The 113,695-nt window shown below is 39.1% G+C and overlaps 2 protein-coding genes across 3 annotated transcripts; both read right to left on the bottom strand.

The window, feature by feature from the left end:
* Window positions 1-11,406: 11,406 nt before the first annotated feature.
* Window positions 11,407-55,869, bottom strand: LOC134625863 (leucine-rich repeat-containing protein 4C-like). Of its 2 annotated transcripts, XM_063471190.1 has the most exons (3): window positions 55,437-55,869; window positions 54,810-55,239; window positions 11,407-16,296 (listed from the first exon to the last, which is right to left on the bottom strand). In XM_063471190.1, the coding sequence occupies exon 3, from the start codon at window positions 16,267-16,269 to the stop codon at window positions 14,383-14,385; it is 1,887 nt and encodes a 628-aa protein (XP_063327260.1). In that variant the 5' UTR covers window positions 16,270-16,296; window positions 54,810-55,239; window positions 55,437-55,869; the 3' UTR covers window positions 11,407-14,382. The 2 variants fall into 2 exon arrangements, with proteins under 2 accessions (XP_063327260.1, XP_063327250.1); XM_063471180.1 differs by having other exon boundaries at window positions 54,810-55,869.
* A 38,163-nt stretch (window positions 55,870-94,032) lies between these two features.
* Window positions 94,033-105,206, bottom strand: apip (APAF1 interacting protein). Its single transcript, XM_063481678.1, has 8 exons — window positions 105,117-105,206; window positions 102,597-102,665; window positions 101,271-101,371; window positions 98,856-98,904; window positions 98,643-98,760; window positions 97,704-97,839; window positions 96,532-96,699; window positions 94,033-94,665 (listed from the first exon to the last, which is right to left on the bottom strand). The coding sequence occupies exons 2-8, from the start codon at window positions 102,660-102,662 to the stop codon at window positions 94,566-94,568; spliced, it is 738 nt and encodes a 245-aa protein (XP_063337748.1). The 5' UTR covers window positions 102,663-102,665; window positions 105,117-105,206; the 3' UTR covers window positions 94,033-94,565.
* Window positions 105,207-113,695: the final 8,489 nt, after the last annotated feature.

Below are 113,695 nucleotides of genomic sequence, written 5' to 3'. Positions count from 1 at the left end.
GCAAAGAATTGTTAATATCATCTGAGAGTGTTGGTACATTTCTATCACAAGATTCAGATTCTGAATATTCTGAATATTGTGAATATTCTGAATATTGTGTAATTTTTGCTGGCATACAGCAACATCAGGAAGAAGGAACACGAGAAGCTTGAGAAGTACTAAGGGCTCAGAGAAGAGCTGGAGAAGATGTGGAGGGTGAAGGTAACAGTGGTCCCAGTTGTAATCGGAGCACTAGTTGCAGTGACTCCCAAGCTAGGCGAGTGGCTCCAGCAGATCCCAGGAACAACATCAGTGATCTCTGTCCAGAAGAGCGCAGTCCTAGGAACAGCTAAGATACTGCGCAGAACCCTAAAGATCCCAGGTCTCTGGTAGAGGACCCGAAGGATAGACCGCCCGCAGAGGCGAGAGGGGAATTATTTATTTTTATCTAGTATTATTACTTACCACTTTAGTTTCCCATGGCGGCATATGGTGCTGTTTAGTCAAAACTGCTTCTGCCTGTCAAAAGTAGTGTCTGGGAGATACACAGCTTTTAGTTTAGCAAATATCCCTGCAATGGGAGCATGACCTCACTCACGCAACTCATACAGTGAATTAAACAGCACACAAACTGCCATATCGCAGGTCCAGAGTCTTATGAATTGTAACTTGTGAAGTGTTCTTTTAAGAAAATCATTCGTCATGCATTACATATTACATAAAATTTTTCAAATAACCATCCAGACAATGTTCATATTATTTTAGAGACCAACAATTAGCCCTTATTATTGTGTGTATGTGTTTTCTGTACCTTTGAGGTTTTCATTCATAGTGGGTCCTCTTCACAAAACTTCCCTAATGAAACTACATTTTATCGGATATTCTATGGATTCCTGCATAGCCTTTTAAAAATTCTGTCCACCGTCTGTCCTCCCACCACTCATCTGTCTTCTTCCACTTACAGCAGCTGTTGCTAGGCAACAACTCATGGCTGCATTAGAAAATTAATATTTACATAAAAACAGTATTCAGCAGTGAGTGAATAGGCTATTAGATGTTGCATCATGGAGTAATTTAGGTGAATTTCAATGTGTGGTGCAAAAACATTTTTCAGTGTAAGTGCAATTTGATTACCCCAAACCTAAATGGTAATCTATGGCAAGTGGAAGTTACTGGGGCATATGGTGCGACTGTAGTCACATGTTAAGGAACAATGTGTGCTTCTCTGGAAGCTAAAACTGAAAGATTAAAGCATAAAGTTTTCATAATTCAAGTCATGTTTTTTTTATTTCCCTACAGATAATGAGGTATTATAATAATAATAATAATAACAATAATAGTAATAATAAAAATAATAATACGAATTTAAATGGTGAAAGCAGAGGTCACATATTTTCAAACAAATACTGTTTGTACTGGTGGTCAAATAATAAAAATAATCGCCAGATCTTGATTAGAGATTGAACTGCAAAAAACAGCTGATTCAGCCAGTCTGGTCCTTTTACAGCCTAAGACGAAGGGCAACACAATTTTCATCTTGCTAATATTTGAGATCCGGTGTGAGGTTTTATCACCTTCTTCGTCTTTTCTTCTCTAATCTTTTGTTCTTTAGCCCACCTGCTATGGTGTGGCCGTACATCCCAATATTACCGCTGTCTTATCCCTGAACACTAGCTGCCTGCCAGGTTTTGAATAGATTTTTGAGATTCTGCAGATTTCTTTTAAATCTCGAGAAGGCAGCCATTTCTCAAATGTTTTCATTCATCTAACAGAAGGTGTTCGAGGATTCCCAGGCAGGGCCTGCCTGACTATTTCACATTTCTAGCGTAAGTCATTAAAAAGTATAGGCAGCTTTGCTTTTGTCATCAAGGGCAAATGATAAAATCATCCTTGGCATCTAAAGTTGACCTGTTATGCTTATTTTGATCCATATTTTAATTCCGCAACTCTAGATAGTTTCTTTGTGTAATTCAGTTTTACACTATTCTAATGTGTAAGCTCTTCTCCTTTAAAGCAGTCCTTCCTCTGAGTGAACATACTTCTGATTGGTTGCCTGTGGCAAACAGAAGGTTTGAAAGCAGCTGTACTCATAGCCAGAGCTGGGAGCATGAGATCACCATATTAAGGATATCCAGTTTCCCTGGCATCAGTGATAGCCAGCTATAGACAACAAAAAACTCTATCTTTAAATATGGAAGGTTGAAGAATACAGTAATGCAAGTATTAAAAAAACAGCAAAAGGACTTGTGTCTTACACACTGCAGCTTCTGCAATTCAGCAGAATACAACTGTGCACAGTTTTTCATTCTGCTGTTAACCTTGCATACGGTGCACAGGTACACCGTTTACTGAACCAATAGTCTGGCATTTATCAAGTACATGTAAGAGCGGGGGTGCTAATCGATAATTCATTTTGGCTTTGCCTTCATAGCATTATAAACAACTGGGACAATCTGGTGGTTGGCACCGCTAGATTAACACTCTTACATTAGAAGTGCTGGAGTGAAGCAGCAGCTTGTCATTTGAACGGCTGAACAGTCAGGTGGTCTGCTGCCAGCTCATCAAAGCACGGAAAAGGGCAGAGGATATCGCTGCCTCTGCCAGCCGCCTCTGCCAAAGCAGGTAACCACCTGTTTAGCATAAGTCACTTCTGGTGCATCTGAGCTCACAGCAGCCACCAGTGAGGCAGCAGTCATACTCCTCCACCAACTGTGTAAGGCTCTTAAAACCACAAACATACAGCCCTGAGTATTTGCCAAAACACACGCCTAACCCTGTGAGTAACAACTGTTAATTAATCAGCTAATTGTTCTACTCAGTGAAATGTCAGACATGGTCATAAATTCCTGTGAAAATGCACCAGGGCCCAAAGCAATCAGATCGCCTATTTTAACCAATCAACACAAAATCTCCAAAATACTAAGTTGACACTGATATAAAAAGAAAAGAGAGAAGCTGTAAAATCACATTTGAAGGCTTCAGCCAGAGGAAGTATTTCTTTTTTTCCTGACAGATAAAGGTAACCCTTATTCAGCACTACAGCACTCTGCTCTCAGCTTTCATAGAGCTCTCTGTAGCTTTTCCTATATGATAACCTAGATACACACTGCACTAGTACAGATGTGCCTGTGCTGCTTGAAACCATGCCAAAGCTGCAACACCAGCAAAATGATACACACACACATACTTCAGTCTTAAATGTACATCTACTCGATGTGTTTATATATAATTGGGTACATGGCTCTCTGATTTGTCAGCACAACATGTGAGGTCTTACTGCAGTGTGTCCTCCACCGAATGTGTCAATCTCGTCATGTGTGACTCGCTTCCAATTTGTCATCACCAATTAGCGAGGCCAAGTTCCTTCTGCTCCCTCACAGAAGGAATGAAATGAAGTATCCAAGATACTGCAGCACACGATCTTCAACGTGATATGCTGCAATTCTTTTGGTGCTTTACAGTTGAAAAGTCATATATAAAGACATTTATTATGATTATTATTTAATCAGATAATAAGTGACCTTGTTCGATTTTCATCAGGCTTTTTTGTTTGTTTGTTTGTTGTTCTTTTTTTTTTGCAGTAGCAACCACACAGACCACTAAAGATTAAGGAAAACAGATGTCTTCTTCCAACCCAAAGGGCAATAATGGCTGACATCAGCATGCTGCTTTTAAGCTCTCCCTTGCTCCGTTTCTGGAACCGCAACACATATTTTAGGTTTTCTGCCCACGTGAGTCGAACAGGCTTTGGAGAGTGTAACACTTTCAGGTGGAAACCACATGCCCCTGCTGCATGAGCAAGTTTCCTGAAATCAACATTAGGATTCTTTGATTCATCGCTGGTTGTCTTGAGGAAGGCACTCCAGGACTGTGCTGTCAACACGCAACAGTTTCTTTTACCTTTAAATTTCACGCGAGGACTTTTCATCCCTATACGCCTGGCGTAATAGAACAGATATGTTACCATAATGAGGTCTCTAACTTGTTTTTCTTCCATGTCTCTGCGGTATCTGTGATGACAGCAAACACATTCAGCAGTAACTGAACAGCTGAATATCACAACAGCAGAAAAACGGTGTCTCTGCTGTAACATAAGCCTTTAAAGATGAAACGCTGTTACCTTTTAATGTGTTTTTTTTCTCCCTCTTGCTCAAGTATTTCTTCAGCAGTTTGCTTCTGTCAAACCTGGTAATAAATTATCCATTAACTAGCATATTAATCAAACCCAATAAAAAAGCATCTGGTACCTTAGGCATACACAATGCACAAGGCACACATACACTTTGAGGCCACATGACTATTTTCCTCTTTTCTCCCTCATAAAACCAGAAGATACTTGGCTCGCTCTGTTAGCCAGTCTGTGCAAACAAATGTCTGCAGCAACTTTGAGCACAAAAGCTGCCAAAACCATGTGAGACGCCAAGGAATTGCAAGGAATGACCATCAGTTCCTCAACATGCAATTCTAGCCCTTAGCATACATCTGCTTTCCATGGACTGTTAGTGGTGTCATAGCAAACCCTTAAAGCCATAGTTTTTCTCTCAAGTAGTACTCATTGAACATTTCCTGTTTAGTGGATAATTTATTGCGAAATAACAAAGGGGGTTGAGCTCCCAAGCTGATAGCCGATAATACAATAACACATGGTTTGTGGTTCAGCCACATTTTTTTTTTGTCGTATTTCTCAAAAGCATGTCTGATGGAACACATACGCACCAGTTTTAAACAATCCAGCCGTCAACACAAGCTGTGCATGGATCAAGTTTTGCTTGTCCTGCAGTATATACCTATAAAGCACATCCAAGGCCCATCTTCACACTTAGACTTAGTTTTGCTGCAGTGATTCTCTTTCAGGCTCTGGGCACTCCTAAAACATGGGTGACCTACACAACAATACTCTGCCTGCTTCCTGTTTAGACACACACAGAGCACCATGCTGCTGCTGCTGCTGCTCTGCTAACACGTCGCTCACACTTATCCTACTGTGTAGACGCGCTTTAGGCATCTGAGACTCCAGCGCAGTGCAGAAGTTACCCTATAAGAGGATTTTTGTCCGAGCCACACCTTTCAGGCTGTGCATTCAACCTTTCCTCTTGTCTCTCCAACTGCCTTTCATAAGTGTAACAGGTGTTATTAGATGCTTGATTATGGACAACAGCAGTCAAGTGGGAAACCATCTGTTTCACAGCTTGCTGGTGGTCTGTTTAACCTGGCTCTCTTGTCTCTTAGAGCTAGACTCCCTCAACACCTCAGCAGAGCTTTTCTTAAAGGAAACGCTTCCACCTTTAAGCAAACAGCCCAAAGAATCCGAGTCCGGGAGTCATGTGTGTTTTAAGCAAAATCATTTACATTTTAAATGAAAAAAGAGAGAAAAAGAAACTAATATGGTGCACATTTTGGCTGCTGTTAAGTACTGTTGACTTCAGATCAATGTCCAAGTAACTGTGGTTGCTTTTTTTAAGGTCATGGCATGGTTGCTGTGTATGTTAGGGTCAATGCCATGAAAATTTCAGAATTTTCTATTGGTGAGAGTAAATACAGATTTAGGGCAAGCACCAAAATCGATGCTCATCCTAAGCACAGTTAAGATGTTGAGATAAATGTGCTTTCTTCCACATTCTCCTTCCTAGTCTTGTTAACCAGGTTTTACGTCTTTTCAAAATGATTAGACGTTTTGTCCATGACATACCTTACATTTAACTCTTCATTATTGCCTTATTTAATGTTCACACATCTATGGATATGCAAATCCATAACTTCACCCTTCTTTCCTTCCACCTGCCCAGACTCTACCTCTGCATCTGCAAACAAGCCTACGCTGTGTGGAAAAGGCAACTACATTTTTGTCATCACAAACAACTAACATTACAGCAACTAACACATTTTCTTGTGTAATGTTATTTACGCATGTCCCACCTGCAGCACTCAAACACGGATGCTGTGCACACACAGAAACAACACAGTGAGCACAGGAGGTCAACAAAAAATCAGCAAAAGACAAAAGGGACCCTCACACTGTGCTGAAAGAAAACGAGTGCGCATGAGATAACACGAGCCTTCAGCCTGACTACTTTATCAAAGACATAACAATATGCTGCTAATGTTAGATAAACCTTGTTCCCAAACACCAGCTCTGACAAGTTATTCTCACTCTGAATTTTAATGGAAGTGATTTGTTTGTTATGTACAGTGCATCTACAAAGTATTCACGGTGCTTCACTTGTTCCACCTTTTTTCATGTTGCGGCCTTATTCCAAAATATATAAATTTCATTTTCACCTTGAATTTCTACACATAATATCCCATAATGACCAAGGGAAAAACGATTTCTTGAGATTCTTACAAATTTATTAAAAATAATATGCATAAGTATTCACAGCTTTTGCCATTACGCTCAAAATTGAGCTTAGGTCCATCCTGTTTCCGCTGATCGTCTTCATCATCAGATGTTTCTGCAACTTGATTGGAACCCACCTATGGTAAATTCATTGACTGACCAAGAATTGGAAAAGCACACACCTGTCTGTATAAGGTCCTATAACTGACAGTATCAGAGCACAAAGCAAGCCATGAAATCCAAGGAATTGTCTGTAGACCACTGAGATAGGATTGTATCAAGGCACAGATATGGGGAAGGGTGCAGAAACGTTGTGCAGCATTGAAAGACCCAATGAACTCAGTGGTCTCATCATCTGTGAATGACTCAGGACCAGGACTCTTCCTAGAGCTGGCTGCCTGGACAATCTGAGCAGTCAGAGTAGAAGGGTTTTAATCAGGGAAGCGCCATGGTCCCTCTCACAGAGCTCCAGCATTTCTGGTTGGAGAGAGGAGAACCTTCCAGAAGGACAACTTTTCTGTTTAAACAGGCCTTCTGTTGATAATTTATTTAAAATTGATCAATTGTTTTATCTTAAATTACCTGTTAATCTTACTGTATTACATTTAACCTTTTGTATTGTCTATACTGTCTATTTTGGTACCTAACTTTCTGTTTATTTTAGCCTTTTGTGTACAGCGCTTTGTGACTGCCTGTCTATGTAAAGCACTTAATAAATAAACTTACTTCCTTACTGCATTAATTTCTGTTGAACTCCACAAATCAGGTCTGTATGGTGGAGTGATCAGACAGAAGCCAATCCTCAATAAAAGGCAATGAAAGCCCATCTGGAGTTTGCCAAAAGGCACCTGAAGAACTTTTAGAACCATGAGAAGTAAATTTCTCTGGTCTGATGAAGAATATACCATAAAGAATACCAGGCACCCCCCCCCCCCATCAACTGGCCAATACCATCACTACAGTGAAGCATGGTGGTGGCAACATCATGCTGTGGAGATGTTTTTCAGAAGCAGGAACTGCGAGAGACAGGGTGGAGGTAAAATCCACGAACGCATGCACAGACATCCTTGATGATAACCTGCTCCAGAGCACTGTTGACACTGTCATAACAGAGGAGTGGCTTCGGCAACTGAATGCCTTTGAGATGCCCATCCAGATCCCAAACTTGAACCTGATTAAACATCTCTGGAGAGATCTGAAAATGTCTGTTCACCTACCCTCCCCATCCAAGGTGATGGAGCTTGAGGAGTTCTACGAAAGAGAGTGGGAGAAACTGCCCAAAAAATAGGTGCACCAGGTTTGTACCACTCAAAAAGACTTCAGGCTGTAACTGCTGACAAAGGTGCTTTAACAACATATTGAGCAAAGGCCGTGGATACTTTAAAAGTAAACCTTTTTTCCTTTGTCATTATGATGTATTGAGTTTGGAATTTTGAGGTGAAAAATGAATTTGGTCCTTTGTGGAATGAGGCTGTAACATGCTAAAATGTAGAACGTGAAGAGAAACACTTTCCAGATGCACTGTATTCTTTCTGTGAACTGAATTTAAATAGACAAAAACAGTGTTTCTTCATTACCACAAAATCTGTTTTTGCACAACCTCACAAAAATGAAACACTTATGCAGCATGCTCTAGAAGAATGCAGTGAGCCCACTTCACAAAACTGGCTGTTTATCATAAAAAATATCTCCTGAGAAATAATAATAATTTCATTTGTGGAGCTAAAGCAGTTACAAATGTCAGACATACCAGTTTTGCCCTTCTTCCTCTCCCCCTCTATGTAATCTTATGGTAACTGGTCTCAGTTTGTTACGGGCCAATGTGCACATGACGTGAGACAGCTTTCACACAAACTCTGCAGCAGAAAATGTGTGAACACTTCCCCTCAGGCAATAAAAAATAAATGATCACTTGTTTAAAGATGTGCGGTCCTGGCTCAGAGGAGAATGGAAAGCCAAAGTGAAACTGGAACTTGGGTTCATAATCAAAAGGAAAAGAAAAATGCCATTACAATCAAAACTCTAATAGTGCAATGATACTTGCTTATCTCTCCCTATTCAACAGTGTAAAAGTTATGTTTACGCCATTTGTCAAACCGTTATGTTTTTCCATAACTAAATAGTACTATTAATCATTTATTTTAAAAAGAAATGTCAGTGTTTAAAAGAACCATGACCTAGATACCCATAACCTTTATACCATCAACATAACAAGCTGGAAAGAAAGGAGTAGTTAAGTCATCTTCTATTATAATTGAGAGATTAGGATGAAGGTGAAGATGTTTTTAGGAAAGCACTTATTATAACTGTTGAGCTCTCTTTACATTCTTTTTTACATTCTGTAAAAAGGGATAAAAAAAAAATTCAAGGGAAAACGAAGATAGCATCGGACCATTATGATCCACTAGAACAACTCTAATATTTCTTGGAATTAGAGCTGGCAGATTGAACGCATTTTTCTAAAACAACAACAACTACAACAACAACAAAAAATACTCTCTAATTAGGTGTGTTGATGTTGTCAGTAATAGTGGTGATGAATGCTGCCTCAAATGTCAGTCTAATATCCAAAATCCAGAAGTATTTAACTGTGCTAAACACTGGTGAGTGCAAAAGCTTCAGTGCGACTCACATCTATTTCACACTCATTGAACCGTTTAGTGACCCCGATGGTCTATGGATGGGGACATTGTCATATTTGAAGAGAACATTCCATCTGAAAGATTTAATCATAAGCATCAGGTAATCACCCAGAACAACTCTGCATTGATTTGCAGTTAACATTTCCCCTAAGGCCCCAGCTACACAGGACTAAAGACTGGTTGGCGACTGCCTGGTAACCACTGGTTGCAAGGGAAAAATTTGCATTCCTTGACCAGCAAGTAGTTGCTTGAGGTTGTTTCCTGTTGCTTGGTGAAATCAGCTGCCTTTGCACCTAAAATCTCCTCGGAATTATTTTGGTTGCTAACAGATTCCTGCGGTCAGCCATACTTTTACTTGGCCAGGCAACGATTGGCTTCTTCTGGTTGGCACGGCACTTTTTCAAGTTTCACTACTGCTAAGTGGTTAGTCAGCAAGTGTTTGCAGACCAGCTGGTATCGTCCATGCAGGCTATGAGTGAACATGGCAATCTGTTAGCAATCAAAGCAACTGCAAAGAGAATTTTGGTGCAGTACCTTATTTGCAACCAATTTCCCATTGCAAAGGTGGAAAAACTACTCACCAACCCAACAGGGAGTACACATACACAAGTCACTAAATGGTTTCTAGGTCTCTATGAAGCCTAAGGTGGACAAGTTGTCTCAGTAACCAAATCAAAATGCGTCCTTGCAGGATAACAAAGCCACTGGATCCTCTGACAGCAGGTGTCAAAGATGTGGGATTTTTATAATTGGCTATCCTAATATGTCAATATCACCTTGAAGAAGAAAAACATTTCTTATGATATTTATCAAGCACTGAAAGAAAGATTAAAGTGACCATTAAGGATCGATTATAATGTGGCTCCTCAAGACATGTCTGGATGAATTAACCACCAAGGAGCATGTTGGTGCTTAATGAACCTAGAGGGGCCTTGGTGTCTCATATTTAATTAACTTATTTACCTGTGTCCCATGGCATAGCATGGTCACACTGAGGCAACCTTGGGTATGTGTATGTGTGTGTGTGTTTGATGTGTAATATTCTCACTTCTAAAAGCCCATTTTTCCTTTTATCTGCAAGCTGTTCTGTGCATTACGCACACTAGTTGTGTGGCTGTGCATTTACTTTTTCTGTATTTACCACAGCTATCTTCAACATCTAAGGCTTGACTATTGACTACAAAACAGAAGGCTCTTAAAAAAACCAAAACAAAAAAAACCAAAGGCTATCCTTGAAAGCATAGTGAGGTTTTCCAGGATTTTCTTTCACTCAAAGTGTTTTTGTAAATGCTCTTCTCCAACAGATTGTCAATTTTAGAAGACCGTGAATGCACCACACACACATCACCAGCAAGAGGGGAGCAGTCCTCCTCGTTAAGCTCAATGTACTGAATCTCCCCTATTTTTGGACAAAGAGCTCAGCCAAGTGTGGTGAAAAATAAAACCCTGTTTTCACAGCATGTGTATTCTGTTTTTTAAACCACACTTCAATAAATGATCATGTTTCACTGTTTTTGAAAATAATGGCCTTCATACAGTATACATAACCTGGAAATTAATGGGGTCACTTTTCAGTTTCAGAACTGGATTTGAAATCATTTCACTGTATCTGAGTGTTTCACCTCAATAAATTAATCATTAGGTGAATGAATCAATTATAATCTCAGAAAAGACATTCTAGCGTTCGAGATGAATCGTATAAGCCTGTCTGAATGACTCCTGCACCACAACGTGAGCAGCCATCTCAGAAGCACTTTGTGAATGAAATGGAGCAATCCCAAAGGCAGTTGTGACTGTAAGCCATTTTGTGCTATTTGTGGGTGTCATAATGACAAGCGGTCTCTTCACTGAATTGTTGTAATTTTTCACACCAACCACGATTGTTTCTGGTGGAGATTTGGTTTAACGGATTCGACATTAAATACATTTTAAAATGCCAGTGAGAGTAGCGTAGGCTATTGTTAGCGTATTCTTCTGAGTCTCTAAGGTTCTGTGAGATCCTTTATTCACCATATTGAGTCAGCAGAGAGAGCAGGAATAGCCTATTGCGCTATTGGTTAAGGAATTCTCAGATTTGACAGCGTGAATCAAATGATTCTGTCAGACAGATGGGATGATTCATATTAGATAAAAGAATCCAAAAGGCTATGTATAATGCAGAAAAAGCACTTCCTTTTAAACTAGATCCCCTTCCATCCTCTGACCTCATAAAATAAGCTACAGTACTTTTTAGTTTTTGGGTTTTTTTTTTTCTCCAGCGCATTCTTGTCAGTTCAGACTTCTTTGAGCTGCTTAGCAATCGCTTTTGTTCGAGTCTTTCTTTACATGTGTTCATGTGCAAATGGGACAAAGACAGCAAAAATGGTGACAAGATGTCTGGTAATAATACATCCATGGAATCTATTGGAAAAAAAAAAGAATTGCAATTTTTATTTGTATTCATGTACAGTATGAACTACAATCTCATGTATCAATAATTGAACATCATCCTCAGGGAAATTAGTTGGACTCCTTACAAGCACAGTCTCTTGTTATTTTTTTCTTTTTTGTTTTTGCTTTTTTGTCATTTTTTTTAAACAATCGAAGCACATGTAAAATTATGATCTGAATTTTTTTTTCTTTTTTGCAATGTGTTTTTGAAAATATTTTTTTTTCCTTTTATAGAAATTTAACCGTGTGATGAATACTCTCTCTGAAAATGAGAGAGAATGTCCCCAACATATAAGTATCCCTCCCCATACATGGACAGTTGGCAGAATAACACACAAGAATTGGAATCACCTTGGCTAAGGATTTTGCACAAAAATCAAACTCACTCTGCTGGTATTTCAAGTCCAACATTCTGCATTCAGTCCTAAATTCATTCTGGCTTTCAAGGATCTTCAATCTTACACTGTCCAACTAAAGTAAATACCAATACAGAGACATTCCATTCATTCTGAATAACTCACAACCCTCATCCCCAAGTATATATATAAAAAAAAAATCTGAACCTTGTTTTTTTCACTGTAGCCAGCGTCAACATTGAATCATTAAGCCACCAAAAGCGTTGAAAAGGAATTGAGCATTGAAAAAAATGAAACAGTGGAAAGGGAAAGAATGGTTCACTCATTGGCATTACCAATCAATAAATTCCAACCCTGACGGGGAACAAGTTACTGTTTCTCTCTCATAACCAAGTCTTTAAATGCATATTTTCCGTCATGTTTGTTATTCGCCATCTAATTGCTATTGTAGAAAACAAAAGAATTCATTTAGAGAGAGCGAGAGCGGGAGAGGTTTCTGAATATTCAGCACTCTGTTCCCCTCATACTTCTAGCAGACCTCACAGAGATGAAAGCTAAAAAGGCAAGTGGAACTGCCTGGACAGCTATATTGTCAACTGTATTTTTTATTTTTTTTTGGTTACATCATGTGACGATTTACACTAAATAACTCAAACGCAGAGACATCATGTGTGGGTCATATCCCGTCCAGAGCCATCTGTAAATATAAGACTACATTTCATTTTGCCAGTTCTGTCGATGATTAGATGTATTTGTGAAGTGGCCAGTGGGACACATTAAAATATGCTTGTTGCACAGACACCAAAGTGAAAGGCATATCTACCTCCTCTTACTTTCTGTACAAGGTCACTGTTTCCATGGCGACAGGCTGATGGCTAGTTTTTCCTCCTTATTTCTTATCTATTTTTTCACTCCTCTCTCTTCATATCTGCAATATCTCTGTTTGAAGACCCCTCGTGACCATTATAGGTCTGACTCCCTCTACCCAACTGCTGTTCTTCACTTTTCAATTCTACCTTCCCCTTTCCTTAAGCCTTCTCCTTTGAAAGACTAAATGAAAAAGCGGAGCGTAAACAGACTACAGGAGAGACAATGTTTTGATGGTCTATAAATGATGCATCATCAAAGAGAGCGTGTGTGTTTGTTTTCCTCGAAGAAAAAAAGAAACGAAAAAATGAGACCGAGTGGGGGTCGCTTCAATATCAAAGGCCTCTACCCCCTGTTAGATGTTGGGTAAAGGGAAAGTGAAAAAGTCTCGTGCTGTTTCCTTATCAGCTTTCCTCTGTTAGCCTGCAAATGAACTGCTGATACAGATTAATGAGCTATAACCCATCTTCCCTTATTTTGTTGCAGGTTCCTAGCTGCTTCACTGACTATGTTAGCTCCGTCTGCTTTAGTCTGACAGGGTCACACTACATTACAAAGCAGCCTCATTTGCCTCTTTATCTGTTCTAACAGATGGACTATCAGCGCCTGAGCTTGTGTGACCCTGGGGTGATGGCAAGGTAATGCGACACTGAGTGGACGTAGATCATTACTGGGTTAACAGGGAGGCTACAGACCACAGCCTTATGCTTCCCGTCATTTTCCTAAGCAATATTCTGCCATCGTGCGGCACATGCCGGCAGATAAAGCGAGACAAATGAGACATGGCGAGGGGTGAGGAACGTGCCCGAGCTACGTGACAGCAAGACAAAGAAGCAAGAGGACATGGAGGAGAAGAAAGTGAGGAGAAAGCAGACAGAGGATAAAACGGCAACATGGAGAATTCATGGAGGTATGAAGAGGGAGGGGGAGGTGAAGGCGGAAAAAAAAGACAGTCAAGGTAAAGTGTCAAGAGTGTAAAGAAAAAGTAGGAGGAGGAGTGGGAGCAAGACCTTAATCTTAATTAAAGTGAAGGATATATGGCTGTTGTTTAGAAGCCACAGGGGAAATGCACATTTACTCATTTGGCAGCTTTGCTCCTCAGGCACGCTGGCTTCGCTGTGATATCATCCAGAGCCGTGCCATTAAAAGATCTAATTTTGTGTTGAGTGACAGCTAGAATAGCATGGCGAGGAAAAGAAAAAGTCATTTTATGTTTTCACGTTTCATAAACTTCCTTCAAATTGGAACTGGTGTGCTGCACTACTAAATAAATGCTTGTAAATACTTGGGCATTGTCCTTCAATAAACCGTGTTATCAGATAAAATGTAAGTAGTGAATGAAGAGCATTGCATTCATTAGAGTTTAAGGCCAATGGAAATAGTGAATGCTGCATTTGACACCTTTCAGTTTCCGTTTTAGCAAACCATTCTTTCCCTTGTGTGGTATTACACAGAGAGATAGATAGAGAGAGAGAGAGAGAGAGAGAGAGAGAGAGAGAGAGAGAGAGAGAAATAAAGTGAGCTAAAAAGCTATCACAAATTGTTTTTCTTCATTTAGCCACTAGACATATTTTTAATAAATAATCTTTGTTTTTGTAAAGACACTTTTTAAAGTTTCATATGTCGTCCCTTTGCCAAATGCTGACTAATTGCCATAATTGACATCAACTCTGTGAAGTCAATGGCATTCAATTTCTTTTATCTTTGCGTTTTGGTCCATTGTACTCCAAGTGTGTAACGGCTGATGCTGGACATTTAGTCAAATTTAAAATCAGATTTGGGTCTCTTGTACATTGTCTTTTGAGCAAGCTTGAATCAGTAAAGGTTCCTGTGTGGCTGAGCTGTGTATGGTACTGAGCATAGGAGGATGGTGATAAGAGCTCTTGTAGGTGTTGTAGTGGTTGTAGTGCTCCAGAGGGGGCAGCGATAGGTGTCTCTCCATGGCAGCAACACCTGCCAGCTCTTCTTCAACGGTAATGACCTCCATGGAGGAGGCAGGGCCATCGGGATCCTGCTGGTTGTGTTGCTTCCTCATCTTGTAGAAAATAACCAGCAGAACAGCAGCCATGAGTGTGATGGCCACGAAGCAGCCAATGATAATCTTAGTGGTTTTCATCACCTCATCCAGGGATCCCTCTCCCTCCGGATCAAGAACTGGAATGGTGTAAGTCCGCTCTGTGGTCCTTGTGGAAACAGGAGTACCTTTTGTTGTTGAGGAAGACACCCAGCCAAATGGGGGAAGTGGTGTTTGGCTATCCTCCCCCATCATGTCAGTGGTCTCAACTGTGACTGTGGTAAAATAGGTCACCCCACTGCTGTCCAAAGAAGTGACATTAAGCACAGCGGAGGCAGAAATGTTGCCTGCTGTGTTGCTAACCATACAGGTGTAAGTCCCAGTGTCCTGCATTGTGACGCTAGTAAAGTTCAGCGTCCCATCATTGAGGACAGACAAACGCACTTTGTAGGCCCCGTGAGTCACCAGTGAGCCGTTTGGTGTAAGCCAGCTGATGGAGGTCACCGAGCTTGTACGACATTTAAGCTCTGCACCCATGCCTTCGGTCACATTCAAGTCACTGGGTGGCTCCACAATAACAGGGACATCACACTGAAAGTAGCTGTGGTCCAGTTCTCCAATGTAGCGACCTTTCAACGTTGAAGGAGTATGGCAACGTGCACAGCAGCTGGTATTGGCTGGTACAGTTTCCTTCAGCCACCAGCTGAGCCACAGGATATCACAGTTGCAATTCCAAGGATTGTGATGGAGGTGGACCCGCTCTAAGCGATGTAACGGTGTGAAGAGGTCATGGGGTAGAAATGTAAGATTGTTATGAGCCAGGTTGAGCTCTACCAGTGACTGAAGGTCGTCAAAGGAATTCCTCTCAATAGTTTGAATCTGGGCATGCATCATCCACAGCTTCTGGAGGTTCACTAACCCTGTAAATGAACTGGGCTTTATAACAGAGAGCTGGTTACCTGACATTTCTAGCTCTTCAAGCCTTACCAAAGGTAAGATATTGGGGATCTCTTTGAGATTGCACATTCCCAGGTTCAGGTAGCGGAGATTGCTCAGGTCCTTGAAAGCCCCGTCAGAAATATAGGAGAGACGTTTGAGCTCACCTAGATCCAGCCTTCGAAGCGAGGGGACCCGGTTGAAGGCATAAGATGGTATACTTTCGATGGGGTTGTTTCTTAGCCACAATTCTTTCAGCTTGGACAAGTACTCGAATGCTCCATTGGGGATTGTCGTGAGCCGATTATCAAAGAGCTCCAAGGTGTTGAGACTGGCCAGCCCATTGAAGGCGCCAATTTCAATGCTGCGGATGTGATTCTTGCTCAGTTGCAGGATCTCCAGATGGCGCAGATGTTTAAAACTGTCCACCTTGATTACCTGAATGAGGTTATCCTGGAGGTTCAGGTAGCGAGTGTTGGTAGAAATGCCATCTGGAACATCCCTTAGACTGCGGCGCGTGCATATGACTTTGCTGAACTGGTTACTGCATGAGCAGACGGAAGGACAGGTCTGAGCACGAACCAGCCCAGCCACCACCAGGATCTGAAGGGCCAAAAGCAGCACAAAGAGGGGGTTGGATAGTGCCCCCTTCAGCCTACGACCTCTCATTGTCTGGCGCTGGAGGGAAGAGATCATTGTGTTCAGCATTCATAGTTCATCCGCTGTTTGTGTTCTCTGTAACGAGAAGAAGCAAAAAAGAATAACATTAAGTACCAGAAAAAGTAGCCGGCAATACATTGCACATGTTGTTATCATGACTTATTTTCATCAGCGATCTAGAACATAGTCTATTTTTTTACTGCATTTATCACTTTGTCAGCTGAAATTTAACTGGCCAACACATTTGCTTGTTACAGTGTCTCAAAAATGAACATTTGCTTTTTTGTATGTATGAAGGCAAACTGAATATCTTTGTATATTTAGACTGTTTGGTCACATGAAACAAATGGCAAAAAGGTGGAACTTCAAGCTCTGAGAAATTGTAATAGGCATTTGTTTTTCATTCTTTTTTGGCATTTGGACTGAATTGTTGAATAAATTTATATAGTACATAGTGCAAAGAATAATGAAACAACAAGATCAAGAATTCAAAGCCTAAATTAATTGTCAGTATTACTCATTTGTGTATTGAAACACAAGTATTTTTTTTAGCTCCTTAACTCTGGACTGTCCCAGATATTCAGACTTCACAGAAGCCGACACATCTACACAGGAGACTGAAAATGGAAAATGAGAACTTAGTATCTGCATCCCACCAGAGCCCGACCTGCAAATTTCTTGTAAGCCCCCTTCTCATTGGCATCATAAGACAGAAATTATTTAATAGAATAAAAAGCCTTAGTCATAAAAATTTCAAAAGAAGTGCAATTCACTGGAGTCATTTTATTTTCAGTGGAAGACAAGTCAGTAACACCGAGGCATTATGCTCAGTGAATATGGCACGGCACTGTCAAAAACACTACATGAACGACAGTTAAAATTACTTTCTGTCCAAAACACTACTAAAAAAAAGTATGTAAAAAAAATCAATTTCTTCTTGGTTAAAACTGTGCTATAGGTTATATGATACGCAGCAGGTTTAATTTAATTAAATTTTGTTTTTACTCCAAAGCTTGAAAATGATCTTTAAGTAAGGCTTTAAAAAAGTGTTACACAATTACTATTTTTTCCTTATTTAAAGCAGCGTTCCAGCCCTGTTTACATTTTATTACGACCCAATTTATGGCTCAAGAGTGTGAAGAGGTCTTATATTGTCATTAAATAACTATAGCAAAATTTCTTATATCCAAAATCAAGTGACTAACAAGAAACGCGTTACTCTGTTATCTTTGATTAGATTAAATTGGATTATATTAATCCATTCACTCAACAGATCTACTTTAAGAATATGCCTGAGCATGCTGAAGATAAAAATAGACCACAAGATTCATACACATACAGTACAGCACAGCCTGTACCTCCCACTTTTACACTGCAGTGTGGATGTGATGTTATTGCCACTCATCTTTTCTGCCCCCCAAAGATGGTACCCTACAATAAAGTCATACATGCAGTATAACAAACCTACCCGACATGTGGTGAAAGTATAGGTTTGGCAACATTGTGTCAACCTCTGCTGTTAAGTGATACACACGTCATCCTTCACTGCACTTAATGGCTTCACCAACAGCAAAGCACTCTTGACTTTTGCAAAAAACATTAACCTTGCCTACTGGTTCCTTAGATTTAAGTATTCTCCTTGTCTCTTCCTGGCTCTTCCAAGTGAAGTTATCTGTTAATCATCTCTTTCCATCAACCCACGAGCAAGGAGAAACAAGTATATTATGACAGGTGTTTTCTAAACTGTAAAAAATTGTTAACTGAGGCGGAAATGTTCTCCGGTGAGGATGAGTGGCTGACTTAATCAGTAGCAATGAGTCTACATGTGGCTTGGTTTTGCACCAGCCAGTCTGTCATGATAGCTGTGATGTAGTGAGGCTGTGGAGAGACGTGCCTCTGCTGGGGAATCAGATCGAATAAGGCCTCCCACTGGCAGGAGCTCATTTTGTTCGGCTGGAATTACAACAACCCTGCACTGCCACCTAAGAGAAGAAAATGTCAGACATGGCAAACACACTAATACTGATTATTTGCTGTCAATAAAACATCACAGTTTGCACTTCCACTTGAATGCTTAAAGAAAAGAGCATGTCATTGCCACTCCTGGAGCGATTGTACCTTTCGGTCACATGCCTTATTCATAAAGCACTTGATCTAAAACCAGTTTTATCAGCACAGGATGTCTCATTCCATAAAGAGATGGAACATATATTGCATAAGGAAAGGAAAACGCTACCAACATCCTTCCTGCCTTTGTTGCTGCAACACTGCATGGATTAATTTCATCTAGGCTCGCTCAACATGTATTCAGACTCACTGAAAGCAGTGGCTGCTTACATCTAAAATCCTGCCAGCAACATAAAAACACACCCACCCTTACTTTACTGCACCAGCCGCCACTGGCATTGTGTGTGACACCACAGTGATTTGCCAAATGCATTTGTTATAATGAGTTTGTTGGAAAAGTGCTAGGGTAACATATGTCTCAATCAAGGTGTACACAGCAAGGAGAGCATTTAAATTACAATGTCAGATGATTAGAGTCTGTCAGTGTTGGACACTTGAAACAACAACATTTTACTCTGACTAGGAAAATGTGTTATCGCGGACATTTCCACACGCTGGGGAAGCAAGCTTGGCACAGATGTCTAGACACTGAATGCTTTCCAGTCAAGAAATTTAGTACTACTTGGAAAAAATAATCTCTTTTGTAGTCTAAATGAGTGAATATGAGAAGAAATATGTTGAAAGTTCTCAGCACAAATCAAACTGACGGGAATCTTTGAGGATGAAATGCAACAAGAAACGTTTCATTATGGAATCATTTGCATTTGTTGGCAGCTGTTCCCCTCAGAGTTGTAAGGGGGGAAGTTTGAATTGTGTTGTGCACATTTGCATTTCCACTTTTCCACAAAAAAAATTAAAAAATAAAAGCTCACATTCATTAAGTGCTGTGTCGATCTCATGTTTGTCTTAAGATCATCACACTGATTTCCCACAGCTGATTTCATTCTGTGTGTTATTTACACTTTCAGTCTTTCTTTATTAAATGTAATGGTACAATAACTAAAGCCAGCTGAAAGAACAATTAAAAAAAACCTGTCTTCTATATTATTGCATTATTAACTTACTGCATTAGGGAAGAGTGAGTCAAACCAAAAATGAAGTCACATTGTTCATTAGACAATTACTAATCAGCCATTTGCAGTTGATCTGGTCTATATGAAATTGATAGAGTGGATAAAATATGGAGTGATATGAAATGTGGCAAGTCTCTCATCGTGCTGGATAAAAGAGGCCTGTGGCCACGGACAGGGCTGTCTGATGAACTGAATATCATCTTCCTAATTCATTCAACACATTAGTGATTCATTGCATTTGCATACATTTGTTGCATCTCTTGCTTTTAACATCGTTTGTGCTGCTGTGTAACCTCACAGGCCATCTGGGTCTTAGAAGACCTGAGCATAGACAATGTGCCTTGAAGTTAGACATGGACAAAACAAACAGTGTTTGAAAGTCTCAAACAGTTTGAAAGTGCCATATTATTAAAGTGTTATATTAGCATATGCTCTGTATACAACAACCTGCACCCCATAAGCAACATAACACACATCAGTATGTTAAACAAGGATGATATGGATTTAGAAATTTACATTTTCAAAAATATTTTCCACACATTCCAAGGAAGAGTAATCATATATCTGTAAAGTTTTACTGTTTAAAGTTAATGGTGCAAATTTTCAAGATTTGCACATACAGAAATATTTCTTTGATTTGCAAACCTTACTCAAACAGTGATCAAGAGTGGACTGTTAAAACTACAATGACAATACCTACTGTTACTGTTTTCTCTTCATGTATATTAATTATTTGCAGAATTGTAATCTGTTATGATTTATTTTGCTTTCTGCAAATTATCTAATAAATTAAACATGTCAAATTTTCTTCAGTAGTCATCCAAAATATTTTGAATGACTACTGATTAATGAATACTTGATAATTTAAAACAATACTAACATCTAAAACAAGCTGACCACAGCACATTTGGGTCTGGACAATGTTCTGTACTTTCTAACATGTCATAATTAAAACTGTGAACTGAAAAAAGTGATATTTAGCTTAAATAATAATTAAAACAATAACCCATTTGATAAATGACTGGAATACAGTGTGAAATGTGTGCTAATATCCAGTGAGGCATACAGTGTTGTGCCTGAAGTGTTCTTATGCTGATCAGACATAAACATTAGTAGCCTATACGTATATGTAAACATCCCGAAAATAATTACTTGTTATGTTGAGTTAGTAATTAGATTTTTGCAAGCGTGACTGTGTTTGTGCCACTACATGTTGTCAGTAGGAAGACTACTAGACTTTTAAATCCAACATAATAAAACATTTCTCTCTTTGCTGCAGTGCGTGTGCACGCTGGCATGCATTTTTTGTCCCAGAGGGTATAAGGAGGGGAGGAGGGGGGCAGCTTTAAAATCTGGCACTGAAGGCCATCATAACCAGCGGCCATCACTGACATGCAGACTGGAAGTGCTTCGCTCTCCAGTTTTCGCTTAACCTGAAAGAAAGGCAATTCGCCTTCCTCCATTTTGGCCTCGGTGCTCTCAGTGCTGGTGTTAGGGAAATAAATCTACACATGCTGCCGGGTGCTGCTGACTTATCAGTCATATGCTGCTCTTATAAGAGGAACGGAAATGACGGCTGGTTGTGTCTCAGCACTGAAAGAGAAATGTTTTCTTGAACATTTTTCACTCTATTGGTTTGATCCAATATGTTTTTTGGTATAATTTCTAGCTTGCTTGATGTAGCGATTTTTAAACCTTGGATCTAGGATATGGCCTCGCTGAAGATGTTGCATGTATTGCTTAGCACCACATCTGTCATTTACTCCACTTGTTTTTAATTGCCTGTATTTGCCTGGCTGGGTCAGTTGTTGACCAAGCGGCTCTTTGCTCTGACTTCCAATCCACTCCTCCCAATACAGTGAAGTCAGAGTCATGAAAACAGAAAGACCACATTTTGATGTTGATTATTTCTTTACACTCTTTATTCTGGATTACCTTCAAGCTCATGAGTAAAATGGCCAGAACAGAACAGGGCAGACACACATCTGAGTTAAGCAAAATGTAAATATATTTGGTGGAACGGGCACGTGATGGAAGAAACATCCCAGAAAAAAAAACTGCACTCCACGACGATATGAAGCCACAAAATAACATTTTAAAGTAGGTTTGAGGTAATGTGTTTCTGATTGCATGGGAGATGTAATTCACATCATTCACATCGTGTTAGAAGCACATTTAGTTGCAGATTTGGCTTTAGACATGAAAAAAAAAAGCAGTAGTAGAAGGTTAAGCTTTGATTTTCTTCCTAGTCTTATGTGGAGATACGAGCACACTGCTTCATGAATGAATGGCTGCCAGGGCGTTAGATGGAATGGCTCTATATAGCCATAGGGTAAAGGATGTTATGACGACTGCAGGAGCACTCTAGACTTATTAAAGTTAAATGTGTTCACACTGACCCCTTTTTCATCCTAAAGCAGCATTGATTGATTGATTTTGGCCTCTATGGAGAAGAAAAATCAAAACAACCTTGCAAACACATTGACTTAACACACAAAACCCGAGGAATCTATTAACCTATCCATCTACTTACGTTCAAGGTCACGAGGGCACTACAAATATAATAATTCATTAACGCAGATACAAAGTTGTAGTACGACTGCATTTTATCATTAGTTTTATTTCTCTTTGGTTTTTTTTTCATTGGTTCATTATCTGAAAGTGTTAAGATTTAGTTTAAGTCTTCATTTGTGTTAATTTTTATACTTTTTTATACATATTTTTCACAACCTGTTTTAGTCAACAATAATAACCACAATTATAATAATCCACAATTTCGTTGTACATGTACAGTAACAATAAAGGGCTTTTTTTATTCTATTCTATTCTATTCTATTCCACCCTCGCATAAATGTCACCACTGTTTTGGTGAATGTAGGTAAAATCTAATCTATAACCATCTAAGCAAGCTTTGATTGCTCCGTGCACAAAATGGAAACTGACAATAATCTCAGTCTCACGAGAGCAAAGGTGGTACAGCTGACCCTCTGACCCAAAGCTTAACCTCTGCCATCCCTTCAGGGGGAGCAGTACTCCCAGATGGCATCATATTATTGAAAATCATCACGTATTTTGATGACCAGGCTCATTTTCTCCAGTCTGTGATAGAAGAGATTAAATTAAAAGAAAGGCAGAATTGAAACCAATCAAACTGCCATCTGGAATTATAGTTAGACAGACAATCACTGTGGGGACAGAAACATATAGGGACGCTTTCCTTTGCCATCAGGCAATGTGTGGTGATATTATTTCTGAAAACAGAACAAAAGAAAATTTTAATTAATCTGTTGTTTCTTGTGAGGAATGTGATAACAGTTATCAGGAAACCAGCCCTTTTTTTCTGGTCTGACCACCATTTGTTTGCATTAGCATAATTCACTTTGCAACTGCAGTTCTGAAAGTGCCGTAAAATAACTGATATGATGAGATTTGGTATTGCGTATCAAATGTACCTGTTATAAAAAGAAGAAAACATAAACATTTTAAAAATCTGTCAAAAATGGTTTTAAAATTAAAAATGACTAAACTCCCCAAACTCAGTTCACAGTTTTATACTCAATTTTGAGCTGGCACACCTGGCTCCTCTGAGTACTCAGAAATTAATCAAGTATAACATGCAACCATTAAAACGAAATTTTTTGTTCAGGAATGCAAGTAAATAACTGTAATTATGCATCTTAATTATATATATATATATATATATATATATATATATATATATATATATATATGTATATATATATATATATATATATATATATATATATATATATATATATATATATATATATATATATATATACTTTACTATTTTTTATGCTTTTTTTGTAAAACAGTAAATTTGAAACTTCATGAATAACAACTGTAAATACGTTTTAGCATTAAACATATTATTTTCAGTTGGGTATATGGGTGGATTCATCATTACAGAATCATAAAAAAGGATTTTAATAATAACCAATATTGTTAATTTAGGATGCTGCGGTATAAACTTAAAACTGGGTGGTGGTCTAATAAATTTGTTACGTGTTGTATAAGAGGAGTTTTGAAATGTAAAACCTCTGTGTATCAAAGTTACACAAAGATTTAAGATAAAAAATTAAAAGTCTTGCAACTCATTAGCTCATTCACAGCAACAATGATAAACATTATTCTAAGCATATGTTATCAATACATGTTTCTAAACAAGAAACAGAAGAAATAGAAATTCTGCATTCATCCAGTTCTCAAAAGCAGCAGGGAGAATTTCACAGTCTGATCCAGGATCACAGACGCACATATTTCAGGATGTCAGTGGGGCAGTTTGAACTTGATGGCAGAGTTGGGACCGCATCTAAAGAGGCAGAGAAATTATTTCAGAGACCCAAATGACCCGGAGCAATATCTAGCTGCGTGTCTGAGGTATTTGTGTCTTCAGTAATGGTGCGTGTTTTGAGCTAAGCGCGCACTTGTTGCCAAATGCAGTGGTATGATTGGTTATATGAGTTTATTTGGAACTGACAAATCTAGCTTGGGCCGAAAAACATAAATGGCGCAAATTGGTCCAGTGAAATCAGTCAGAGCGAATGACTGCATTAAGAACAGTCCGCGTCCAGTGTGTAAAGGCCTTAAGAAAGATTGCTTCTGTGACTGTTGTTAACTGCAGCAGTTATTCATGTAACCATACTGCCTGTTGTGGGTGTTAAACAGTGTCCTGTTATATAGAGTTTTGTATGTGCCTTAGGATACTTTACTTCTGACTCTGTTGACTTTAGTGCTTTTCAGTTTTTTCTGAACCAAAATTACAGGCACAAAATTTTCTAAGTACTGTGGTCAGAACCAAATGGGAAACATTGTGCTGACTAAAGGAAGCAATCTTGGTGCAGGTCAAAAAGAACAATGGTTTGATTCAGTTCTATTATGAAAACATTTTCGTTTGTATCTTTCAGACTTTCACATCGACTACAGGAGGTATGACAGGGTTTTAGAACTCAAAGTATAAATAAGCCACAGTGGTATTTTTAATTGACATGTGGTCCATATGATGATGATAGGACTCCATTATGTCAATAAATGTTATTCAGTGGGCTCACATAACTAACTATACTAACTCAACTAACAAAATGTATACAAAGTAACAAAATGGTAAATGGCCTGTGTTTGTATAGCGCTTTACTTAGTCCCTAAGGACCCCAAAGCGCTTTATACTACATTCAGTCATTCACCCATTCACACACTGGTGATGGCAAGCTACATTGTAGCCACAGCTGCCCTAGGGCACACTGACAGAGGCGAGGCTGCCGGACACTGGCGCCACCGGGCCCCTCTGACCACCACCAGTAGGCAACGGGTGAAGTGTCTTGCCCAAGGACACAACTACCAAGACTGTCTGAGCCGGGGCTCGAACCGGTAACCTTCCGATTACAAGACGAACTGCCAACTCTTGAGCCACAATCGGTTCGAAAACATGAACCTTGGTTGGGTCATGGCTCTGTCCCTATCCCTTCTGCAGAAAGGGACAGTTTCACGTAAGTAGAGGAAGATTGCAAACATGTGCCAAGCAAGAGGGTAAAGAAACACCTTTCAAGTGATAATTCAATTCCTATTCACGTATTACCTTATGCTGCCTCCATTATAATAATTACATGAGCTAAATAATCTGCAGGGACCTCCATGTTCAAATGCACTCTGCCAAGGCTCTGTCTGGTCTCTGCAAAGGGATTAAGACAGGATGCCCTAGGTGGCAGACTGACTGAATACGAGGGCGCTCTTAGTATTCGTGTCACTTGTCTAACCCACCAATCTGCTCCCATGACTGCGCTTCTAAAGAGAGATCTGCAGGACTGGCCAACTGTAGGTGGAAGGGCATCGGGGCAGAGTCGGGGATGATTAAACTAAATGAAAACATGGCACAGTGCAGTATGTTAGTATGACTCAAGCAGTGGTGTCAGTCTTGATACTTGGTTGCACACATATGGATTAACAGTCTCACTGGAAAAAAATAGATTTGGTAACCAGAAAACTGTGAAGAAGCAGATTCTCTCCACATGCTGTGCATAAAGGAAGGTAGCAGTCTGTGCTACGTAGGCTGACTACACACAGCCAGCAGCGGTGACTGAATAAGGATCTGCACAAACCTCATATATTCCTTTATTAGTACAGTATGACATAAGATTTCTTTGTGTGAGCAGTGATGTAGTAAGGAGAGAAGTTGTGCTACCAGCAAAAGAATACAGAATGATTTTGTTTCTTCGTTTAAAAGATGAACCATTAAAAAGGTTTCACATTACAGTGATGCTCTTGTTACACTGTATGCATTTCCAAATGTTTTAAGTGAACGCAATTTCTTTTAGGTTTGTAGGCTCAAGGCAGAGGGCCAGGAAACTGTGTTTTAATTATGTAACGCTGTAAATTGCGAATATTCACAGACATGGATAAAGTTTGCAATTTACCAGAATCCTTGAGATTTCTACCTCACAGTGGGAAATCACTAATATAGTGGTATTCTAATGCCTCTAAAATGCTGCCATTCATTGTTAGTATTGAGAAAGACAACAGTGTTGCATTAAAAATGACACAATAGCAATGTAGCTTCATTGGCCACTCTTGGCAGGTTGCCACTCCCTCCAAAATGCAGAGTGCTTGAAGGGATTAGTTCACTGAAGTGTCTTGTGTTCAGTCACAGCTTTTTGCCAATGAATTCCGGCCATTCTAGTTTGCAAATTGACTGAATAGCAGAAGTTGCAGGCAGTTCTCTCGGGAGCTTTTGTGTTCACGCTGGGGCAAAAGGATAGTGACAACAGATGACACTATACGTGGGCCAGTCTTTTGTTCTTTTGTTTAAGATTGCTGCCCATCAGTGTGCTACTGTCTTTCATTCGAAATCCCTTCCATGGATTCTGGCCTTTGTCTGTGGGTATGTGAGGAGTCATTCACACATCTCTAATAAGCGAAAAGCCGAGACCATTATGTGGTCACAGGTCCCTATCCTGAGGCACAGTTGGTATTGAGATTGGTCTTATTACAGTCTCACGCTTTTTTGTTCTTTTTTTTTTTAGCAGAAAATGCTAGTTAGAATATATGTGGGCACACAATTACTATTTAGTTTACTTTAATAATGTATAAATGTAGAATAGTCTATTAAAATCTATGGCTTTGTGTAGAATCACAGCTATTCTGTTAGATTTAAAGATATTTTTATAGAAACACCACTCTTAAAAAAGATGCCCAGATTTGATATAGTTATTTTTGTTTTAATCGATGAAATAAAACATCAATATTACAAGAACGTAACTGCTCACAGACCCACAAACGCCTAAAACCACTATGTCGAAACAGCAATAGCAGGACTGAAAAGATGCCACTGAATATATGCCTCTTTTTTTACTCCCTACTAGAGATTATTATCCAAGCCATTCTGTAAGCAAGTCTTGCCATCGATCTTGGCATCCATCTTGGGAATGCCTCTGGGCAGTTATTCTGAGCCGACAAAACCAACCTTCTTTTGAAATGAATGGGTCAAAAGCCACAAATGGAGCAAAGCATGCCTAGCACACACACCTAACACGTCTCACTCGCCATGTGTTATATACCAAATATACCCTTCCAAAACAGCGGTGTATAGATAATGAATATTTCCTGTCTGTCCCTTTGACACATCAGTGACACTCAAATGGGGTGACTGCCTTGGATTTCAATCCCTCCGCCACCCCAGCATCCACCACCAGCTCTGGATGTGGATAATTACTCACTACTCTCCAAACTTTAATTATATTCCTTGTCTGCAATTTATAAGTTTCAAATCTTAGTTGTCCAGCCAAACTGAACTGAATGTATCAAATCATAAGATCTGTTTAAAAATGCTTAAAACATTTACTGATTCTCCCTCAAAATATAACCCCGCAGGTTAGATTTTAGATTTTTAACTATGTACAGCTTCATGAAATTATGGCCTCATTTAGGTTTAGGAATAATCCCATGATTCGACACCCCCAAAATAACAGACATATCTCGGAAAACTATTCAGTATTTCAGTATTAAAAAATGCTTTATTCACAATACAACTTATTTTATAAAATATTTTAGCTCATTTTGAATTTGATGACAGTGCAACATCTCAAAAAAGTTCATACGGGGCAAGAAAAGGCTGGACATGTAAGGACATGTAAGGTACTAGAAAGACAGCTGGAGGAATTTTACATTTTGCAGCTAATCAGGTTAGTTGGCAACAGGTCAGTAACATGACTGGGTATAAAAAGAGCATCTTTGATAGGTAATTTCTCAGAAGTAAAGGTGGACAGAAAACTGCATCTACAAATTGTGAACACATTCTTAATAATATTCCATAAAGTTGTGAAGAATTAGCTACAGTACATAATATCAAAATATTCAGAGAATCTGAACAAATCTTTGTGTGTAAGAGACAAGGCTGAAAATCGATATTGGATGTCCGTGATCTTTGAGCCCTCAGGCAGAACTACATTAAAAACAGTCATGATTCTGTCATGAAAATCACTACATGGGCTCAGGAACACTTACAGAAATCAATGTCTGTGAACAAAACGTGGACACTGCTTTCTGAGCTCAAGAGGAGAGGGACCATCCGGCTTGTTATCAGTGCTCAGTTCAAAAGCCCACATCTCTGATGGTATATGGGTGCATTTGTCTCTATTAGCTTGGCACCTGGCACATTTGGAAAGGCACCATCAATGCTGAAAGGTATTCACAGATTTCACATAAACATATTTTTCAGGAAATGGAATTGCACATTAAATACTGCAGCTATTACAACAACAGGGCTTCAAAACTGAAGAGCCTGGGTGTTGAACGGTCCTTCTTGCAGTGCCTACCTTTTACCCACTGAAAACATTTGGCTCATCATAAAACAAAAAATGTAACAAAGAAGACCCAGGACTGCTGAGGAGTCAGAATATCAAACAAGAAAGGGACAATGTTCCTCTCCCCAGTCCAGAAACTGGTCTTGTATTTTTGCCATCAAAATCAAAATGAGCTAACATTTCTCTGAAAATGGTGAATTTTCTCAGTTTAAATTTGATACATTTTCTGTATTCTATTGCAAATAAAATATGGGTTTGCATACAGTATGGGAGATTATATGAAAGATTTTCAAATGTCAACCTCTTTTGGAATTTTGACACATGTTCACTACAATAGCGATATGCCTGCTAAACTTTGTGCCTGAACAGTGCAAAAGCAGAACTGGATGAGGTTTAATGTTTTGGTGGTTTTAAAAAGAAAGCACTCTGATTTTTGAAGAAGTTCTCTAATAGTGGTTCTCTGTCTCTCTCTAGTTTTTAATGTCTGTTATTATACCTACATAGCATTTAAATACAATAACATGCATCAGCTATGGATCAAATTTTAAACTACATTTGCATCTTTATGGCTGCAGTGTTTTAATTTTCACTCAACAAACCGTCACACAGTAAGCTTTCATTCAGAGAGAAGAATAAAGAAATCATAGAAACAAACAGAAATAAATTGCTCCTCTTGACGTGCCTTAGCTGACACACAACTCCTGACTAGCATTAATATATAATTTTGAACAGAACTTTGTTAAAAAATTTAAAGAGGATTTAACGGCTCTGATTCAAGAGTGGTGAATTGCTTCCGTGTTGAGACTTTGGTTGGGCTCAGATCTGCATGCACTCTGGGGGCAGACTCGGGCACTCATTATCATGTTTGGACTCTTAGAAAATGTCCAAGATGAAAGCTACAAGGAAACATATGTACTGTATATTTAATGGGCTTCATCATCTGAATTGGCCTCAATATTCTAAAGTGGACACGCATCCAATTATCTACATGCTTCCATGAAGATGCATGCAATGTGCACCTGTGAGACTGTAAGTCGGCTGTTTATACAACATTACACAATTAAATATTTCAGCAAGGAGAAGAATGCACGCATGAAACAAAATACCACAACTTTGTGAGAAGAGAACATGGCAAATGTAAATCACACGTTTACTGTTTTCGCACTAAATCCCGTACTAGTTACAGATAAAAACATGTGTGCATATCTTGGTCAAGGATTAAGCGCAAGCTAAGCCCTTCTTTCCCAAATTGCTTAACTGACTTGAATAAAGTGACAACAGCGTGATACTTCTATTGATCCCTGCAGTGAAGCTCTCTTTTCACTTTGCTCCCCCCAGGGAGGTCGGAGTGTAGGGTCATCTTCACAGAAAGCGCCCCTGGAGCTGGCAGCAAGTCTGTGGGGAATCACTGACTTGCTCAAGGGCAGGACAAGTACATGTGCAATACAAGCACTTCCCTGCGTGGTTACAGTGGAAGGGCCATCTCAAATCTCTTCTACTTGGAATATCTTCAAAGAAATTCTCAACATGAGAGAAGCTTAGTGGAGGTTTGATTTTCCTTTAAAGTGAATATTAGGAGAGCGCTATGCGGTTGTCTTAGTTTAAAGGCAATCTAGTCCTCTATACAGAACAGAAAGAACAATGGGTAATTTTCAGTGATTTCTCTCAAAGTGTATACCTGCCATGTGCCTTGTGGTCACATATGGGTACCTGCCACCATTAGTGCTAATTAATATATCATAATCGCAAAAATAGACCCTGAACAATGCTCCGTTTTGCATATGTGTAGCTGTTGATATTATAGAACACTAAATTCCTTTCATAAAGCAGCTAGTCCATCCCACTGCAACGATCTTCAGCTTGGAAATTAAATTCCCTTCGACCAGATTACTATAATTATCTACCTCACAGTGAAGGGTGAGCAGAGGATTAAGGTCTGTTTAAAAATAACCGCCATCCAATATATTTGGACTCAATAAATGAAAGCTGAAGAGCAGACATTTTCTCAGTGGAATGATTTAGATTTTTTTTCCTCCCCTCTTCTGCCTTCTCTTTTCTTCCCTCAATGTTAATCTGCTTTGATAATTCAGCAGTGAATGCATTGCGCTTGGTGGGAGACCGTCTTACAGTCAGGCAGAAATCAAAGCGGGGAAAATGCTGTTATTCAAGTGGCAGTCAACTATTCTGTAAAAAGTGGATCTACACTGTGCACAAAGTGTTGCATAAAGGCCCAGATGTACCAATAGGATGACAAATACTCATGAGCCATATATTATATGGTCACTTGGGATTTACCATGTTGGATTAGGATTGCTGGATTCTAAAGATTGCTGCCTCCTTTTTTAAGGTGGTTGAGGACATGTTAACTTATTTCATATACCCAGCCTTTTGCTGAACAGACTAGTTGTGGTTGTGTTAGGTAAAGGACTGTGTTAGCACTTTCTGATGGCTGATTGATTGCGTGTAGCCGGTGTTGACAGGATGCAGATGGCAGTCCATCATGTTTTTCTTTCATTATTTGTTCGTGGTGAGAAGTTTCAGCTGGCATGCTAATAAGCTGTTACAAATTGGTGCTGTGTCAGAAATTAGTATCTCCTCAAAAACATGTTTCCGAATTAGTTTGCCCTTGTTTGTCCTCGCTATCTGTTTCCTCTTTTGTATCTTCGGTGCCGACACAACGCCACAATCACAAACAAGTGTGATATCTGCTCATTTGAAATTCTATTCAGTTTTATTCCAATCTTATCTTTAAAGAAAAAAAATGTATCTACAGATGAAAAAGCTATGAATGTAATACACAAACTGACACAGGAGACATTTCATGGGGAGACAAAACTTTTACGACTGATTGTCTTGCTTTCTTTTTAATGGCTTTTGTGATATAACATATTTAATATACCTAATGCTTGGCCTTATGTCACTATAGTGATGACAATAACATTTACATTTACATTAAGTTAAGAAGCATATGAAATTATGGCACTCTATCTTGGACATTAAGTTAACCTGAAAAGTGCAACAGTTGTTAACCGACACGCATTAACCGGTCCATTGTCACAACAGTGATGGGCCATGCGCATTTTCAAACTTACCCTGAGTTGAAATGGCCTTGGGTTATCTTTACGTGTTTGATATTATTTATATTAAATCCTGGTTACCCTGAGGCAAAGCTGTCCAGCCACCGTGATGCTGTTTATTGCTCATCTGAGTAGCTTGTTATTCAACCCTTTCATGTGAGATTGTTTGAATCAGCCATGTAGCCACTTGACACACTATTTGTCTTTGCATTTGTTAACAAATGTGTACTTTGTCCTCTTAATTATTCATGATGCTAGAAAAATATATGGATGAATTTTATGACTGCAGTTTATGTCAGTCAGCTGTAGGCTTACAGTTGCCCTATACAGGAGACATAGCAAATTCCCCACTGACTTTAGAAATGCATTTGATGCTAGCTGACAAGAACATGACAGCTACAGGTTGACCACCTTAATCTCTAAAGCTCTAAAATGATTTGTCACTGGATTGGCATAATTACAAAACTAAATAATTGAATCCTAATTATCACCAGATTTCCTGAGAACAAGTAATACGTTGGTCTTTGAGGAATCAGTACATCTCCGAATGCTTGAACATGCATTGTGTTTAGATGGTGCCACTTTTATGATAGACCGATACAGGAGATCAATAATGATCTAACGATAAACTCCCACTCTTTTTTGATAAATGGTAATGATAAATTTGCTTGAAAACCGACATTAGCTTATTTATTTAGCAGATTTGGAGCAACTTAAGCATTCTGTGTTGTTGTGTTTCTGGTTATCTGCTGTTGCTTTTGGTTTCCTGCATATAATGTTTTTCCTTTTAGCTCTTATGTCCACATAGCTGCTAAAATTCATTACTTGTTTTTGTTCTACTTGGTAGGTCAGTGTTATTGTTTGATTTTTTTGTTGTGTCTAAAACAGATGCCAGCTGTGATTCAAAACTATCTTTGAGATGGAAAATCAAAACTCAGAGAATTAATTCTGATATCAATCAGCAACACCGTAACCTATTACAACAACAGGCACTAGATGAAGCTGTAAGGACAAAACGTTACCATGTGTTACTAAAACTATTGACTCTTTTTTCCCTTTTTGCGTGTTTCCATTGTGCCCAGTCTTTTGAAACAGATTCAGAAACTTTTTATAACTAAAAGTACTTGGGAATATTTTGTTATGCAGGGGGAAAAAAAGGACAAAACCATGAAACAGATGACGCCATTTTCTGTACACTTGTTGCATTAAGTGCCTAAGGGAGTTGAAGTGTGTCCCATCATGCATGGGTGAGAACCATGATGGACAGGCTGCCAGTCTATCACAGTGCTAACACATATAGACAGAGAAACACATTCGCACCTACAGGCACTTTAGAGTCTCTAGGTCACCTAACATGACCTAACGCCTTTGGACTGCATGCGGAAACTGAAGCACATGGAAGAAGCTCATGCAGACATGTGGAAAACACACAAAAATGCAGTTTATGTATTATCACCATCAGTGTAAAAATAGCACACAGTAATCCTCTGCTTGTATGACTCAGTATTACATCCATTTTCCTACTATTTAAGACACATATTTGTGTTTTTTTCTTCTTACCGTAAGAGCACATGGAGGACATTGTCTTTCTTGGTCTCTGTCTGCATATCTGCAGCTCCAGTACACCTTAATCCTAGTGCTTTTTCACTCTCTTTCCTCGAAGCACCTTTCTCCTTCTCCCACACTCCCCTGAGAACCACTATCTGCCTCCCTCTATCCTGAAGCATTTCTCTGTCTCCTTCTCATTCTCTACTCTCATCACTAAATAATTCCTTACAGAAGGAAATCTAATCAAATCTCAGTGAGAGTGAGAAAAGCAGAGATGGGAAGAAATTGTGTGTGTGTGAATCAGACTTGGGAGAAGGGGGTAAAAAAAAAGGAAAGAAAAAAGACAGAAACAGAATCAGAAAGCAACATTGGCAGTGTGTGAGGGGGTTGTAGAGTGAGCGAACCGCAAGTGCATTAGCAGTCAGAGCACTTAGTGTGAGGAATCCATTCATTATTCATTAGCTAATTCACCATGTATAGTAATTAAAATCAGAGCCCGCTCCAAAATGGAAAGAACTATGATAGACTGGTTTTCTATGTACAATATTTAAAAGCGCTGTTTTTTAGTACTGGTGGCTTCAGGCTTTTATAAATCATGCTTAGGTGCAGGCTGCGACTAGGTGTCAGGACTCTCTTGGTGCATTTAAGGACACAGGGTGACATCTGTCTGAGGTGAGAATGCATCCAAAATAGAAATATGTAAATGTGTTGCATAAGATACCCAGAAAAAAAATGTTTATATATGAACAGACGATTATTTACTGCGTTTGAGTTATAAATTCAACATTTCTCAAGACTCGATAGAAAACACATTAAAAACTCCATTAAAAAAAGAAACTTTTCTTTTTTCTTTTTTTGTGTTTTTTTGGATGTTGAAAGCGCTACAAGATCAAAATAATGTCATGTCAATTAATAGCAGACTGAAATAGGGCATGCTGATCATTCCCCAGCTCAGTCTGCGTGGGAGTGGAAAAAGAAAAAAAAAAGAAGTTTGAGCTATATTTGAACAACAAAGTTGCTTGTTTTGGCCTCGTTCTGACAGCAGTGGTAAAGGTTGAAGTCAAAATAATTCTACAGTACGTGTGGGTCTGTGAAGTGCCTGTTTATTCCAAGCTTAAGACTAATTGTCTCTCTGGCAGGTGTTTAAGATCAGCGGGCATGACCTCGAGCTTCTTTTTTCTTATTATTAGCTGTTGACTACATTTAAAAACCTTGCTGTGGGTAGCTCGTGCAAGTGTATGCGTGTGCATTCCTCAAACTCCTCAATTATGAGACCAGACTGATCGAGTGTGACAATCGATGCAGAGTCTTATCAGAATATTAATGCGCAAGCCCCATACCATTGCTAAAGTCTGTGTATCTATATCCATGCATACTGTGTGTTTGTAAATCAGTAATAATGACAGAAATTGATAATAACTTACCACAAATCCATTCTAAATGAAAGTGATCAACAATCTCTGACTGCTCAGCAACTTTGCGTGTATTACATTCCAACGTGACGCATTTCTGTAATCACGTTACATTTGTTGGAAATGCAGTCATTTAATGCTCCAACCACAAATATGTTGCTACTTGAACTAGATAAGTTCTTCAATCATCTCTATGATGCGGGATCGAAACAAATGATCTCACATGCCCGTTTATGCCCACTTGCAGATCATTTGCTTGACCGAGCGATCTACAACTGCGGAGGAGTGACAGCGTTACGGCGTTAATTCTAATTCATTGCATGAAGGGACAAGATTCTGTCGGTGAAGACCAAACTGTGAGGCTCAGTCCAGAGACAATCCACAATTATGTGCTATGAAAATATGGTCTGTAAAAAGCAACATTGTAATTTCTTTTATACACTCTGTTGCAAAGCTAGCAGTGAGACACCATTGCACCATGACAGTAATGCTCAAGCTGGGCCCAACCAACAGCATTACTGTGCCCCCTCAGCGGACATCTAACTGATATAGTGTAACTGTAAGTTACACTAATTGATACAATTTGCTATTAAAAAACTTGAACATCCATATCACCTGTAAGTTACTGTAGTACATGCTCAATTTAATTAATCAGCACACAGTAGTTTAGCGCTTCTGCAGCCATTGTGGTAACCAGCATAACTGATGAGGACACTTAGCAGATGGGCCTGTGCAGGTCAGACTTTGGGAAGTACCCCTCATGTCTCTCTGAAACTAAAAGGAGGTCATTCATCAGCTTGTGCAGCTAGTTTTAAAACATGACCCTGCTGGAACACTGAAAAACAAATGAAAATGTATTGAGGATATCATGCACTCACAGTCAACTGCAGTAGTGTGTGGTTATTCCACTTCTGCACTTAGAGAAAATCTCTCTTTTGTTTGCTTCCTGCTTTGCCTCTGTAATCTAAGGAAGATATTTATGCACTTTTATAACTCTGCCTAGATTTATCGGGGAGTGCACTATGAGTGCATGGTTGTAATTTCGCATAGCGTGTACAAGTGTAAGTGTTTTATTTATTTTATTTTTTGGGAATAGCAAAGTAACTTGAGCCGAATGCCCTGTTTGGTTATCTGTTTAGTTCATATGGTCTGCTGCCCAACCTGCCAACAAAGCAAGCAGATTAGTCCTGATGTGCAACAGGTCACTACTGCAGAGAAGACAGCCCATACTCACCCTCGCTGCAGAACCACTTTTTTCCTGTGAGGTGCCCTACTGGCTGTTTACCACTGTCTTTGCTGTCAGCTTTATGTTAGTACTTGAACAGGCTACTAAAAGAACCATCTTTTGAATGTTTTCCTTATGAGGAGAGGGATTTATGCAGATGTGTGGGCATATGAAAAGCGCAGTGTTAGACTGTTAACTGGCAATCACACAAATGAAGATGCTAAGTAATGCAAAAGTAATATAACTAGTGTAATAAATTACTTTTGTTAGTAAAAAAAGTAAAAAAGGTAATGTGTGTAATGCAATATTTCTTTGAACCCCTGCACTTGTTAAAAGATAACAGAATTTAAAGTAATTTCAGTGTGTGCTGTTTTCTACTGACACCTTATGCATACATTAGTGATTCACTATATATCCGGGTCATGAAAACATTAACATTTGGTGTTAAAAGCACTTAGTAGTGATTCACTATAGGTCCTAATAATTTGTTTCTAATCACGTTAAAAGCCCAAACACAATAAAAGTGCCCCAAAAGAAAAACCTCAGTCAGAATAGGGACAGTTTAGGCTCAAATGTACATCCTTGCTGCCTTGTTGTACATGCTACAGGGATGCATGCTTCTGCCCTTTACTCAAAAGTAGTAGCTTCTTATCTAAACTGCTCCTCTGTTGAGTTTTAAATACAAACTCTCATCAAATTAAAAGTGACACAAGAGCGACAATGACTGCACTCAAGGGGCGATAGATATCTTTAGGGAGTTGACCAGACAGCGATAAGAAGATGAAAATGAATCAGAACATATTCATCACTTTTCCGCACATCGCACCTTTCCGCTGTATGTAAACACCAGACAACAGTTAATCATATCCCAGGTAAACCGGTCACCTGAAATAATAAATCAGATTGGAGGAAGAAAAAGTGTCTATTGAGCCATAGTTCATGTAAAAAAAACAAAAAAACAAAACACAAATTATAAAAATTACAAGCTTATGCTTCCCTCAGACCAGAAGCAGCAGCTAGTTTGGAACAGGCAGAAAGACCAAGCACCTGCGGCAACATTACAAAGGATAATGATGGGGATACATGAATTGCTAAACATGGAAATGACTATGTGGAATCCAAAAGTGGAGGACTCGCATTGAGTTTCGTAGATGAAAAGCACTTGAGGATGAGACAGGACATTGAGGAACAAACAAGGCTAGTCCCTTTTGTTTTTTTTGGACAAAGCCATGATCATTTATCACCGCCAAAGCTGCTGCCAAAATAAAATGGAAGGAAAAACAAAAACCAAAAAAAAGTCATCACATTTAGACACATAAAGTGTTTCAGAAACAATTTTGCATCAACAACAGCAGTTTGTGCATGGAGGCATCATAGATCTGTATCATGGACCGTACTACTTTATTATTACAGTGATGACAGGTGTCACATCTTAAATCCTGAGCAGCCTCCAACCTTCACCGCTGTCATTAGTGTCATCACCACCACCACTCGACCTGACAGGCAGCAGAGACACAGCAGACCTTTGTTTGTTTGTGCTGTGCATGTGTGTGTGTGTGTGTGTTTGTGAATGCACTTTTACAAACTGCTCAATTCTGCTCTTTACAAATTGTTCTGGAGTGAGGATATGACTGCCACACGGAATGTCTTCGTCGTGTATCTGATGACATGATAATAGAGAAGGTCAAGATGAAATCACAAAAAAGTCAGAATCTGTACAAATCTAATGGTCAGAGCCTTTTAGCGATGTGATACAGCATTTCCAGTATGCTGTCGATAGAACAAACAATACAATTGCTCTTGTTTAGCTGTAAATGTTTTTTTAAGACTGGCTAAATGGGAAAAAAGCCTAATATGGAGCTTGATGGCAATCCCAAGTTCTACTAACAAAAAGTGGCTGTGGCTAACAAAAAGATGCTAATATGAGCACAGAGAAACTGCTTTGACTGCTCAAAGCAGAAAATTACTTATTACACTGTGCAAAATTTGCAAACCTGTTTTTTTTTTTTTTCTTTTATGAACCTTTCGTGGGATTTTAAAAGGCTGGCTGGTTTCTATTTGTATATTTTTGGAAACAGGTTTGTGCTGGTTGCTGTGAACCCTACTGAATACAGAAACTGTTACCACAGTTGTTTAAATTGATGCATATCTAAGGGCAAGGGACCAGTAGGAAGACCTGTGTATGAAAGATGTTTTGCTGGAGGTTGCAGGCTGTGGCAAAGTGCAACTAGTCTCAAAGAAAGTGGGGCACCAAACACCTCCGTATGATTGCTTTGGTCACTACCAGGTTGCTGCAGTTGCCCGTAGTTTGTGTGGAAGACAACTACTTGCCTGAAAATACTTGCTAACTCCTTTCAGCTTTTGGTTTGTGTCAGACTTTTCGCAGTTTCACTACTGCTGGGAGAATAGTTGGCATCTTCCATGAAAACTACAGGAGACTGTGGCAATTTGCTAGTGACTAAAGCAACTGCAAGGAGGATTTAGTGTTGCACGATATACGTCTTTGCAATTAATTTCACCTATTACAATCAAGTAATCCCCAATAACCATTCGCCAGTCAGTCAAAGAATATACAATTTTTTCTTGTGATAGTGACTGGTAGATGGTTGCCAACCAGTCAGTCTCTGGGTCTGTGTGTCTGAAGTCTAAGAAAAAAAAACCATACTAGATTAAGAAAATGTTTCAGGAAAAAAATTCACCTTTTTGTATTCCAGTTCAGCAGCTCTTGGGCTATACTGCTAAAGCTCTGTACTGGACTGGACTGCTGCCCATCGTTTTGACTGCATGCACAGACAATAGAAGGTAGCATCAAAACTCCAGCAGGAAGAAAATGCAAAATGGAGCAAAAATATTTAAAAAAAAAAGATAATTTCATCTGTCGCAAGTTACTGTAATAAACAAAATAAGCCTGAATTTCTATCAAGACTTCAGAAGGAAAAACCTTTCTTGGAAATAGGTTTCCATCCAAGTAGACACTTCAGGTGTTTTGCCACTCGTATCACTTGCTGAAAGCAGACCGTTTGTATAAATGCAGCTTAGATTTGTTATGTATTCTTTACAGTACCTTCCTCTATATTAAAGCTCTGAAAGTACTGAGGGAAAGAGGCACAAAAAGCAGAATGACAGCCCACTGAAAGTTTTGCAAACGCTGCTTATTTTGCACGGTTCTGATTGCCTTCCTCACTGAACCAAGCAAAAGCAGAGCAATGCATGCCATGTGAAAGCAGCTTTAGAGTTATGTAATAATTAAAGTACTGTTTCTGCCTGACACATTGCATTGACGCATTTTGGATTTATTTTTATTTGTCTTCTTTTTTCTTTAATTGTACACCTCAGTCCATAACTGAGAAAAAACAAAGTGTTTGCGGCCTGCTATTGTCTGCTTTATAGCAGTTCACATTCTGCGTTCACAAATGCTTAATGTTGTTATACTGTATGTCCGCTGTGTTTCTACAATGAATGTACCCAGACTTCAGTCATAATTTGAACTAACTAGCGGGTGAGTGAATGTAAGATAAAGGGAAAGCAAAGGATGTTGGCTGAAGTCGATATTGCTCCTCTTCCCGTCGTGGTGTAAAAGTGGATGTTCATCCCCAGAATACAGATGGCATTACACAAGCAATCCTCTAAATGACTGAGACAAGCTAACATGCTGGTGTCTGAAATGGCCTTTATCTATCTACAGTGCCTTTGCAATGCCAAACACCTTTGTTAATCTCACAGCCAAAAGCCTAAGCTGAGGTTCAGAAGACATTTCATATAACCTTTTACTAACGCTTAGTTCTTCAGTAAATGTGTCACATTGGTTTTCCTATTAGCTGTGATGTCAGCGAGATGAGGGAACAAGCAGTAACTTATGTAGAAAATTGGAGAAACTCTTTGAAGCTGCCTAGAGGTAGTCTGCACTGAACAATCAATGCCTAATGGAAAATATTGCTTGAATGCGCAATCGTCCTAATAAAATTGAATTTTGGTCTACTGTCTTTCCTCTGGTCCCCTCCCTCGTGCTTTGGTGGAAGACCGGCCTGAACTTATGACAATTAACCTTGAACACCGTGGGGAAAAGCAGAGGGAAGAGCCCACAAGATTTTCAATAATTGAATTATCCCTCCTGTTGCACATCTTTTAGTCCACTGCCACATCCTCTGCCTATGATAGATTAGGTCTTTGTTGTGTAAAATCCAATTCGCTGTATCTTACAACATCTCTATCTTGCAATTCAGAGACTGTGTCCGTTCAAAGATGCATATGAAAATGCCGCTACTCTATAATTTAATAAATTGGATGCATTAAGTGAGTTGTTTTCCATTGTGAAATTGGTTCCAAACCTTATTTCATGTAACGCACCCAAACTATCTTTCATGTTCCCGCTATCTTTCGTGTTCACGTGTTTCAACCGAATACATTTTCATCCTGGATCTGCACTAATTTCAGGTTACTCATTCTACAGCTGTAGTGTTTTTACAAGGCTCTTAACAGCTTCTTATTTCAAGACACTTAGACTGGTGAACCCATTTAACATTTAGCTAACAATTTGCATTGTTAGCTAACAATTCAGCTGTTGGTCATATTTTTGACAAAACCCCAGCAAAAAATAAACCCCAGCAAAGTAGCAAATTCAGAATTTTAGCTAGATACTGCATTTCAGCAATTAAATATTATGCTTATTCAACAAATTATGTATTCTCTATCCTATGATCTGACAATAACAACCATTATTAGGAGCTAATAATGCCATTTCTTTCCTTTTGGTTCTCTGTTAATTGTTAACTTTTCCACTCAAACTTGTTCAGATCATTAATTATCTTTCCACGTATTCCCCAGCTACTGAAGCAGTAGCTCTTGGGATCCTTGTACCCCTTGTTGGGAATCACTGAATTATTCCACTATCTGATGCAGCAAAGGCAACCGCATAGGCAGCATATGCTTGTTTGATTAAAGTCTGTAGCTTGAGACTTAAGGATAAAGACGGGTGCAAATTGGTTTGAGACTTATTACATGTCATTGCAAAAAGAAAACGGCAAAAGAGGCATGAAAGAATATCATTTCAAATAGAGCTGCATTTGCATCATATACTGTATTTGGAATGACAAAAAACACCTTTGTTACTGAGAGCACCCGAGCTAGTATTTGATCTAGCTCCACAAAGCCAGATTCTATCTTGCAGTCCTAGTTTTTGCTAAAAGATTTAAGACTGAAAAACACCTAACTCAGCCCAACCAAGATAAGGCAGGCAGGTGAGAAGAGAGAAAAGACTGGAGCACACAGACTATAATGGAGCAATGGTAATGGATTTCTATAAAACACGTCAAAAATGATGAATGCAATGAGCAGATTAACGTGTCAAACATCAGATATGCTACAAAATTCTGTTTACATAATGGTGTGAGTCAAGGCATGTCAAAACTGGGCTGGGTTAGAACCACAGATTGTTTGTGGTAACTGATTGTTGATATAACTGTGCTGTTAGCTTAGGATTTCATATTAAAAGTAGCTCTTTTTCTCTGCTCTTTTTATTAGCAAAAATATACCTTCTTTCAGGTTAATACAGTACAATTACAGCGTACTGTTTCTTTGTTGCCTGGTATAGTTTCTTTTATGAATGTCACACTGACAGGTTGAGCTAATAAACTCACATTTATGAATCAGACCATGATGTGTCTGTAAAGATAAAGCAGCTCCAGAAAAATAGGGTGCAAAAACGTAGGCTATCAAATATATGTTGCTGGTATGGATTGGATAAAATTGATCACAGCCTTATCCTACTCTGGAAAATTCCAAACTTTGTGAGCTGCTGCAGTACCACATTACAGAAACTTTATCTCTGGAGGGCTTGAGTCTACCTTTGATTAATCTCTGCTATTTAGGAGTACTGGTCCCAGGACTTTGTGCCTGCGAGGTAACAGTGGGGCTTTTTAGTCCACCTCAGACCGATCCAGAAGCAGACCTTGATGGATAATTTTCAAGCTCCGGAACAGCTGCAATGATTTTTGAGTCTAAACTCCAGAAGCAAAGTGCACTGACAGCTCGGTGAGTGTTACGCTCATTCATTCAGGTTGAGAAGTGTGTTTGCTCAGTCAGATGTAGAAGGGTTCATGATGATGTGTAGGTAAAGGAGCAGAGACATGCCAATCACTCAGTGAACAACCTGCTTGAGAAAACACTTGTCTCAAGCTAATGCCTATTGATCACCATGAGCAAGATAAAATTGTGGGGCACGTTGGCATGAATCCACCCTAAGGAAAACAAACTATTACAGTACAACAACACACACACAAAAAACACTTTAGGTCATCCTGTGGAAAATTTGTGCTATTTTGGCAGCCGCATTTCTTGTATCGTGTTTAAAAAGGAGAATCTTGAGGAATGATGATGTGAAGCAGAAGAATTTCTCAAGTAAAATTTAGAACTTTAAGGACACTAAGTGCTCTTCAGGTATTATTTCTGGTCTCAGTTAGTATGGTTAAGTCTATAATCACTACTGACCTAATCTATTTACAGACAGGTCAGTGAAAATAGATTTCAGGCACACAAAGCAACTGAGTTGTGATCTTGACCTTCAGTTTAGGGATCTGCCCTAAATTAGATGAGACCCACCATGGTGTGAAACGCTCTGATCACCTAATGGGCAAAATCTGCTATAAATCCGCACCATTACAGTAATAGACTAACTGGACTGTAATCACAAAATGACTGTAGGTTCCCATTTAGCTGATGCAAATGAGTGGCTTTTTAATTTGATTGTCAAGTCAAATGCAATTTCTATCAACAGTGAGCAGACTGTATTTATTAGGGAATGGCAATAGTGTTTTTTTTTCCTGTCACTTTGGATGTGCACTTTTTTCCTTTCTCTTGACCTTGTAAACTAGCTCTTGGTAAAAAATGAACCATGGTACTATTTGCACTCTTCACCCGCTTTTATCATTAGACTTTAGCGATGTGATTGCTATCGTTATAAGGTTTGAGACTGAGATTCGTTATCCACACACACACACACACACACATAGCCACAGCCAGTTACACATGTACAGGTGTCTCATGAGGCCTCCTTGCAGTGCTGCACTTTCCTCTGGATATTCTCAAACAATATACACGAGCTCGAGAGGCTTGGAAGAGGGCCAGGCTCGTCTCCTCGATTTTGGGTCATAAATGCGGCCTCTGCTGAAGGACTGCAGGGCCTTTTAAAACAGGGCTCAGCTTGATTGGACACACTTCTGTTGCTCTCTCCCAACTGCTAGCAAGCCAGCTGATCAGGGAGGCAGAACAAAGCTGGTCTCTTACAAGCCAGTCCGCTCTCAACCTATCGTACAGTAAACAGGATATATTATTCCTTAAAAGAAAAAGAGTGGTTTTGCTTCGCCAGTGCTAGTAGACAATGGAAACTTATCTCTGTGAAGACAACGGCCTGGAATTTTGTACTACAATAAAAATAATCTATGGAATATGTTCAGCACGTTCCTGAGAGGAACCCAGCACCCAGCACCAGGATCGGTGATGGAAAGGAGCGAAATGGAAATCGATGGGTCAGGATAAGGTGGAAGAAGTTCAAGTGAGAGCATTCTGCATACGGCCTCGCTCACACTGGTGTTTTGAACGTCTAATTTGTCCATGAATATTACAACGCGCACCATTTGGCTCATGAATATGAAATAGATGGAACCACAGACTCTCCCCATAATCAACAGTCGACACACACATAGACCGTCGTCAGCTCTCGAGCTCTGCGGAAGCATTTTCTCCACCGCATTTAGCCAATCGTGGCCGATCACAGCTTCAGCAGAATGTTAGTGCTGGTACAAACTGTCCACGAATAACGTGTGAACACAGCATCCGTTGTCGACCAGGGATATTTTAGTGAAACGCAAGCGCTCTCCCCACTCCATTTGTCTCTCCTTTCTGTCTGTCTCTTCTGCAGTCACAGACAAGTGGCATTTGCAGTGTGTGACAGTCCCAATTCCTTACCACCAACTTTGACGATCACAGAGCAAAAATATGATTGTAATGTTTTATTTACTGCTGTTGGATAAACAGCGAGCTCACTGGAGAAACAACACTAAAACAAGATGCAGAGCTGAAATGCTAATGCACCAGCAATCCCTGCCCATCCGTTTACCCCGCCTTAAGCCGGATGGCTGTGCTCCAACATGGCCATATGCCCCTTAGCCTAGCTGCTCTACGCTATATTAAATGACTCATGATACATAGTCTACATATCATCACTACTCAAGAATGAGAAACAGGAATGGGGGGATACTGGTAGAGTTTGCCTGGCTCATAGCAACAGTTACCGTGAAGTAAATCGCATCCTAGTTTTGGTCTTGGTGCATTTCTGTCATTATGTGTCATTATACGAGTTGTCTGTGTGATAAACGTATAGCAATATGGGATTGTGGAAATTACCAAACGCAAATTTAAGAGACTAGAGGTTTGTTTTTTTCTTTGCCCGTTTGCTTATTTTATCTGACAAACATTCAATTTACTACCATATGTTCCCAAAGAAACGCATGAAAATTGAAACTGAAATTCAGTCTCCTTTGGCATTTATCACAGAAACTGCTCGCTCAGTTAATGGCGTGAACCAACCTACACAATCTTCACATTCCTTTTGATTGTGATTTACAACTTATTTGACGGGTTCGGGTTTTAGCTTTAGAAATTTTTTTTTAAAACAAGTTCATGGTTGACAAGTAATCTATGCAGCCTTAAGAAAACATGATCAGATATTTTCAGACCTGACTTGATGATCTAGTTGTTTACTCTGCTTACTTTTCATGTCAGAACAGACATTTGGGAGATGCAATATTTTTACCACTACGCATCATCTTGTTGTATTCTTAATAGAAAGTTAGGTCTTTGTGCCTGACATGCCCGGCCCTCTTTGTTTGCTGTCACTGAGGATAGAGAAATAAATAAGATACTAATTCTGAAGCCTGATGAGAAACACAAACCGTGTGTGTATCTGGGTATCTTGGCACAAAGAAGCATTTTTACCCAATCAGATTAGAGGACTTCCATCCTTCCACCAATTTTCTTAACCGCTTATCCAGCTCAGGGTCATGAGGAGGGGGACTTGGAGCCGATCCCAGTCTTTATATCACAGGGGCTAAGAGGACTTGTTAAGTAAAATAACTGCAAAACATGTGGTAGGTACTGTAGTCAAGCAGTGCCTTCTTCCTTTACAAAATTAATTGGCTTGCGTTGTTGATCATATTCGTAACCGAGGTGTGAAAACGATAAAGACTTGGGTCTCCACCTCAGCTCGTGTCACTATTTTTCCAGCACGGATAATTAAAGTCCGTACAGCAGGAGCTGGTTGGGCGAGCTTGCAGTGTTTTTACTTCAACTGTGTAACACACATTTGCAGCGACAGAAGCACAGCTGAGAAGCACTTAGAAGTAGATTCTTGGCAATGTATCCAAAAAGTTCACATGAAGAATACTGTTTTTGCTTAACCCAAGTATTAATAACCCGTGCACATCGTTTTGTATATTGCCTAAATGCTGACAAGATGCCAGTGTTTGAGATCTCTGTGATCGCTCTGAAAAATAGAGAGTGGATAGTTTTAATTTTATCTGTCATGCATTTGGTTTTGTTCTTTTACATCCACACACAGGCAGAAAATTAAGGTAGACTCTCATGTAGGAGCACACACGTAGTGTTGCTGTCAAAATGTCCTTCACTAATCTCAGTATTTTCAGAGCGGTCAGCAATGATTATATTTCGGAGATTTTTTTAATGACTCAACACACGTCCTCTTTTATTGGAGGAATACAGTGAGGTCCTAATTTATTTTGGTGTCCTGGTAACTCCAAATTAAAGCCATAATGTTAAAATAAAATACAAATTTTAAACATTCACTGACAAGACCAAGGAGTCCTGCAACAGATGGCACTACCCCCACAGAGCCCCGCTCTCAACATGGAGTCAGTTTGAGATTACATGAAGAGGCAAACACAACTGACATGCCCAACACTACACAGGAACCGTGGAAAGTTGCTCGTAACAACCTGCCTGACAACCACCTTCTGAAGCAGCTCACACAAAATACTCATTTGGATTAAGGGAGTAACCGAAGCTGCCGGTGACATTATTTCTGAGAGCATCTGTGCTATGGTTTTGGCGCATACATTTACTGCTCAGTGCTATATTTCACCGTGATTTATAGGTGGTCACCAAGAGCGGTGCTACTTGCTGCTGGTGCTGAGAAAATTTTAATCAAACCGGAGCTAAGGAGGGGCTTAATTCTAAACCACGTCAAGGTCAGACTGCCAGTTCTCTTTCCACTGAAAGTGATACAAAACATTTGTAGAATCCTTTTTTTTTTGTTGAAAATGAAAGGTATTTACTAATTGCATAGTTACAATGAGCAGATTTACTACATTTAATGACAAATTTGACCAATTGTGCAGCGATATGAGCTGATATGAGCTATGCATGCACTTGTACTGAATGTCAAAGGAACACTGGAAACACTCTATTGGAATAAAAACTGCAAGAAAAATGACTGGGATGCCCCCATCTGTACTGATGTAAAAAGATTACAGGACACATGGAACGAGGAAAAGATCAAATTGTTTTACAACTATCCTTTATCCTAAGTATCCTTTGGATACTTAGCCAAGTCTTAATACATTTCATGACAAATGAAAGAGACTTTGTGTTATAATTGAGGATACAAGACACAAAGAAAAGCAACATGAGAGGCTTTTCTCTTTCCTTTCCTTTGAATGTGAAGGACAAAATGCTCTTGTCGCAAACAATGAGGTTCACCAATAATGCATTAGTGCGAGGCAACAAGGGAACATGATGTTCTCCTAGCTTTGTTCAACCCTGGAAAACCGTGTTGGTGAAAAGAAGTGTTGTCGTAAAAAAAAAAAAGTGGTGGGAGGGGTGGGGAGGGGTTGGAGAGGCAACTCCAAGCGACACACTAAACAGGCAATCTTGTCATCCCTACAAGATTCCCTTCTCAGTTTAGTAGTGTTTGACTTGGCGCCAGTTACTGGGGTTTCATCTTTGCCAATTAAGCCAATCTAGTGTATTCCAGCAACTACAATCTGCGCCTTTTGCCAAAGCATTAATGAACTAGATATTGATTTAATTCTTACACCCCCTTATTGTATCATGAATCACTGTCTGCTCCTTGTGAGTTGTAACATGAAAACCCAGGCACGCATGAACTAAGTAACGCTCAGCTATTTTCATCAAGTACATCTGAGCCAAAAGAACTGGCAGGAGATAAAATGTATATTAATATGTGGGGAATTAGATAAATAAGGGAAAGTTTGAAAGACGGAGCCGGAAAGACGAGGGGGTATTAGACATGAGAGAGATAGAGACTCATCATGACAGTCATCACTTCAGCTATTATCCCTAATTCTCCAAGGCAATATCTCAGTAAGGCGGAGTAAATTTGAGGCTGATAAGCAGACAATGAGATTTGCCCGCACTTTGAGGCAAAGCCCTTCCAAGGGCTTGCTTTCACCTCCACTAGGTCTAAACTTGATACATCAAATGGCAGAATACTCCAAAGGCTCGCTTTGGTCTACTTTGGCTTCTGCTGTCTAGCTGTGTTTTGAAGCATGGATCCAGGTACAAACTTGTGCGTGGGACTTGAGTCTGTCTTCGCTGACCTCTGTGATTTTCAGTCTAATTAGCACTATTAGCCAAACCACAAATTTCTTATGATATAAAACTATGGGCTCTGACTAAATACCTTTGCTTAACACAGAAGATTTTTTTGGGCTGCATCACTTTGGCCTGAGACTGAAATATCCTGGCAACTATCAGGATGAATAGCCATTAATAATCTCCAGTGGTTCAATCATAATAAACTCAGACTTTTCTTTTAGGACCAACATATGTGATTGTTTGGCTTTTTGTACAATATGTTGACATACAGATTGCAGTGTGATGAAAAATCCTAACACTGGGGAGAAAAATGACTGATAGTGAGGCAAAGGTCTTCACTGGTGCAATACTTCATGTAGTCATACTTCATGTATTCATAGATACCATGTAGTAATAGAAAAAGCTTCTGCTTCACTTCAGGCCAGAAATAGGAATGCACCAGTGTTATATCAACCTCTGCCAGATTTCTTCAGCTACACTACTATGCCTTACTCCTTTTCAGAAACAACAGCTTTGCATGCACTTCATATTCTCACTATGTTCCAGACTTTTCTTAGCATCATTTACTGCCAAAAATATGGCCAAAATTTACAAGATTCTAAATATTTCCACACTTTTCCCCCCTCCCATGACTCTAGTTTTTCAAATTACAGCTGCTGTCTTCCACTAAGCCTTACCTTCAAACACATCCTAGAATAGTGTTTAATATTCAGAACATAGGTTTTAGGTTGACCTAACAGTTAACTCCTTAGGGCACATGTCAAATAAGCAAAAACATAGAGTCCCTGATTTAATTTTCAGCTGGTGTCCTGATGTGTTTCTCCTTATTTATTTATTTTTATTGCTCAACCGTTTCTAATAAAGCTTCAAAAGACAAAGGAGTGATCTTAAAAAGATATAATTTAATGAATTCTTTATAGATTAGCACTAGGAATTTAAACAGATTACAACACTACATCACCTCAATCACATTAACAAATGAGTTGTTCTCTTTCTGAATACTGTATTATATTTTATTATGTGATGATTTTCCATCTGGCTGCAAGATTATTTGCAAACTACTCGGCTGAAATGAATGAAACTTGGTGGAGGAGACAGCAGTGGGGTGGCCAGGTTTCCCGAGTTATGTTGGGTTGCACATCATATTTAAGCCCTAAAAAAGGCTTTTATTTTAATTTTGATGAGTGTGTCTCATAGCGCAAGAAAATCAAAAATTCCCTCTCTGAAAATATTTGTCTACTTCAATACATGCAACCGCACTCATGCGGGAGTTGTCCTGATCGCCAACACCCTCCACAAGGAGGTTAAGTCACAGAAGGTCATGGCTGAAAAGGTTGACTGTTCAGCGAGCGCTGTATCAAAGCATAGTAATGGAAAGTTGAATGTGGTGGGAAAACGTGCACAAACAAGAGGTGTGACCGCAGTCACAAAAGTCAATTCAAGAACCTGGGAGAGAGTCACGACGAGTGGACTGACGGTGGTTCAGTTCATTGAAAGTCACCACGCACTGGTATCTTCAAGAGACAAAAGTCTGATTGCTGTACCACTCCTGAACAAGAGACAACTTCAGAAGTGCCTTACGTGGGTTAAATAGTTACAGAAAGGAAGTCCTCTTGTCAGATGAAAAGTAAATTTTGTGTCTCATTTGGAAATGAAGGGCCTGGGATTCTGTAGGAAGAGTGGAGAGCAACCGAATCCAAGGCATCTCAAGTCCAGTGGGAGGTTTCCGCAGTCTGTGATGAGTTGGGGCGCGATGTCATCTGCTGGTGTTGGTGGTGGTTGTTCACTGTGTTTTCTCAAGTCCAAAGTCAACGCAGCACTTCATGCTTCCATCTGCTGATAAACTTTATGGAGATGCCTGATTCCCTTTTCCTGCAGGACTCTGCTGCTGCCCACGGGGCCGAAAATGTTTTGCTGACCATGTTATTATTGCGCTTGATTTGCCAGCCTAGTGGGCTTCAGTAGAGCCACAGCCGTGCCACAAGCTGATTGCCTCAATGCTGCATCGCACTGATGCAGTAACTCATGGTAAAGGAACCCCAACCAAGTATAAATGAGCATACTTTCTACAAGGTGGACATTTCTGTTTTGTAAGTCCTTCTGTGGTTGATTTTAGGAAATATTCTAATAATTTCAGATATAGGATTTTTTATTTTTAGTAGCCCTTATCATCAAAAGTAAAACTGAAATGAGAATGAAATATTTTAGTCCATTTGGAATGAGTATAGACTATTAGAAGGTTTACATTTTTTAATTTAATTTTTAAAAAAGATCGACACTGAATATTGCATCAGCATCATAGAAACAGACTCCAGCACATCTTTTTACTTTACAAACAAGCTGGGAACATTAACGTGTATGCGCTCTGGATTGGATTTAATTTGGTCATCCTTAATAGCACCCATTAGAATTTGCTGCTAAATCCAATCACTTTCCTTAAAATTGCCAAAAACGTTGTAAGTTTTAGAAGAGGGTGTGTCCTCTGAATACTCTTGTAGTTCATTACTATTTTAAATCTATTATCACATCTAATAACTGGTTTCAATTTCAGCAATAAAAAGGTAAAATAATGTTACCTTTACTATGAGGCATAAACACACACATAAAATCACACTCCAACAGTCTCAAGGTTTTCCAGACAAATAACATGAAGTATTCATTCAGCAGTTTTCAAGTCTGTAGAGGCCCAGATATCTTGAACAAAACTGGCCCAAATGTAGCTGGATTTTCTTAGATGTATGGTTCTCTTTCAAATTTTAATGACTACGGTTGGTCTTAAAGTTACCTGCTGTGTGCTGAGAGACAGCTGGTTGAACAATAAAACGTTTTACGCTATGCTAACTGGTAGTGTAATAAAATACAGGGTATTAAAAAAAACTGAATTTGACTAACTGGTTAATTTCATCATCTTGGGATTAGATGTGAAATAAACACACTAATGAGAACATCACTGCAAATTCCCATAAACATCTCCAATGACTTCCAGAGTTCTGTGCTTTCTTGTAGGCTGCTGTGATATGCCTTTACTTGATTTGTACAGTATTACATATACTTATGAAACATTTTTTAAAAATTAATAAATAAATAAAGCAGTAAAGTAGCTGAATAAAAGCCATAATTGCCTTTAGGGCATTGTTTACGGTGATTATGTATTCTTCAGGGGCAGGGGGTGGAATTCAGCTGCGTCTCATATCACAGAAAACAATGTTGACTTAAGCTTTACCTGTATATATGTAGATCGTTAGAAATCTGTAGCAGAATCTGTAAAGGTCATTATGTCATTTCGAGAAAGCGGCTGGTTGCTGCTAGCAGGCAGAAACATGGTACCCGTAGCCCGAACATACTCTTTCTATCAGAGGCTCTCAATGGAGTTGATGGCTGGCTCCTGCTGCAGGCCACTGCAGACACATGGCACACAACACAGATGGTGAAATAAGGCACCGACAGCCACAGTCAAAACAATTACAACATTTGTGCCATAAGTTATGATTTTTTTTTTTTTTTTGCAGGCCTCAGCACCGTTGTTCTACATAAGCCACAAGCAGCCGTAATGAGCAGGCAGTTAGTTCTACAGGCACACACGCAGATGCAGCGTCTTCATACATCACCACACTAATATTTGTTGATTTAGAAATGCAGACTCGTGAATGACACAGAGCAGGATTCGCTGAATAATCCCCTTTCTGGTGCACAAAGGCATAACTTAAGCTGCTACAGTGAATACTAAGTCTCTCTCCAGCCTGGCATGCGTTGGACTCTTTCACACCCGAGCAGTCCAACTCGCTCAGATCAGCCTTGTCTCTTGACTCGACACAAACACATGTTTTGTGGAGGTACTACTGGAAAGATACAGAGTGCAATCTATCAAAATGGAGCCGGCTGGAAGTCATTCTAATCTCCAGCCGCGACCCACTTACATATTTACGTCACACGGATACGTGCTTTAAATATACATATAGAAACGCAAACAATCCTTCTGTATTATTTAAGATATAACACAAAGCCCTGGGGCGGACTGTGCTGTGTGTGTGTTTTTTTCACTTTACCCAGACAGGAGCTCAGCCATAAATGATCCCCATATCAAGCAGAGATATATGCAGACGGGCAAGGCGACGATATAAATTGATGAAACAACAAAACGTATTCCTCAAAAACACTGACTGACTCCATCAATTGCCAGAAGCTTAAGTGTAATGGAGAAGATAGTCATTTGAAAATGAATCAGCAATTTTTTATTTTTATTTTCTTGCCGTTGTCAGGTTGAAAGCAAAAGGCTTTAAAAACAGGCATTAATCTACCGCAGTAGCTTCAGCTTCAGAGTCTTGAAAATGTCTTGAAAATGTCATGCTGAAATCAGATTGAACTTTGTGGGGTTGACCCATAACCTGAGGATTTGGGGGAATTAATTAGGAATCCTAGTTTGGATGACTGGACATTTAACATCTAAAAGACTGGAGAAAAAAAAAAGAAGACATTTATTCCACACGTGTTTGTGTGTGTTTGCGTGTGTGCGACTGGTCCTTCAAATTACTCTGTGATTAACATCCCACCATGCTTAGTGTTGCGTGTAGCAACCATGGGTAGACCCAGTTGCTCATTATTTTGGTTCCTGTGGCTTAAAGAAAAAAAAAGTTTAATCAGAGGATAGATTGTGGAGTTTCTGTAATGTACATTAGTTGACTTAATGAAGTTTGAAAATTGGAAAATGCAAAGAGAAAACTGTGAAACAACACAAGCACCTGAGCAAAACGGAGACACGCGTGCCTCCGCTGTGTCCACCGTTTCCAAAAGCAAGGAGAGAAAAAAAAAACACACAGGCGAGGCAACATGATTCAACCTGCTGCAAATATTTGTTGGGGGAGTAAGGAGGCAGCTTAGCAAAGCGATATTTAAGGAGGGAAGTGACGGTGAATCTGAATCACGTAAACTCCTTATTACAAACGAGCTCTTTTACGCAGCAGGTTGGACGAGAACAAATGCATCGCTTTAACGAGGAGAGAAAAAAAAAGATCTGAGGTGGTTAGATGAGTCACCGTTCACCCTGTTTTGAACCAGTGGTTGACTACATGCGTGGCATGCATGAAAAGAAATTTATTCACCCAAGTGCTTATTTCCTACAGTGAAGGCTTCTGTCAGGGCTGCTCTGGTGACTGGTCTTGGCATGCTTTACATCCATTTGGTCCCTTAGTAGGCAGGTAAATGCCAGAACTGACAATGCTTGTTGGGGTGATCACATTTCTCGTGCTTTGGGTGTTTCTGGCCTCATAACCGAGGAATACACAAGGTGATAAACCCAAATCTGCAGGACAACCTAAAGCCCCCCCACCATTCATTGTTTTCGAGCACTGATACCAAACACAGCACTACAGCTTTTCCAATAAAAATGATGCTGACCATCTTTAAGGTTCATATGAACTTCTGGTGGGAAATACTCACAGCTCTCCAGCTGAGCTTCAGGTTTCCTTTTTTTTCAGAAACTAAGAGCTCACTGTTACTCCTCAGGTGGCCCAATGCCCTATTGAGACACTTACTCGTGTGTGGCCTTAATTTTAGCACTTACAGCACACTCCAATAACAAGGTATCTCCAGATTTCACAAACAGAACTACACATGGAGGCACTTGAATTTTAAAACTGTAAAACAACTGTTGCGAATCACTTAGAAAGGAGTATATATATATTTAATGGACAGAGGGCAAACTATATACTCTACAATAACCCAGATTTCAAAATAGTTGGGAACGCTGTCTGAAGAGCAGATGGGAAGAGAAAGTAGGGATTTGGAAATCATTTGAACCCCATTTGACTGACAATAGTAAAACATGACATGTGAAATACTGAAACTGAGAAATATTAAAAATCGCAGGAGAGATTTCAAATTTCAGATTTCAAAAAAATGCTGGCGATGAATGTGGTGTTGCTTCATCTACAACGCCAAGTTAAAACTGCAATTTACAAAGAAAAAAAAACTTGTACTGTATGAACAAATACCATCACAATCAAGTTGCGATGGCATGGTTAATGTGCACATCTGGGAATGCATTTTAGCGGTGAATGATACATACAGGTGTTAGAGCAACATATGCCTTCTAGGACAGTTCTTGCTTAATTCAGCAATACAATGTCAAACCCCATTCTTCAAATGTAATAGTTGCACAGCTCTGTAGTAGCTCTGTATTCCAGGTGCTAAACAGGGCTAAATGCATTCCTGTGGCTCACTGAAAACAACTGACAAATTATGAAATGGAAAAATACAACAAAGAAAGAAACACTTTGCTTTCAAAACTATAGTAAGTGTTAGAAGAGGGGTGACAGAAAAAAATAATTAACATTCACCTGACCCACGTTTCTTGCAACGAGGTAGTTGCATTGTAATGATTTCAAGACATGACATGTTGTCTTTATGCTAAGTATAGGTGTTCCTTTTTGCTTATACTTCAACACTGAGTCAACTTTCTGGTAAGCAGGTTTGTATAAACTACACGCTGGGAAGTACACTTGCAACAACCTGACTCTTTAGCAACCTACTGATCATAAAGAACAACTGCACCAGTGCTTACCAGAAAAGCCTATTTAAGTGTCTACTCATGAAAAATGTTACATCAAACAACAGCACATATGAGATATCGTATGGGAAGGCTCTGCCTATATGCGCATGCGAATTTGTGTTAACCAACCCTGAATCACAGACTCATTCACACTCAGCCCGTGTCCTTCATTTTACAGGCATGCTGTAAAATCGCCAGAAGTGAATGTGGATGAGTGTAGTTGAGAGGGAACCGGTTCAGGTTTAAGTGGACTGCTTTTAGCTGATGCCTGCACCAACAATGCCAGCTCCATGTGCCTATTTCAACCAACACACATGTATTTTCAGCATCAGGGCATTTTCAGCACCTCCCACTGATGGACAGCTCCTATTCAATTTGCTTTCTCTTTGAAGACTGCATTACTAAAGCTACTTAAACCCAACAAGTCCTTCAAGATTTGACAGCTTAGATTTTAAAATGCTGCCCTATACTTTCTCTGACCTGCTCAGGCTGTGTTAGGGGGAGAATCAAAACCTCATTTCTGCTCGAGCTGTATCACTCACGAGTTGCTTGGTTTGAGATACACTGGGTCACCAGTATAAGCATAGGGAAAAGAACAAAAAACATACACGAGCATATTCTATACAATAAAGCATGACTCAAACCTCCAACTCAAAGCGCCCTTCCACTGGACCAGCCAGCCCACCTGGCCAATCCGGCGCCCTTTTTGCTGCAAACGTGTATGCTGAGAATACCTGAACTGAATTTGAATTACCATATGACGTCGGCCTTTTTCTAGCTTTAATGTCCTATTGGCAACAGAGACTACACAGACTCACGGTGTCTACCGAGCGCTCAAACACACGATTTGGTGCATCAGTTACCCCCACATCTCCTCAACCCCCTTTCCTATCTATCTTTATCCCTCTCTCTATATAGCCCATATATCTCACACACAGAGACACACACACAAATCCAGAAGGCACACAATCGCTCACACCCGAAAGAGAATGCGACAGCTACCGTAACCCATAGAGAAAGAAAGAAAAGAAGGACATATGAAAGAATATTTAAAAAGTAGCTTTCCTTACATTGAAGTCTGCCACCAAACCAAATTGCGGGTTAAATGGCGATGGGAGATTAGTCTACATGGGGATGCACAGCACCACATCACACCAAACGGGCTGTATTGGAGTGAATTCAGTGAAATACTTACGCATTTTCTCGAATAAAAGAAATCGAGGTTGATCGAATGAAAAAGCAGCAGGGCCCTGGTCCCCGTTTTCAAGATTTGCAGTACGACCGAGGCACAAATCTCCATGTGAAAGGGATTAGAGGCTGCTGCAGTCCGCGTCTTTTCTCGATCACAAGTCAAAATGTTCGCCAGCGAAAAATGCCAAACATTCAGAAAGAGTTGCGTGGATCTGCGGTGCGGCCACCATTCCCTCGGATGCAACGAGCGCCAATGAGAGAGCGGGGGAAAAACGCTCAAGAGGACCAGCAGTAGCCCCCCTGGACTTGAAGGTATTCCTCTGGACTTGAGAGGAGGAAATCCTGCAGAGTTTTAGATGGTCAAGTCCGAATAGGCCCCCTCTTCCTCTCCAGACGAGTCACAGTCCAAAACTGACTCCCACCGGTGGTTTCCTCTTTGAAAATCGCCAAACCAAATTCGACCAAAAAAGAGAGGGGGGGGGGGGGGAGAAAGGGGGAAAAAAGCACAAAAAAGAGAGAGAGAAAAAAAAGAGAAAAAAGTGGACTGATTCTTACAGATATGCCTGTTTGGCTGTGAATTTTTAATAAAGATGAACAAAACCAGTGGAAACACCTGACAGTTAACAATTACCCATTTAAAGCGTTGCTGATAAGGTCAGCGCAGAACGAACGGGGTGCAGAACCGTCCTACAAAAAAAAAGAAAAAAGAAAAAAGAAAACCTGAGGACGCCTATTGGATAAAATTAAGGATATCCGTCCCACTGCAACCATCACACGCGTCGCATCAGGACAAATGGGTTGTCATAGGCTCCTCTAAGAGCATATGGCATACAGTATTCTCTATTAAGTCAAATGGGAAGATTCTACAGGGTGCTATTTCCCCCTCCCCACACACACACACACACAGCAACCCGGCGCATTGATTACATAAGCGCAGCTATTAGTAATAATTCCGCTTGTCAGGGAGCATGTGTCCGATCCGGGTGGTGAGACAGCACCAGCATCCTCCGTGTGTTGCAAATAAAGCGCCTTTTTTTTTCTTGCCCACCGTCTCCTAATGGTCCCCCCGCTCGCTGCAGTCCATGACTGGAATAGCGAGCACGTTGAGATCACGGTCTCCAGGCACAGATCTGGCTCGCGCGCGTGCGTGTGAGCGAATCACGTGTGTGCGCGTGTAGCTAGGCTACTAAGTGTATGCAGGTGCGGGCACGTGTGGGCGAGAGCGTGTTCCCGAAAATTGCCTAGGGACCACTTTAACTTTGACCACTTTGCCTGCGCGTCCATCTGCCCATTTAAATCACACAGCGGTCGTTAATTATCAGGGATCAATAGCATTAACGCAAGCCCAGGTCTAATGTCTCCGTGTACGTGTGTGTGTGTTTATGTGTCTCTGCGTGCGTGTGTGTGTGTGTGTGTGTGTGTGTGTGTGTGTGTGTGTGTGTGTGTGTGTGTGTGTGTGCGTGGGTACGCGCGCACGTGTGATTCAGTTGTTGATGAGGTAGCCTATGGTTGCCACCTACAGGCGTTATGCTCTATTCAGTCATCCAAAACGGTCTGCATCCACAAATAAACCCACATTCAACCGTTCAACATGTGTACATCCTACCAGCTTTCTTCCACATAAAAAGTGCAGAAAGAATCTGAATTGACCACCATGTTAAAGTCAGTACACACACACACACACATATATATATATTTATATATATATATATATATATATATATATATGTATATCTTTTCATCATTCCCATCAATGTCATCTTCTTACTGATTTACTGAGTCCTAACTGCCAATAGTCATAAGATGAAATATAGGCTGGGATAGTAGGCGAGGAGCTTTAGTGACTTGCAGACCTGCAGATAGACAGAAGTGAGTGTGGTTTCATTTGATCTGAGATGAACCGCCTGTCTCATTAGATGACATAATGAACCACAAGTCAGCTACGTGACAGAGCGGCTCCTGGTCACTGAAGCCAGGCTGTTTTATGAGATTGAGAAAGACAGGGAGAGAGAGAGAGAGAGAGAGGGAGAAAGAACAAAGATGAATATAAATTAGTCATAATGGTATTGTATTACATGTTGTTTTGATCACACAACAAATCGAATGAGAGCTGTGGGAGAATCTATGTTTAAAGTAAATAGTGACAGCTTATCTACAGAGAGGTGGTGGTGGTGGTTGCGGGGGAAAAACATGGATGCATTTTTAAAGAAACACAAAACAGTGACACTTTCATAAAGCATAACTGAACGGCTTGATGGGCATGAAAATGAGGTGAATTGTGTGCTACGGTCTTCACTGTCAACACATCAAAAGAGTAACTAAAAGGGATTTTGGACTGGTATTTTAGGCATTGCTCTCAACTGCTATTATACAAGTCACAAGTTGCACTCTATGAGTTCAGCTTCCTTATTGATAAATACTCAGTTCTTTATTGATTAATCAAACCACTTGTCCAGTTCAAACCTGAACATAATGATTTAGATTCTTGAAAATATTTTTAAAAAATCCAGTCAGAGCAGGTGAACTGCTTGCATTTCTGCAATATCGTCATTAAGGTTCAGTGATGGTGTGTTAGCGCTTGTGAAGAAAAATAAACTGTTAGATGAACCAAGAAATTAGACACATTAAAAGTTGGAGCTGATAATGGCGCTACAATCAGATTGGGGTATTGGACATTTCTGCACCAGAGTATATGGCGATCCATCCAACAACTGCTGATGCAGTCCATCCTGCACTGTAACACTGCGTGCTGCTAAAGGAAAAGACAGTGAATCACCAAAGTCAGATCAATCTATCATCTTTGGAACCTCAATATCTGTAAAATATTCATGACAGTCCATTAAATGTTAAGATGTTTCAGTCTAAATGTTGGACTAACCAGCATAACAAGCAATAGCCATTCTTTGAGCTTCACCAGTAAGACTTATGTTTGGCTATCCCCTTGATCTCAAGGTGATAGCACATAGCACCACATATTTGATTTGGCAAATTTTCAACTACATGCCCTTCCTGAAGGAACCCTAAAGGGATTTGTGTTTTCTCCTAGGATTGAACCAGGGAACCTGCACTTTTTAGCCAAATTTGTAAACCACTACACTATGAAATATTACACTAGTAGGATATTAATCTATTAATCCAGTAAATATTTAACCAGTTCTGCCCAAGGGAATATTTCTTTTGTACAAATGTTGTTCTCTCTGGTTTTTTTTTACTTCTACAGTCTATGCCAGTGATAACCGAGTCATTTCATAACACTGGATCATAGTACCCAGCACCTTATTCAGACATCTTGTTGGATCCATGAATTTTTAACCTTTGGAATCTTGTAATTTAGCTAACTTGTCATGTACTAGTTGTGTTAGCTAAATCATACTACATCTTTTATTTTTTATGTAACTGAAAAGGGCTGGAAACAATTATCTAGCAGCCATCAGTATACACGGTAACCATGAATGAATGTGTCAGACATAATTAGCCACAGTAAGTCTTAATTTAGAAAACAATATAAAATTACTGGTTCCATATGTGCTATTTTTGAATCTGTTAACATCTATCTGACTTTAGTCGGTGAACTAGAAACATTTTCAGCACTCTCATAAAACATTTTAGTTTCCACATCTGTGAAAGTCAGAACTTGCCTCTTCATGCATAACTAAAACGGTAGCTTGTTAGAACACATGCCAATTTCACTTTGATTAAATGTAATCCTGTTCTGAGGAGCTAAATTAGTGGGACTCTTATCTTAGTTCATTTTCATAGCCTCATGTAAAGTCAGATCCAGGTGCACAAAACTGGACCTTTTAGTTTCCCATTACATATACTGAGCCATAATTGCGACTTACTTTAGTATAATTCTCCTACACTGCACTGCAGTAATACCAAACTGGCAACAATCATAAAACTCAGAGACTTTTCAGTCTTCTAACTAAAGATGCATTCAGAAATATTTTCTGTTATCAGCATTTTGTTCACGCTTTGATGAAATATGAATTTTAATTCCTCGAGCTCTCTTGAGCAGAAAAAATTAAAAATAAAGGTGGAGGGAACTGGGGTGGGGAGGTGGGGTGCACAACCTTTGTTGCTAAAAAGAAAACCTCAGCAGATCTGTACAATCAAATCAATGTCAACCACATGCTGCCTTAACTATGTACTCCCTCATTAGAATGTTTTTCATACAAGGACAATATAAATATACTGTATGTCTTATTTAAATCTGAACAACAGCAATACTTAGTGTCAGTGCCAAAGACTTTCAGCCCACAAATGGCTTCTGGGTGGTAAATCAACATACTGAGTTAGAAGCTTATTTGACAGTTTGACAGCTTCTCTTACTTCTATTTTCCATGCAAAAGGCATGGTTGGAGATTTCTGAGACCAGGTGTATATGCCTTTATATTTTTCTGAAGGATTTCAAGAAATGTGAATCTGTCATCCTTCTTTTAGCCTTTTTTCAGACAAACTAATCAGCCTAAAGCTGCTAGGATACTATATGTCAGTACATGTAATTTGAGCGTTCTATAATCTGTAGCTTTCAAAATGTAACATATTCATTCCAAAAGGGCTCTTACTTACACAATATCACAATAGGTATCATTTTTCTGGCATTTGAAAAAGTACAACCCTGTCTCTCATATAAATATAACTTCTTTGCAGCTAATTATCTAATTATTTCTATGCAAATAATTATCAAACCTTCCATAATTATGTATTGGACAGTTTGATAATTGCAGCCATATGAAAAACAAAATCTTTATGCAACTCTCTGCAGTTCTGTGAAAAACTAAGCACACCATAGCTGCTGCCATAAGAGTTCAGAGGGTAAGTACAACCGAGTGCTGCTAATCAAATGCTCTTGATTAAGTGATCATCAGCTAGTGTGATCGCCACTAAAAAAGCAGAAGTTTTGGCAGTTTGCTGGTCTGGAGCATTTGGATATATGTTAATACAGTGCCATAATCTTTCCAGGCAGGAATTAACGATCCAGCAAATTCAAACCAAGGTCGGACCGTCAGTGCTTGGAGAAACTGCAAAAAAACCCAAAAGCTACAAGTCACACTTTATAAGCCTCAGTTAGCATGTTAAATGTCATGACAGTCCAATTAGAAAAAAAAAGCTGAACTCTCATCTGCCTCTCACCTTATGGCAGCTAACAACCCTGATTTCAGAAAGAAGAAAATAGATGAATTGAAGTATGATTTGTTTCTCTCTGAAGAGAAAATGGCAGCACAGTGTAGGATTGCAACGTTGCATCAGAATAAACCACAAGACTTCTGGAGCAATGTCATTTAGACCAATAAGATCAAAGTGGAGATGTTTGGTCATAATGCATAGGGTCACGTCTGACGAAAATCAAAGTTTATCAGCAAAAATAGCAACTGTCAAGCATGGTGGTGGAGGGGTAATGCTTTGGGATGGTTTTCAGTCTTCCATGAATCCCTCTGTATTCCAAAGTATTCTAATGTGAAGCCACGGATCTGACAGCTGAAGCTTGGTCAAAAATGTGCCATGTAGCAGGACAATAATCAAGCACAGCAGCAAATCAGTACTGAAAAATAAAAGAATATAGTTGTTGCAATAGCACCAGTCAAAGTCCAATCCTCAACCCAGTTGACAGGCTGTGTCAGAACCTTAAGAGAGCTGTGTATGAATGAATGCATAGAAATCTAAATGGACTGAATCAAAATTGTAAAGAAGATGACTCCAAAATTCCTCCACACTGATGTGAGAGACTAATAAATCATACAGAAAATGATTGCTTAAAATGATTGGTGCTAAAGGTGGTTCTAAAAGCTTTTGAATCAATAGGCATTGCACAGAGTCCCATTAAATAGTTACATTCAGGTATTTGACAAGTTATAATGTGCAGTTTCTTTCAACTAAAATATCTGATTATACAGTATATCTTCCTTCGGTGCCTTTTTATGGACCTTTTTAGTCAGTCACAGCACTTGGTTAAAGTCATGGAAAGCTCTTGTCTAACACAGAAAAAGATGTGTGACATATTTTAAATGTGGAGCTTCATCCAGTAATAAATAAATAAATATTGCTTCTGAAGGTAATCCTGACAGCCCTTTTGCTACAAACACATAATTGAGAGAACAATTTAGTTGAACGAAATTTCCGAGTTTCTGCTTAAGATATGATGAAACGATAAAGGACAGTAAGAATCTAAATGTGCTTCGTAGAGCTTCACAGAGACTTTTTCTTTCTTTCTTTTTTGGGGGAAGAGAAAGAGGATACTGCTCACTGGCTTATTTAGAGATACTGGCTTTAAAGTCTGTCAGACAAATTGAAGGACACAGATGGGAAAAGCTATGTGAAAGTGTTTAACAAATTATGGGCAGAGATGGCTTTAGTTGATTCTTTTTATCCCTCATTTTGGTCCATAGCCACTTATCTGTCAAAACAAGTTTGGCCTCTATATTTCTTTCTCTCTGTGAGACATCTCTTTTTTTTCCTCATCTTCCTTCCTTTCTATCTTTTCCCATCAGTCTGTTGGGATTGTTGGCTCGGCTGCTGTGGTAGCACAAGTCCCAGACTGCTTTCTGGGACAAACTTCAAGAAGCTGGGCTGGAAGAAAAAAAACACGGAAGGGGAAATATGGTGAGCGAAAGAGAAAGAAAGAGAGAGAGGATCCTCTAGCTCTACGGAGCCTCTTCAATTATTCAAATGGCCGCTGTCCCTCTGCACTTGTTCTCTCTGCTTGGTTTGAATATTAAAATGGCCGCCCCCAAAGAGACAGATATCCACAAGATGAAGCCCACGCAGAGAGCAAAGGCTGAGTGTGCTTGACTTTTTTGCATCTCTGCCATAGCAGTTGATGAACAGGAGACTATCTATGCAACTACATGCATGACTTTGAAGAGTGACGAATTCTTGTCACGTATGGCCTAAATTCTATTAAAGACAGGCTCAGGGACTGCCTTATTAGCATCAAGTAGAGCATGCTACCTGTATCCCAACAGACAGGAAAAGCCCTCTCTGCTCATTCGTGCAAACTGAAGTGATAACAGTGTCCCTGGTATTTTCTTTGAGGGGTTGACCTGGTCAGAATAGTCTGGTGGGACTTTGTGACATGAACAGGAAAGTCTAGGATTATGAAAGATTAAGATTCTCCTCACACTCAGTGTTGACAGCACAATAACTTTATTTCACTTTAATTTTAGCCAAGGTTGCTAACAAATATAAGATCAAGTTATGTCAGATAAAAAGCCCCAAACTGAAAAAGACAGCTTGCTGCTGTCCATAAATGCCAGGTCTGGTGCCCAACAACTACAGGTTCACATTAAAGGATCTCAAGGCTGTTTTGACACAATGGAGGTGGTGCTGTGCACGCTTGCAAATGATCTGAACAGGGAGTAGTAAGAACCTTTGTAGTGGTCCCGAGGTGCACAAGGAGACTGACACAAAGAATCAGCCATGTTTCAGTGAGGTATCTGCCTTTTGGGGTGTCATAGAGCTTTCTGATTACACCACACATCTGAATATATTGTGAAAAACACCATCACATGAGAAAGAATGAAGTAACCATCTGACCATCCATCCATCCATCCATCCATCCAGGGTTATATTGTGGTGTCCAAATCTCTGGTTGTGATCTATAGGCAACCATTCACATTCACATCTACACCTGGGGGCAAGTTAGAATCGCTACTTCAACTAACAGATCTTTAGACTGTGGGAGGAAACAGGAGCAGCTGGTGAAAACCCACGCACCTACTGTGGCACTCAGTTAATAGCCAATCACCTTAGGAATGGCAGCGATGCAAGCTCATATCTTTTAAAAAGAAAAGAAAGTCAGTGACTCAAGTCTTGCATACTAATTCTTAAGGAAATTACAACAAAATGTATTATTTAAAAAAAATGCACAAGTATTCATTATACTAATATTATGGCCCTTATCGATGTGATGAGCATTTTCTCAGTGTGGTGAGCAATTATTGTTTTTTTCTGTCAAAAAGTCAAGAAGAGTAATTTCCTGTAGGACAATCTGGGGATACATGTTACTAGGCTAGTCTGTAATTTTAGTGTTTACCAAGAACAAATGTCAGGTATTTTATTTAAAAGCAAATAATGTAAGGATGGTATTACGATAAGCCTGAAAGTAAGGGAAAAAAGGAAAAACTCTGAGACTTGCTGTCTCATGACATCAACCAGTTTTAAGTTGTTTCCTAATAAATCCTTTACACTGTTGTTTCCATCATATTTTCAGAAATCTGCATAGTTTGTGACTTTGTAGTGCCTCAAAATCTCTTGGCACAGCAAAAAACTTGCACATGACCCATGGTGGCAGCCTCCTGGAAGCCACATGTTAAAAGTGTGTCACCTGCAGTGTTGCTTTTTTGGATACTAGCACCAATCAAGATGCACAACACTGTGTGAGGGAGGAACAAGGCATAAAAATGCTAAGTAAGCACCTGGTCATCTTAAAAGCTGCAAACCTGCAAAAGTGGTAATGTCTAAAAATGTCAAAAACACAAACAAGGTCAATTACAAATATTTGACCAAACAGTATAGTAGTTTAAAAATGATTTAAGTACCATTACTTCTTTGTGGTGGGGTTAATGGTTTAATTCAACTTTTTCCACTCCTGCGAAGTCGCAGTTGAAAGTTTGAATTTTTCTTTAGAACCTAGACTAATAATTGTTAGTCTAGGACAGTGGTTCTTAACCTGGGTTCGATTGAACCCTAGGGGTTCGGTGAGCCGGTCTCAGGGGTTCGGCAGAGCCTCCGCCGCAGAGGTCACAGAGGTCCAGACACACCCGAATTATCGTGTAAATTTGTGATGACACGCCCCCTTCTGGCCATCACTGGCTGCAGACTGTCATGCTACACTGCTTGGCCAATCAGGGCTGCGGGGAATGTAGCGCGCGCAGTAGTCAACAGGTGAATGTAGTGGTAGTACTTCGTGTGATTTATTTTAACATTTTAATCCATACTAACTATGTCGGGCAAAAGAAGAAAGTGGTCGGACGAATATGTACAGTATGGATTCACATGTATCACGGAACGTGATGGGAGTGAGCGTCCTATCTGCATGATTTGCAACGCCAAGTTGAGCAACTGTAGTCTCGCACCGGCAAAACTAAAGGAACACTTCTTGAAGCTGCATGGAGACGGGGAATACAAGAACACAACACTTGCTGAGTTCAAGGTGAAGAGAGCCAGATTCGGTGAAAGGCCCACTCTGCCTGCTCTTGGATTTGTAGCCGTTAACAAACCGATCCTCACAGCATCGTACGAAGTTGCTTACCTGATCGCAAAGCAGGGCAAGCCACACACCATTGGTGAAACACTCGTGAAACCAGCTGCGTTAAAGATGGCAAATCTGATTCTCGGAACAGCGGCCGAAGGTAAATTATCCCAAATTCCTCTTTCAAATGACACCGTCAGCGACAGAATAGAAGACATGAGTAAAGACATCTTGGCTCAAGTAGTCGCTGATCTGATTTCAAGCCCGGCAAAATTCAGCCTTCTGCTCGATGAGAGCACAGACGTTGCTAATCTAAGCCAGCTTACTGTTTTTGTGGACTATGTGAAAGATGACATGATAAAAGAAGATTTTTTTATTTGGTAAGCCTCTTACAACAACAACTAAGACAGCCGATGTGAAGAAGCTTGTGGATGACTTCTTCAGAGACAACAATCTTTCATGGGACATGGTTTCTGCAGTTTGTACGGACGGAGCTCCAGTCATGCTGGGAAGAAACTCTGGCTTTCGTGCGCTAGTAAAAGCCGATGCACCACACATCATTGTGACTCATTGTATTTTGCACAGGCATGCATTGGCAACAAAAAACTTTCCTCCAACAATGGCAGAAGTATTAAAAACTGTGGTGGAATGTGTGAACTATGTGCGAAATAGTGCTCTGAGGCACCGCATTTTCAGCGCATTTCAGCTAAGAAAGCCCTGGATTTTTTTATACCATTTGTTACAACATATCTTTGCGAGCAATCCTTTTCGACGATGCTGGACATAAAAACGAAGAAAAGGAACAGACTTTTCTGTGAAAATGACATGAGACTGGCACTTGCCAAGGTGAAGCCACGCATATCTGAACTGGTCTCTCAAAGGCAACAGCAGAAGTCACACTGATTTGCAGGTATGTAATTTCTTGTAAGTTCATGCATTGTGTTGGTTTTGTTCTTTGAACAAGGTGATGTTCATGCACGGATCATTTTGTGCACCAGTAAAAAAACATATCTATGTCTTGAATTTGAAAAAAAAAAATTTCACTAAAGAGGGGTTCGGTGAATGCGCATATGAAACTGGTGGGGTTCGGTGTCTCCAACAAGGTTAAGAACCACTGGTCTAGGAACTTTGTGGAAACTGCAAATATCCTCTGTAATTGTTTTATAGCTTTTTGTGGCAATATATAAATTTCCATGAATTTTAACACTAAATTATTAAGAACAATATTATTCATAAATAAATTACAAATTTAAATGTACTTAATAAATATTAATGTAAATTCAGCTAAATTCTCCATATAAAATATAATATGTATACATTTTTTAGCACTGTAGAGAGAACACAAAGCAAACATGGAGGAAAACGTGATACTCCTGTACTCAAGGCGGGAAGTTTCAAAGTAGCCAATCCGAGAACATTATTCATCTTTCCTTCTTGGATCTCCAGCAGATGCAGTCCAGCATTCTTTGCATCATAACAGTTTACAAACTGTGTAGCTATCTCACTAAGTCTTCTTTGTTTTTCATTTTGTTATCTTTTGCTGTTTAAATGATAAAAAATAGGCATTTTTTGACCACATCCAAAATTTGCTGAAATCGCAGGTGCTCTAAGAGCGTAACGCCCTGCGAATTTCAGGGGTCAACTTTATACGTATGTCATAATTACTTTTGAGGAAATTGTAACACAACAAAAATGTGTCATTTGGATGAACAGAAACAGCCAGTGTGATCCTGAGGAACATGCAGACTTACTTTTGTTTTACTCTCTGGTTTTAGTATAATATTACCTGTGTTATAAATGTAGTGGTTAAGGTTGTTAAGACTGGTGTCCAGCGGTGAGCGTTACCTTTCTTCTTTGACTTTTTTTTGTCATGCGACTCAGTAAAAACTCCCCAGAAATAAAACCTCCAAGGCATTCTGCTTTATTTATTTCATTTTATTTTGTTAGTATTCAGTGATCAGAGTGAGCAGCGTAGGAGGATGAACCTTAATGGACCATTACAGCAGTTCCAGATAATTAAAGTGGCATTTCTGTGTATGCATATTACACTAAAGCCCCTTTATGGAAGGAGAATAAAAAAAAATCAGCTGGTGAAATGAGTGTGCAGACTGTAAATGTAAATGTACTCTAAAGTGAATAGAAAGCTGCCAGCGTCAGCAGCTCCTGGGGGCAACAAAGGTACATCCAGTTTTAATATAAGGTCAAGCAATCTTGAGGAAACCAATGTCAAAATTAGGTTGATTCAAGTTAGTGCCCAGTCAATAAAGACAATGGTTATTGTATCTAGTATGCAAGTGAAATACTCTAAGTTTAAAAAAAAATAATGAGTTCTGCTTTTTTATGGTTCATAAAGGCTCCAATATTATCAGTATGTAGGTCAGACAGAATAGCCTGTTCACATTTTATTTATAATTTTTTTCCTATGAAAATGGGACATGGTGTGTATAATGGTCATTTTGACCTTTGGATGCTGGGCCACAAAAACCCCAATTTTTTTAAATTAGATCCTTTGGTGTTGAGTGTTTTTAATTCGATTAAAAAAAATTAAAGAAAAGCTGAATCAAAACCAGAGTTTAAAATAAAGTACGGTCCCGTCAGATTTGAGTTTGTCATTTCTTTCTAAGACACCTTAGCACTTGTCTAATGAAAGGCTGACACCTTGGATGTTAATATGTATAATAAATGCATAAATATCTGAAGCCACAGGTCTTTCAAAGTGTGTTATAAGAAGCAACAGGCCAATCATAAAAGTGATTTTTGTGACACATGTTGCAAGAGAGCATAAGAGAAGAAAAAGGTAAGGATAAAAAATATATATATTAGCCCTTCTCATAGGTTGCAAGCCAGTTTATATTAAGAACTGAGAGGGGAAAAGTAATGCAATGTGTTGGCATATAGTCAAAAATGGTACGTGCCCACATCATTGCTGAACAGCGCTGTCCAACAGTCCTTGTTTCTCCAGAATACATTATTGTGATTAATTACACCAGGTCCCCATTGAATTTGAATGACCTCCAAAAGAGTGTACAAAGTCCTGGTCATGTGACTTCCTGTACGGTGCCCAGATTTCTATAAAGAATGATAAGGAGCCTTATTAGCATAAATGTGAAGACAGAGAGAGGCTTCTAAAACTGGCCTGGGTGTTATATCTTTTATCTGGCAACTTTCAACAGTTTTACCACCTCACACGGAGCTACAGCTCGGGAAAAAAAGACAACAAAATCATCCAAAAAAAGAAAAATGCTGAACACATGAGGAGGGTGATTAATGCAAATGCTTTAGGCGTTGCACAGGAACGCATAAAGATGGCAGTTAAGGGAAATTTAGTGTGCTCTTCTTTTTTGCCATAAACATCATACCATGCCACAATAAAGCAAACCAGTGCCTTGTGAATAATGACGCTCTCCTGCATATGCAGCCCATGAAGCAATGAGAAATGACAATATCGGCTCATTATATGCATGTTGTCATATGTGATGTGCAGGTTTGCAGTCCTATGCATAAAACATCTCTATACTGAGAAATGCTCTCAAGAGTTAAAATCATTAGGAGTGAAATAGAATCGCGGATGAATAATGGATTTTATGATTTGATAACCTTCAGATGGAAGTTATAATATTTTAATGTGATGGGTTTGCTTTAGATTCAAGATTTAGAAAATTCTATTCACCAAAGTATAGGAAAATTGTTCACCCTCTGATGATCAGGAAATCGCAGATGTTTTTAGATATCAGTGTAGATGGAACTGCAGGTTGATATACTGGTTGTCTTACTGCTGTAGCAGTTCAATGCTTCTCTTAATCAGAACGGACAGTGGGTGCTGTGAAGGACTGAAGCAGTGACCTTCCATTTGTGCGATTGCTTCTTGCAAGCCCTTGCAAGTCTTCTGCATCATTGATCTCTCTGTACTGAATTTTATATCTTAGCAAAAATGTCTCTGAATAAAAAAAAATTGTATTGAATAATCAATGCCTAGAGGGCATGGATATATGGAACTCGTGAGCATTCTTTAACTGTTTTAACAATAAAATTTTCACCTTAAAAAAGCCTTTTTTGTTACTTTTTCTATCCTGAAATCCTATCAAACGGCTGCCGGATGACAGATATGATCAGGTGGTTGTATTAATCACTACACAGGATCTTGTGTTACAGTCTTTTGTGGCATAATCCAGACTGAGCACCCACACAGCAGCCCTATTCAGATGTCAAAGCAGAAGGCTATACTCACCTTCAAATGGTGACTGAGGCATAAATCTATGTGACAATTAGACAGGCGACACAATTCATTATGTAACAAACTAATCTAGCTGCTCTTTCCAGCAGCCAACTCATTTAATTAATAAAAGTTACGTCTCCTAGGTTATCAGATATACATTCCTGTTTTGGGTTTTTTTGCAGATCTTATGTTACTACTGTGCCCAATTCATCACTAATAACGATTCCTTCTAAATCAGTATTTTTCTCTGTCCTCAGATACGCGAGGTTTGCGGAATGACTAAAGACCACCTGGAGGCCTCTTCACCAATCGATACCAACCTCATGGTTGACGTTATCTCCTAAGGAGGGGAGTTGAGATTGATTGTTGTTAAGCACTTTACAGGATGGAAAGAGGATGAGGACGGATCATAAAACGCCCACGCACACCTACCCATCCCTTTTCAGCCGCAACAGAGTGCAGCCAATCAATAGAAGCAGGATCAGCAAAAATAAATAAATAAATAATATTAAAGAAGTAAATATGTGAATAAACAGGGGGGCAGCAGTTAAGAAAACAAGAAATTGTATCAGAAATTGCTCGAATCTATGACAGTAAAAAGCAAAAATCTTATGTTTTTTATATTCATTCTAAGCCAAATAAATAAACATAAAAAAATTGTTATTAATGAGGTCAGGTGAATTTTAATTGATCCCTGTAAGACTGATTTTGCATTTTTATGAGTATTATGTAACCAGGGGAGTCTGCGTTGTGCGAGACAAAGAGACTAGAACCACAGATCTCTTTAGAGCTAACCTCTGTGTATTCCTGACACGAGAGAAAGGGAAAGGCAGATCTTCAAATTAAATAACCACGACCCTCCAGCTTCGAATTAATAAAGCAAAATTGGGGGATTAGCTTAACTCACTCAGGAGGTAACAAAAATATGCACAATGGATTATTAGAAAGCATGGGAAGGAATTATGACATCACATTAAGGGTAGGAGGTAAAATGGGTACACACATGAATTGGGAGGACTTAATCAGTGCGGTTACTGCTGTGTACTGACAGATTTTGAGTATATAAAAGTATATTTTAGCGAGAGCAGAGCGCTTTACATTTTCAGAGCTTTTATAGCAGCCTTTCAAGCCTCGGTTGTTATTATGTGACTGAAATGACTCTCATTGGTAAATAAGGTGTTTTTTATAGGCACATGGAGCTTTACTGGAATACCTGAAGAATTAACCAAGAGTCAACATTACATAACTGCACCACCTGACAGTCCTCATTCACGTCACAGCACATTACTCCCGCTGTTCCCGTTTCTAGCAGATATAATCAGCACAGATATTTTAAAATCAGCAGCACATAAACCTGGGGAAACAGTTGAGTACGTTAAAGCTTCAGAAGTCTCTTCACGGCCACGTTGGAGGTCTCAGTTCAGTATTTACATGTCGTCTTGGAAGGGAGACGTCTGTTTTCACTCAGTCTTAGTCAAAGCTGTGTTTTATTCGTTTGACAACACTCATTTTAAAAAACCATTGATATCCATTATTCATTAAATTGCACTAGTCATTCTAAACTGGCAATAAATAAATAAAATAAACAGGTGACTACAGTTTTTATTTATTTATTTTTTTTTAATTGCACTACTTCACTTACAGTTTGTCTGCACTTGGACACGGTCTACCGTGATGTTGGTAGCTCCTGGATTAGCCCTGTGTGTGCTGTTGACTTGGTGCTATTTTGGTTTTAGTGCCTTCTGTTGATGACACACAGTCTCAGTGCAACAGTGTCTCTTTTGCTTGTGGATTAATAAACCCACAGATTTGGCAGTGTTTAATAATTTGAGGACATGAGATTCCCCTCAAACCACCTGTGCTATAAATACAGTGACATTGCTGTCATGGTTGCGATGATTCATATGTTCTCGAGGGGTACAAACCATTTGCGATAGAGAGAGAGAGAGAGAGAAAATGACCACCAGTTTAAAAAAAAACCCTCAATGATACATAATGCAGCAAAAAGTATGATTTTGTTATACTGCACTAAATAGAACACCATGAAATTGTTTAATTTGCTCCAGATGGCAACAAATGATTCATTCCTTAATCATTTTTCACAAGACAGTATGGAGGATATATACAAAGGAAAGATGTTCCCCTTTATCGCACAGTTTGTTCTCAGACTGAAGCAACACAAGGCATTAGATAAAAAGTAAATCAACAACAAACGCACACAACATAGTACAGGAGCAAAGACCCATGATTGTTTTCTTTTTGCACGTTAGCAATGACTGGATTTGGTTGTAAAGCACAACATAAAAATGCTACAGCTGTTTTAGATTCAAATAAGTATTTTTTTCTCTGTTCTCACTAAATGAACTCTTTAGTTCTGTAAGGCCACGAGAAGCACAGGCACGGCAATTAAACACTCGAAGTAGAATTATTTGAAAGTCACTTAACAATCTGCAGTTTTCAGGAAAAGGAAAAGTGAAGCAAACCTGTCTGTGACAGGTGGGCAATCACAAAGACTCCAAAAAAAAATAATTGTGAAAGCACTGTGCATCTCACGGCTTCTTAAAAGAGTGAGATCATTACAGCTGCCAGCTGCACAAAAATATTTAAGATTAAGTGAGATGGGAAGACTGATTCACAACATGTCTGCCTCACAAAAGTCTGACAGTCTCAATGGTGAGGAGGACATTAAGTTAAAGTAGCTCAAAAGTATCAAATTAAAGTCTGGCATCTTTAAAACTTTGAGCAAAAGATCAAAAAAGAATAATTTGACAGTCATTGGCTTAAACTCAGGTGAAATATACAGAATCAGGCAAAGATTAGGAAACACACTTTAAAAGATGCTTTCATGACCTATTACAGTCAAAACCCAGGATCCCACAGTGAGCCACTATTTTTAGCTTTTTCTAACTTATTTTTTATTTTGATGCCGGAAGCAACATTTTAATATGCTAATACATGTTTTTCCCACTTAATGGCACCAGCTCTTTGATACCGATGCATCCACTTGCAATTAGAATGGCAGGGGCTAAGATTAGAGTCACAGAATAAGAGTAAAAATGGAGCCGAGTGTGCCCTACATCTGTCTGAATTTGTTCACAAGGCTGGTCAGGATAAGGACAACGCTGGGATCCACCAGCCAGAGAGCGCTCACTGGTAATGGTGTAGGTGTAAATGGAGTCATGCTCTGTTGAAAGAGTAAGGCTTGTGTGTTCATTCGCCTCATCCATCATATTTGAGGGTGTGCGTGTCTTGTCTATGTGGGCAAGGAGAGACGGAGGATGCTCTCCAGCCGGGCCCAGGAGATGGGCTGAAGGGAGGATGACAGATGACGGATGAGGTGCCGTCATGGTTTCCTAAGAGCTCAGTAAGACCTGTCTTCTGGCGGCACGTCTAAATTATTACCTCAGCTTCTCTGCCGTTTGTAGCGTTCAGCCCTGGTCTTGTGTTATTCAAGCAAAGCTGCAGACCTTTAGGTTTTCTAGGCTTGAGATCTTTCTTTCTACTTTTTTTTATTAACATTTACCTACAGCGAACAACGCTCCTCTGAATGGCTCTTGCTCTTTAACAAAATCTGTCAATTTCTATTTTCTGTGATGTTAGTTGCACATTTGAAGGTTTATCTAAAGTGATGAGTTAATACGAAGCATTAAAGGCAGTGCTTTTTTGTTGTTGTTGTTTGTACACAGGTTCAGTGAAAATTCTGATGCCCAAGTCATCTATTTTTCCATTTCTGCTCTGGTGCCAATGATAAGCATATATATTTCAAGATATTTCACCATCACTTGCCAAGTTGCATTGCGATATGGATTCAGCAGATGAAGAAGTGGTATGTAAAGCAAATGTTCGTGCTCTTTGAAGAGCTGGTCTCAAGCCAACGTCACTATTATAAAATGCTTGACACAAACAAGCTTTAATGATGAATCCTCCTGCACGCTCATTAATTCAAGAGTTTACTGAAAAAAAATCTAAAAAACATGCATGGAGTGTGATCTGCTGCTTGAAGGCAGACTCTCTTGCTGGGAGCTTGGATAGCGAAGGGCCCCGATCCGTCTAACATGCAACTGTGGTCCTAGACAGTACAACTGGCAAGGACGCTCACAGAAATGTGAGCTAGACGCACGTATCTGCCAGACACTGTGTGCCGGTGCTGAGTGGGAGCTTCAGCGTGCCAAGTTGATGTGGGAGAAAATAGAGTGCACAATGCAGTCCAAAATACAACAAAGTGGGCCTCTCTTTTTGCTGAGAAATTACACAAATGTAAAGTGTCAAAAAGATTTGCATATATTTGCAAACTAAATGGCGACAACAAGTCATTGTTATAGCAAGTGCGGCTTTGCTGCGAGCCCATGGCACATCTGCGGTATCACAGTCTCCAAGAAATTTCAAAACAAATTGCGGAAATGCAGATCTCAGCCAGGATCTGTTTTAACTGGGCACGTGGAAGCTTTGTGTAAGTAAGGCGTGTTTCCAGAGGTGCTTTGTACATATTCAGCACAGTGTTCAAGATGATATGATTCTTTCCCTACACAATGAAATATTGAGAAAGAGGATGAAGAGAATGGCCGCAAATCTGTGAAAACTTGAAGTGTAAGAAAATAAAGCCTCTGCTTTCTTTCATTAAAGGTGTAAATGATGTCCTACACCTCCGCGCTCTTTTATACGAAATATCTGCTCTCACTGGCTGTCTTTATTTTCTTTAATTACCCAGGCTGATCTGAAAAAGGTTAAATAGCACATAACACTGAACAATCTATGCAGTCTTACACGGGTTTTGTGCGTGTGTGTCCCGAAACCATGGATTTTCCTCCACCCATTCATATCCTACCTTTGAAAGTCTGAGATAGGTTTTACACTTGCGTGTTGTGGGACGTTTTCGCACATTTTCATGAAACCTTCATTATAAAGTTTACTTTCACCAACTGTGTGAAAATGCCCAACTTTACAGTAGGCTCGGTACAAAAAAAATATTGCTGCCATATTTCAAAGTTTTCACATCATAACAATTGTAGGAGGATGATTGTTTGTTTTGTTTTTCCTTTAATATAAACACTATTCAGAAATATTTATCATTATGGGCACATCTGCTTTGACAGCTAAGTTTTCTTTTTCAGTTTTCAGGTGGACTAAAAGATATTTGAAGCTCACTGGTTTTTTTTTTCTTTTTTAAATACATTTAACCCTAAAGGGTATATTAGTAATAAACACCCCAGTTAATATAGTTGTTAAAGATAAGTCATGAGGGAACGGCTGTAATGGCTAAAAAGTGCTAATATGCACTATATGGACAAAAGTGCTGGGGCACAATCAGATGCGACCGAGGGCTGACAAGCCATGCAACGTGTTAACTTTGCAGTGATCGCAGGGAGGAGACAACTCCACCTGACTCCACCCACTCCTGCTGCAAATGGTGTGCATGATTCTGTTTGAACAAATCTACTGACAACAAAAGCCACTCAGTGCAAATGAAGAGTGAATATATATCCTTCTGAGAGTGGAAAAAAAGAACCAAGAACCAAGAAGAAGAGAAGGGGGGAAAAGCCAATCAAGAGTGGTGCAGATAACTAAATGCTGCTTGTCTAGCTTTAACTGTGTGAGAGAAACACTTGAATAATGCAATTACTACTAGCAACACATGATTTCCTTTGTTTACTTTGACATTTAACATTAATTAACTTAGCTAGCAGAGCAGCCTAGTGTGTCCAGCCTTGCTGGCCGAGACCTGACCTAGATGAATGTGCAGTTTGGGGGGGGTTTTGGTGTCAAATTATTTATAACATAATGATGATGAATACTAGTTGGAAGAGCTTTCTGTGAATTTTTGCCTAGAGCTCCAACAGACACTGGAGCCACCACTGCCTACAGGAGCTCCTCAGCCATAGAAACCTATGCCATGAAGCTCCCAGGGCACACTTTTTGTGCTGATGTTAATGCCAAAGGAGGTTTGGAACCTGTTGGTAAACCCAATTTGTAACTTTACATTGTCTGGCACTTTGTGGCCGAGACAAGACTTTGCCATAATACCATTTTTATCAATGACTGTCTAATATCCAGATGGGAGGAAATTTCACAAACTTACTTATTGCAAAAGATCAATTTATTTACTATTACCTCCACTGAATTCAGTGAGCTCTTTGAAACGACTGACTCTTTCACAAATACTTGCAAAGGCAGACTGCATGCGTAATTTAGTTTATGTAAGGATAAAACATAACTAGTATTTCAGTCACAGATGTCTTGGAAGATGTGCTAGCATACTTAACAGGACAGGAGGCCATAATATTGCCAGATAACTAGGGATGGGTATCGAAACCCGGTTCTTGTTGAGAACTGGTTCCCACTGTTTCAATTCCTTGGAATTGTTTGCCATTTTTGCAAACGATTCCCTTATCGATTCCAGTCGCCCCGAATGACGTCACCATGGCGCCTAAGCGGCTCAAACGCTCAAAAGTTTGGTTATACTTTACGAGAACGGATGACAACAGGGCAACTTGCAATACTTGCAAAGTAGATATTTCATTTAAGGGAGGAAACACTACAAATATGCAAAAGCATTTGCTCACAAAACACGCGATGACCTTAAATGAATGTCATGTTTTTTTTTGTTAACACTTTATTTGTAGTTTTCCAATTATCATACATAGCATTCTTATATTTTACAGATAACCACAAAACAACAATCCCCACAGATCACAAAGACAGATAATACCAAGACAGGAAAAGGGAAACAAACAAACCAAAAAAAACCAACAACAACAACAACAGGGGGGAAAAAAAAAAGGGGGGGGGGGTGCACTTCTCTATTGTTTTTACAGGACTGTTCTAGGGCAAACAAAAACATTCAAGATTCCAGTTCCAGACCAGGTAGATTGTTGACGTATGTTAACAGAGGGTCCCATGTTGTGTGGAATTTGCCGATGGATCCGTTGAGAGTACATCTGATTTTTTCCAGTTTGACATTTTGCATAACATCCCTTATCCAGTGGTGGTGTGATGGAGCAGTAGTAGACTTCCATTTAAATAAAATCAGGCGTCTCGCTAATAATGACAAAAAGGCAACAACCCTCTGTAAATGGGCAGGGGGAACAGAAGTCGCGATACCAGAAAAACAACCAAAAATTGCCACCAAGGGGGAAGGCGAGATGTTATAGGCATAGGCTTTAGAGATGACTTCAAAAAATGATGACCAGAAAGGAGCAATTTTCGGACAGGACCAAAACATATGAAGGGAAGTAGCTGGAGTCTGTTTGCATCTATCACACGATGGGTCTATGTTCGGAAATATTTTTGCTAGTTTAGCTTTTGAAAAATGTAACCTGTGTAACACTTTGAATTGTATTAGGGAGTGTCTTGAACATATAGAAGAGGAATGGACCCTGGTAAGAGCCATATCCCACTCTTCGTCAGACAGCTGGGCACCCAAATCATTCACCCACTGTTCTCGAATGTATGAAATAGACAGGTTACAACTGTCCATGATATGTGAGTAAATAAACGATATTCTGCCTTTTTTCATCTCATTGACCCTTAGTATAGAATCCAAACAGGAAGGAGGGGGGAGAGTAGGAAAATTAGCAACCTTTTTACGTATAAAATCTCTGATTTGCAAGTATCGCAAGAAATGGTTATTAGTCAGACCAAATTTTCTAGATAGTTGTTCAAAGCTAGCAAACGTATCATTAATATACAAAACCTCAATACTGTGAATGCCCCTGTCGTGCCAAATTTTGAAGCCATTGTCCATTAAAGATGGTTGAAAAAGATGGTTACGTATTATTGGAGAGTGAATAGAAATACTCTGAATACCCAGATGTTTTTTAAACTGATTTACAATGCGTAGCGATTGAGTAACAATTATGTTATCTTTAACATTATTAACTAGAGGTGGTAGGGGTGCGCAGAGTAAAGCTGGGAGTGAATGCGGCCTGCTTGTGACCCTTTCAATCTGTAGCCACGCAGGGATCTGATCATTCCAATCCTTTAGCCATAGAGAGATGGTATTGAGATTCGCCGCCCAATAATATGTGCGCAGGTTTGGCAGTGAGAGCCCACCTATATTTTTAGGTCTTTCCATAAATTCTTTTCTTATACGAGGCGTTTTATTATTCCATATAAATGAAGAAACCATTCGGTTAAATGACATGAAAAAAGACTGTGGTATGTAAACAGGTAACGCCTGAAATAAATATAGAAATTTTGGCACAATATTCATCTTTACAGAATTGGCTCTCCCAATGAGAGATAATGGTAAAATAGACCATCTTTTAACATCTTGTTTGCACTGTTCCAATAGAGGAGTGAGGTTACTTTTAAACAGACTGTAATAGGATTTGGTGACTTCTACACCCAGATATGTAAAGGACTCGGTAGACAACTTAAATGGCAGATTTGGGTATTCTCCTGCATTATTACTAATGGGGAAGTATTCACTTTTAGCTAAATTTAGTTTGTATCCAGATATGCTTCCAAATTCCTGTAAGACTCTGAGGATTTCAGGGGTAGATGTGATTGGATTTGTTACATATAACAACAGATCATCCGCATACAGGGAGACAGTGTGAGTTATGCCACCACGCGAGATACCTTGTATACCATTGTTGCTTCTAAGAGCTATTGCAAGTGGCTCTATAGCTAAAACAAAAAGTAATGGACTCACTGGATCCCCCTGCTTGGTCCCTCTGTGAAGAGGAAAAGGTTCTGATAAGATACCGTTGGCATAGACTGAAGCAATCAGATTAGTGTAAATGAGCTTGATACAATGAATAAAGTTAGGACCAAAACCAAACCTCCAAAGTGTGTGAAAAAGATAATCCCACTCAATCCGATCAAACGCCTTTTCAGCGTCAAGCGATATTACTGCTTCTGGGGATGGAGTATCAGCCTCAGTATAGATGATATTAAACAATCGTCTCAGGTTAAAATAGGATTGTCTACCCTGGACAAACCCAGTCTGGTCCCCCGAAATAATATGAGGAAGAATTTTCTCAAGTTGGAGTGCAATGGCCTTTGAGAACACTTTACCATCACAGTTTGTTAAACTGATTGGTCTATAGGATGAGCAATCTCGGGGGTCCTTATTCTTCTTTAATAAGAGTGTAATAGACGCCTGCCGAAGTGTAGGCAGAAGAATGTTATTCTCTATTGCTTCCGTGTAAACCAAGAGAAGAAGAGGGGCAAGTTTGTCCATAAATTTCTTATAAAAATCAGTTGGAAACCCATCCGGACCAGGGGCTTTTCCACTCTGAAGGGACATTATTGCATTTTTAATTTCTTCCAGTGTCAGACTTTGTTCCAATTGTTCTTTCGAGTCAGAGTCAATTATAGGAATATTCAGATTAGAAAAAAAAGCGTCAAACTTATTTTGAGCTGGTGCTGAATCTGAGGAATATAATTTAGCATAAAACTCTCTAAAATAGTTGTTGAAAGCTTGATGATCCTCAGTTGATGAGCCATCTGATAAGATAAGTTGTGAAATAACACGGGATGCTGCTTTTTGGCAAAGCTGGCTAGCTAATAATTTGGACGGTTTATCTCCCTCTTCGTACAACCTACTACGGGATTTTAAAATGAGCTTCTCTGCTCGGGCAGTAGTTAATAGATCAATTTCAGTTTGTAAGGCCACTCTCCTCTTAATCAAATCAGGGGTCGGAGAACCAGATATGAGTCCGTCCAGGGTCTTGATTTCTGAGGATAACGCCTCAATCTTCTTATACTTCTTCTTCCTCATATAAGCAGAATGAGAGATAATCTGTCCCCTGAGATACGCTTTAAGCGTCTCCCAGAGGGTCGAAGCTAAGGTGCCATCCGTCCTATTTACCTGTAGAAAAAAATCTATTTGTTCTGTAATGAACTTCACAAAGTCCGAATCAGCCAGTAGGAGTGGGTCCAGCTGCCATGTCCGCTTTGTCCTCAGAGTCGGAAGAGTTACCTTAATACTAACCGGGGCATGATCAGAAATGACGATTGGATCATATTTACAGTCTGTAATAGCACTCAGCAAGTAGGGGTCAACCAGAAAAAAAATCTATCCTAGAAAATGACTTATGCACATTAGAGTAAAACGAATACTCCCTTTTAGTGGGATATTTAAATCTCCAAGGGTCTACAAGTTTATGTGCCTCTACGAAAGACTGAATTGTTTGCACAGATTTAGATGGTCTTAGTAAAGATTGGGAAGAGCGATCCCAAACAGAATCCATTACCAGGTTGTAATCCCCAGACATAACCAAATGATAACTATCTAGATTGGGAATGGAGCTTAGCATCTTTTTATAAAAGTTCTCGTCGTCAAAGTTTGGACCGTAAATATTGACCAATACTAGGTGAAGTCGAGACAGCTCTCCCACAACCATCACATATCTGCCATTAGGGTCCAAGATAGTATCTGATACGATGAAAGGGATTTTTCTATGGATGAGTATAGCCACTCCTCGGCCTTTACAATTAAATTGTGAATGAAACATTTGGCCCACCCATTCTTTGTGAAGTTTAGACTGATCACAATTCCTGAGGTGGGTTTCCTGTAGGAAGGCAATACCAACCCCAAGATGTTGTAAATGAGAAAGGACCCTTTTTCTTTTGATTGCCTGGTTCATACCCTTCACATTCCAACTTATAATTCTTACGTCAGCATTATCTGGGACAGGGTCCAATTTACTCTTTGTCAGAACTATGTAATTCAAAAATATAGATGTTTGCCCAATTTAAACGATAAAAAAGCACAGTAGGTGCACACGGTGAATACAAAACAAATGCCACACCTAAACAACACATAACACATAAACGGGCCTTAAAAAGGCTACCCCCCCCCCCCCAAAAAAAACCTCAAACTTTTACAAACCTGCATTTGCATGCTGCCCGCAATAAAGGGTACATTTTTAAACCATTAATGAACCTCTCCAACAGGGTATTAAACAAACTGTAATGCCCTTTCATAATTTGAAAAAGAGAAAAGAAAAAAGAAAAAAAAAGGGCAATAACATCAGTAATGAAGAAAAAAAAATAAAGTTGAACATTTAGGAAGGTGCTCATGAGTGGCATTACATGTGGTGTGTTTTTACACCATCAAATATAAAACGTTCATTGCCACTATGACCAATGATAATAGAACACAATGAGAGTAAAGAAATATTCAAAATATGACAGAGTAGCCATGTCTAATGATGCCACCTTCTGTGAAGTGATTGTCAATGTAATTAACCCAATCGTTACCATTACCTCAGTCACCAGTCTCTGCAGGGTGCGAGGCGGGGCGTTCGTTATCAACAGTGATATTATTATTAATGTAGGTCAGCACCTCTGCAGGGTCGGTAAACCTCACGCGTTTCCCGTTGTGTGTGAACTGCAGAGTGGCGGGGTAGAAGAGACCGAACTTGACCTCTGCAGCGTGTAGCTTCCTTTTGGACTCGGAGAAGGCTGCACGTCGTTTGTTGACTTCTGGGCTGTAGTCAGGAAATATGTGGAATCTCGATCCATTAAATAGGAGCGGGCCCTTCTGTCTGGCGAGGCGTAGGATCAGCTCTCTGGTTTGGAAATGGTGGAGTCTGACAATGAACGGACGTGATCTGTTGTTGCCATCTACTGGTTTAGGAGCCAAACTCCTGTGGGCTCTATCCACCGATGGCGGCCTCTCGAAGTTGTTCTCACCAAGCACATCAAAGAGTAGTTTGGTGATGAATTCCGTTGGTCGTGGGCCCTCCGCATTCTCTGGTATCCCCACAATGTGCATATTCTGCCGTCTGGTGTAGTTTTCCAAGTACGCCACCTTCTCTCTTAAAGCCTCATTCTCTTTAGCTAGCGAGGATTGGGAGGTCTCCATGCTGCTCAGTCTCTTGTCGAACTCATTCATTCCTTCTTCCATGTCGGTAATCCGTTGGCCGTACCCACTCAGGATTGAATGCAGAGAAGCAATAGATGCCCGGTTCTCCTCCCGAAACGAGTCGATAGAGGCTTGTACCGCCGTAACCGCATTTGCCAGCGCGTCCATGCTGTTAGCGTTAGCATCTGTTTCTGTACTGGCCGAGGAGTTTGAATCGCCCCGCGCTGTGGCTTTTCCACCCTGTCGTTTGGGTGGTTAGGAGGCATTCATCCACTCATAGGATAATAAAGTCACCTACTAAATGTTCAAATGAAGTTCAGTCGGTTGCGAGGTGCAGAATGAATTAATTTAATATATTAAAGCGTGAGCTGTGGAAGACACGTCTACTCACTACTCATGCTCAAGCGCGCCCCATGAATGTCATGTTTTTAATTCCGCTCCGGACTCGTGAATCTCAACCCAGCAGCATTGGTAACGTTTGCACGTCCTCTCCCGTTAATGCGGCAGGTAAATAATCAACTAACAGTGCATATTATGTTAGCGCGATCTGCCTTATTACAAAACCTGCCATTACTGTGTGCTGCATTTAGGTGACCATGATGAGAGATACAGAGTCTGGCTGGCTCAGATGCTGTTCTCGCTGCAGTCTACCGGTAGCGTCTCCTTTCAGGCCAGGATAGACGAATGTCACCGAGCAGTGACTAAGTTTGTGGTAAAAGGCTTGCACCCATTTTCCACAGCAGATGCCCCCGAATTTCGGTAAGTGGATGTGTTTAATTGTAGGCAGGGACATTACTGGATATTCTTGTGTAATTGCTACAGAATAATTTATGTTATACTTTGTTATTGCTACAGAAGAATATTTATTTTATTGTTTTACATTTACAATTCTTTTTCCTGGGGACCCTGTGACACCCCATTGAAGAGCCGTAGGCTGTGGATCTCTTAAGATCTCACTGTTGGGTTTGTAAGGCCCTGTTACTCCTAAATTTCTATCTTGTTCAAAGAGAAGATATAAAACAAAGTTCTAAGCTAATCGACCTTAGTGTTCTCCTTTTTTTAAAAAAAAGAATTGATAAGAGAATCGATAAAGAATCGAATCGTTAAACAAAATCGAAAATGGAATCGGAATCGTGAAAATCTTATCAGTACCCATCTCTACAGATAACTGCTTTGAAAATACTTTGAAAAGAATGTACAGACACCACAATTACAGCTGAGCAGTTCAGTTAGGTGACTCAGCTGAAGTGAGCAACTATAGCAGTCTGTATCAGCGCCCTGGTGTCACTCAGAGCAACCAAACCCATCCCACATAGCATAGCCCCCAATCCCAGAGGAGGCTATACAATAAAGAACTGAATCAGGTTTTTGTTGCAAAGCATTTAAACACAGGTCTTTGGGGACTTACTTGCTTTCAATCTAAAGTGCACATTTGAGGACCTGCAGTTTTGGCATTTCCACATTGGTTTCATTTGGTCAGTAGTGCCTTCTTTCACATTAACAGCAGCTATGTGATTAACAAAACATCGATCTGGCATGCAGTAACATTTGCTGTTGAGAAATCAATTGTTTAATAGATAACTATGGGGAATCACTAGCTATCATTAACATAAAACAGCCAACAACAAGGATATTAGCAACAAGGATAATAAATATATTTCCCATCAAGATATTTCAGCACTTAGGTATTAATATTTTCTTCCTGTCCACACTTACTGGTTTGGAAATCCCAATGGTGCTGAGCGGTGTGTCCCCCCCCCAGCATAAATGCTCTAACCTCAATATGGACATTAAATTCAATACATTAAATGTCATTTGCATTAAAGTGTCTAATGCCTCTCATGTTCACTTTCATATATGAAATGATTCTTCAGGCATCTTATAAGCACACCTCTGGAGGCCGGAGACTTAAACTAGTTTGCCTCAATGTGTCTCGTGATGACACCACAGAGAAAGCAGCTTTATGGTAACTGCTCAGAGGATATCAATTTCAGCCTAGTTGAATAAAATGAGAGCATTTAATAAAATAGAAAAAAACATCCACTGCAGTGCTTGTGATAATGCAAGAAATAGTTTTCTTCTATTTGTTTTTAAACTGAACTGAAATAGATTACAGCATCGTTATAAATAGCATCCCAGAAGCAATTAGCAACAACAAGGAACCAGCAGAGGGCAACAAAAAATCATCATCTTCCCAGTCTCTCATTTAGGGCACCTCCAGCAGCTACACTTTATAAAACGGATGCATTGGAGTCAGCCAGGAAGAAAAGACGAAGAAAAACAAGCAAACAATGTGGGGCAGCCACATGCATATGGGACCTGCATCTGACAGTTAAGCAAGGCAAACATATTGCTGCAATATTGTGCGCAGTAGTAGAGCTGTCAGTTTGCTTAAATCTAAAAGCACCAGCAGTGCACAACTGGACTGTGCTGGCTTTCACAAAAGCACAAACTTCAGAAGTAGTCGAGTTGTTTATGCTTCACAGCTGTTTGTTAGTTGCTGTTTTTTTAATCTCTCAAAAAAAAAACTTTAATTACCACATTTCAATAAATTTGAAGGGCAATTTGGTACATTGCTGAGGCACATTGATTTAAGGCAACACTGTAAAAAAAAAAAAAACTGAAACTTTTTTTGTTTTAAATTAACAAATAATGGCACAAATTAACAAATAATGGCACAAGCAATGAAGTAACTTTCTAGTTACATAGGAAATGGCAGACAATCACATATTTTTTGCAAAAACATGCACAAAGCATATTTGTAACATTTGTTCAGGTTTTCAAAATAATTTCTGCATATACTTTTAAAATTGTAGCATTTACAATTTCAACTTAACAAGCAATAACAACAGTGTAAGCTATAATTGCGACTTGAACCATGAGAAACACTTGCTAATACATTGCATACTCAAGCATGACAACAAAAATTTAACTGAAAAAGAAATTATTGGAAATATACCATGTAATATTAATGGGAAAGTGAGAATGTTTGTGGGATTAGAGTACTCTACAAAAGTCTTGAGCCACACCACAAATTTTTTATTTTATTATTTTGCTTCCAGGTGAGTTTTCCTGAGCTTTTTTTGTGTCTTGAAACAATAGTTCTTCAGGGTCTTTCAAGGTCTTTCAAAAGTTTTCTTTGGACATTGGCTGCCTTATGTTTTTTAGCCGAGATCCTGTACCTGACCATTTTCAGAGGAATTTTTTCTTGTTAAGCCATTTAACACTGACCTGTGAATAACTCAAGGACAAAAAGGCACCTAATTCGAGGGATGAACCAGTGTCTACACATGAAGGGCAACTTAGCAAAGATTAAATTTGAAATTATATCTTAGCTCTGGCATGAATTGGTGTGGCATTTCAGCCAACATTGTTGAGGAAAAGTCAAAATGAATAGAAATATGAAAGCAGAAAAATACTATCAGACTTTGATTCACCATGCAGTACCTTCTTGAAAGTGTCTTATTGGAAAAGGTGTCATTTTTCAGCATGGTAATGATCCCAGACATGCTGCCAATGCAGTAAAAGGATACTTGGATAGAAAAACAAAACAAAGCATTGTAACACCAGGATTCCCACATGCCGCCAGGCAAGTCAGGCAACAGTTTGGGGTCCCAAGGCCAGTGGGAAGCCTCAGAGGGCTGACAAACTTCAAGCTACATCAGTGGCAATGCACAAAAGTATGCAATGACAGGTGTGGAGACCTGACTTTGCTAAGAAGGGCCCCACCTGACTCCACTCATTCCCCTTGCAAGTACTGTGCATGATTCTATTTAAACAAACCTAATCACAGCAATGAAAGCCCCTCAACCAAAATTTAGTTATTCATCTAAAAAAGGAAGAAAAAAAATAAGAAAAAATGTGAAAAAAAAAGTGAGACAGTGGTGAGTGGAGCAAATAACAGCAATTCATTTTAATGCTAAAAGACTAAATGCTGCTAAACTATCTGGATGACAGACAGTTGAATAATGTAACTTCAACTAACATAGCATCATTTCTTTTACTTACTTTAATTCAACTTTAGTTAACTTAGCTTACAAAAGCCTACAGTGCTTAAATCTGATATCTATGATTTGTGTGGGTTGAGTGGGTGCTGCTGAAGTCAGAGTTTGGACACTGGCAGTCAGCTTGTTAGTGCTGTGTTGTTAGTATTAACACTTCATAATCAATCAGTTCTTGTCTTGGCCAATGTTACTAAAATAATAAACATAGTATCTGGTATTTCTAGAATAATGGTTTACTTCTTGTTTTATAAGACTGCTGATGCAGTTTGTGGCGCTGTCAGAGTACTTATAACACACGGTGATGAAAATTGGTTGAAAGGGCTTCTTATCAATTTTCCTCTAGGGTCCCAACAGTGTCTAGACGCTATCAGTCATGGATTGGTCTCCCCAGAGCCTGGACCTCAATATTATTAAAGCAGCGTGGGATCATCTTGAGACAGACATCCAAAAAAGAACTTTGAATGCTAGCTGGAGAGCTATTCATGAAGACTACTTAAAGAAATGATAAGAATGCTTGCATAAGAGAGTTCAGGCTGTGTTGAGGAATAAAGGTGGTCATATCAAATATTGACTTTCAAGCTTGTTAGAATTGTACAAATGCTGTATTTCCATTAATGTTTGCACGTTTCAATAAATTGGTATAAATGTCCATTTCCCTTTTTCCTAGCAAAATATAAAGAAATGACGGGTGGCGCAACTCTTGCACAGTACTGTATACGTGACTGAGTGAAAACTAGAAAAGCATTTCTATTGAAGCAGTTCTTCTGTTAAAGCAGAGGCAGAGACTTTTCAGTCAGAGCAAATGACGCTGACAATGCCTTTGCTGACAGGATTTTTGTTTTTATTCATCATCACTTGGCCTTTACTCATCTTCAGCGTCATTGTGAAAATGATCAGTCTTAACCTTTTTACACCCTTCCCATGGAACACTGACACATTCACATTCTAAACAAAAGAAGTACTGTTTAAAAAAACAAACAAAAAAAAGGTAAGCATGTCTGTGCTTTTGTATATTGCCCCATTCGTCTGCCTGCCCCTACTGACTAGTTATTTTGTTGCACAATTTTGCAGTCTGGAAATTTATCTAAGTTACTGAATAAAAACAAAACAATTAAATTGGAAAAATAAAGCAATATCACAGCATACGACAGAATTTTTCAGTACTTTTGAAAATGCTCCTGATATAAACTCAATTTGGAGAAATCTTTGGAAATTTCAGGAAAAAATCTTTTGTTTTTCATCAGGGATCAATTAAAAGAATTCAGAGATTGAAATGATGTGGAACCGGACCCAAGTTGATAGCTGGTTCGTTTAATGCCCCATCTCCAACAGAAAGGTTTAAACATCAGGAATTTGCAAAGAACAGATGTGCTAGTCTGCAGCTCTTCCATGACTATATACAAGGACACAACATTTTACCTTTAAGGTTCAATGTAAGAAGTAATGTAATAATGTAAGACATCCCAATCATTTCACCAGAGAAAACAATCTCCATTCCTCAGATGTCAGATAAACCCAGTTTTGCTTTGATAATAAAATATGTGTAAAACAATGTATCATCCAACATCTACTTGGCTTGCAGCTCATTTAACCCAGATGTGGAAATAACAAGATTAGAGGCAAGCCTGCCAAATCTCCGCTGGATGTATCCAATCACATTATGTATGAAATACACTGTGGGAATACAGAATATTTCACTAGTGATAGCTGAGATGTGTGGCGGCAGCTGCATAGGCACTCTGTCTTGTGGCTGCTTCTTGAAGCAGGGATGTGTGCCAAGAAGGATCTGAGTCCCTTGCAAATCCATTCACTGGGAATGGTTGTCATCCCTCCAATCCATTCAAATTTGATTTGGCAAAAAGTAGTTTGCATGACAGAACCTTGAGCTTCAATTGGGGGAGGTGATGAGGGGGAGGCGAATGACGCACATGCCCAGGAAGCTAAATGAGTCAGGAGGAGGATTCCCAGTGTTCATACAATACACTTGGTTATTAAATCTAATCCCTCATTTTGAAATGGCAGTTTATTCAACAAGGACATAGCCAGCATTTGTTGTGTAGTGTACACTAAATACACGGAGTGGCAGAATGCAAGAAAATAATAATTAAGGTACAGTATGCAAGTATAGCTTGAATAGTAGCTGTTCTATGCAATTCTGCATTCTGCTATTCTGTACTATGCTAAAAATCAACTAATGCACTGTGATATTTTATTTTAGAAAATTCAACAGGCAAGTGGGGCCATGCTTTTCAGTACACATAGGGTATACTTTCCTTGTCTTTCTTCACTAACCAAGTATCGGCATGTTAAGCAGTTACACAAAGGTGGTTATCAACCCTGGTTTCCCAATCTAGCTATGGTGACTAAGAAGCGGTGTTTGCCATTTATGATAGCAAACATAGAAAAATCTAGACGCAGCAGAACAGCAGATTTTTACAAGCAAAGAGCAAAGCATAAAATTTGAAAACTAAGATGACTGCATGTTGTGTAAAGTCCTTCGAATAGTAAGAAACACTATTTAAACAGCACTTTCTTCAAAGTCTATTTAAAGTCAGGAAGGGAAAAAAATCTGGCCAAAAACATGGCGTCTGTAAGGTAATAGGCTCATCAGTACCATTGATGGCCATGGCTCCGACTGTAATTACAGCTGTGAATGTCTTTAAATAAATGTGTTGTTTGGATATCGTCTTACAAGTGTAAGACATTTCCACCCGCCTTCTTTCAACTGCAACCCTGGTGATAATAAACTGTCTTAGACCAAGTAAAGAACAACAAAAAAAAGAACCATATTTAAAACCAGTAACTTGCTGACTTGCAAATTTCAAACCTCCCCAAATAGGTCACAAGGGTTTGGTGTGTTCTCTTTTTTTTAGAATGATATTGCTATACAGCAAAACTACAGTGGAATAGCCTGAAAACTGCTTGGAGCCAGCAGAAAAAAATAAATGTGAAGATTTAAGTCACCATCTGCCAATAGTCTGTATTTGTCATTCATGCTCAGAGACAGGTGAAGGGTTTATAAAAACTACAGACCTGCTTGGTTCTGTATCCGAGGTCCAAAGAATCACTCTGGAATGGTGACGCTGTGTTCCAGACACCTGATTAGCCAGGAAGTGGTACTTTTGTGTCTTGACTCGAACATAACCTGCTCCAAAGCAAATCAGATCTATAACATAAGGTAGCAACGGTCTATACCGGCAATAGGTCAACCACTTTCATAACTTTGGAAAGCCAAATACCCAGGGTTAAAGAGTTAGAGGGGATATATTTAACAAAAAACTGTACACCATGATGAAGAAAGAGAGTAGCTAGTAAACAAACCAGGCATGTAAGTGGAAAAAAAATCCAGATAGCTTTGATGAAGACAAAAAGTAGACCTTATAAGATTAGCATTTATCAAACTGTCTAAAAAGTAGTATCTCCAAGTACAGCCTAACACTCCTGCATCTTTGCTTAATGGGCGACAGGTTTGTGCTAGAGTTTTGTTGCTGCTTGCTGCGTCTGCCCCCAAATAATATATTATATTATTATAGCTGGCGGAAAGACCCACTCCAGTCATGGTTGCTACTGCTGAATCTCTTGTCAACAACGGTGTATTTGCTAAAACATGTGTCCCTGACAAAGACAACAGAGAGTGAGGGCATTGTGAATTTGCTGCCTCTGCTATCCAACTAACTTGATTATATAGACAACACGTTGCAATACACACCCCAAACCACAGACACACAAACAAACTGTTAGGTAATTCGTGAATGTACTGAAGCATAGTATTTGGGGCTTTAATGTGCTTCTTTTATCAATCAGCACCAACCACCTGATTTTCTTTTTTTCTGACAACATGTATATAATCCAGAAAAAAAAATCAAAGGACTAAGGCTATTGTTTGACTTGCAAGTCAAGACAAGACTTGACCAAAAGTGGTTGGCTGTCTTTTACTCTGTAATTCTATGTGCATTTATTAAACATGCTGATCAGTACAGGGAAAGAGTAAACTGCAGAGGAACATTGCTACTCTTGCAAAAGGGATGGGAGAGGAGGTATTAATTGAATTAATGATAATAATGTAGGTAAGACATATTGTGCAGTGTGCCTCAGCACTTTCAAGGAGAATTCAACATCATAACTTTGGCTTTAGGGTCTTGATAAAGTCAATAAGATGGACCTGGTATAATGCCCTGTCAGATTTACATTATAAACCAGCTTGCAGTTTTATATAGATAGCACTTTATGAGATTAGCACATTTTTTTTTCTTCATGAGCTGCTTCTGGAACAAAGCACAAGCCGCATTTAGCAGTATTATTTATGGGCTTTTCTTTGTTCAAATGTATATTTCCAGCTTAGATTTAGAATAAAACGGGTTGATGCTTTGGACCCTGAAACAATCCAGTTGATGAATTTGTGCTGTCCATGACCTGCCAATAGGGCTTTGGCATTTCGTAATAACATTATCAATTAATGATAATTTTGGCTCGTAATCTGTGCTCATTTTTTCCCCCTGTTTAGGCACATTCTAATTTTCCATGAAATAAGGGACAGGTGTTGCTGTATGTAATAAAAATAAAAGGCAGCTATGGATTCCCATTAGCACATGAAAGTTATAATAAATTCTGTATTTTTATTGATGATATTTCTAGTCCAATCTTTCCCGTTTGAGGAGGTTTTCAGAGCCTCGGGGAAAAGAACCTTAACTGAAGAAAAAACAAAAGAAGAGTCAAAGCAGTGCTCTCAAAGCCAAAGTTATAATGAAGTCCGCACAGACGTGCAGCTATCTCCTCTAGCTGCACGTCTGTTTAAAAAAAAAAACCCAAAAAACCCCCCAACTTATTCACAAGGGGTTGCCACAGTGGGTTAGCCTGCATGTATGAATTGGCCCTTCCTGCCGCAACCAAAAAGGGATTTGTCTCCTCCCAGGACTGAACCAGGGATCTTTTACTTGTTAAATGAAAGTGTAAGCTCAAATATAAAATTGTACTGTATAAAAACAGTTGGTGGATATTGTATAGACTTTCATGACTCAATAAAAATCTTTTTTTAATGGAAGTATACTGCATTGAAATTTTAAATCGGATATCGACTATTTTAATTGTTTCCACCAACCATTTCACAGTTGCTTCTTCCTCATAAATATCGGCTGTGTGGGTAAAATGTGGCAATATGTCCTTCTGCATTCTAGACACGATTAGCAAGTTGCCATGCAGTCACCAATTAACCCAACAAGCACAATGTAGTTTTGTACTTGAACCCAACCAAGTAGCAAATAAAAAGAAAGACAGGAAACAGAAGTCCAGGCTTTTGGGAGATTATGTAACACTTTATATTAAATATTCCCTGCTGTTTCTTGGTAATCTTTGATAATGCCAAGCTCAGACTGTACACACCACTGGTTCTGCCTGGCTAGCTGAAGCTGTTTTGCTTTGATTTCTCTAATGATTCTGCCTAAAATGTGATCTAATTCAGTCAAACAGTACTTTTTTATGTCTTTAAATACAAAAAAACTAATGAGAGGAAGAAGAAAAAATAAACTGCTAAACTCCTGTATTAGCAACAGCCTTCATCAGACATTTCCTGTTGCTGCGTATGCAACTTGCACATAGGGTGAAGAGGAATTTCAGAGCATTCTTCCCTGCAAAAATGTTTTATTTCATCATCATATTTCTGGGATGTCTTGATTGAACGGCCCTTGTTAAGTCATGCTATAGCATCTCAGCTGGGTTGAAAATTTTTCCAACCATCCTGCCATTGATTTATTTGTGTGCTTTGGTTCATTGTCTTGTTGCATCACCCAGTTTTCTCCTAAGCTTCAGGTCCAGGCTTGCTGCTCTTATGTTCTCTATTCCCCCTGAAAGACATTCGAAAACCAAACCCACTACAACACGGTAAAGTATTCATAAAGCAGAGAACACACACACCCTTTTCCCTGTACAAGTATTCTACAAATAGACAATAAATGATTGGATTTAAAGCACATTCTCTAAAGCATTAGTATATCTAAAGTTTAGAGAAAATAATTGCATTTGTGGATGCAAACAGGTTTCTTTTGGGGGGGGGGGGGGGTTTCAAAGCACAAGAAGTTTATTACATTTATATCAGCAAATTCAGAGCAGGCAAAAAAAACAAAACAAAACAAAAAAAAACCAAAGTGAGGCCTAAGTGAAAGGATTAAGAGAAGAAGAGGGCCCAGAGCAAGAGCTGCTGCTGGTCTGATAACTTTGCTGAGGAAGCTGATTCACATTGGTATTTGGCAGACATCAAACCATTACCACTCGCAGAGGACATAAGGAAAAATAAACCGACAGTTCACCCGACACCCGCCCCTTCAAAATGTAGCTTGAAACCACAGCACACACTGGTTCAAATATTCTTTTGTTTTTAGAGCTGCAGCTCACATCAGCTACAGCCACTTAACTTGATTTATACATGGCTTACCAAGCTTATTTAGCCAGCTCCCTGGGTTAGTTTATATGGCATTGATGATCAGTAAATTAACCTGATAGAAAGGGTTTATTTTCAGTGCCAACCTGAATAAGCTACAGCACTTTGCCTCGAGTCCTTTTTTTCTGTTAGCGGCTAGAAATGAACGCCTAAAATTCTACACCAAAACATTTACGGTAATTGTCTGTGAGCACAGTTCATGTTTGCACTCAGTAATTACTGAATTACAAGTAATGACTCCTTGAAATTAAACAGTGATGGATCATTAAGATCCATTTGGGATTTTTTTGTCTCTAGATTTAACATACCAGTCAGTAATGACTATGGCTCAATATTCAACCTATTACCTTTGTTCATTTTAATGGTTTTTAACAAGTAGTGGTAGAAAAATCAGCATAAGCTTTAAATTCGATTTAGTAATTTAAGACTGACAGTTGGCAAATCATTTTTACATGCATAGGAGTAAACATGAAACATAAGCCTAATAGTCTCAGGTGTGAAAACAATGATCTTAATTGTCTGTATATGGAAAATGACCAAATAAATGCAGAATGTCAAGAAGAGAGGAGTCAAAGAATGTCAAAATATTGAAGAGGTATTTCATAGAGTATACTTATATCATACCCTGATCTAAATGAGTGACATTCAAGTGTTGAGTGACTATGTGCCATGTTGCTGTTACATGTAGGGTTACAGTACTGAACGTCAATAATATAAATTCAGGTGACCATTTGGTCTGTCACGAGGCTTTTACTGAAGCTAAAAATCATAAACTCAATTACACTTTAATCAATGAGGAAAAAAAAGATGGCGTTACAATGAATGTTCTTTTTCTCCTGAGACATGGGTGCCAAACACAGTATTACAACTTGAAAATAATTTATGGGTCGAGTGGCGCCGCTACAGCACTTGAACTGTTAAACATCCTTCATCTGATAGAAAAAGCTGGGCAAAACATAAGGAGTTGGCCTGTGTAACAACTTGTGTGTTCTTGAGCAGGACTGCTAGTGGTTATGCTGATAAATGAGAAAAGGAGTCGAATGACGTGATTTCTAGACCATTCAGATACAGTCATGAGCCCCTTTAGAGACACCTGTTCAACTACTCGTTGATGCAAATATCTAATTAGCAAATCACACTGCAGCAACTCATTGCACTGAGGTATACAGACATGCACAAGACAATGAAGACAAGTTCAAATCGAGCATCAGAATAGGGAAGAAACATTGTCTGCGTGACTTTGAAAGAGGGATGGTTGTTTGTGCCAGACAGGCTGGTCTGGGTATTTCAGAAACTGCTGATCTACTGGATTTTTCCCATGCAAACATCTCTTGGGTTTACAGACAATGGTTAGAGAGAGAAAATGTCCAGTGAGCGGCGGTTCTCAGACAGAAAATGTCTCGTTGATGCCAGAGAATGGCCAGGCTACACATGGGCTAGGCTCCAGTCGTCCGATGACCCTGAACTGGATAAGGACAAGATAGCTAGTTAGATGGATAGAAAAAATAAGCTCCAAGATGGTGACACTTTGTCAGAAAACTTTATGGTGAAAATTAAGGGGGGAAAAAAAAATACCCATGGAAAATGAAATTGAATATTTCACCACTGAGACCCCTAAATACTTGTTTAAAGAAAAAACCATCAGCAGTTATGATGTGCATTTTGATGTCAAAAATGTTAAATGCCACAAGTGAGATATTGCCTCAGGAGCAGTTGACTGTACCGGCTGGCTGTGATGAATCAACAATCAATACGATAACCTGTGTGAAGCTTAATCTGAAGATAATCTATCCCAATTTTAGCAAAGATTGAAAATAATTTGACCAATGACTTTGACCTTTTGTTTAGACACTATAGCACTTGGTTCTAGAGGTGTTAAGAGACTTCAGAAAAGAATGGGTACCTACACAGCTATGCTGCTTGGCCACCAATAAACTTTTTGAGGGAATTCAAACTGAACCAGTGAGCAAAAACAATCAATTATCTGAGCTTGTTTGATTGAAAGCTTAAAGGTTTCTAGGGTTTGTGCCTTCAGCCATTTAGAGCCAGTACCCCTCAAAAGCAGGTCTTTGTATAAAAGTGGTTCCGCAACAGTTATTGCAAACTTTTTTGTAATGTAATGTCATTTTAGGCCAAAGATTCAAGAGAAACACACGCAAAAAAAGGCTTCAAACAGCACAGTAGCACCAAGATCCAATAAGCCCTCATCTTCACCCTTCAATTACATCCTTGAAAATGGAGCTGATGACACTCCAGTACTTTTGCTATTTAAGGCCTGTTAATACACTTTCTAGACACTTAAAAGGTAAATTATTATTAAATACTAAATCAAATACTCACTTTGGGATAGAGGTCTTCTTCAGAAGAGATGCCATGATTTGATTACAGAACGTAAAATGTTTGCAATCCAATTATTTTTTTTAAAAAATACCTTGCCTTTGCATTTTATTAAACCTAAATGGCCTTTCCTCCCAATACGTATTAGAGTACAAGATCATCCTGGTCACTTACAATACCAGTAGTCCTCTGCTCCTGATCTCTCAGGGACAAGCTCATACTTTATCCTAATCCCTCTTCACCATCAAAAATAAACCTGTATGTGTTTGTTTAACTTTGTATTTGTGAGTCAGGTGTCTGTACCCACTCAGCCCCACTTCAGCATGGTTTAATGTGCCACAGCAACCCCCTGAGCTCTAATATCATCTGAGTCTTTCTTCATATTCTATTCTTAATGCGTCTATTGCTGCTGAACTTTTCAGGCTGACAGGCGATAAATATTAATAGGAATGCATAATGGAATGAATATTGGGAATTATAATATACATAATATTAGGATGAGCAGTCTGAGTCTATCAAAATGATATTGTCAGATTTCAGTCCAACTTTGACATTGCTGCATACTTTTGAGTTTTTAAATGCGAATGATTTTTTTATAGATAAAAAATCATTGAACAGCAGCCGCAAAGAAAGAAAGAAGTAAAAATCAGAGAACTCATTTCCATTGAGACATTGTGTCTCTGACATTGTGAGCTTCAGAATGTCATTTTCAGTGTTACAGGCTGGTGTTCGGTTTCTTTTGCAAATGAGTTTACCAGAGATCCTCATTAATCAGTTGAGGGGGGGGGGGTCTTGGCAGCGTTGGTGCAACACAAAAGAATATTTTTGTTTATGTTTTCTGTACATTTCTTGTTTTCACCAATTTTAAATAAGCCTGCGGCACATTTGACAGTGTTCTGTTTTGAATGAGTGTAGCGGTGGAAACAATAGGATAGTGGCAGCAGAGGGAGCTTGTTAAAAGAACAACAGCCCTGGCTTTCATGAGAAATGAGTATGCCGACGACTGAATTCATGCTGTGCAAGGATCCGCAGATGCCGTGAGATGCCTGCACACAAATGCACAAGCCTGTTCCTGGAACGGTGGTGTGAGAGCGAAACAACGTCCACGGGTACAGCAAGAGTTCTTTCATCCAACATGGGGTCACTTTCGGTAAACAGTGTTTGAGAAAAATGAGCAGCCATTTCTGTGTATGCTGTATTTTTTATAGGTTAAAGATGTGCTTTATTTACATATACAGAACATCAGGTGTCTCCCTGGGGTGGTATTGACAAATTAACATGAGAAAGATAGTGTTTTAGAAAGGAAAACTGGATTTTATTTAACTATAGCTGAAAACTTAAGAAACAGAAAACCTACACTTATTTTACACAATTACACATTTTATTGGCTTTTTTGCAGTTTTTTTCTTTTCTAAATCGATTGAAGCAGTCAGTGAAATGCAGCGTGATGTTCATGCCTGGCATACACCGAGACCTTGATTTCAGTCCAGTCAGACTTGAATAGAGAAACATTTGAACCTAAGGACATTGATTTGACAGCTGCTCACTCATGAGTTGTCCCACAGTGCTTCACAGTGTTCCTTCAGATTCTTCCAGATCGCAGGCATTCAATCTCCTTCAACCCTGAATCTACCCTTACCATCAAATTTCATCAAATTTGAAGCAGGCTGGCATGAAAGGCAAATGATTACAATCTGCTCTCCTGATTGAACTCCACTAACCTTTCTGCCACAAATGTCTCTTTGAAAAGCACCATCGAATATCAAACTATTCCTTTTTCTTCCATCGGAAGGGCTGAGGGGTCCAGTCCACATTGCTTCATCTGGACTGCAACGTCAAACAGGTAGTCGTAGCATTCGCACCTGGAAAACACAGGAAAGATGCAACAGAAATTATTAAAACCAATATGCTTTTGCAAGATTATAACACAAATGTACCAATATATTCTTAGCCATGTAGAGATTAAAACAATAAATAAATAAAGCCATAAGCAGAGATGGTCTGGCCTTCGCACTTTAGTAGAGGGGATTTGTGCAGTCAGGTAAAAGTCTTAAGTCCTGGAGTCTAACTGGGTGTTGTACAAATTAGTTGCTTATCAAGTCATGTAACCACTAGGTGGCGTTTTAGAGCACCCGCTATTTATATTTTACTGTATATCAAATGTAGAACAAACAATGAACATTTGTATATCTCTGATAATGTTTATCACATAATGCTAAATTCCTGTTGAGAACAGGTGAAACTATAACAGTGAATATTGACATGTAGATGCTTGGACTCCAATCAAAATTTGCCATGCTGCCACAGACATGCCCTGCAACAAAAACTCTAAATTTTTACAAGTTAGCATAGCAAAAGCTTTTAGATTAAACTAACCAAAGAACAAGTACATAAGATTCAATCAAAATGGGGTGTTTATTGTGTTTATTCTGTCACACAGGCCTAGAGAATGGTCAGCAACCATTTGGCAACCACTCATGAGGGAAAAGTGTGCATCACCCAGCTGGTTGCAGACTGGTTGTTGGGAACAGTGATCAAAGGGGAGGTTTGGACACTAGCATGTGGCTATGGTCGCCACTAGATTGGTTGGAAGATGCCAACTTGTCTGCAAACAAACAGCTTGCCAAGCAGTATTGAAACTGTTGAAAAATGTGATGAACTGGAAACCGAGAATGTTCACCTTCAAAGTGAAAGTCCATCATGCTCCATCAATTTGGAAAACATTCACTTGTACTCAGAAAAAAGTCAGTGTCTTGCATGCAAACTATAGCCGACTGCAGGAACTTCTAAAATAATCAGAAACCAATCTTTGAGACAGATTTCACCTGATGAAAGCCAGCAACCACTTGGGAGTACACATTTTTCCTTAGCAACCAGAAGTTGGCAGAGGGTTGCCTGTGTGACTGTGGTCTGAAAATGGCAAAAACCTGTTAAATTCAAAGTAGTGAACTTCCTGTTAGATTGAGGCAGTGGTTTCAAAAATATTTCATTTTTCAAAGCCATTCTTCATGGTGCCGGGGCATGGCGTTAAATGAAAACTCAAATTTTTCATCATAAAGCATCATCTAGATCTGAAGGCTCTTCTGACCACATTTGAAATAATGTGGTTCAGCAGCTACATTAATCAAAGCATAAACATGCTGCTATAACTATCGCTCATTAGTGACATGTAGATATGTTCTGGCTATCTTTTCATTAACCATGAGAGGTTTTGGACTGATTGGACAACGTATGTGTGACTTACAACAACTTAAAATTTCATGGTGAAAGACAACCCTAATGGAAACTCCAAATCGTAACAATTCACCCTCTACGGAAAGTTTGACAAACTATACTAGAAATGTCAAAAACTTCATCAAAAGTCTTGTTTTCAGAATCAGAATCAGAATACTTTATTGATCCCTAGGGGAAATTATTTTTTTGTTACAGTGCTCCATTACAAACAAACATTAACAAAGACAGTGTTTGTTTGTAATGGAGCACTGTAACAAAAAAAATAATTTCCCCTAGGGATCAATAAAGTATTCTGATTCTGATTCTGAAAACAAGACTTTTGATGAAGTTTTTGACATTTCTAGTATAGTTTGTCAAACTTTCCGTAGAGGGTGAATTGTTACGATTTGGAGTTTCCATTAGGGTTGTCTTTCACCATGACAACCCTAATGGTTTTGCATATCTTATCATGTTTATAGCAACAAGTGGAGTGGTGCAGTGAAATAAATGCTCACATAGTCTTCGCTTTTTCCCACGACTCGCCCCACACATAGACACCATGCCTGCGGACTAGAACTGCACATGAATCTGGGTATTCTTCCATTGCCCGAGCCATCCGGTCTTTCAAGTCCTTCTCCTCCGGTGTATTTTCAATAATCGGCACAACCAGGAAGTCATCATACCTGTGTAAACGTGACAAATGACACGAAGGCTGATAACTGTTAAAGTTGTTCCTTTTCACCCTTTTCCCACCAGAGTACAGTCAGATACATGCTCTATATGCTTGTTCTCGGAGGCTGACACTGCCATCAGCTTGCCAGCATCTTTGATTGGGTGGCAATCAAAAGGAGGCAACACAGTGAGGGTGAATCAAGCTTTGAACTTAAAATAGTTGAGTATGAACCCTGTGAGGAGTTGCTGTTTCTCTCGTTTGCATTTTATAACCAAGTTTTAGACTGCTGATTAAACAAAACAACCTCAGACCTGTGCAGCATGTTAAAAGCTAAACAGTTCATCATTTAATATAATCAGCTGCCACCCTATTTCAACAGGCTTTAACCATGGGGGCAAAATTTCCTTCATTCATTCAGTTATGTGGTTAGATAGCTATCAGTACATAACAATGAACACTGTATAAAAGGTTTCCCGACCAACATCAGGGTTATTGGGAAAGAGATGGCAATAAACATGGGCAAGATGATGATGTATAAATAGCCAACAAATAAAAATAAAAAAAACCCTCTTCAGCACGTACTGCGGTTATGCTTTTCTTAACCCCGACCAAAACAATAAACCAAACATGTTTCCACGGAAAGCTGGCTGAACTACTAGGCAAACGCTGGAAATTTCTACTGCCAGATTGAACGTACACGAGCTTGTGCCAAAACCCTGCCTCGACTTAATCATTCTCGTTGGACAGGTTTCCACTTCATTTAATTGTTCTCAGCTCATGAGTTTGTTTGGGATACGTTGGATAACATAAAAATAAATAGTCTATACGTAGCCTCAAGTTTAACATATCTAGTGTCAACCACTTCATTCAAGTTTGTATTTCTACTCCTTTTCCATGACCATATTTGCATAACAACTTTGTTACACCATGAGAAATTTAAAAAATAAATAAATAAATGAATGAATGCTTAGAAGCTCTTTGGACTTCACTAATCCTTGCTGCTTGATTACATACCGATAGTTTGTGCCTGAGGTGCCCTTACGAATCCCCTTGATCATCTCCTGGTGTGTTATCCTGAACTCTTTGCCAGGATAGAGCAGCGTTGCCATGACAGCAGCCTTTGAGTGGGTGTGTATAACTGCCTGTGCCCCTGTATTTTAGCAAAGGAAGAGGAGATTTTGATGTGTGAGTGTTGTCTATTGGTACAGTCTTTCACAAACAATAATTTAAAATAAAATAAAAAGTTGTACCCTTCCCCTAACAATGATTGGACCTCAAGTTAAACTATGCTTAAGTTACAACTTAAACTGTATTAGTTTTATGTTGTGGATCTCTTTTAAAGTTATTATAGGGTAGGTTATTTCATTAAAGGTTGGCTTCTTATTACAATTCCTTTATTAAATACTGCTTTCATGAGTCTGAGCTTGCCTGCTTGCTAATAAAATCTGTTCCACGTGGAAGACATTCATTTTGTAGACAATCTTGCGCTCGTCAATTCACATTTAATCTCCAAAAGAGAAACCTTTCTGGGTATTTTGTTTAAAAAAACAAAACAAAACAAAAAAAACAAAAGGAAACTTGACTTAAAATAAACAACTTAAAATAAATAAAAACAGAACAAACTTTTTGGGAGTTTATGGTTTTCTAAAATTTAATTTTGTTTCCATGACTAAACAGTGTACCCACTTAAGTGAACATAATCACAGCATTTAGTACATGAATCAGGAGCAGGCACCACTTCCACATTTCATTTAGCTTTTCAAATTAGAAAACATCTGTAATTAAAGAAGTCTTTTCTTTTTCTGTGTGCTGTACTAAATCATGACTCAGACGAAAAGAACTGCTTCATTTAAAAGATCATTTACAGTGATCTTTTTTTTTTTTTTTTTTTAAATTGGTGTATGCAAATAGTGGCTAACGTGGGTGGTAAGCATTGTGCAAGGAGCGACTAACCTCTCATAGTATAGGCGTTCATAAAAAGTGGTGTGCACTGGCTCTTCTTTAACTTCTTCCAGGCAGGAGGACAGCTGATGTCCCTCTCCTCCATGTCACAAACAAACATATCTTCTGGCTGAAGAACAGAGAGTTTCAAAACTGTTGATCACTCACATCAATCTGTTCTCTACTGGGCAGAACAAAGTTTCACACCACTTACAGTCTCCTCACCTGGATTCTCTCTTTCTGAACACCTGATGGTGCAATGTAGATCTGGTCTCTGCAGGTTTTACAGCAAATACAGTTAATATCATGAGGATAAAGTAGTACATCCTTCTGATGTGAACCTAGAAGTTATTTCTTCATAACTCCATGAGAAACTAAGGGTTTCCACATCAGGGGAAAAAAAAAACCAAAAAAAAAAAAAACTAGTAACTTAAATTTAGAAGGTATTGCATGGTGGCTCAAAATTTGACATTACTTTTCCATGTTCATAATTCCATCAATTTTGGCACAATCTCCAACACCACTGGCTCGAATGCAGCCCCAAACCAAGACACAGCCTCCACTGTGTTTTACAGATGGCAGAAGACAATGTTGTAGCTGTCCCCATGCATTTTTAGTCCACTTCTTGTATACCACAGCCTTTTTTCCCCCACCCTTTCCCTTTCTTAAGAACCATTTCTGACAAGTCTTCTGCAAACACTAGATGGACCAACTGAGGGCTAGAGGCATCTCCAAGTTCCTGCATCAAGTCTTTGCTTTTCCTATTTCCTAAGGACATGACTCAAAAAAATGTTTATCTGCTGAATATCATCTGCTTGCATTTTTAAGCCAGCTGCTTCTTTTGTACTTTACTTGTCCAGTTTACTCAGATTTTTTATATGACACTGCGCACCATGTGGACATACGTTTTCACTTAATAGCTTTTTTAAGAAATCACGTCACTGGTGCAAAATCACTTTATATTGTGCCATCTTTTGTAGATTCACCTAAAGATATTGGAACAAATGATTTCCAAGACGTACAAGAAAATCTGTCTCTTGGAAGCAAACTATATTTAAGGACAAAAAATATGAAAAGGGGTGGTTCAAGACTTTTGCGATGCAATTTCACTTTTTTCTTTTTCCACCAGTTAAACACAAAGTTGGCTCAGAGTTTGGCCGTTCAGCTGGAGCACTTTATTGCTCTGCCTTTCCATTTACTTGGAACCGTCTTTGAACTACAGTGTAAATATCACAACTGTTATGTGTGTAAATATCATGTGACATTTCCCTAATACAGCATTCTCTTGGTTAGAAAACCTGGTATTCTATAGCCTTGTCCACAAGACCTGATGGAACAAAGCCTGGAGTGAAATGCAAACAAATGCAAGTGGCAGTGTTAAATAGAGAAACTCAGCTGATTCCCTCAAAATCTTTGAAACAATCTTTCTTTTTGCTTAAATGTTTTGTGCCTTGACATTTCCCAATAGAGTCTAGTAGATGGAACCATTGTTCCCTTCTTTATCTAGCAACAAACATTTCCAGATAGAGGAGTAGCTTATTGATTTTGAGTGCAAGTTTCGGTGAGGCTGCCTCAGGCTGTGAGTCATTTCTGAGTCAAACCAAAGCAGCTGTGAAGAGGAGGGTGGGGGGGCAGGAGAAAAAGGCAGAAGAGCTTAAAATTCAGCCCTGCGCTTACAGCAAAAAAAAAAAAAACCCAACAACAACACACTTTTGTGTAAAACAACACTACTGCATTATGGATTCTGGCTGCCTGATCGATTCAACATTAGGTCCAATACATATGATTTGTGTTGTTTGGTGATATTTTCTTTTTATCATCACAAAATGCACTGAGGTGATAAATGTCATGGCCGTAAATTACCACGGCATACTCCATCTGTAATGACACAAGCCTGCGTCAAATGTGTCCTATTTTTTTTTTTTTGGGGGGGGGGGGGGGTATGTTTAAAAAAAAAAAAGTGAAAGTCCAAACTGAAAGATAGTTATTCTGTCAAACTGCAAGCTTTTTGAGGAATGATCCAAAGTGGAGCTTACAACTGCTCATTTTCTATTTGAATCTAAAGGTATAATCATTCAACAAGATGAAAAACTCTCCCTCAAATCATTTTAGAGTTGCCAGTGTGCATGAAGCTGTGGCTGAATGGTTATCTGGCTTCACTGGAAGTTTCATCAAGTTACCTTGCTGGCTTAAATAAATGTCTGCCATTCCACACTTCAAAGAGATTTGCTAATGGGTGGTGCTTTCTTTGTAGCTGCCTTCCAAGACAACATAGTTCAAAGATGCTTGTAATAACCTGTCAAAGCCTTCGGTTTGAATTCTGTTTCATTACAGCAAAACTACGGCCTTCTGCTTTTAACCTAGATTCACACACACTGTCAAAACTAATATAACAAACTCCCTATTAGCCTCACTGAATCCTGAATCACTGCCATGCACACACATCCACCAACAAAAACTATTTTTTGGCATCTTTGGTGTTTCCAAAGACATTCGTATTAATGGTGTGCCAATCAGTAATTTTAACAGGAAATATCCTTCACAGATGAGCAACAGAGAATAAGAACCTCAAAATTTCCAATATTTCCCAATGCTCTGCATTGTAAGTGAAAAAAATAAAATAAAAATCTACATACGAACCCTCGTTTCAGGCTTATCCCTCCACCCGTCCCCGTCACCCATCCCAGCTGGTAGAAGAGCCGACATAACTCAGGAATGAGGACACGTGGATGTTCCTTGTCCTGTAACAAACTTGAGTTACAACAACTGAACACGTTGCATCAGCTAGTGTCAAGAAAAGTAAAAACTCATGCACTGCATTTTAAACTTTGGATGCTACAACATTTACACGGCGAACTTCAGTATCCGCTGATACTTAAAATTGAACGGTATTTGCACATAAAGATAAAATTAATTAGATATTCACAGATAGTATCTGGCTCTTAACCACCCTTTTTTTCCCCACCTCATTATGAAGCTTTCTGTTTCCCCGGCACAAAAGAATAAATAAATACCAATTAAATTACAACTACCAGTAGCCTATTTGCTTTTAATGTTATACCAAGATACAATCACTTTTTATTGTAGCAAATAAAGGATTAGTAATGTGGCAACTACAATAACAGTGGAATTTATGTCTGTAAGCAGTATTTTAAATTGCTATAGCAACAGTTCATAGGAAATTATTTGCATATAAAGTCCAAAAATGAATGTAGTCTTTTTTTGACAGCTTTACAAGCATATCAATCGTAGCAGTTCATACATTAACCTTATTAAAAAATTACATAAAAATCAGGCTTACAGCATTTATATATCCATAATGTACATTATACAGATTTAGTTTACAAAGACAAACGTTGTTGCCGATTCTTTTAACTACAGCACCCTTTGAACCCTCAGCTGGGCTAGATTTTAATCGCGTACATCATTAAGCCGTCTAGCTCACTAACATCACGCATGAAGCTCAGCTGTAAAGTTACAATCAGCAAACTACTCTCTGCATTGTCACTGGAATTCAGTGAGTGATGCAGAAATATAAATGTGACTGAAACTTGATTCTAAATCTGCTGCCAAGTCTCTTGTACTCTGGAATTGTAGCTACTAAAACACACAGTGCAACACCTAGAAAACTGACACAATCAACTCCTTTTATTAGCCCGTGGGTGAGTCATTTTTAAAGTTCAAACGAATTCAGTTAATACATCCTAAGCTCCAAGGTGTGACTGTTGTATTAGCAAGGATAACACAATGTGCATTAAAATAATTAACTTCAATTAAAATGTTTATTATTTTACAATTTTTAGCAGCATTAACTTCCTGTCTTTTGCATTTTACTGTAACATTTTTCAAATTCTTACAAGTTTTTAATCACCATCTCGCTTAAGAAAGGCATTTAGAAGACTTCAGTTCATACAAATACCTTAACATAAATAAATAAAAATCTCTCATGTCACGCACTACACTTGCCTGTTTTTCAGTGGTCTCTTGACCTGCATCTTGAAAGTCATCGCCGGTGCCGCAAAAAGACGACATCTCCTGTCAAAACAGTTAACGGCATTTAAAAGATGTGTCATAATGTCAACAGAAACTGGGCAACGTAATCGGTAACACTTTATTTGGTGGAAGGAGGAAGAGCTAAGTGATTTAAGGTCAAAAGGGAAAAGGATCAAGGAGGAAGAAGAAAGAATTACAGTTGGACTAATTTCCCTTATTCTTTATTCTCCCACATGTCAGTTCCCAAGAACTAACATGTGGTTTCCTTTGATCAATCTTAGATGCTGAGTAACATGTAAAAGGTTACGCTCCAGCTTGAAATCCCTTGAAAACACATTTTTAAATGTATTTTCCTATTATGCAAGCATTTAGGCTTTTTTCTTTCATTAAGACATGAATTTTCCATGCCTCACTAGATTCAGAACCAAATACAATGATTTATATTGCATTTCAGCGCAGGCGAGTGAGAGCAGCATGGCACTGGCATTAATAAACAGAAAGCACTATCATTAGTTTCACGATGAAGTGCGAAGGAGTTTCTTTTATTTGGAGACACATTGTCAATGAGGAAATGAAAAGCAATCAGCAAAGCAGACCATGACAGACAGTCTTTCATATTTACAGCTTCCAGTGGTCACACCGTCTGCAGGGGCATTAAGCACTGCGTGAACGGTTTGTTTTATTTGTGACTGTCTTTACTTTTAATGGATGACTATGCACACATTTTATTTTTTTTTTAAAGGACATCTTAGCAAATTTCTCGCTAAATATTGACACCCAACTAAAACAAATTAACACACTGGTTTAACATAGTTGCATAAACTAACCGTAATTGATGTCTGCAAGCTACAACTATCCGGAAATGGCTGAAGTTGAAAGCTGGATGAATTTCGCAGTGTGGATCACACTAATTACAGTTAACTGTTTCCTTTATTCTGCAGTACAGCACTAAAAGTCCATCTGTCCTGTATTTTTTTTCTTTTTTTAATTAATTTTTTCTCTTATTTCAATTAAAATGGCCAAAAGTTGCTTTCTGTCTTTGCTTCCTCCATTATCACATGGAAAGGTCAATTTATGTCACAGACATTCAAGACAGAGATAAATAATAAACCTTTATTTCAAGCAAATACATAAGGGATAGGGATTTGTTAGTTTTTTTCCTCCATAGGGGATTTTTATATAATTAGGTGCTTGTTTATTCAAACATTCTTCTATATCACATTATTGAAATACCACAAAAAACACACATATTCCTATTAAAGACTGTAACAAACTCATTCCACACTGCACAATGAGGAGCTTTGTTTTATGGCTCAGCTGAGATTCTAACTGCACTGAAAGAAAGACATAGCAGTAAATATCATAATACACATACATGTATCTAGCATTTGCGATTCAATGTACAGTAAAACGTTTGGCTTGCATAGAAGGTAGTTACGTACTGGTTTACTATTACAGAGGGGGAAAGCGCCTATTTTATGTCACATGCCAAACACTGGCGCAGTACAATTATTTAAAGGTTCTTGTAAATGTGCAATTCCAGTTAGAGAAATGATACATACATTTATGGAAAACAAACCACAAAAGGATAATCCTTTAATATATTTTATATCAGCCTTGTCATTCATTTCTGATATGTAGATTTTCACATCAAATATTAACCAATGCCTTATATTCAAGATGTTTATTGTCATATACACCGCAAAACACAAGTGGTTACGCAGAACAATGAATTTCTTACTTTGCAGGTTCTCTCCACACAACTAAATAACAACTAACTAAAATGAAGAATAAACTTAACCCTGAGCATAGCGTATATATGACCACAGCGTACTTTTCAGTTCAGTTTCTTAAATCATACATACTATCAATATAAATGCAGTTAAAGAACATACGTGGACTTTACATTTCACCTCAAGCATTACACTGTGCACCACAACTACACAGGTGACTTTTCGGTTTGTGTTGCAGTTTCCAATGAAATACAGGCTGCTTACTAACCTACATAATGTATATTGTCAAGTCGAACATATACCATTTGCTACACTGTGATGAAAACTATAAAATCTGATTTATCCGAGTCAGTTTACACCGACAGGAATAGTTAGACAGCGCTGCACTGTAAAACATAGCTTTTATGTTAACTTTGACAAGTGACAGGACATATGAAAGGTTTCTTCTTCGGCGAAACATATGTTATCGCAATGCTCACAACTCAGCATTCAGTGTGAGAAGATGCTCGTTCATCTCAAACAAGGGAGGATTAGGGGAGCTTATCAACTAAGTTCCTGAGGCTGATCTCAGTCTGGTTGCAAGAAAAGTTTGCAGTTGTACCATTTGTGCTAATAGCTATGGCTAACATGTAGCAGTGACGATAGCTTCGAAAAATGGTTCCCCAAGCGTGAAGTCTCGTCGTCAAACGTTAAAACAACGACTCGTTTACCTCGACTCTGTAAGATCAGTAAAATAAAAGCGTAAAATACACCCACTTACTGGACTTTTGGTGCTAAATCAGTCTGTTTGCGCTAGCAGCGTTCTGACGTCATCAACACGCGACGTGCACAAGCACGCGTGCAAATACACACACTGCACAGCCGGATGTAATGGCTCATAAACTTTGGCATTTAAACATTTTCGCAGAGCCATCTGCGTTATACGGGCAGAGGGAAAATAAAATAAAACAAAACAAAAAGTATTAACCCTTTATGGGGCACTCGTTGAAATGTATGTGTAAATTGTCAATTCTAACTCTAGGCTTTTTTTTTTCTTCACTTGTGCGACTTTTTTCAAAACTGTTTATTTTTATGCTGTAAATCAGGCCCAGTGAAGTTACTATATATGGTTACTCACTCGTTTAGGGCACACTTCTTTTTTCAAAATAGTGTGTATATAAAAACTATAGGAAGAAACACATATATTTGAAGGAATATGTCTTTATGGACACTTTTTCTTGACTGACACGTTCACTTTTCACATATCAAAATTCAGCGCTGTCTAGTTACAGACAAAATCTTCACAAATGGCAATAACGTCCAATAAGATATTGTGGCTAAGCATGTATACGTTTTTTCAAAGATTTATGTTAATTTAAGTTTATTCCCTGAACTGAGTATGCCTGTATATATAAATATAAAGTAGGCAGCTGCAACAGAAAAATTGCACACTTTTAAGTCAATTTAAGTGTAAAAAAAAAAACAAACTGCTGCAACGTCAAAACAAACAAAATCACACATTTCACTATTTCTGGCTAGAAAATTTTCATAAATGAGTTACATTTCTCAATGGATCACTGTACACTCATATACAAAGTTGTGACTGTAACATTTAGTATGCATCCAATGCATTGTCAAGTATTGTCCTATATCTATCATAGGTTATTTTGCTTACCAATGTAAGCTTTTTGCGGGAGTTGGAAGGGGTGAAAACCCCATTTGGAATGGGGCATTAAATTAAACCCATAAAAAGTAGAGTAACCATGCCAATGCACCGACATAACAGTTATTAGTCCACATCAGAATATCAAAGTGCAGTTTAATTCATTCAGCACATTTGTACTTGAATCTTTACTATACTATGCTGTGTATAATGTAATATAATATATAATATGGATATATGGATAATATGGATAACAACTAAGCAAAGATGTGCAAGAATGAAATTAAATTTTTAAAATTGCATATTGGTATAAAGACTATACTACATAACAAGGTATATCTGTAATAGTGTGCAGCCCTACAGAGCTGTGAAAATGCAGTGCAAGTCAGGACAGCATCTACAAACAGTAGATGTTATGTTGAAAGAACTCGTCTGCCAAAACATTGGGAACACTTGATTTATCTTGTTGGTCGTTGTTGTTGTTGTTGTTTGGAGACTGCTGAGAGGTGGGGGTTCTCATGTGCAATCCTGCCATCTATACTGTTCTCGGATAAACCCACAGTATCATCAACCCAGGCGATTTTCAGAGAAAAGGTATTCATAACAGCATGTATTTTTCTTAGAGCAACGGAGAGGGAGTGAGAGAGACATGTACTGCTTTATGTAATAACTTTGTTATTGTTCATTACCAATAGCAGGGGTGTCGAACTCCAGGCCTCGAGTGCGGGTGTCCTGCAGGTTTTAGATATCACCCTGGGTCAACACACCTGAATCAAATGATCATCTAAAACCTGCAGGACACCGGCACTCGAGGCCTGGAATTGCCTACCCCTGCCTATAGCATCGTTGTAAGCTATATGGTTTGCCTGTTCAGACTATACAGCATCTGCTACCCTTAAATGCAAAACAGTGCCTGTGTTTTACCTGAAGTCAGAAACTTAACAGACTATTTCATAAGAATTTGTGCGCCTAGTCTGAACACGCTATCTGTTGGCTTGAAGCCTTTCCACACAGGCACTCCTCCCTCAGTTCATCCTTCTATCTTGTTGAACTCACTCAAAATCCTATTGCGTATGGGGAAGAGAGACTTCAAAGAGCCCTGTGGGCACTCTGTGAAAGTTCCCACATTGGTCACTTTTTAATCTATCAGACATCAATGAGGGTTTGTCTCTAGCTGAGGTAAGTGGAGGAGTAGGATTCGTGCAACTGTTACCTAAAAATGGCCAAATAGAGATACCCTATAAATAATAAATACATAAATAAATGCTCTAAATGCCATTAGCTAGATATTTGATGATCTTTCCTAAACTGACCCAAAATATACAAAATTTTATACATTGAGACTTTCCTGGGTCAAATATGATCCATATTCATTCAGATGGATTTTAGAACCATCACCGTGGGTCAAACCATGGAAAAAAGGTGGCAATAGGGAAGCTTGAAAATGCGAAACTACACATGCCATGTCTGTGAGTATCTTTTTATCCAGCAGTGGTAACAGAGTTCAAGGGGGCCTTGACACTGTCATGGAGTATAGGAGTGATGATATATGATCATGTATTATGTCATAAGGAATAGATGTACACTGTATTGCCAAAAGTATCCACTCACCTATCCAAATCACTGGTAGTGTTCCAGTCACTTTCGTGTCCACAGTTGTGTAAAATCAGTCGCCTAGGCACGTGGTATTATAACAAAGTGGAAGCAAATGACAGCAACTAAGCCACAAAGTGGATATAGAGAAGTACAGAGTGGGGTCAGTGATTGCTGAGCCAACTTTCTGCAGAGTCAGTTGCTAAAGACCTCCAAACTTCATGTGGCCTTCAGATTAACTCAGATTAATCATCCATTTATTTAAGCTCGATCTGTAGATCAAAATTCAGTTTTTGGCCCAGGTTGAGTGATATCTGTCAGTGATCTGGGGAGCCTAGAGGCCAAAATTTTATAAACAAGGAAAAGAAAATTCCAACTTAACCAACCAGGAAGACCTCATTTTCAGTTATCTGCAGATCTGAAAATGAAACTTGCATTTTTTTTTCCTGTGAAGTTCCACATTATTTACTGCATCATTATACAAAAGTTTACAAAATATAGATGTGAAACTATTAAGAGAGAACAAACAAGCAAAAAAGAGGAGAAAAAACATGGAGATGCAAATAAAGAACATAAAAAAGGTAATACTATGAAACCAAGCAATAACCAAGCATTTTAATGGGGAATGAAATATATAACAATAGTAATACAGTATAATATAATATTGCCAAGCAAGCTGGAAATGTATTTGGACAACAAGGAAAACAGAATTCCAACTTAATCAAACAAAAAGGATAACATGTAAATATGATAAGATAAAGAACTTGTTCTGGGATTTTTTTTTTTTTTTTTTTTACATTATAACCAAGTACAATCTTTTTTTCTTCTTTTTTTTTTGACTGAGGGAATTGTTTATAATAATTCCTCCATGTTACACAAGATAAAAACATGATTACTTTTTTCCCCAAAGAAATGTATTCTATGCATAAATAGCTTTTCATTTTCATTAACCTAATCCTATATATGACCAAGCAACAGTAAAGTCAGACTGTCCAGTAGGGTTTATTTATTTATTTATTTATTTTAGTAAAGCAGAAAGCCTGTGAAAGAAAAAAAGAGCCAATGGAGCAACTTGACTTTTGTGACACATATGAACAAGCACCCATTGCTTGTTCGCTTTAAAGCAGTACTTCTTCATAAGGTGAAATAAAGTAATATACAAAATTAACTTTTTGTTTATGGTCATTTAAGATTTGGTTGCCTAGTTGTGAAGTATGATGCAATTATCTGTTTTACTACCAAAATGCTCCTACCGTTCCTATATTAAAGTAAGCACAGAAGTTCTAATAATCCAGCTCTGGGTTTTGGAGCAGTGCTGTTATGTTATTATAAACACAGGAGCAAAGAAAATAGTTTAAATCATTTTTAATAAAATCATCAATCAATCACAAAAAGTGATTGCTTGCGTTGCTTTTATGTTGGAGTATAACCACAATGCAACTAGCGATGCGTGAAAAAATGCAAAGAAATGTGTCACAAATGAGTTGACTGATTGCACCATCTGATTATTTACAAACTCTCACCAGTTCTCTGAGGATGAGTGCAGTAAGCCAGCGTTGTAACGTGATTGGAGACAGGTTGCCTCTCACCAGGTGGGAGCAAACGTGGCTGCCCAAAGGGTGAGCGAATTGCATGCTCAACCTTTGGTTGAGCCATTGGTTGCTTGCACTACTTGCACTTGGTTTCCAGATGTGAAAAAGTGCAATCCAATCATTAAGATGATGCCACATATTTTTACTCTTGTGTGACTTTGCCATGAAATAGCAGAGTTTTAGACAGTATCATACACAACATGCATTTAATCATTAGCATGTCTCTTTATAAGAAGTACTTTCACCCGCTCCTTTTCCAAAAGGGTCATCACAGTGGCATAAACTTTACACCAAATGTTCCCGATGCTGTGTTCCCAATTCCCAGGTTTGGGTCTCCTTCCATAATCAAACAAAGGCTCGTTCACTCGTAAAGCAAATATGTTAACCACTACACCACAGAGCCATAGTATTTGTATGTTTTACTGAAAAGCATTGCTTAAAAACAGAATCTGCCCTGTCTTTAAAGAGAAAAAAGATAATCTCTTACAAGAAAATACATATGATGAAAACACCTCAATAGTTTTTAGGGAATTCTGCTGATTAAGAAAACATGAGGAAAAATCTCTGCCGCATTTTAAAAAGCCTGAGCCAGTGGAGCAGAGGTTTGAAAACAGGGTTCCTACGTGAGACCATAATAAACAGCTTTTTACGTCAAGATCGAAATATCTTTCAAATGCAGAAAAATAAAGCAGCAAAAGAGCAGACAACTTCAGATTTGTCCAGACTTGGCTCCCTCACCAAGTTATGAGAATCTGAAAATTTCATCACGCATAGCCCCCGCAGTCTTTGCAGTCCAAAAAGAATATTAGAATAAAAAACACAGTTTGCCAATAAACCTCATACCAACTGTGAAGCATGGTGTTAGAAATTCTATGAATTGGAGTCTCTTTGATTTCACACAAACTCCTGGCAATGTTGGGACAATCAGTTGAGGATCTTGTCAGCAGCTGTCCTTTCTCACATGTAGCTCACAGCTCACAGATAGTCTGCTTTACACGCCTGGATAGAACCTGCAGGAGGCAGGACACATGACGCCCACTCGCTCGCTGTGAATTCACCAAATGGACAATTACCTGGACTATTTTTACATGGGTTCAATTAGACATCACACCGACTTTGAAGTTGTGAGCTGGCAGGGGGAAAGACCGTTTAATGTCTGAACCAACTGAGTCTGACATTTGCATTCTAACATACAGCTCTGCTGGGTAATGTCTACAAAAGTTCAAGGCTGCAGTGCATGTGTGAAAGTGGTTTCAGGTACTGGTCCGTCATTGATTCATCTATAAATTACGCCTCATATCAAAGAGAGCTTGAAGATAATGCGAGGCCATATTTTTAAAGTATTTGACTGGAGCTTTCAGCAGAATAATGATCCTGAGCACACCAGCAAACAAGCTACAACAAGAAACATTTTTGAATCACACTGAAATGTTGTGGGATATTTAAAACCTTTAGTACATGCAAGAAAAGAAAAAAAAAGGGAAGGAGGAATGGCTGAAGATGTCAAAGTCAAAGGTCATATTAAAGATCTATAAGATAGTATGTTTGTTAAAAGGCCTGTCTCTTGATTTTATTTATTGTTTAATCAAATATTCCTTTTGATGTACCGACAGTAACAAAGTGGACTGGCAGTTTGTTTGTGCAGTTTCCATGATGTGATGACTTTTCCCATGTTACTTCAGAACTTAAAGGAGTGGCACCCTACCTGCCATTTTTTGTTTCATGCCAGGTAATGCTTCATCACATGTTCAGTGAAGCACATAGTCGGCCAATTGCATGTTCAGCACGAAAAAATAAAATAAAAATGCCTGCCTAAACAGAAACAAAAACACCATTTACTAATTTAGAACAGGTTATATACATGTTCCTTTTTCTGAAACATTTCTGTACATCCCTACCTAAATAAAACTGCTGGCTGGTTGATAAGGAAGTAAATTATTTGGCAGAGTCCCATTCTATCTGCCCTCCAGTTAAACTGCTTTCCTTCCTGTTGCTTCCAGGCAATATGGGGCATCTCTGAGGTTGGAATGTCATCCAGATAGGGTCACAACTCATAACTGTATACTTCCTCAGAATTGTTAGCAGGTCTTATCCGTTTTCCAGCGAAAATTAACCCATATAACAGAATTCCAGTCCAGAGCTGAACAAGGAAGTAACGGTTAGACCAAGCAATTGATTTTTTTGTTGCAAGAGAAATGTGAAACGGAAGAGGAGAGGGTTATTGCCTTCAATATACGGCACTGTGCAAAAGTCTTGAGAAATCCATCATTTCTTTATGAGCAATGCTTTAGAGAAACTTGCAAACATTCATGGAAATACCGCGTTTGTGCAACTCTACAGTAAGGTGAAAACTACACCTGTAGATCCATACTTGTAAACCTACAATAATTTGAACCAGCCAATCTGTGAGAGACACATGGAACTGTTCACTCTGGTGGCTCAGAGACACTGCCCACGCCCAGTGTTATATAAACAAGACACAAAAAGGTGATCTGCAGTGTGTCCAGTCTATGACATCAGCAGCAGAAGCTTGAAAGTCAATATTTGGTGTGATCAGTTTTATTCTTCAGCACAGTCTGAACTCTCTTAGGCAAGCTTTCTTGTCATTTCTCCATGCTTTCTGAAGAACATTCAAAGCCTTTCTTTTGATGTTGGCTACCTTTTGTTCCCTTCTCTAGGTAGATGTTCCCACACTGCTTCAGTAATGTTGAGGTCCGAGCTCTGGGGAAGCCAATCCATGGCTCATATTGTTTCACTGTGTGTGTTTCTATCGAGGTATGCTTTTACTGCATTGGATGTGTGTTTGGGACCATTGTCATGGTAAAAAAAACAACATATTTTTCTATGTACAGAATTCCATTAATTTTGACAAGATCTCAAACCATGACAGAGCTGAGAAGACATTCACTGTAGTACCTCATTCCCGACCTCCTTGATACATGCTGCGGATGATATGTAGCCAACAATTTCTAATTTGGATTCATCACACCATGGCTTTTTGAAAGCACCCTTCCACTGAGGCCACTTTCTGATGAGGCTGCAGTGAACAGTAGATGGATCAACTGAAGTGCCAGGGGCATGCATTTGCTGGATTATTGCATTGTTTTGTTTTCATTTCCCTAAGGACATGACTTTTGCATCTACTGTATAGAAATTGTTTTTAGACCTGACACTTTTTCTTTTGTCATATGCTTCTCTAGTTCCCTCAAATTTTTTAGAGACAGTTGTAGAGACTCATACTCTGACTATAATAGGCCGTTGAAAATCTCCTTTCTGTTACGGCTAACGGATGGATCCAAGTGCAGACTGCGTGCTGGCAAGCAAAAGGTTGACAATTTATTAACACAGAAGGAAAACCACAGTGATGTGTATATACAGTGAATGGGGCAGGGGTTCAGGGCTCCAGGGGAGGGAATCCACACTCGCTCTCCACTCAGCCCAAACTCCTCACGCTCGCTCGCTTCTCCAAGGCCACTCTCGCTCCAATTTCCACTTATGTTAACACACACACACGAGGATCACAGGTCTGGGTCCGCCACAAGTTCCAGGGAGATCTAAACACAGAGAGACCGATTAGATGAAAACGCCACACAGCACCGAGAGAGTTTCTTTCAGAAAGAGAGCTGAGAGCACGAACACGGGAGGTTCAACGTTCCAGCACCGACTACTCTGTGCCGCAGCGTTAAATAGCCCAGAGGGACGCTGCCTGATCAGCAACAGGTGTAGTAATCACTGCTGGCGCATGGGCCAAAGATGAGAGCCCACAATGAGCTCCACCCAGGCAAACAGGAGAAAAAACAGAACAAACTTGTAGCCAACATGAGCAAGCCATAGAGGGGCACAGGGACCATGGCACTTTTTGGTGCATAAATCAACTATCAAATCAAAGTCGACTGAAAAAAATAGGAAAAAATATTATTTTTTGAAAGATTGCTTGTAATAAAGTGAAGTTTAAAATTTGTTCTTTGCTAGGCTTTCTGTTATGTGTAGAAACAACAGTTGTTCATCCATTTAGTTGGGTAACTTTTTTATGCATGAAGGATTCACAGATCAGTCTTAAGTGGCTTGAAAACAAAAATGGTCAGGTAAAAGGACTGGACAGAAAGTGACTGAAATAGTAATGTCCAAAGAAAAACTTTGAAGCGCCTTCAGAAAGCCTGGAGAATTATTTCTCATGGTCATTTTAAACAGTATTTATTATTTTGATGAGCATGTACACATAAGCAAAGTTTTTTTAATTTTACAAATCTTAAATTCACAAAGTAAATTTTTATTTATTAGGTTTTTTGTTTTGCTTTGTTTTGACTTCAGTTGATCATATTGAGCATTATTGTTCTTTGTTTCCCACCATGGTATGTTAAATCCAAACACAGCGTTGAAAGCTCTGACTTAAAATAAAAGTCATGCAATCATGGTTTTAATGTAAAATACAATCAGTAGTTATGTATAAGCGTGTGGTCATGTCTATACAGTGGAATTACATGCAGAGTTATTTATGCATAAAAGTTTTAG

The sequence above is a fragment of the Pelmatolapia mariae genome, linkage group LG1 (genome assembly GCF_036321145.2).
Source record: "Pelmatolapia mariae isolate MD_Pm_ZW linkage group LG1, Pm_UMD_F_2, whole genome shotgun sequence".
Lineage (NCBI taxonomy): Eukaryota > Metazoa > Chordata > Actinopteri > Cichliformes > Cichlidae > Pelmatolapia > Pelmatolapia mariae.
The sequence above is the reverse complement of the archived record's forward strand: the minus strand, read 5'-3'. Positions and strand labels throughout refer to the sequence as shown.

Coding starts and splice junctions, on each gene's coding strand:
- LOC134625863 (XM_063471180.1), bottom strand. CDS start 16,269: ATGCTGAACACAATGATCTCTTCCCTCCAGCGCCAGACAATGAGAGGT.
- apip (XM_063481678.1), bottom strand. CDS start 102,662: ATGTCGTCTTTTTGCGGCACCGGCGATGACTTTCAAGATGCAGGTCAA. Junction 98,761..98,855: donor TTCAGAAAGAGAGAATCCAG/GTGAGGAGACTG, acceptor TCTGTTCTTCAG/CCAGAAGATATGTTTGTTTG. Junction 96,700..97,703: donor ACCTCAGGCACAAACTATCG/GTATGTAATCAA, acceptor ACGTTTACACAG/GTATGATGACTTCCTGGTTG.